We start from the raw sequence: 144,179 nt of genomic DNA, 5'->3' as shown, positions 1-144,179 counted from the left end.
ATTAGCCTACACAGTATGTCCATGTGGAGAGCATCACCTGTTGTGTATGTGATGTGAAGTATGCAATTAAAGCAGACAATGTGTACAGTGTCAATAGCAGGCTCAGCATGCAGCAGCATTGAATAGAAGCAAAAGAAGGTGGGGTGTTGGTGAGCCATATAATGAGCTCAATGCAGATGAATAGTAATTGTGTGATGGTGGGGGGAGGTGGTTTAAGAACTTGGGTGGCTATACAAAGAGAGGAATGGAGAAGGGATGTATAAAGTAGTGTATTTTAAAAGTATTGAACCTAACATGATCTCTCATTATGTGAAACTTGCCCCCTGTTATGTGTACAATACAATGTCTACTGTATAGCAGAAATGTCAAGTGATAGGATGTTGAGAGAAATGTTTTGAGTCTAAGGTCATAGGAGTGCTGTGTGACTTTGTAGCATCGTGCATATTTTAATGCATCTTTTGACCCTAATATGCATCATATTAGAACCATCTGCTTCTGCAGATTAAAATGATATGCAGGATGCCTATGTTCTGTGATCCAGTACAGTTGTATTTTCAAGAAAATCACTACGTTAAAGTGTTATAGTCGCTATTAGTGTTATGTAACATAAAACATGCTGAAACACTTGAACTGGCTCACAGATTATAGGCTTGCTGCATATTGTTTTCATCAGCAAAAGCTGCTTGTGCTATCAAATTGATTTGCTGTATGATTCAGATGCATTTGAAGGTAAAAAGATGCATAAAAATGCTCGCGCTACCGAGTCACACCATGCCTTAACAGAATTGACACACATCACCAAGTGATTTTTTTTTAATCTAATAATAAAGATTAAAAAGAAAAAGGAAAAAAACTCCCCTTCCCTGATTCGAACCCCAACCCTCAAGTTACAAAGCACAGACCATACCCATTAGCCTACACAGTATGTCCATGTGGAGAGCATCACCTGTTGTGTATGTGATGTGAAGTATGCAATTAAAGCAGACAATGTGTACAGTGTCAATAGCAGGCTCAGCATGCAGCAGCATTGAATAGAAGCAAAAGAAGGTGTAGTGTTGGTGAGCCATATAATGAGCTCAATGCAGATGAATAGTAATTGTGTGATGGTGGGGGGAGGTGGTTTAAGAACTTGGGTGGCTATACAAAGAGAGGAATGGAGAAGGGATGTATAAAGTAGTGTATTTTAAAAGTATTGAACCTAACATGATCTCTCATTATGTGAAACTTGCCCCCTGTTATGTGTACAATACAATGTCTACTGTATAGCAGAAATGTCAAGTGATAGGATGTTGAGAGAAATGTTTTGAGTCTAAGGTCATAGGAGTGCGGTGTGACTTTGTAGCATCGTGCATATTTTAATGCATCTTTTGACCCTAATATGCATCATATTAGAACCATCTGCTTCTGCAGATTAAAATGATATGCAGGATGCCTATGTTCTGTGATCCAGTACAGGTGTATTTTCAAGAAAATCACTATGTTAAAGTGTTAGAGTCGCTATTAGTGTTATGAAGCATAAAACATGCAGAAACACCTGAACTGGCTCACAGATTACAGGCATGCCGCATATTGTTTTCATCAGCAAAAGCTGCTTGTGCTATCAAATTGATTTGCTGTATGATTCAGATGCATTTGAAGGTAAAAAAATGCATAAAAATGCTCGCACTACTGAGTCACACCATGCCATAACAGAATTGACACACATCACCAAGTGATTTATTTTGAATATAATCATAAAGATTAAAAAGAAAAGGGAAAAAAACTCCCCTTCCATGATTCGAACCCCAACCCTCAAGGTACAAAGTACAGACCATACCCACTAGCCTACACAGTCTATCCGTGTGGACAGCTTCACCTGTTGTGCATGTGATGTGAAGTAAGTAATTCAAGCAGACAATGTGTACAGTGTCAATAGCAGGCTCAGCATGCGGCAGCATTGAATAGAAGCAAAAGAAGGTGGGGTGTTGGTGAGCCATATAATGAGCTCAATGCAGATGAATAGTAATTGTGTGATGGTGGGGGGAGGTGGTTTAAGAACTTGGGTGGCTATACAAAGAGAGGAATGGAGAAGGGATGTATAAAGTAGTGTATTTTAAAAGTATTGAACCTAACATGATCTCTCATTATGTGAAACTTGCCCCCTGTTATGTGTACAATACAATGTCTACTGTATAGCAGAAATGTCAAGTGATAGGATGTTGAGAGAAATGTTTTGAGTCTAAGGTCATAGGAGTGCTGTGTGACTTTGTAGCATCGTGCATATTTTAATGCATCTTTTGACCCTAATATGCATCATATTAGAACAATCTGCTTCTGCAGATTAAAATGATATGCAGGATGCCTATGTTCTGTGATCCAGTACAGGTGTATTTTCAAGAAAATCACTATGTTAAAGTGTTATAGTCGCTATTAGTGTTATGAAGCATAAAACATGCAGAAACACCTGAACTGGCTCACAGATTATAGGCATGCTGCATATTGTTTTCATCAGCAAAAGCTGCTTGTGCTATCAAATTGATTTGCTGTATGATTCAGATGCATTTGAAGGTAAAAAAATGCATAAAAATGCTCGCACTACTGAGTCACACCATGCCATAACAGAATTGACACACATCACCAAGTGATTTATTTTGAATCTAATAATAAAGATTAAAAAGAAAAGGGAAAAAAACTCCCCTTCCATGATTCGAACCCCAACCCTCAAGGTACAAAGCACAGACCATACCCATTAGCCTACACAGTATGTCCATGTGGAGAGCATCACCTGTTGTGTATGTGATGTGAAGTATGCAATTAAAGCAGACAATGTGTACAGTGTCAATAGCAGGCTCAGCATGTGGCAGCATTGAATATAAGCAAAAGAAGGTGGGGTGTTGATGAGCCATATAATGAGCTCAATGCAGATGAATAGCAATTGTGTGATGGTGGGGGGAGGTGGTTTAGGAACTTGGGTGGCCATACAAAGAGAGGAATGGAGAAGGGAAGAACAAAGTAGTGTATTTTAAAAGTATTGAACCTAACATGATCTCTCATTATGTGAAACTTGCCCCCTGTTATGTGTACAATACAATGTCTACTGTATAGCAGAAATGTCAAGTGATAGGATGTTAAGAGAAATGTTTTGAGTCTAAGGTCATAGGAGTGCTGTGTGACTTGGTAGCATTGTGCATATTTTAATGCATCTTTTACCCTAAAATGCATCTTATTAGAACAATCTGCTTCTGCAGATTAAAATGATATGCAGCATGCCTATGTTCTGTGATCCAGTACAGGTGTATTTTCAAGAAAATCACTACGTTAAAGTGTTATAGTCGCTATTAGTGTTACGTAACATAAAACATGCTGAAACACTTGAACTGGCTCACAGATTATAGGCATGCTGCATATTGTTTTCATCAGCAAAAGCTGATTGTGCTATCAAATTGATTTGCTGTATGATTCAGATGCATTTGAAGGTAAAAAGATGCATAAAAATGCTCGCGCTACCGAGTCACACCATGCCAAAACAGAATTGACACACACCACCAAGTGATTTATTTTTAATCTAATAATAAAGATTAAAAAGAAAAAGGAAAAAAACTCCCCTTCCTTGATTCGAACCCCAACCCTCAAGTTACAAAGCACAGACCATACCCATTAGCCTACACAGTATATCCATGTGGAGAGCATCACCTGTTGTGTATGTGATGTGAAGTATGCAATTAAAGCAGACAATGTGTACAGTGTCAATAGCAGGCTCAGCATGCAGCAGCATTGAATAGAAGCAAAAGAAGGTGGGGTGTTGGTGAGCCATATAATGAGCTCAATGCAGATGAATAGTAATTGTGTGATGGTGGGGGAAGGTGGTTTAAGAACTTGGGTGGCTATACAAAGAGAGGAATGGAGAAGGGATGTATAAAGTAGTGTATTTTAAAAGTATTGAACCTAACATGATCTCTCATTATGTGAAACTTGCCCCCTGTTATGTGTACAATACAATGTATACTGTATAGCAGAAATGTCAAGTGATAGGATGTTGAGAGAAATGTTTTGAGTCTAAGGTCATAGGAGTGCTGTGTGACTTTGTAGCATCGTGCATATTTTAATGCATCTTTTGACCCTAATATGCATCATATTAGAACCATCTGCTTCTGCAGATTAAAATGATATGCAGGATGCCTCTGTTCTGTGATCCAGTACAGGTGTATTTTCAAGAAAATCACTATGTTAAAGTGTTAGAGTCGCTATTAGTGTTATGAAGCATAAAACATGCAGAAACACCTGAACTGGCTCACAGATTATAGGCATGCCGCATATTGTTTTCATCAGCAAAAGCTGCTTGTGCTATCAAATTGATTTGCTGTATGATTCAGATGCATTTGAAGGTAAAAAAATGCATAAAAATGCTCGCACTACTGAGTCACACCATGCCATAACAGAATTGACACACACCACCAAGTGATTTATTTTTAATCTTATAATAAAGATTAAAAAGAAAAGGAAAAAGAACTCCCCTTTCATGATTCAAACCCCAACCCTCAAGGTACAAAGTACAGACCATACCCACTAGCCTACACAGTCTGTCCGTGTGGACAGCTTCACCTGTTGTGCATGTGATGTGAAGTAAGTAATTCAAGCAGACAATGTGTACAGTGTCAATAGCAGGCTCAGCATGCGGCAGCATTGAATAGAAGCAAAAGAAGGTGGGGTGTTGGTGAGCCATATAATGAGCTCAATGCAGATGAATAGTAATTGTGTGATGGTGGGGGGAGGTGGTTTATGCACTTGGGTGGCCATACAAAGAGAGGAATGGAGAAGGGAAGTACAAAGTAGAGTATTTTAAAAGTATTGAAACTAACATGATCTCTCATTATGAGAAACTTGCCCCCTGTTATGTGTACAATACAATGTCTACTGTATAGCAGAAATGTCAAGTGATAGGATGTTGAGAGAAATGTTTTGAGTCTAAGGTCATAGGAGTGCTGTGTGACTTGGTAGCATTGTGCATATTTTAATGCATCTTTTTACCCTAAAATGCATCTTATTAGAACAATCTGCTTCTGCAGATTAAAATGATATGCAGCATGCCTATGTTCTGTGATCCAGTACAGGTGTATTTTCAAGAAAATCACTACGTTAAAGTGTTATAGTCGCTATTAGTGTTACGTAACATAAAACATGCTGAAACACTTGAACTGGCTCACAGATTATAGGCATGCTGCATATTGTTTTCATCAGCAAAAGCTGCTTGTACTATCAAATTGATTTGCTGTATGATTCAGATGCATTTGAAGGTAAAAAGGTGCATAAAAATGCTCGCGCTACCGAGTCACACCATGCCTTAACAGAATTGACACACACCACCAAGTGATTTTTTTTTAATCTAATAATAAAGATTAAAAAGAAAAGGAAAAAAAACTCCCCTTCCATGATTCGAACCCCAACCCTCAAGGTACAAAGTACAGACCATACCCACTAGCTTACACAGTCTGTCCGTGTGGAGAGCTTCACCTGTTGTGTATGTGATGTGAAGTATGCAATTAAAGCAGACAATGTGTACAGTGTCAATAGCAGGCTCAGCATGCGGCAGCATTGAATAGAAGCAAAAGAAGGTGGGGTGTTGGTGAGCCATATAATGAGCTCAATGCAGGTGAATAGTAATTGTGTGATGGTGGGGGGAGGTTGTTTAGGAACTTGGGTGGCCATACAAAGAGAGGAATGGAGAAGGGAAGAACAACGTAGAGTATTTTAAAAGTATTGAACCTAACATGATCTCTCATTATGTGAAACTTGCCCCCTGTTATGTGTACAATACAATGTCTACTGTATAGCAGAAATGTCAAGTGATAGGATGTTAAGAGAAATGTTTTGAGTCTAAGGTCATAGGAGTGCTGTGTGACTTGGTAGCATTGTGCATATTTTAATGCATCTTTTACCCTAAAATGCATCTTATTAGAACAATCGGCTTCTGCAGATTAAAATGATATGCAGCATGCCTATGTTCTGTGATCCAGTACAGGTGTATTTTCAAGAAAATCACTACGTTAAAGTGTTATAGTCGCTATTAGTGTTACGTAACATAAAACATGCTGAAACACTTGAACTGGCTCACAGATTATAGGCATGCTGCATATTGTTTTCATCAGCAAAAGCTGCTTGTGCTATCAAATTGATTTGCTGTATGATTCAGATGCATTTGAAGGTAAAAAGATGCATAAAAATGCTCGCGCTACCGAGTCACACCATGCCATAACAGAATTGACACACACCACCAAGTGATTTATTTTTAATCTAATAATAAAGATTAAAAAGAAAAAGGAAAAAAACTCCCCTTCCTTGATTCGAACCCCAACCCTCAAGTTACAAAGCACAGACCATACCCATTAGCCTACACAGTATGTCCATGTGGAGAGCATCACCTGTTGTGTATGTGATGTGAAGTATGCAATTAAAGCAGACAATGTGTACAGTGTCAATAGCAGGCTCAGCATGCAGCAGCATTGAATAGAAGCAAAAGAAGGTGGGGTGTTGGTGAGCCATATAATGAGCTCAATGCAGATGAATAGTAATTGTGTGATGGTGGGGGGAGGTGGTTTAAGAACTTGGGTGGCTATACAAAGAGAGGAATGGAGAAGGGATGTATAAAGTAGTGTATTTTAAAAGTATTGAACCTAACATGATCTCTCATTATGTGAAACTTGCCCCCTGTTATGTGTACAATACAATGTCTACTGTATAGCAGAAATGTCAAGTGATAGGATGTTGAGAGAAATGTTTTGAGTCTAAGGTCATAGGAGTGCTGTGTGACTTTGTAGCATCGTGCATATTTTAATGCATCTTTTGACCCTAATATGCATCATATTAGAACCATCTGCTTCTGCAGATTAAAATGATATGCAGGATGCCTATGTTCTGTGATCCAGTACAGTTTTATTTTCAAGAAAATCACTACGTTAAAGTGTTATAGTCGCTATTAGTGTTATGTAACATAAAACATGCTGAAACACTTGAACTGGCTCACAGATTATAGGCTTGCTGCATATTGTTTTCATCAGCAAAAGCTGCTTGTGCTATCAAATTGATTTGCTGTATGATTCAGATGCATTTGAAGGTAAAAAGATGCATAAAAATGCTCGCGCTACCGAGTCACACCATGCCTTAACAGAATTGACACACATCACCAAGTGATTTTTTTTTAATCTAATAATAAAGATTAAAAAGAAAAAGGAAAAAAACTCCCCTTCCCTGATTCGAACCCCAACCCTCAAGTTACAAAGCACAGACCATACCCATTAGCCTACACAGTATGTCCATGTGGAGAGCATCACCTGTTGTGTATGTGATGTGAAGTATGCAATTAAAGCAGACAATGTGTACAGTGTCAATAGCAGGCTCAGCATGCAGCAGCATTGAATAGAAGCAAAAGAAGGTGTAGTGTTGGTGAGCCATATAATGAGCTCAATGCAGATGAATAGTAATTGTGTGATGGTGGGGGGAGGTGGTTTAAGAACTTGGGTGGCTATACAAAGAGAGGAATGGAGAAGGGATGTATAAAGTAGTGTATTTTAAAAGTATTGAACCTAACATGATCTCTCATTATGTGAAACTTGCCCCCTGTTATGTGTACAATACAATGTCTACTGTATAGCAGAAATGTCAAGTGATAGGATGTTGAGAGAAATGTTTTGAGTCTAAGGTCATAGGAGTGCGGTGTGACTTTGTAGCATCGTGCATATTTTAATGCATCTTTTGACCCTAATATGCATCATATTAGAACCATCTGCTTCTGCAGATTAAAATGATATGCAGGATGCCTATGTTCTGTGATCCAGTACAGGTGTATTTTCAAGAAAATCACTATGTTAAAGTGTTAGAGTCGCTATTAGTGTTATGAAGCATAAAACATGCAGAAACACCTGAACTGGCTCACAGATTACAGGCATGCCGCATATTGTTTTCATCAGCAAAAGCTGCTTGTGCTATCAAATTGATTTGCTGTATGATTCAGATGCATTTGAAGGTAAAAAAATGCATAAAAATGCTCGCACTACTGAGTCACACCATGCCATAACAGAATTGACACACATCACCAAGTGATTTATTTTGAATATAATCATAAAGATTAAAAAGAAAAGGGAAAAAAACTCCCCTTCCATGATTCGAACCCCAACCCTCAAGGTACAAAGTACAGACCATACCCACTAGCCTACACAGTCTATCCGTGTGGACAGCTTCACCTGTTGTGCATGTGATGTGAAGTAAGTAATTCAAGCAGACAATGTGTACAGTGTCAATAGCAGGCTCAGCATGCGGCAGCATTGAATAGAAGCAAAAGAAGGTGGGGTGTTGGTGAGCCATATAATGAGCTCAATGCAGATGAATAGTAATTGTGTGATGGTGGGGGGAGGTGGTTTAAGAACTTGGGTGGCTATACAAAGAGAGGAATGGAGAAGGGATGTATAAAGTAGTGTATTTTAAAAGTATTGAACCTAACATGATCTCTCATTATGTGAAACTTGCCCCCTGTTATGTGTACAATACAATGTCTACTGTATAGCAGAAATGTCAAGTGATAGGATGTTGAGAGAAATGTTTTGAGTCTAAGGTCATAGGAGTGCTGTGTGACTTTGTAGCATCGTGCATATTTTAATGCATCTTTTGACCCTAATATGCATCATATTAGAACAATCTGCTTCTGCAGATTAAAATGATATGCAGGATGCCTATGTTCTGTGATCCAGTACAGGTGTATTTTCAAGAAAATCACTATGTTAAAGTGTTATAGTCGCTATTAGTGTTATGAAGCATAAAACATGCAGAAACACCTGAACTGGCTCACAGATTATAGGCATGCTGCATATTGTTTTCATCAGCAAAAGCTGCTTGTGCTATCAAATTGATTTGCTGTATGATTCAGATGCATTTGAAGGTAAAAAAATGCATAAAAATGCTCGCACTACTGAGTCACACCATGCCATAACAGAATTGACACACATCACCAAGTGATTTATTTTGAATCTAATAATAAAGATTAAAAAGAAAAGGGAAAAAAACTCCCCTTCCATGATTCGAACCCCAACCCTCAAGGTACAAAGCACAGACCATACCCATTAGCCTACACAGTATGTCCATGTGGAGAGCATCACCTGTTGTGTATGTGATGTGAAGTATGCAATTAAAGCAGACAATGTGTACAGTGTCAATAGCAGGCTCAGCATGCAGCAGCATTGAATAGAAGCAAAAGATGGTGGGGTGTTGGTGAGCCATATAATGAGCTCAATGCAGATGAATAGTAATTGTATGATGGTGGGGGGAGGTGGTTTAGGAACTTGGGTGGCGATACAAAGAGAGGAATGGAGAAGGGAAGAACAAAGTAGTGTATTTTAAAAGTATTGAACCTAACATGATCTCTCATTATGTGAAACTTGCCCCCTGTTATGTGTACAATACAATGTCTACTGTATAGCAGAAATGTCAAGTGATAGGATGTTGAGAGAAATGTTTTGAGTCTAAGGTAATAGGAGTGCTGTGTGACTTGGTAGTATTGTGCATATTTTAATGCATCTTTTTACCCTAAAATGCATCTTATTAGAACAATCTGCTTCTGCAGATTAAAATGATATGCAGCATGCCTATGTTCTGTGATCCAGTACAGGTGTATTTTCAAGAAAATCACTACGTTAAAGTGTTAGAGTCGCTATTAGTGTTACGTAACATAAAACATGCTGAAACACTTGAACTGGCTCACAGATTATAGGCATGCTGCATATTGTTTTCATCAGCAAAAGCTGCTTGTGCTATCAAATTGATTTGCTGTATGATTCAGATGCATTTGAAGGTAAAAAGATGCATAAAAATGCTCGCGCTACCGAGTCACACCACGCCATAACAGAATTGACACACACCACCAAGTGATTTATTTTTAATCTAATAATAAAGATTAAAAAGAAAAGGAAAAAAAACTCCCCATTCATGATTCGAACCCCAACCCTCAAGGTACAAAGTACAGACCATACCCACTAGCCTACACAGTCTATCCGTGTGGACAGCTTCACCTGTTGTGCATGTGATGTGAAGTAAGTAATTCAAGCAGACAATGTGTACAGTGTCAATAGCAGGCTCAGCATGCGGCAGCATTGAATAGAAGCAAAAGAAGGTGGGGTGTTGGTGAGCCATATAATGAGCTCAATGCAGATGAATAGTAATTGTGTGATGGTGGGGGGAGGTGGTTTAAGAACTTGGGTGGCTATACAAAGAGAGGAATGGAGAAGGGATGTATAAAGTAGTGTATTTTAAAAGTATTGAACCTAACATGATCTCTCATTATGTGAAACTTGCCCCCTGTTATGTGTACAATACAATGTCTACTGTATAGCAGAAATGTCAAGTGATAGGATGTTGAGAGAAATGTTTTGAGTCTAAGGTCATAGGAGTGCTGTGTGACTTTGTAGCATCGTGCATATTTTAATGCATCTTTTGACCCTAATATGCATCATATTAGAACAATCTGCTTCTGCAGATTAAAATGATATGCAGGATGCCTATGTTCTGTGATCCAGTACAGGTGTATTTTCAAGAAAATCACTATGTTAAAGTGTTATAGTCGCTATTAGTGTTATGAAGCATAAAACATGCAGAAACACCTGAACTGGCTCACAGATTATAGGCATGCTGCATATTGTTTTCATCAGCAAAAGCTGCTTGTGCTATCAAATTGATTTGCTGTATGATTCAGATGCATTTGAAGGTAAAAAAATGCATAAAAATGCTCGCACTACTGAGTCACACCATGCCATAACAGAATTGACACACATCACCAAGTGATTTATTTTGAATCTAATAATAAAGATTAAAAAGAAAAGGGAAAAAAACTCCCCTTCCATGATTCGAACCCCAACCCTCAAGGTACAAAGCACAGACCATACCCATTAGCCTACACAGTATGTCCATGTGGAGAGCATCACCTGTTGTGTATGTGATGTGAAGTATGCAATTAAAGCAGACAATGTGTACAGTGTCAATAGCAGGCTCAGCATGCAGCAGCATTGAATAGAAGCAAAAGATGGTGGGGTGTTGGTGAGCCATATAATGAGCTCAATGCAGATGAATAGTAATTGTATGATGGTGGGGGGAGGTGGTTTAGGAACTTGGGTGGCGATACAAAGAGAGGAATGGAGAAGGGAAGAACAAAGTAGTGTATTTTAAAAGTATTGAACCTAACATGATCTCTCATTATGTGAAACTTGACCCCTGTTATGTGTACAATACAATGTCTACTGTATAGCAGAAATGTCAAGTGATAGGATGTTGAGAGAAATGTTTTGAGTCTAAGGTAATAGGAGTGCTGTGTGACTTGGTAGTATTGTGCATATTTTAATGCATCTTTTTACCCTAAAATGCATCTTATTAGAACAATCTGCTTCTGCAGATTAAAATGATATGCAGCATGCCTATGTTCTGTGATCCAGTACAGGTGTATTTTCAAGAAAATCACTACGTTAAAGTGTTAGAGTCGCTATTAGTGTTACGTAACATAAAACATGCTGAAACAATTGAACTGGCTCACAGATTATAGGCATGCTGCATATTGTTTTCATCAGCAAAAGCTGCTTGTGCTATCAAATTGATTTGCTGTATGATTCAGATGCATTTGAAGGTAAAAAGATGCATAAAAATGCTCGCGCTACCGAGTCACACCATGCCATAACAGAATTGACACACACCACCAAGTGATTTATTTTTAATCTAATAATAAAGATTAAAAAGAAAAGGAAAAAAAACTCCCCTTTCATGATTCAAACCCCAACCCTCAAGGTACAAAGTACAGACCATACCCACTAGCCTACACAGTCTGTCAGTGTGGAAAGCTTCACCTGTTGTGTATGTGATGTGAAGTATGCAATTAAAGCAGACAATGTGTACAGTGTCAATAGCAGGCTCAGCATGCGGCAGCATTGAATATAAGCAAAAGAAGGTGGGGTGTTGATGAGCCATATAATGAGCTCAATGCAGATGAATAGCAATTGTGTGATGGTGGGGGGAGGTGGTTTAGGAACTTGGGTGGCCATACAAAGAGAGGAATGGAGAAGGGAAGAACAAAGTAGTGTATTTTAAAAGTATTGAACCTAACATGATCTCTCATTATGTGAAACTTGCCCCTGTTATGTGTACAATACAATGTCTACTGTATAGCAGAAATGTCAAGTGATAGGATGTTAAGAGAAATGTTTTGAGTCTAAGGTCATAGGAGTGCTGTGTGACTTGGTAGCATTGTGCATATTTTAACGCATCTTTTACCCTAAAATGCATCTTATTAGAACAATCTGCTTCTGCAGATTAAAATGATATGCAGCATGCCTATGTTCTGTGATCCAGTACAGGTGTATTTTCAAGAAAATCACTACGTTAAAGTGTTATAGTCGCTATTAGTGTTACGTAACATAAAACATGCTGAAACACTTGAACTGGCTCACAGATTATAGGCATGCTGCATATTGTTTTCATCAGCAAAAGCTGCTTGTGCTATCAAATTGATTTGCTGTATGATTCAGATGCATTTGAAGGTAAAAAGATGCATAAAAATGCTCGCGCTACCGAGTCACACCATGCCATAACAGAATTGACACACACCACCAAGTGATTTATTTTTAATCTAATAATAAAGATTAAAAAGAAAAAGGAAAAAAACTCCACTTCCTTGATTCGAACCCCAACCCTCAAGTTACAAAGCACAGACCATACCCATTAGCCTACACAGTATATCCATGTGGAGAGCATCACCTGTTGTGTATGTGATGTGAAGTATGCAATTAAAGCAGACAATGTGTACAGTGTCAATAGCAGGCTCAGCATGCAGCAGCATTGAATAGAAGCAAAAGAAGGTGGGGTGTTGGTGAGCCATATAATGAGCTCAATGCAGATGAATAGTAATTGTGTGATGGTGGGGGAAGGTGGTTTAAGAACTTGGGTGGCTATACAAAGAGAGGAATGGAGAAGGGATGTATAAAGTAGTGTATTTTAAAAGTATTGAACCTAACATGATCTCTCATTATGTGAAACTTGCCCCCTGTTATGTGTACAATACAATGTATACTGTATAGCAGAAATGTCAAGTGATAGGATGTTGAGAGAAATGTTTTGAGTCTAAGGTCATAGGAGTGCTGTGTGACTTTGTAGCATCGTGCATATTTTAATGCATCTTTTGACCCTAATATGCATCATATTAGAACCATCTGCTTCTGCAGATTAAAATGATATGCAGGATGCCTATGTTCTGTGATCCAGTACAGGTGTATTTTCAAGAAAATCACTATGTTAAAGTGTTAGAGTCGCTATTAGTGTTATGAAGCATAAAACATGCAGAAACACCTGAACTGGCTCACAGATTATAGGCATGCCGCATATTGTTTTCATCAGCAAAAGCTGCTTGTGCTATCAAATTGATTTGCTGTATGATTCAGATGCATTTGAAGGTAAAAAAATGCATAATAATACTCGCACTACTGAGTCACACCATGCCATAACAGAATTGACACACATCACCAAGTGATTTATTTTGAATCTAATAATAAAGATTAAAAAGAAAAGGAAAAAGAACTCCCCTTTCATGATTCAAACCCCAACCCTCAAGGTACAAAGCACAGACCATACCCATTAGCCTACACTGTATGTTCGCGTGGAGAGCTTCACCTGTTGTGTATGTGATGTGAAGTATGCAATTAAAGCAGACAATGTGTACAGTGTCAATAGCAGGCTCAGCATGCGGCAGCATTGAATAGAAGCAAAAGAAGGTGGGGTGTTGGTGAGCCATATAATGAGCTCAATGCAGATGAATAGTAATTGTGTGATGGTGGGGGGAGGTGGTTTATGCACTTGGGTGGCCATACAAAGAGAGGAATGGAGAAGGGAAGTACAAAGTAGAGTATTTTAAAAGTATTGAAACTAACATGATCTCTCATTATGAGAAACTTGCCCCCTGTTATGTGTACAATACAATGTCTACTGTATAGCAGAAATGTCAAGTGATAGGATGTTGAGAGAAATGTTTTGAGTCTAAGGTCATAGGAGTGCTGTGTGACTTGGTAGCATTGTGCATATTTTAATGCATCTTTTTACCCTAAAATGCATCTTATTAGAACAATCTGCTTCTGCAGATTAAAATGATATGCTGCATGCCTATGTTCTGTGATCCAGTACAGGTGTATTTTCAAGAAAATCACTACGTTAAAGTGTTATAGTCGCTATTAGTGTTACATAACATAAAACATGCTGAAACACTTGAACTGGCTCACAGATTATAGGCATGCTGCATATTGTTTTCATCAGCAAAAGCTGCTTGTACTATCAAATTGATTTGCTGTATGATTCAGATGCATTTGAAGGTAAAAAGGTGCATAAAAATGCTCGCGCTACCGAGTCACACCATGCCTTAACAGAATTGACACACACCACCAAGTGATTTATTTTTAATCTAATAATAAAGATTAAAAAGAAAAGGAAAAAAAACTCCCCTTCCATGATTCGAACCCCAACCCTCAAGGTACAAAGTACAGACCATACCCACTAGCCTACACAGTCTGTCCATGTGGAGAGCTTCCCCTGTTGTGTATGTGATGTGAAGTATGCAATTAAAGCAGACAATGTGTACAGTGTCAACAGCAGGCTCAGCATGCGGCAGCATTGAATAGAAGCAAAAGAAGGTGGGGTGTTGGTGAGCCATATAATGAGCTCAATGCAGATGAATAGTAATTGTGTGATGGTGGGGGGAGGTGGTTTAGGAACTTGGGTGGCCATACAAAGAGAGGAATGGAGAAGGGAAGAACAAAGTAGTGTATTTTAAAAGTATTGAACCTAACATGATCTCTCATTATGTGAAATTTGCCCCTGTTATGTGTACAATACAATGTCTACTGTATAGCAGAAATGTCAAGTGATAGGATGTTGAGAGAAATGTTTTGAGTCTAAGGTGATAGGAGTGCTGTGTGACTTGGTAGTATTGTGCATATTTTAATGCATCTTTTTACCCTAAAATGCATCTTATTAGAACAATCTGCTTCTGCAGATTAAAATGATATGCAGCATGCCTATGTTCTGTGATCCAGTACAGGTGTATTTTCAAGAAAATCACTACGTTAAAGTGTTAGAGTCGCTATTAGTGTTACGTAACATAAAACATGCTGAAACACTTGAACTGGCTCACAGATTATAGGCATGCTGCATATTGTTTTCATCAGCAAAAACTGCTTGTGCTATCAAATTGATTTGCTGTATGATTCAGATGCATTTGAAGGTAAAAAGATGCATAAAAATGCTCGCGCTACCGAGTCACACCACGCCATAACAGAATTGACACACACCACCAAGTGATTTATTTTTAATCTAATAATAAAGATTAAAAAGAAAAGGAAAAAAAACTCCCCTTTCATGATTCGAACCCCAACCCTCAAGGTACAAAGTACAGACCATACCCACTAGCCTACACAGTCTGTCCGTGTGGACAGCTTCACCTGTTGTGCATGTGATGTGAAGTAAGTAATTCAAGCAGACAATGTGTACAGTGTCAATAGCAGGCTCAGCATGCGGCAGCATTGAATAGAAGCAAAAGAAGGTGGGGTGTTGGTGAGCCATATAATGAGCTCAATGCAGATGAATAGTAATTGTGTGATGGTGGGGGGAGGTGGTTTATGCACTTGGGTGGCCATACAAAGAGAGGAATGGAGAAGGGAAGTACAAAGTAGAGTATTTTAAAAGTATTGAAACTAACATGATCTCTCATTATGAGAAACTTGCCCCCTGTTATGTGTACAATACAATGTCTACTGTATAGCAGAAATGTCAAGTGATAGGATGTTGAGAGAAATGTTTTGAGTCTAAGGTCATAGGAGTGCTGTGTGACTTGGTAGCATTGTGCATATTTTAATGCATCTTTTTACCCTAAAATGCATCTTATTAGAACAATCTGCTTCTGCAGATTAAAATGATATGCAGCATGCCTATGTTCTGTGATCCAGTACAGGTGTATTTTCAAGAAAATCACTACGTTAAAGTGTTATAGTCGCTATTAGTGTTACATAACATAAAACATGCTGAAACACTTGAACTGGCTCACAGATTATAGGCATGCTGCATATTGTTTTCATCAGCAAAAGCTGCTTGTACTATCAAATTGATTTGCTGTATGATTCAGATGCATTTGAAGGTAAAAAGGTGCATAAAAATGCTCGCGCTACCAAGTCACACCATGCCTTAACAGAATTGACACACACCACCAAGTGATTTATTTTTAATCTAATAATAAAGATTAAAAAGAAAAGGAAAAAAAACTCCCCTTCCATGATTCGAACCCCAACCCTCAAGGTACAAAGTACAGACCATACCCACTAGCCTACACAGTCTGTCCGTGTGGAGAGCTTCCCCTGTTGTGTATGTGATGTGAAGTATGCAATTAAAGCAGACAATGTGTACAGTGTCAACAGCAGGCTCAGCATGCGGCAGCATTGAATAGAAGCAAAAGAAGGTGGGGTGTTGGTGAGCCATATAATGAGCTCAATGCAGATGAATAGTAATTGTGTGATGGTGGGGGGAGGTGGTTTAGGAACTTGGGTGGCCATACAAAGAGAGGAATGGAGAAGGGAAGAACAAAGTAGTGTATTTTAAAAGTATTGAACCTAACATGATCTCTCATTATGTGAAATTTGCCCCTGTTATGTGTACAATACAATGTCTACTGTATAGCAGAAATGTCAAGTGATAGGATGTTGAGAGAAATGTTTTGAGTCTAAGGTGATAGGAGTGCTGTGTGACTTGGTAGTATTGTGCATATTTTAATGCATCTTTTTACCCTAAAATGCATCTTATTAGAACAATCTGCTTCTGCAGATTAAAATGATATGCAGCATGCCTATATTCTGTGATCCAGTACAGGTGTATTTTCAAGAAAATCACTACGTTAAAGTGTTAGAGTCGCTATTAGTGTTACGTAACATAAAACATGCTGAAACACTTGAACTGGCTCACAGATTATAGGCATGCTGCATATTGTTTTCATCAGCAAAAGCTGCTTGTGCTATCAAATTGATTTGCTGTATGATTCAGATGCATTTGAAGGTAAAAAGATGCATAAAAATGCTCGCGCTACCGAGTCACACCACGCCATAACAGAATTGCCACACACCACCAAGTGATTTATTTTTAATCTAATAATAAAGATTAAAAAGAAAAGGAAAAAAAACTCCCCTTTCATGATTCGAACCCCAACCCTCAAGGTACAAAGTACAGACCATACCCACTAGCCTACACAGTCTGTCAGTGTGGAAAGCTTCACCTGTTGTGTATGTGATGTGAAGTATGCAATTAAAGCAGACAATGTGTACAGTGTCAATAGCAGGCTCAGCATGCGGCAGCATTGAATATAAGCAAAAGAAGGTGGGGTGTTGATGAGCCATATAATGAGCTCAATGCAGATGAATAGCAATTGTGTGATGGTGGGGGGAGGTGGTTTAGGAACTTGGGTGGCCATACAAAGAGAGGAATGGAGAAGGGAAGAACAAAGTAGTGTTTTTTTAAAAGTATTGAACCTAACATGATCTCTCATTATGTGAAACTTGCCCCCTGTTATGTGTACAATACAATGTCTACAGTATAGCAGAAATGTCAAGTGATAGGATGTTAAGAGAAATGTTTTGAGTCTAAGGTCATAGGAGTGCTGTGTGACTTGGTAGCATTGTGCATATTTTAATGCATCTTTTACCCTAAAATGCATCTTATTAGAACAATCTGCTTCTGCAGATTAAAATGATATGCAGCATGCCTATGTTCTGTGATCCAGTACAGGTGTATTTTCAAGAAAATCACTACGTTAAAGTGTTATAGTCGCTATTAGTGTTACGTAACATAAAACATGCTGAAACACTTGAACTGGCTCACAGATTATAGGCATGCTGCATATTGTTTTCATCAGCAAAAGCTGCTTGTGCTATCAAATTGATTTGCTGTATGATTCAGATGCATTTGAAGGTAAAAAGATGCATAAAAATGCTCGCGCTACCGAGTCACACCATGCCATAACAGAATTGACACACACCACCAAGTGATTTATTTTTAATCTAATAATAAAGATTAAAAAGAAAAAGGAAAAAAACTCCCCTTCCTTGATTCGAACCCCAACCCTCAAGTTACAAAGCACAGACCATACCCATTAGCCTACACAGTCTGTCCATGTGGAGAGCATCACCTGTTGTGTATGTGATGTGAAGTATGCAATTAAAGCAGACAATGTGTACAGTGTCAATAGCAGGCTCAGCATGCAGCAGCATTGAATAGAAGCAAAAGAAGGTGGGGTGTTGGTGAGCCATATAATGAGCTCAATGCAGATGAATAGTAATTGTGTGATGGTGGGGGAAGGTGGTTTAAGAACTTGGGTGGCTATACAAAGAGAGGAATGGAGAAGGGATGTATAAAGTAGTGTATTTTAAAAGTATTGAACCTAACATGATCTCTCATTATGTGAAACTTGCCCCCTGTTATGTGTACAATACAATGTATACTGTATAGCAGAAATGTCAAGTGATAGGATGTTGAGAGAAATGTTTTGAGTCTAAGGTCATAGGAGTGCTGTGTGACTTTGTAGCATCGTGCATATTTTAATGCATCTTTTGACCCTAATATGCATCATATTAGTACCATCTGCTTCTGCAGATTAAAATGATATGCAGGATGCCTATGTTCTGTGATCCAGTACAGGTGTATTTTCAAGAAAATCACTATGTTAAAGTGTTAGAGTCGCTATTAGTGTTATGAAGCATAAAACATGCAGAAACACCTGAACTGGCTCACAGATTATAGGCATGCCGCATATTGTTTTCATCAGCAAAAGCTGCTTGTGCTATCAAATTGATTTGCTGTATGATTCAGATGCATTTGAAGGTAAAAAAATGCATAAAAATGCTCGCACTACTGAGTCACACCATGCCATAACAGAATTGACACACATCACCAAGTGATTTATTTTGAATCTAATAATAAAGATTAAAAAGAAAAGGGAAAAAACTCCCCTTCCATGATTCGAACCCCAACCCTCAAGGTACAAAGCACAGACCATACCCATTAGCCTACACTGTATGTTCGCGTGGAGAGCTTCACCTGTTGTGTATGTGATGTGAAGTATGCAATTAAAGCAGACAATGTGTACAGTGTCAATAGCAGGATCAGCATGCGGCAGCATTGAATATAAGCAAAAGATGGTGGGGTGTTGGTGAGCCATATAATGAGCTCAATGCAGATGAATAGTAATTGTGTGATGGTGGGGGGAGGTGGTTTAGGAACTTGGGTGGCCATACAAAGAGAGGAATGGAGAAGGGAAGAACAAAGTAGTGTATTTTAAAAGTATTGAACCTAACATGATCTCTCATTATGTGAAATTTGCCCCTGTTATGTGTACAATACAATGTCTACTGTATAGCAGAAATGTCAAGTGATAGGATGTTGAGAGAAATGTTTTGAGTCTAAGGTAATAGGAGTGCTGTGTGACTTGGTAGTATTGTGCATATTTTAATGCATCTTTTTACCCTAAAATGCATCTTATTAGAACAATCTGCTTCTGCAGATTAAAATGATATGCAGCATGCCTATGTTCTGTGATCCAGTACAGGTGTATTTTCAAGAAAATCACTACGTTAAAGTGTTAGAGTCGCTATTAGTGTTACGTAACATAAAACATGCTGAAACACTTGAACTGGCTCACAGATTATAGGCATGCTGCATATTGTTTTCATCAGCAAAAACTGCTTGTGCTATCAAATTGATTTGCTGTATGATTCAGATGCATTTGAAGGTAAAAAGATGCATAAAAATGCTCGCGCTACCGAGTCACACCACGCCATAACAGAATTGACACACACCACCAAGTGATTTATTTTTAATCTAATAATAAAGATTAAAAAGAAAAGGAAAAAAAACTCCCCTTTCATGATTCGAACCCCAACCCTCAAGGTACAAAGTACAGACCATACCCACTAGCCTACACAGTCTGTCCGTGTGGACAGCTTCACCTCTTGTGCATGTGATGTGAAGTAAGTAATTCAAGCAGACAATGTGTACAGTGTCAATAGCAGGCTCAGCATGCGGCAGCATTGAATAGAAGCAAAAGAAGGTGGGGTGTTGGTGAGCCATATATTGAGCTCAATGCAGATGAATAGTAATTGTGTGATGGTGGGGGGAGGTGGTTTATGCACTTGGGTGGCCATACAAAGAGAGGAATGGAGAAGAGAAGTAAAAAGTAGAATATTTTAAAAGTATTGAAACTAACATGATCTCTCATTATGATAAACTTGCCCCCTGTTATGTGTACAATACAATGTCTACTGTATAGCAGAAATGTCAAGTGATAGGATGTTGAGAGAAATGTTTTGAGTCTAAGGTCATAGGAGTGCTGTGTGACTTGGTAGCATTGTGCATATTTTAATGCATCTTTTTACCCTAAAATGCATCTTATTAGAACAATCTGCTTCTGCAGATTAAAATGATATGCAGCATGCCTATGTTCTGTGATCCAGTACAGGTGTATTTTCAAGAAAATCACTACGTTAAAGTGTTATAGTCGCTATTAGTGTTACGTAACATAAAACATGCTGAAACACTTGAACTGGCTCACAGATTATAGGCATGCTGCATATTGTTTTCATCAGCAAAAGCTGCTTGTACTATCAAATTGATTTGCTGTATGATTCAGATGCATTTGAAGGTAAAAAGGTGCATAAAAATGCTCGCGCTACCGAGTCACACCATGCCTTAACAGAATTGACACACACCACCAAGTGATTTTTTTTTAATCTAATAATAAAGATTAAAAAGAAAAGGAAAAAAAACTCCCCTTCCATGATTCAAACCCCAACCCTCAAGGTACAAAGTACAGACCATACCCATTAGCCTACACAGTCTGTCCGTGTGGAGAGTTTCACCTGTTGTGTATGTGATGTGAAGTATGCAATTAAAGCAGACAATGTGTACAGTGTCAATAGCAGGCTCAGCATGCGGCAGCATTGAATAGAAGCAAAAGAAGGTGGGGTGTTGGTGAGCCATATAATGAGCTCAATGCAGGTGAATAGTAATTGTGTGATGGTGGGGGGAGGTTGTTTAGGAACTTGGGTGGCCATACAAAGAGAGGAATGGAGAAGGGAAGAACAAAGTAGTGTATTTTAAAAGTATTGAACCTAACATGATCTCTCATTATGTGAAACTTGCCCCCTGTTATGTGTACAATACAATGTCTACTGTATAGCAGAAATGTCAAGTGATAGGATGTTAAGAGAAATGTTTTGAGTCTAAGGTCATAGGAGTGCTGTGTGACTTGGTAGCATTGTGCATATTTTAATGCATCTTTTACCCTAAAATGCATCTTATTAGAACAATCTGCTTCTGCAGATTAAAATGATATACAGCATGCCTATGTTCTGTTATCCAGTACAGGTGTATTTTCAAGAAAATCACTACGTTAAAGTGTTATAGTCGCTATTAGTGTTACGTAACATAAAACATGCTGAAACACTTGAACTGGCTCACAGATTATAGGCATGCTGCATATTGTTTTCATCAGCAAAAGCTGCTTGTGCTATCAAATTGATTTGCTGTATGATTCAGATGCATTTGAAGGTAAAAAGATGCATAAAAATGCTCGCGCTACCGAGTCACACCATGCCATAACAGAATTGACACACACCACCAAGTGATTTATTTTTAATCTAATAATAAAGATTAAAAAGAAAAAGGAAAAAAACTCCCCTTCCTTGATTCGAACCCCAACCCTCAAGTTACAAAGCACAGACCATACCCATTAGCCTACACAGTATGTCCATGTGGAGAGCATCACCTGTTGTGTATGTGATGTGAAGTATGCAATTAAAGCAGACAATGTGTACAGTATCAATAGCAGGCTCAGCATGCAGCAGCATTGAATAGAAGCAAAAGAAGGTGGGGTGTTGGTGAGCCATATAATGAGCTCAATGCAGATGAATAGTAATTGTGTGATGGTGGGGGGAGGTGGTTTAAGAACTTGGGTGGCTATACAAAGAGAGGAATGGAGAAGGGATGTATAAAGTAGTGTATTTTAAAAGTATTGAACCTAACATGATCTCTCATTATGTGAAACTTGCCCCCTGTTATGTGTACAATACAATGTCTACTGTATAGCAGAAATGTCAAGTGATAGGATGTTAAGAGAAATGTTTTGAGTCTAAGGTCATAGGAGTGCTGTGTGACTTGGTAGCATTGTGCATATTTTAATGCATCTTTTACCCTAAAATGCATCTTATTAGAACAATCTGCTTCTGCAGATTAAAATGATATGCAGCATGCCTATGTTCTGTGATCCAGTACAGGTGTATTTTCAAGAAAATCACTACGTTAAAGTGTTATAGTTGCTATTAGTGTTACATAACATAAAACATGCTGAAACACTTGAACTGGCTCACAGATTATAGGCATGCTGCATATTGTTTTCATCAGCAAAAGCTGCTTGTACTATCAAATTGATTTGCTGTATGATTCAGTTGCATTTGAAGGTAAAAAGGTGCATAAAAATGCTCGCGCTACCGAGTCACACCATGCCTTAACAGAATTGACACACACCACCAAGTGATTTATTTTTAATCTAATAATAAAGATTAAAAAGAAAAGGAAAAAAAACTCCCCTTCTATGATTCGAACCCCAACCCTCAAGGTACAAAGTACAGACCATACCCACTAGCCTACACAGTCTGTCCATGTGGAGAGCATCACCTGTTGTGTATGTGATGTGAAGTATGCAATTAAAGCAGACAATGTGTACAGTGTCAATAGCAGGCTCAGCATGCAGCAGCATTGAATAGAAGCAAAAGAAGGTGGGGTGTTGGTGAGCCATATAATGAGCTCAATGCAGATGAATAGTAATTGTGTGATGGTGGGGGAAGGTGGTTTAAGAACTTGGGTGGCTATACAAAGAGAGGAATGGAGAAGGGATGTATAAAGTAGTGTATTTTAAAAGTATTGAACCTAACATGATCTCTCATTATGTGAAACTTGCCCCCTGTTATGTGTACAATACAATGTATACTGTATAGCAGAAATGTCAAGTGATAGGATGTTGAGAGAAATGTTTTGAGTCTAAGGTCATAGGAGTGCTGTGTGACTTTGTAGCATCGTGCATATTTTAATGCATCTTTTGACCCTAATATGCATCATATTAGAACCATCTGCTTCTGCAGATTAAAATGATATGCAGGATGCCTATGTTCTGTGATCCAGTACAGGTGTATTTTCAAGAAAATCACTATGTTAAAGTGTTAGAGTCGCTATTAGTGTTATGAAGCATAAAACATGCAGAAACACCTGAACTGGCTCACAGATTATAGGCATGCCGCATATTGTTTTCATCAGCAAAAGCTGCTTGTGCTATCAAATTGATTTGCTGTATGATTCAGATGCATTTGAAGGTAAAAAAATGCATAATAATACTCACACTACTGAGTCACACCATGCCATAACAGAATTGACACACATCACCAAGTGATTTATTTTGAATCTAATAATAAAGATTAAAAAGAAAAGGAAAAAGAACTCCCCTTTCATGATTCAAACCCCAACCCTCAAGGTACAAAGCACAGACCATACCCATTAGCCTACACTGTATGTTCGCGTGGAGAGCTTCACCTGTTGTGTATGTGATGTGAAGTATGCAATTAAAGCAGACAATGTGTACAGTGTCAATAGCAGGCTCAGCATGCGGCAGCATTGAATAGAAGCAAAAGAAGGTGGGGTGTTGGTGAGCCATATAATGAGCTCAATGCAGATGAATAGTAATTGTGTGATGGTGGGGGGAGGTGGTTTATGCACTTGGGTGGCCATACAAAGAGAGGAATGGAGAAGGGAAGTACAAAGTAGAGTATTTTAAAAGTATTGAAACTAACATGATCTCTCATTATGAGAAACTTGCCCCCTGTTATGTGTACAATACAATGTCTACTGTATAGCAGAAATGTCAAGTGATAGGATGTTGAGAGAAATGTTTTGAGTCTAAGGTCATAGGAGTGCTGTGTGACTTGGTAGCATTGTGCATATTTTAATGCATCTTTTTACCCTAAAATGCATCTTATTAGAACAATCTGCTTCTGCAGATTAAAATGATATGCAGCATGCCTATGTTCTGTGATCCAGTACAGGTGTATTTTCAAGAAAATCACTACGTTAAAGTGTTATAGTCGCTATTAGTGTTACATAACATAAAACATGCTGAAACACTTGAACTGGCTCACAGATTATAGGCATGCTGCATATTGTTTTCATCAGCAAAAGCTGCTTGTACTATCAAATTGATTTGCTGTATGATTCAGATGCATTTGAAGGTAAAAAGGTGCATAAAAATGCTCGCGCTACCGAGTCACACCATGCCTTAACAGAATTGACACACACCACCAAGTGATTTATTTTTAATCTAATAATAAAGATTAAAAAGAAAAGGAAAAAAAACTCCCCTTCCATGATTCGAACCCCAACCCTCAAGGTACAAAGTACAGACCATACCCACTAGCCTACACAGTCTGTCCATGTGGAGAGCTTCCCCTGTTGTGTATGTGATGTGAAGTATGCAATTAAAGCAGACAATGTGTACAGTGTCAACAGCAGGCTCAGCATGCGGCAGCATTGAATAGAAGCAAAAGAAGGTGGGGTGTTGGTGAGCCATATAATGAGCTCAATGCAGATGAATAGTAATTGTGTGATGGTGGGGGGAGGTGGTTTAGGAACTTGGGTGGCCATACAAAGAGAGGAATGGAGAAGGGAAGAACAAAGTAGTGTATTTTAAAAGTATTGAACCTAACATGATCTCTCATTATGTGAAATTTGCCCCTGTTATGTGTACAATACAATGTCTACTGTATAGCAGAAATGTCAAGTGATAGGATGTTGAGAGAAATGTTTTGAGTCTAAGGTGATAGGAGTGCTGTGTGACTTGGTAGTATTGTGCATATTTTAATGCATCTTTTTACCCTAAAATGCATCTTATTAGAACAATCTGCTTCTGCAGATTAAAATGATATGCAGCATGCCTATGTTCTGTGATCCAGTACAGGTGTATTTTCAAGAAAATCACTACGTTAAAGTGTTAGAGTCGCTATTAGTGTTACGTAACATAAAACATGCTGAAACACTTGAACTGGCTCACAGATTATAGGCATGCTGCATATTGTTTTCATCAGCAAAAACTGCTTGTGCTATCAAATTGATTTGCTGTATGATTCAGATGCATTTGAAGGTAAAAAGATGCATAAAAATGCTCGCGCTACCGAGTCACACCACGCCATAACAGAATTGACACACACCACCAAGTGATTTATTTTTAATCTAATAATAAAGATTAAAAAGAAAAGGAAAAAAAACTCCCCTTTCATGATTCGAACCCCAACCCTCAAGGTACAAAGTACAGACCATACCCACTAGCCTACACAGTCTGTCCGTGTGGACAGCTTCACCTGTTGTGCATGTGATGTGAAGTAAGCAATTCAAGCAGACAATGTGTACAGTGTCAATAGCAGGCTCAGCATGCGGCAGCATTGAATAGAAGCAAAAGAAGGTGGGGTGTTGGTGAGCCATATAATGAGCTCAATGCAGATGAATAGTAATTGTGTGATGGTGGGGGGAGGTGGTTTATGCACTTGGGTGGCCATACAAAGAGAGGAATGGAGAAGGGAAGTACAAAGTAGAGTATTTTAAAAGTATTGAAACTAACATGATCTCTCATTATGAGAAACTTGCCCCCTGTTATGTGTACAATACAATGTCTACTGTATAGCAGAAATGTCAAGTGATAGGATGTTGAGAGAAATGTTTTGAGTCTAAGGTCATAGGAGTGCTGTGTGACTTGGTAGCATTGTGCATATTTTAATGCATCTTTTTACCCTAAAATGCATCTTATTAGAACAATCTGCTTCTGCAGATTAAAATGATATGCAGCATGCCTATGTTCTGTGATCCAGTACAGGTGTATTTTCAAGAAAATCACTACGTTAAAGTGTTATAGTCGCTATTAGTGTTACATAACATAAAACATGCTGAAACACTTGAACTGGCTCACAGATTATAGGCATGCTGCATATTGTTTTCATCAGCAAAAGCTGCTTGTACTATCAAATTGATTTGCTGTATGATTCAGATGCATTTGAAGGTAAAAAGGTGCATAAAAATGCTCGCGCTACCAAGTCACACCATGCCTTAACAGAATTGACACACACCACCAAGTGATTTATTTTTAATCTAATAATAAAGATTAAAAAGAAAAGGAAAAAAAACTCCCCTTCCATGATTCGAACCCCAACCCTCAAGGTACAAAGTACAGACCATACCCACTAGCCTACACAGTCTGTCCGTGTGGAGAGCTTCCCCTGTTGTGTATGTGATGTGAAGTATGCAATTAAAGCAGACAATGTGTACAGTGTCAACAGCAGGCTCAGCATGCGGCAGCATTGAATAGAAGCAAAAGAAGGTGGGGTGTTGGTGAGCCATATAATGAGCTCAATGCAGATGAATAGTAATTGTGTGATGGTGGGGGGAGGTGGTTTAGGAACTTGGGTGGCCATACAAAGAGAGGAATGGAGAAGGGAAGAACAAAGTAGTGTATTTTAAAAGTATTGAACCTAACATGATCTCTCATTATGTGAAATTTGCCCCTGTTATGTGTACAATACAATGTCTACTGTATAGCAGAAATGTCAAGTGATAGGATGTTGAGAGAAATGTTTTGAGTCTAAGGTGATAGGAGTGCTGTGTGACTTGGTAGTATTGTGCATATTTTAATGCATCTTTTTACCCTAAAATGCATCTTATTAGAACAATCTGCTTCTGCAGATTAAAATGATATGCAGCATGCCTATATTCTGTGATCCAGTACAGGTGTATTTTCAAGAAAATCACTACGTTAAAGTGTTAGAGTCGCTATTAGTGTTACGTAACATAAAACATGCTGAAACACTTGAACTGGCTCACAGATTATAGGCATGCTGCATATTGTTTTCATCAGCAAAAGCTGCTTGTGCTATCAAATTGATTTGCTGTATGATTCAGATGCATTTGAAGGTAAAAAGATGCATAAAAATGCTCGCGCTACCGAGTCACACCACGCCATAACTGAATTGCCACACACCACCAAGTGATTTATTTTTAATCTAATAATAAAGATTAAAAAGAAAAGGAAAAAAAACTCCCCTTTCATGATTCGAACCCCAACCCTCAAGGTACAAAGTACAGACCATACCCACTAGCCTACACAGTCTGTCAGTGTGGAAAGCTTCACCTGTTGTGTATGTGATGTGAAGTATGCAATTAAAGCAGACAATGTGTACAGTGTCAATAGCAGGCTCAGCATGCGGCAGCATTGAAAATAAGCAAAAGAAGGTGGGGTGTTGATGAGCCATATAATGAGCTCAATGCAGATGAATAGCAATTGTGTGATGGTGGGGGGAGGTGGTTTAGGAACTTGGGTGGCCATACAAAGAGAGGAATGGAGAAGGGAAGAACAAAGTAGTGTATTTTAAAAGTATTGAACCTAACATGATCTCTCATTATGTGAAACTTGCCCCCTGTTATGTGTACAATACAATGTCTACAGTATAGCAGAAATGTCAAGTGATAGGATGTTAAGAGAAATGTTTTGAGTCTAAGGTCATAGGAGTGCTGTGTGACTTGGTAGCATTGTGCATATTTTAATGCATCTTTTACCCTAAAATGCATCTTATTAGAACAATCTGCTTCTGCAGATTAAAATGATATGCAGCATGCCTATGTTCTGTGATCCAGTACAGGTGTATTTTCAAGAAAATCACTACGTTAAAGTGTTATAGTCGCTATTAGTGTTACGTAACATAAAACATGCTGAAACACTTGAACTGGCTCACAGATTATAGGCATGCTGCATATTGTTTTCATCAGCAAAAGCTGCTTGTGCTACCAAATTGATTTGCTGTATGATTCAGATGCATTTGAAGGTAAAAAGATGCATAAAAATGCTCGCGCTACCGAGTCACACCATGCCATAACAGAATTGACACACACCACCAAGTGATTTATTTTTAATCTAATAATAAAGATTAAAAAGAAAAAGGAAAAAAACTCCCCTTCCTTGATTCGAACCCCAACCCTCAAGTTACAAAGCACAGACCATACCCATTAGCCTACACAGTATATCCATGTGGAGAGCATCACCTGTTGTGTATGTGATGTGAAGTATGCAATTAAAGCAGACAATGTGTACAGTGTCAATAGCAGGCTCAGCATGCAGCAGCATTGAATAGAAGCAAAAGAAGGTGGGGTGTTGGTGAGCCATATAATGAGCTCAATGCAGATGAATAGTAATTGTGTGATGGTGGGGGAAGGTGGTTTAAGAACTTGGGTGGCTATACAAAGAGAGGAATGGAGAAGGGATGTATAAAGTAGTGTATTTTAAAAGTATTGAACCTAACATGATCTCTCATTATGTGAAACTTGCCCCCTGTTATGTGTACAATACAATGTATACTGTATAGCAGAAATGTCAAGTGATAGGATGTTGAGAGAAATGTTTTGAGTCTAAGGTCATAGGAGTGCTGTGTGACTTTGTAGCATCGTGCATATTTTAATGCATCTTTTGACCCTAATATGCATCATATTAGTACCATCTGCTTCTGCAGATTAAAATGATATGCAGGATGCCTATGTTCTGTGATCCAGTACAGGTGTATTTTCAAGAAAATCACTATGTTAAAGTGTTAGAGTCGCTATTAGTGTTATGAAGCATAAAACATGCAGAAACACCTGAACTGGCTCACAGATTATAGGCATGCCGCATATTGTTTTCATCAGCAAAAGCTGCTTGTGCTATCAAATTGATTTGCTGTATGATTCAGATGCATTTGAAGGTAAAAAAAAGCATAAAAATGCTCGCACTACTGAGTCACACCATGCCATAACAGAATTGACACACATCACCAAGTGATTTATTTTGAATCTAATAATAAAGATTAAAAAGAAAAGGGAAAAAACTCCCCTTCCATGATTCGAACCCCAACCCTCAAGGTACAAAGCACAGACCATACCCATTAGCCTACACTGTATGTTCGCGTGGAGAGCTTCACCTGTTGTGTATGTGATGTGAAGTATGCAATTAAAGCAGACAATGTGTACAGTGTCAATAGCAGGATCAGCATGCGGCAGCATTGAATATAAGCAAAAGATGGTGGGGTGTTGGTGAGCCATATAATGAGCTCAATGCAGATGAATAGTAATTGTGTGATGGTGGGGGGAGGTGGTTTAGGAACTTGGGTGGCCATACAAAGAGAGGAATGGAGAAGGGAAGAACAAAGTAGTGTATTTTAAAAGTATTGAACCTAACATGATCTCTCATTATGTGAAATTTGCCCCTGTTATGTGTACAATACAATGTCTACTGTATAGCAGAAATGTCAAGTGATAGGATGTTGAGAGAAATGTTTTGAGTCTAAGGTAATAGGAGTGCTGTGTGACTTGGTAGTATTGTGCATATTTTAATGCATCTTTTTACCCTAAAATGCATCTTATTAGAACAATCTGCTTCTGCAGATTAAAATGATATGCAGCATGCCTATGTTCTGTGATCCAGTACAGGTGTATTTTCAAGAAAATCACTACGTTAAAGTGTTAGAGTCGCTATTAGTGTTACGTAACATAAAACATGCTGAAACACTTGAACTGGCTCACAGATTATAGGCATGCTGCATATTGTTTTCATCAGCAAAAACTGCTTGTGCTATCAAATTGATTTGCTGTATGATTCAGATGCATTTGAAGGTAAAAAGATGCATAAAAATGCTCGCGCTACCGAGTCACACCACGCCATAACAGAATTGACACACACCACCAAGTGATTTATTTTTAATCTAATAATAAAGATTAAAAAGAAAAGGAAAAAAAACTCCCCTTTCATGATTCGAACCCCAACCCTCAAGGTACAAAGTACAGACCATACCCACTAGCCTACACAGTCTGTCCGTGTGGACAGCTTCACCTCTTGTGCATGTGATGTGAAGTAAGTAATTCAAGCAGACAATGTGTACAGTGTCAATAGCAGGCTCAGCATGCGGCAGCATTGAATAGAAGCAAAAGAAGGTGGGGTGTTGGTGAGCCATATATTGAGCTCAATGCAGATGAATAGTAATTGTGTGATGGTGGGGGGAGGTGGTTTATGCACTTGGGTGGCCATACAAAGAGAGGAATGGAGAAGAGAAGTAAAAAGTAGAATATTTTAAAAGTATTGAAACTAACATGATCTCTCATTATGATAAACTTGCCCCCTGTTATGTGTACAATACAATGTCTACTGTATAGCAGAAATGTCAAGTGATAGGATGTTGAGAGAAATGTTTTGAGTCTAAGGTCATAGGAGTGCTGTGTGACTTGGTAGCATTGTGCATATTTTAATGCATCTTTTTACCCTAAAATGCATCTTATTAGAACAATCTGCTTCTGCAGATTAAAATGATATGCAGCATGCCTATGTTCTGTGATCCAGTACAGGTGTATTTTCAAGAAAATCACTACGTTAAAGTGTTATAGTCGCTATTAGTGTTACATAACATAAAACATGCTGAAACACTTGAACTGGCTCACAGATTATAGGCATGCTGCATATTGTTTTCATCAGCAAAAGCTGCTTGTACTATCAAATTGATTTGCTGTATGATTCAGATGCATTTGAAGGTAAAAAGGTGCATAAAAATGCTCGCGCTACCGAGTCACACCATGCCTTAACAGAATTGACACACACCACCAAGTGATTTTTTTTTAATCTAATAATAAAGATTAAAAAGAAAAGGAAAAAAAACTCCCCTTCCATGATTCAAACCCCAACCCTCAAGGTACAAAGTACAGACCATACCCATTAGCCTACACAGTCTGTCCGTGTGGAGAGTTTCACCTGTTGTGTATGTGATGTGAAGTATGCAATTAAAGCAGACAATGTGTACAGTGTCAATAGCAGGCTCAGCATGCGGCAGCATTGAATAGAAGCAAAAGAAGGTGGGGTGTTGGTGAGCCATATAATGAGCTCAATGCAGGTGAATAGTAATTGTGTGATGGTGGGGGGAGGTTGTTTAGGAACTTGGGTGGCCATACAAAGAGAGGAATGGAGAAGGGAAGAACAAAGTAGTGTATTTTAAAAGTATTGAACCTAACATGATCTCTCATTATGTGAAACTTGCCCCCTGTTATGTGTACAATACAATGTCTACTGTATAGCAGAAATGTCAAGTGATAGGATGTTAAGAGAAATGTTTTGAGTCTAAGGTCATAGGAGTGCTGTGTGACTTGGTAGCATTGTGCATATTTTAATGCATCTTTTACCCTAAAATGCATCTTATTAGAACAATCTGCTTCTGCAGATTAAAATGATATGCAGCATGCCTATGTTCTGTTATCCAGTACAGGTGTATTTTCAAGAAAATCACTACGTTAAAGTGTTATAGTCGCTATTAGTGTTACGTAACATAAAACATGCTGAAACACTTGAACTGGCTCACAGATTATAGGCATGCTGCATATTGTTTTCATCAGCAAAAGCTGCTTGTGCTATCAAATTGATTTGCTGTATGATTCAGATGCATTTGAAGGTAAAAAGATGCATAAAAATGCTCGCGCTACCGAGTCACACCATGCCATAACAGAATTGACACACACCACCAAGTGATTTATTTTTAATCTAATAATAAAGATTAAAAAGAAAAAGGAAAAAAACTCCCCTTCCTTGATTCGAACCCCAACCCTCAAGTTACAAAGCACAGACCATACCCATTAGCCTACACAGTATGTCCATGTGGAGAGCATCACCTGTTGTGTATGTGATGTGAAGTATGCAATTAAAGCAGACAATGTGTACAGTATCAATAGCAGGCTCAGCATGCAGCAGCATTGAATAGAAGCAAAAGAAGGTGGGGTGTTGGTGAGCCATATAATGAGCTCAATGCAGATGAATAGTAATTGTGTGATGGTGGGGGGAGGTGGTTTAAGAACTTGGGTGGCTATACAAAGAGAGGAATGGAGAAGGGATGTATAAAGTAGTGTATTTTAAAAGTATTGAACCTAACATGATCTCTCATTATGTGAAACTTGCCCCCTGTTATGTGTACAATACAATGTCTACTGTATAGCAGAAATGTCAAGTGATAGGATGTTAAGAGAAATGTTTTGAGTCTAAGGTCATAGGAGTGCTGTGTGACTTGGTAGCATTGTGCATATTTTAATGCATCTTTTACCCTAAAATGCATCTTATTAGAACAATCTGCTTCTGCAGATTAAAATGATATGCAGCATGCCTATGTTCTGTTATCCAGTACAGGTGTATTTTCAAGAAAATCACTACGTTAAAGTGTTATAGTCGCTATTAGTGTTACGTAACATAAAACATGCTGAAACACTTGAACTGGCTCACAGATTATAGGCATGCTGCATATTGTTTTCATCAGCAAAAGCTGCTTGTGCTATCAAATTGATTTGCTGTATGATTCAGATGCATTTGAAGGTAAAAAGATGCATAAAAATGCTCGCGCTACCGAGTCACACCATGCCATAACAGAATTGACACACACCACCAAGTGATTTATTTTTAATCTAATAATAAAGATTAAAAAGAAAAAGGAAAAAAACTCCCCTTCCTTGATTCAAACCCCAACCCTCAAGTTACAAAGCACAGACCATACCCATTAGCCTACACAGTATGTCCATGTGGAGAGCATCACCTGTTGTGTATGTGATGTGAAGTATGCAATTAAAGCAGACAATGTGTACAGTATCAATAGCAGGCTCAGCATGCAGCAGCATTGAATAGAAGCAAAAGAAGGTGGGGTGTTGGTGAGCCATATAATGAGCTCAATGCAGATGAATAGTAATTGTGTGATGGTGGGGGGAGGTGGTTTAAGAACTTGGGTGGCTATACAAAGAGAGGAATGGAGAAGGGATGTATAAAGTAGTGTATTTTAAAAGTATTGAACCTAACATGATCTCTCATTATGTGAAACTTGCCCCCTGTTATGTGTACAATACAATGTCTACTGTATAGCAGAAATGTCAAGTGATAGGATGTTGAGAGAAATGTTTTGAGTCTAAGGTCATAGGAGTGCTGTGTGACTTGGTAGTATTGTGCATATTTTAATGCATCTTTTTACCCTAAAATGCATCTTATTAGAACAATCTGCTTCTGCAGATTAAAATGATATGCAGCATGCCTATGTTCTGTGATCCAGTACAGGTGTATTTTCAAGAAAATCACTACGTTAAAGTGTTAGAGTCGCTATTAGTGTTACGTAACATAAAACATGCTGAAACACTTGAACTGGCTCACAGATTAGAGGCATGCTGCATATTGTTTTCATCAGCAAAAACTGCTTGTGCTATCAAATTGATTTGCTGTATGATTCAGATGCATTTGAAGGTAAAAAGATGCATAAAAATGCTCGCGCTACCGAGTCACACCACGCCATAACAGAATTGACACACACCACCAAGTGATTTATTTTTAATCTAATAATAAAGATTAAAAAGAAAAGGAAAAAAAACTCCCCTTTCATGATTCGAACCCCAACCCTCAAGGTACAAAGTACAGACCATACCCACTAGCCTACACAGTCTGTCCGTGTGGACAGCTTCACCTGTTGTGCATGTGATGTGAAGTAAGTAATTCAAGCAGACAATGTGTACAGTGTCAATAGCAGGCTCAGCATGCGGCAGCATTGAATAGAAGCAAAAGAAGGTGGGGTGTTGGTGAGCCATATAATGAGCTCAATGCAGATGAATAGTAATTGTGTGATGGTGGGGGGAGGTGGTTTATGCACTTGGGTGGCCATACAAAGAGAGGAATGGAGAAGGGAAGTACAAAGTAGAGTATTTTAAAAGTATTGAAACTAACATGATCTCTCATTATGAGAAACTTGCCCCCTGTTATGTGTACAATACAATGTCTACTGTATAGCAGAAATGTCAAGTGATAGGATGTTGAGAGAAATGTTTTGAGTCTAAGGTCATAGGAGTGCTGTGTGACTTGGTAGCATTGTGCATATTTTAATGCATCTTTTTACCCTAAAATGCATCTTATTAGAACAATCTGCTTCTGCAGATTAAAATGATATGCAGCATGCCTATGTTCTGTGATCCAGTACAGGTGTATTTTCAAGAAAATCACTACGTTAAAGTGTTATAGTTGCTATTAGTGTTACATAACATAAAACATGCTGAAACACTTGAACTGGCTCACAGATTATAGCCATGCTGCATATTGTTTTCATCAGCAAAAGCTGCTTGTACTATCAAATTGATTTGCTGTATGATTCAGTTGCATTTGAAGGTAAAAAGGTGCATAAAAATGCTCGCGCTACCGAGTCACACCATGCCTTAACAGAATTGACACACACCACCAAGTGATTTATTTTTAATCTAATAATAAAGATTAAAAAGAAAAGGAAAAAAAACTCCCCTTCCATGATTCGAACCCCAACCCTCAAGGTACAAAGTACAGACCATACCCACTAGCCTACACAGTCTGTCCATGTGGAGAGCTTCCCCTGTTGTGTATGTGATGTGAAGTATGCAATTAAAGCAGACAATGTGTACAGTGTCAACAGCAGGCTCAGCATGCGGCAGCATTGAATAGAAGCAAAAGAAGGTGGGGTGTTGGTGAGCCATATAATGAGCTCAATGCAGATGAATAGTAATTGTGTGATGGTGGGGGGAGGTGGTTTAGGAACTTGGGTGGCCATACAAAGAGAGGAATGGAGAAGGGAAGAACAAAGTAGTGTATTTTAAAAGTATTGAACCTAACATGATCTCTCATTATGTGAAATTTGCCCCTGTTATGTGTACAATACAATGTCTACTGTATAGCAGAAATGTCAAGTGATAGGATGTTGAGAGAAATGTTTTGAGTCTAAGGTGATAGGAGTGCTGTGTGACTTGGTAGTATTGTGCATATTTTAATGCATCTTTTTACCCTAAAATGCATCTTATTAGAACAATCTGCTTCTGCAGATTAAAATGATATGCAGCATGCCTATGTTCTGTGATCCAGTACAGGTGTATTTTCAAGAAAATCACTACGTTAAAGTGTTAGAGTCGCTATTAGTGTTACGTAACATAAAACATGCTGAAACACTTGAACTGGCTCACAGATTATAGGCATGCTGCATATTGTTTTCATCAGCAAAAACTGCTTGTGCTATCAAATTGATTTGCTGTATGATTCAGATGCATTTGAAGGTAAAAAGATGCATAAAAATGCTCGCGCTACCGAGTCACACCACGCCATAACAGAATTGACACACACCACCAAGTGATTTATTTTTAATCTAATAATAAAGATTAAAAAGAAAAGGAAAAAAAACTCCCCTTTCATGATTCGAACCCCAACCCTCAAGGTACAAAGTACAGACCATACCCACTAGCCTACACAGTCTGTCCGTGTGGACAGCTTCACCTGTTGTGCATGTGATGTGAAGTAAGTAATTCAAGCAGACAATGTGTACAGTGTCAATAGCAGGCTCAGCATGCGGCAGCATTGAATAGAAGCAAAAGAAGGTGGGGTGTTGGTGAGCCATATAATGAGCTCAATGCAGATGAATAGTAATTGTGTGATGGTGGGGGGAGGTGGTTTATGCACTTGGGTGGCCATACAAAGAGAGGAATGGAGAAGGGAAGTACAAAGTAGAGTATTTTAAAAGTATTGAAACTAACATGATCTCTCATTATGAGAAACTTGCCCCCTGTTATGTGTACAATACAATGTCTACTGTATAGCAGAAATGTCAAGTGATAGGATGTTGAGAGAAATGTTTTGAGTCTAAGGTCATAGGAGTGCTGTGTGACTTGGTAGCATTGTGCATATTTTAATGCATCTTTTTACCCTAAAATGCATCTTATTAGAACAATCTGCTTCTGCAGATTAAAATGATATGCAGCATGCCTATGTTCTGTGATCCAGTACAGGTGTATTTTCAAGAAAATCACTACGTTAAAGTGTTATAGTCGCTATTAGTGTTACATAACATAAAACATGCTGAAACACTTGAACTGGCTCACAGATTATAGGCATGCTGCATATTGTTTTCATCAGCAAAAGCTGCTTGTACTATCAAATTGATTTGCTGTATGATTCAGATGCATTTGAAGGTAAAAAGGTGCATAAAAATGCTCGCGCTACCGAGTCACACCATGCCTTAACAGAATTGACACACACCACCAAGTGATTTATTTTTAATCTAATAATAAAGATTAAAAAGAAAAGGAAAAAAAACTCCCCTTCCATGATTCGAACCCCAACCCTCAAGGTACAAAGTACAGACCATACCCACTAGCCTACACAGTCTGTCCGTGTGGAGAGCTTCCCCTGTTGTGTATGTGATGTGAAGTATGCAATTAAAGCAGACAATGTGTACAGTGTCAACAGCAGGCTCAGCATGCGGCAGCATTGAATAGAAGCAAAAGAAGGTGGGGTGTTGGTGAGCCATATAATGAGCTCAATGCAGATGAATAGTAATTGTGTGATGGTGGGGGGAGGTGGTTTAGGAACTTGGGTGGCCATACAAAGAGAGGAATGGAGAAGGGATGAACAAAGTAGTGTATTTTAAAAGTATTGAACCTAACATGATCTCTCATTATGTGAAACTTGCCCCCTGTTATGTGTACAATACAATGTCTACAGTATAGCAGAAATGTCAAGTGATAGGATGTTAAGAGAAATGTTTTGAGTCTAAGGTCATAGGAGTGCTGTGTGACTTGGTAGCATTGTGCATATTTTAATGCATCTTTTACCCTAAAATGCATCTTATTAGAACAATCTGCTTCTGCAGATTAAAATGATATGCAGCATGCCTATGTTCTGTGATCCAGTACAGGTGTATTTTCAAGAAAATCACTACGTTAAAGTGTTATAGTCGCTATTAGTGTTACGTAACATAAAACATGCTGAAACACTTGAACTGGCTCACAGATTATAGGCATGCTGCATATTGTTTTCATCAGCAAAAGCTGCTTGTGCTATCAAATTGATTTGCTGTATGATTCAGATGCATTTGAAGGTAAAAAGATGCATAAAAATGCTCGCGCTACCGAGTCACACCATGCCATAACAGAATTGACACACACCACCAAGTGATTTATTTTTAATCTAATAATAAAGATTAAAAAGAAAAAGGAAAAAAACTCCCCTTCCTTGATTCGAACCCCAACCCTCAAGTTACAAAGCACAGACCATACCCATTAGCCTACACAGTATATCCATGTGGAGAGCATCACCTGTTGTGTATGTGATGTGAAGTATGCAATTAAAGCAGACAATGTGTACAGTGTCAATAGCAGGCTCAGCATGCAGCAGCATTGAATAGAAGCAAAAGAAGGTGGGGTGTTGGTGAGCCATATAATGAGCTCAATGCAGATAAATAGTAATTGTGTGATGGTGGGGGAAGGTGGTTTAAGAACTTGGGTGGCTATACAAAGAGAGGAATGGAGAAGGGATGTATAAAGTAGTGTATTTTAAAAGTATTGAACCTAACATGATCTCTCATTATGTGAAACTTGCCCCCTGTTATGTTTACAATACAATGTATTCTGTATAGCAGAAATGTCAAGTGATAGGATGTTGAGAGAAATGTTTTGAGTCTAAGGTCATAGGAGTGCTGTGTGACTTTGTAGCATCGTGCATATTTTAATGCATCTTTTGACCCTAATATGCATCATATTAGTACCATCTGCTTCTGCAGATTAAAATGATATGCAGGATGCCTATGTTCTGTGATCCAGTACAGGTGTATTTTCAAGAAAATCACTATGTTAAAGTGTTAGAGTCGCTATTAGTGTTATGAAGCATAAAACATGCAGAAACACCTGAACTGGCTCACAGATTATAGGCATGCCGCATATTGTTTTCATCAGCAAAAGCTGCTTGTGCTATCAAATTGATTTGCTGTATGATTCAGATGCATTTGAAGGTAAAAAAATGCATAAAAATGCTCGCACTACTGAGTCACACCATGCCATAACAGAATTGACACACATCACCAAGTGATTTATTTTGAATCTAATAATAAAGATTAAAAAGAAAAGGGAAAAAACTCCCCTTCCATGATTTGAACCCCAACCCTCAAGGTACAAAGCACAGACCATACCCATTAGCCTACACTGTATGTTCGCGTGGAGAGCTTCACCTGTTGTGTATGTGATGTGAAGTATGCAATTAAAGCAGACAATGTGTACAGTGTCAATAGCAGGATCAGCATGCGGCAGCATTGAATATAAGCAAAAGATGGTGGGGTGTTGGTGAGCCATATAATGAGCTCAATGCAGATGAATAGTAATTGTGTGATGGTGGGGGGAGGTGGTTTAGGAACTTGGGTGGCCATACAAAGAGAGGAATGGAGAAGGGAAGAACAAAGTAGTGTATTTTAAAAGTATTGAACCTAACATGATCTCTCATTATGTGAAATTTGCCCCTGTTATGTGTACAATACAATGTCTACTGTATAGCAGAAATGTCAAGTGATAGGATGTTGAGAGAAATGTTTTGAGTCTAAGGTAATAGGAGTGCTGTGTGACTTGGTAGTATTGTGCATATTTTAATGCATCTTTTTACCCTAAAATGCATCTTATTAGAACAATCTGCTTCTGCAGATTAAAATGATATGCAGCATGCCTATGTTCTGTGATCCAGTACAGGTGTATTTTCAAGAAAATCACTACGTTAAAGTGTTAGAGTCGCTATTAGTGTTACGTAACATAAAACATGCTGAAACACTTGAACTGGCTCACAGATTATAGGCATGCTGCATATTGTTTTCATCAGCAAAAACTGCTTGTGCTATCAAATTGATTTGCTGTATGATTCAGATGCATTTGAAGGTAAAAAGATGCATAAAAATGGTCGCGCTACCGAGTCACACCACGCCATAACAGAATTGAGACACACCACCAAGTGATTTATTTTTAATCTAATAATAAAGATTAAAAAGAAAAGGAAAAAAAACTCCCCTTTCATGATTCGAACCCCAACCCTCAAGGTACAAAGTACAGACCATACCCACTAGCCTACACAGTCTGTCCGTGTGGACAGCTTCACCTGTTGTGCATGTGATGTGAAGTAAGTAATTCAAGCAGACAATGTGTACAGTGTCAATAGCAGGCTCAGCATGCGGCAGCATTGAATAGAAGCAAAAGAAGGTGGGGTGTTGGTGAGCCATATATTGAGCTCAATGCAGATGAATAGTAATTGTGTGATGGTGGGGGGAGGTGGTTTATGCACTTGGGTGGCCATACAAAGAGAGGAATGGAGAAGAGAAGTAAAAAGTAGAATATTTTAAAAGTATTGAAACTAACATGATCTCTCATTATGAGAAACTTGCCCCCTGTTATGTGTACAATACAATGTCTACTGTATAGCAGAAATGTCAAGTGATAGGATGTTGAGAGAAATGTTTTGAGTCTAAGGTCATAGGAGTGCTGTGTGACTTGGTAGCATTGTGCATATTTTAATGCATCTTTTTACCCTAAAATGCATCTTATTAGAACAATCTGCTTCTGCAGATTAAAATGATATGCAGCATGCCTATGTTCTGTGATCCAGTACAGGTGTATTTTCAAGAAAATCACTACGTTAAAGTGTTATAGTCGCTATTAGTGTTACGTAACATAAAACATGCTGAAACACTTGAACTGGCTCACAGATTATAGGCATGCTGCATATTGTTTTCATCAGCAAAAGCTGCTTGTACTATCAAATTGATTTGCTGTATGATTCAGATGCATTTGAAGGTAAAAAGGTGCATAAAAATGCTCGCGCTACCGAGTCACACCATGCCTTAACAGAATTGACACACACCACCAAGTGATTTTTTTTAATCTAATAATAAAGATTAAAAAGAAAAGGAAAAAAAACTCCCCTTCCATGATTCAAACCCCAACCCTCAAGGTACAAAGTACAGACCATACCCATTAGCCTACACAGTCTGTCCGTGTGGAGAGTTTCACCTGTTGTGTATGTGATGTGAAGTATGCAATTAAAGCAGACAATGTGTACAGTGTCAATAGCAGGCTCAGCATGCGGCAGCATTGAATAGAAGCAAAAGAAGGTGGGGTGTTGGTGAGCCATATAATGAGCTCAATGCAGGTGAATAGTAATTGTGTGATGGTGGGGGGAGGTTGTTTAGGAACTTGGGTGGCCATACAAAGAGAGGAATGGAGAAGGGAAGAACAAAGTAGTGTATTTTAAAAGTATTGAACCTAACATGATCTCTCATTATGTGAAACTTGCCCCCTGTTATGTGTACAATACAATGTCTACTGTATAGCAGAAATGTCAAGTGATAGGATGTTAAGAGAAATGTTTTGAGTCTAAGGTCATAGGAGTGCTGTGTGACTTTGTAGCATCGTGCATATTTTAATGCATCTTTTACCCTAAAATGCATCTTATTAGAACAATCTGCTTCTGCAGATTAAAATGATATGCAGCATGCCTATGTTCTGTGATCCAGTACAGGTGTATTTTCAAGAAAATCACTACGTTAAAGTGTTATAGTCGCTATTAGTGTTACGTAACATAAAACATGCTGAAACACTTGAACTGGCTCACAGATTATAGGCTTGCTGCATATTGTTTTCATCAGCAAAAGCTGCTTGTGCTATCAAATTGATTTGCTGTATGATTCAGATGCATTTGAAGGTAAAAAGATGCATAAAAATGCTCGCGCTACCGAGTCACACCATGCCTTAACAGAATTGACACACACCACCAAGTGATTTTTTTTTTATCTAATAATAAAGATTAAAAAGAAAAGGAAAAAAAACTCCCCTTCCATGATTCGAACCCCAACCCTCAAGGTACAAAGTACAGACCATACCCACTAGCCTACACAGTCTGTCCGTGTGGAGAGCTTCACCTGTTGTGTATGTGATGTGAAGTATGCAATTAAAGCAGACAATGTGTACAGTGTCAATAGCAGGCTCAGCATGCGGCAGCATTGAATAGAAGCAAAAGAAGGTGGGGTGTTGGTGAGCCATATAATGAGCTCAATGCAGATGAATAGTAATTGTGTGATGGTGGGGGGAGGTGGTTTAGGAACTTGGGTGGCCATACAAAGAGAGGAATGGAGAAGGGAAGAACAAAGTAGTGTATTTTAAAAGTATTGAACCTAACATGATCTCTCATTATGTGAAATTTGCCCCTGTTATGTGTACAATACAATGTCTACTGTATAGCAGAAATGTCAAGTGATAGGATGTTGAGAGAAATGTTTTGAGTCTAAGGTGATAGGAGTGCTGTGTGACTTGGTAGTATTGTGCATATTTTAATGCATCTTTTTACCCTAAAATGCATCTTATTAGAACAATCTGCTTCTGCAGATTAAAATGATATGCAGCATGCCTATATTCTGTGATCCAGTACAGGTGTATTTTCAAGAAAATCACTACGTTAAAGTGTTAGAGTCGCTATTAGTGTTACGTAACATAAAACATGCTGAAACACTTGAACTGGCTCACAGATTATAGGCATGCTGCATATTGTTTTCATCAGCAAAAGCTGCTTGTGCTATCAAATTGATTTGCTGTATGATTCAGATGCATTTGAAGGTAAAAAGATGCATAAAAATGCTCGCGCTACCGAGTCACACCACGCCATAACAGAATTGCCACACACCACCAAGTGATTTATTTTTAATCTAATAATAAAGATTAAAAAGAAAAGGAAAAAAAACTCCCCTTTCATGATTCGAACCCCAACCCTCAAGGTACAAAGTACAGACCATACCCACTAGCCTACACAGTCTGTCAGTGTGGAAAGCTTCACCTGTTGTGTATGTGATGTGAAGTATGCAATTAAAGCAGACAATGTGTACAGTGTCAATAGCAGGCTCAGCATGCGGCAGCATTGAATATAAGCAAAAGAAGGTGGGGTGTTGATGAGCCATATAATGAGCTCAATGCAGATGAATAGCAATTGTGTGATGGTGGGGGGAGGTGGTTTAGGAACTTGGGTGGCCATACAAAGAGAGGAATGGAGAAGGGAAGAACAAAGTAGTGTATTTTAAAAGTATTGAACCTAACATGATCTCTCATTATGTGAAACTTGCCCCCTGTTATGTGTACAATACAATGTCTACTGTATAGCAGAAATGTCAAGTGATAGGATGTTAAGAGAAATGTTTTGAGTCTAAGGTCATAGGAGTGCTGTGTGACTTGGTAGCATTGTGCATATTTTAATGCATCTTTTACCCTAAAATGCATCTTATTAGAACAATCTGCTTCTGCAGATTAAAATGATATGCAGCATGCCTATGTTCTGTGATCCAGTACAGGTGTATTTTCAAGAAAATCACTACGTTAAAGTGTTATAGTCGCTATTAGTGTTACGTAACATAAAACATGCTGAAACACTTGAACTGGCTCACAGATTATAGGCATGCTGCATATTGTTTTCATCAGCAAAAGCTGCTTGTGCTATCAAATTGATTTGCTGTATGATTCAGATGCATTTGAAGGTAAAAAGATGCATAAAAATGCTCGCGCTACCGAGTCACACCATGCCATAACAGAATTGACACACACCACCAAGTGATTTATTTTTAATCTAATAATAAAGATTAAAAAGAAAAAGGAAAAAAACTCCCCTTCCTTGATTCGAACCCCAACCCTCAAGTTACAAAGCACAGACCATACCCATTAGCCTACACAGTATATCCATGTGGAGAGCATCACCTGTTGTGTATGTGATGTGAAGTATGCAATTAAAGCAGACAATGTGTACAGTGTCAATAGCAGGCTCAGCATGCAGCAGCATTGAATAGAAGCAAAAGAAGGTGGGGTGTTGGTGAGCCATATAATGAGCTCAATGCAGATGAATAGTAATTGTGTGATGGTGGGGGAAGGTGGTTTAAGAACTTGGGTGGCTATACAAAGAGAGGAATGGAGAAGGGATGTATAAAGTAGTGTATTTTAAAAGTATTGAACCTAACATGATCTCTCATTATGTGAAACTTGCCCCCTGTTATGTGTACAATACAATGTATACTGTATAGCAGAAATGTCAAGTGATAGGATGTTGAGAGAAATGTTTTGAGTCTAAGGTCATAGGAGTGCTGTGTGACTTTGTAGCATCGTGCATATTTTAATGCATCTTTTGACCCTAATATGCATCATATTAGTACCATCTGCTTCTGCAGATTAAAATGATATGCAGGATGCCTATGTTCTGTGATCCAGTACAGGTGTATTTTCAAGAAAATCACTATGTTAAAGTGTTAGAGTCGCTATTAGTGTTATGAAGCATAAAACATGCAGAAACACCTGAACTGGCTCACAGATTATAGGCATGCCGCATATTGTTTTCATCAGCAAAAGCTGCTTGTGCTATCAAATTGATTTGCTGTATGATTCAGATGCATTTGAAGGTAAAAAAATGCATAAAAATGCTCGCACTACTGAGTCCCACCATGCCATAACAGAATTGACACACATCACCAAGTGATTTATTTTGAATCTAATAATAAAGATTAAAAAGAAAAGGGAAAAAACTCCCCTTCCATGATTCGAACCCCAACCCTCAAGGTACAAAGCACAGACCATACCCATTAGCCTACACTGTATGTTCGCGTGGAGAGCTTCACCTATTGTGTATGTGATGTGAAGTATGCAATTAAAGCAGACAATGTGTACAGTGTCAATAGCAGGATCAGCATGCGGCAGCATTGAATATAAGCAAAAGATGGTGGGGTGTTGGTGAGCCATATAATGAGCTCAATGCAGATGAATAGTAATTGTGTGATGGTGGGGGGAGGTGGTTTAGGAACTTGGGTGGCCATACAAAGAGAGGAATGGAGAAGGGAAGAACAAAGTAGTGTATTTTAAAAGTATTGAACCTAACATGATCTCTCATTATGTGAAATTTGCCCCTGTTATGTGTACAATACAATGTCTACTGTATAGCAGAAATGTCAAGTGATAGGATGTTGAGAGAAATGTTTTGAGTCTAAGGTAATAGGAGTGCTGTGTGACTTGGTAGTATTGTGCATATTTTAATGCATCTTTTTACCCTAAAATGCATCTTATTAGAACAATCTGCTTCTGCAGATTAAAATGATATGCAGCATGCCTATGTTCTGTGATCCAGTACAGGTGTATTTTCAAGAAAATCACTACGTTAAAGTGTTAGAGTCGCTATTAGTGTTATGTAACATAAAACATGCTGAAACACTTGAACTGGCTCACAGATTATAGGCATGCTGCATATTGTTTTCATCAGCAAAAACTGCTTGTGCTATCAAATTGATTTGCTGTATGATTCAGATGCATTTGAAGGTAAAAAGATGCATAAAAATGCTCGCGCTACCGAGTCACACCACGCCATAACAGAATTGACACACACCACCAAGTGATTTATTTTTAATCTAATAATAAAGATTAAAAAGAAAAGGAAAAAAAACTCACCTTTCATGATTCGAACCCCAACCCTCAAGGTACAAAGTACAGACCATACCCACTAGCCTACACAGTCTGTCCGTGTGGACAGCTTCACCTGTTGTGCATGTGATGTGAAGTAAGTAATTCAAGCAGACAATGTGTACAGTGTCAATAGCAGGCTCAGCATGCGGCAGCATTTAATAGAAGCAAAAGAAGGTGGGGTGTTGGTGAGCCATATAATGAGCTCAATGCAGATGAATAGTAATTGTGTGATGGTGGGGGGAGGTGGTTTATGCACTTGGGTGGCCATACAAAGAGAGGAATGGAGAAGGGAAGTACAAAGTAGAGTATTTTAAAAGTATTGAAACTAACATGATCTCTCATTATGAGAAACTTGCCCCCTGTTATGTGTACAATACAATGTCTACTGTATAGCAGAAATGTCAAGTGATAGGATGTTGAGAGAAATGTTTTGAGTCTAAGGTCATAGGAGTGCTGTGTGACTTGGTAGCATTGTGCATATTTTAATGCATCTTTTTACCCTAAAATGCATCTTATTAGAACAGTCTGCTTCTGCAGATTAAAATGATATGCAGCATGCCTATGTTCTGTGATCCAGTACAGGTGTATTTTCAAGAAAATCACTACGTTAAAGTGTTATAGTCGCTATTAGTGTTACGTAACATAAAACATGCTGAAACACTTGAACTGGCTCACAGATTATAGGCATGCTGCATATTGTTTTCTTCAGCAAAAGCTGCTTGTACTATCAAATTGATTTGCTGTATGATTCAGATGCATTTGAAGGTAAAAAGGTGCATAAAAATGCTCGCGCTACCGAGTCACACCATGCCTTAACAGAATTGACACACACCACCAAGTGATTTTTTTTTAATCTAATAATAAAGATTAAAAAGAAAAGGAAAAAAAACTCCCCTTCCATGATTCAAACCCCAACCCTCAAGGTACAAAGTACAGACCATACCCATTAGCCTACACAGTCTGTCCGTGTGGAGAGTTTCACCTGTTGTGTATGTGATGTGAAGTATGCAATTAAAGCAGACAATGTGTACAGTGTCAATAGCAGGCTCAGCATGCGGCAGCATTGAATAGAAGCAAAAGAAGGTGGGGTGTTGGTGAGCCATATAATGAGCTCAATGCAGGTGAATAGTAATTGTGTGATGGTGGGGGGAGGTTGTTTAGGAACTTGGGTGGCCATACAAAGAGAGGAATGGAGAAGGGAAGAACAAAGTAGTGTATTTTAAAAGTATTGAACCTAACATGATCTCTCATTATGTGAAACTTGCCCCCTGTTATGTGTACAATACAATGTCTACTGTATAGCAGAAATGTCAAGTGATAGGATGTTAAGAGAAATGTTTTGAGTCTAAGGTCATAGGAGTGCTGTGTGACTTGGTAGCATTGTGCATATTTTAATGCATCTTTTACCCTAAAATGCATCTTATTAGAACAATCTGCTTCTGCAGATTAAAATGATATGCAGCATGCCTATGTTCTGTGATCCAGTACAGGTGTATTTTCAAGAAAATCACTACGTTAAAGTGTTATAGTCGCTATTAGTGTTACGTAACATAAAACATGCTGAAACACTTGAACTGGCTCACAGATTATAGGCTTGCTGCATATTGTTTTCATCAGCAAAAGCTGCTTGTGCTATCAAATTGATTTGCTGTATGATTCAGATGCATTTGAAGGTAAAAAGATGCATAAAAATGCTCGCGCTACCGAGTCACACCATGCCTTAACAGAATTGACACACACCACCAAGTGATTTTTTTTTATCTAATAATAAAGATTAAAAAGAAAAGGAAAAAAAACTCCCCTTCCATGATTCGAACCCCAACCCTCAAGGTACAAAGTACAGACCATACCCACTAGCCTACACAGTCTGTCCGTGTGGAGAGCTTCACCTGTTGTGTATGTGATGTGAAGTATGCAATTAAAGCAGACAATGTGTACAGTGTCAATAGCAGGCTCAGCATGCGGCAGCATTGAATAGAAGCAAAAGAAGGTGGGGTGTTGGTGAGCCATATAATGAGCTCAATGCAGGTGAATAGTAATTGTGTGATGGTGGGGGGAGGTTGTTTAGGAACTTGGGTGGCCATACAAAGAGAGGAATGGAGAAGGGAAGAACAAAGTAGAGTATTTTAAAAGTATTGAACCTAACATGATCTCTCATTATGTGAAACTTGCCCCCTGTTATGTGTACAATACAATGTCTACTGTATAGCAGAAATGTCAAGTGATAGGATGTTAAGAGAAATGTTTTGAGTCTAAGGTCATAGGAGTGCTGTGTGACTTGGTAGCATTGTGCATATTTTAATGCATCTTTTACCCTAAAATGCATCTTATTAGAACAATCTGCTTCTGCAGATTAAAATGATATGCAGCATGCCTATGTTCTGTTATCCAGTACAGGTGTATTTTCAAGAAAATCACTACGTTAAAGTGTTATAGTCGCTATTAGTGTTACGTAACATAAAACATGCTGAAACACTTGAACTGGCTCACAGATTATAGGCATGCTGCATATTGTTTTCATCAGCAAAAGCTGCTTGTGCTATCAAATTGATTTGCTGTATGATTCAGATGCATTTGAAGGTAAAAAGATGCATAAAAATGCTCGCGCTACCGAGTCAAACCATGCCATAACAGAATTGACACACACCACCAAGTGATTTATTTTTAATCTAATAATAAAGATTAAAAAGAAAAAGGAAAAAAACTCCCCTTCCTTGATTCGAACCCCAACCCTCAAATTACAAAGCACAGACCATACCCATTAGCCTACACAGTATGTCCATGTGGAGAGCATCACCTGTTGTGTATGTGATGTGAAGTATGCAATTAAAGCAGACAATGTGTACAGTATCAATAGCAGGCTCAGCATGCAGCAGCATTGAATAGAAGCAAAAGAAGGTGGGGTGTTGGTGAGCCATATAATGAGCTCAATGCAGATGAATAGTAATTGTGTGATGGTGGGGGGAGGTGGTTTAAGAACTTGGGTGGCTATACAAAGAGAGGGATGGAGAAGGGATGTATAAAGTAGTGTATTTTAAAAGTATTGAACCTAACATGATCTCTCATTATGTGAAACTTGCCCCCTGTTATGTGTACAATACAATGTCTACTGTATAGCAGAAATGTCAAGTGATAGGATGTTGAGAGAAATGTTTTGAGTCTAAGGTCATAGGAGTGCTGTGTGACTTGGTAGTATTGTGCATATTTTAATGCATCTTTTTACCCTAAAATGCATCTTATTAGAACAATCTGCTTCTGCAGATTAAAATGATATGCAGCATGCCTATGTTCTGTGATCCAGTACAGGTGTATTTTCAAGAAAATCACTACGTTAAAGTGTTAGAGTCGCTATTAGTGTTACGTAACATAAAACATGCTGAAACACTTGAACTGGCTCACAGATTATAGGCATGCTGCATATTGTTTTCATCAGCAAAAACTGCTTGTGCTATCAAATTGATTTGCTGTATGATTCAGATGCATTTGAAGGTAAAAAGATGCATAAAAATGCTCGCGCTACCGAGTCACACCACACCATAACAGAATTGACACACACCACCAAGTGATTTATTTTTAATCTAATAATAAAGATTAAAAAGAAAAGGAAAAAAAACTCCCCTTTCATGATTCGAACCCCAACCCTCAAGGTACAAAGTACAGACCATACCCACTAGCCTACACAGTCTGTCCGTGTGGACAGCTTCACCTGTTGTGCATGTGATGTGAAGTAAGTAATTCAAGCAGACAATGTGTACAGTGTCAATAGCAGGCTCAGCATGCGGCAGCATTGAATAGAAGCAAAAGAAGGTGGGGTGTTGGTGAGCCATATAATGAGCTCAATGCAGATGAATAGTAATTGTGTGATGGTGGGGGGAGGTGGTTTATGCACTTGGGTGGCCATACAAAGAGAGGAATGGAGAAGGGAAGTACAAAGTAGAGTATTTTAAAAGTATTGAAACTAACATGATCTCTCATTATGAGAAACTTGCCCCCTGTTATGTGTACAATACAATGTCTACTGTATAGCAGAAATGTCAAGTGATAGGATGTTGAGAGAAATGTTTTGAGTCTAAGGTCATAGGAGTGCTGTGTGACTTGGTAGCATTGTGCATATTTTAATGCATCTTTTTACCCTAAAATGCATCTTATTAGAACAATCTGCTTCTGCAGATTAAAATGATATGCAGCATGCCTATGTTCTGTGATCCAGTACAGGTGTATTTTCAAGAAAATCACTACGTTAAAGTGTTATAGTCGCTATTAGTGTTACATAACATAAAACATGCTGAAACACTTGAACTGGCTCACAGATTATAGGCATGCTGCATATTGTTTTCATCAGCAAAAGCTGCTTGTACTATCAAATTGATTTGCTGTATGATTCAGATGCATTTGAAGGTAAAAAGGTGCATAAAAATGCTCGCGCTACCGAGTCACACCATGCCTTAACAGAATTGACACACACCACCAAGTGATTTATTTTTAATCTAATAATAAAGATTAAAAAGAAAAGGAAAAAAAACTCCCCTTCCATGATTCGAACCCCAACCCTCAAGGTACAAAGTACAGACCATACCCACTAGCCTACACAGTCTGTCCGTGTGGAGAGCTTCCCCTGTTGTGTATGTGATGTGAAGTATGCAATTAAAGCAGACAATGTGTACAGTGTCAATAGCAGGCTCAGCATGCGGCAGCATTGAATAGAAGCAAAAGAAGGTGGGGTGTTGGTGAGCCATATAATGAGCTCAATGCAGGTGAATAGTAATTGTGTGATGGTGGGGGGAGGTTGTTTAGGAACTTGGGTGGCCATACAAAGAGAGGAATGGAGAAGGGAAGAACAAAGTAGTGTATTTTAAAAGTATTGAACCTAACATGATCTCTCATTATGTGAAACTTGCCCCCTGTTATGTGTACAATACAATGTCTACTGTATAGCAGAAATGTCAAGTGATAGGATGTTAAGAGAAATGTTTTGAGTCTAAGGTCATAGGAGTGCTGTGTGACTTGGTAGCATTGTGCATATTTTAATGCATCTTTTACCCTAAAATGCATCTTATTAGAACAATCTGCTTCTGCAGATTAAAATGATATGCAGCATGCCTATGTTCTGTGATCCAGTACAGGTGTATTTTCAAGAAAATCACTACGTTAAAGTGTTATAGTCGCTATTAGTGTTACGTAACATAAAACATGCTGAAACACTTGAACTGGCTCACAGATTATAGGCTTGCTGCATATTGTTTTCATCAGCAAAAGCTGCTTGTGCTATCAAATTGATTTGCTGTATGATTCAGATGCATTTGAAGGTAAAAAGATGCATAAAAATGCTCGCGCTACCGAGTCACACCATGCCTTAACAGAATTGACACACACCACCAAGTGATTTTTTTTTATCTAATAATAAAGATTAAAAAGAAAAGGAAAAAAAACTCCCCTTCCATGATTCGAACCCCAACCCTCAAGGTACAAAGTACAGACCATACCCACTAGCCTACACAGTCTGTCCGTGTGGAGAGCTTCACCTGTTGTGTATGTGATGTGAAGTATGCAATTAAAGCAGACAATGTGTACAGTGTCAATAGCAGGCTCAGCATGCGGCAGCATTGAATAGAAGCAAAAGAAGGTGGGGTGTTGGTGAGCCATATAATGAGCTCAATGCAGGTGAATAGTAATTGTGTGATGGTGGGGGGAGGTTGTTTAGGAACTTGGGTGGCCATACAAAGAGAGGAATGGAGAAGGGAAGAACAAAGTAGAGTATTTTAAAAGTATTGAACCTAACATGATCTCTCATTATGTGAAACTTGCCCCCTGTTATGTGTACAATACAATGTCTACTGTATAGCAGAAATGTCAAGTGATAGGATGTTAAGAGAAATGTTTTGAGTCTAAGGTCATAGGAGTGCTGTGTGACTTGGTAGCATTGTGCATATTTTAATGCATCTTTTACCCTAAAATGCATCTTATTAGAACAATCTGCTTCTGCAGATTAAAATGATATGCAGCATGCCTATGTTCTGTTATCCAGTACAGGTGTATTTTCAAGAAAATCACTACGTTAAAGTGTTATAGTCGCTATTAGTGTTACGTAACATAAAACATGCTGAAACACTTGAACTGGCTCACAGATTATAGGCATGCTGCATATTGTTTTCATCAGCAAAAGCTGCTTGTGCTATCAAATTGATTTGCTGTATGATTCAGATGCATTTGAAGGTAAAAAGATGCATAAAAATGCTCGCGCTACCGAGTCACACCATGCCATAACAGAATTGACACACACCACCAAGTGATTTATTTTTAATCTAATAATAAAGATTAAAAAGAAAAAGGAAAAAAACTCCCCTTCCTTGATTCGAACCCCAACCCTCAAATTACAAAGCACAGACCATACCCATTAGCCTACACAGTATGTCCATGTGGAGAGCATCACCTGTTGTGTATGTGATGTGAAGTATGCAATTAAAGCAGACAATGTGTACAGTATCAATAGCAGGCTCAGCATGCAGCAGCATTGAATAGAAGCAAAAGAAGGTGGGGTGTTGGTGAGCCATATAATGAGCTCAATGCAGATGAATAGTAATTGTGTGATGGTGGGGGGAGGTGGTTTAAGAACTTGGGTGGCTATACAAAGAGAGGGATGGAGAAGGGATGTATAAAGTAGTGTATTTTAAAAGTATTGAACCTAACATGATCTCTCATTATGTGAAACTTGCCCCCTGTTATGTGTACAATACAATGTCTACTGTATAGCAGAAATGTCAAGTGATAGGATGTTGAGAGAAATGTTTTGAGTCTAAGGTCATAGGAGTGCTGTGTGACTTGGTAGTATTGTGCATATTTTAATGCATCTTTTTACCCTAAAATGCATCTTATTAGAACAATCTGCTTCTGCAGATTAAAATGATATGCAGCATGCCTATGTTCTGTGATCCAGTACAGGTGTATTTTCAAGAAAATCACTACGTTAAAGTGTTAGAGTCGCTATTAGTGTTACGTAACATAAAACATGCTGAAACACTTGAACTGGCTCACAGATTATAGGCATGCTGCATATTGTTTTCATCAGCAAAAACTGCTTGTGCTATCAAATTGATTTGCTGTATGATTCAGATGCATTTGAAGGTAAAAAGATGCATAAAAATGCTCGCGCTACCGAGTCACACCACACCATAACAGAATTGACACACACCACCAAGTGATTTATTTTTAATCTAATAATAAAGATTAAAAAGAAAAGGAAAAAAAACTCCCCTTTCATGATTCGAACCCCAACCCTCAAGGTACAAAGTACAGACCATACCCACTAGCCTACACAGTCTGTCCGTGTGGACAGCTTCACCTGTTGTGCATGTGATGTGAAGTAAGTAATTCAAGCAGACAATGTGTACAGTGTCAATAGCAGGCTCAGCATGCGGCAGCATTGAATAGAAGCAAAAGAAGGTGGGGTGTTGGTGAGCCATATAATGAGCTCAATGCAGATGAATAGTAATTGTGTGATGGTGGGGGGAGGTGGTTTATGCACTTGGGTGGCCATACAAAGAGAGGAATGGAGAAGGGAAGTACAAAGTAGAGTATTTTAAAAGTATTGAAACTAACATGATCTCTCATTATGAGAAACTTGCCCCCTGTTATGTGTACAATACAATGTCTACTGTATAGCAGAAATGTCAAGTGATAGGATGTTGAGAGAAATGTTTTGAGTCTAAGGTCATAGGAGTGCTGTGTGACTTGGTAGCATTGTGCATATTTTAATGCATCTTTTTACCCTAAAATGCATCTTATTAGAACAATCTGCTTCTGCAGATTAAAATGATATGCAGCATGCCTATGTTCTGTGATCCAGTACAGGTGTATTTTCAAGAAAATCACTACGTTAAAGTGTTATAGTCGCTATTAGTGTTACATAACATAAAACATGCTGAAACACTTGAACTGGCTCACAGATTATAGGCATGCTGCATATTGTTTTCATCAGCAAAAGCTGCTTGTACTATCAAATTGATTTGCTGTATGATTCAGATGCATTTGAAGGTAAAAAGGTGCATAAAAATGCTCGCGCTACCGAGTCACACCATGCCTAAACAGAATTGACACACACCACCAAGTGATTTATTTTTAATCTAATAATAAAGATTAAAAAGAAAAGGAAAAAAAACTCCCCTTCCATGATTCGAACCCCAACCCTCAAGGTACAAAGTACAGACCATACCCACTAGCCTACACAGTCTGTCCGTGTGGAGAGCTTCCCCTGTTGTGTATGTGATGTGAAGTATGCAATTAAAGCAGACAATGTGTACAGTGTCAACAGCAGGCTCAGCATGCGGCAGCATTGAATAGAAGCAAAAGAAGGTGGGGTGTTGGTGAGCCATATAATGAGCTCAATGCAGATGAATAGTAATTGTGTGATGGTGGGGGGAGGTGGTTTAGGAACTTGGGTGGCCATACAAAGAGAGGAATGGAGAAGGGAAGAACAAAGTAGTGTATTTTAAAAGTATTGAACCTAACATGATCTCTCATTATGTGAAATTTGCCCCTGTTATGTGTACAATACAATGTCTACTGTATAGCAGAAATGTCAAGTGATAGGATGTTGAGAGAAATGTTTTGAGTCTAAGGTGATAGGAGTGCTGTGTGACTTGGTAGTATTGTGCATATTTTAATGCATCTTTTTACCCTAAAATGCATCTTATTAGAACAATCTGCTTCTGCAGATTAAAATGATATGCAGCATGCCTATATTCTGTGATCCAGTACAGGTGTATTTTCAAGAAAATCACTACGTTAAAGTGTTAGAGTCGCTATTAGTGTTACGTAACATAAAACATGCTGAAACACTTGAACTGGCTCACAGATTATAGGCATGCTGCATATTGTTTTCATCAGCAAAAGCTGCTTGTGCTATCAAATTGATTTGCTGTATGATTCAGATGCATTTGAAGGTAAAAAGATGCATAAAAATGCTCGCGCTACCGAGTCACACCACGCCATAACAGAATTGCCACACACCACCAAGTGATTTATTTTTAATCTAATAATAAAGATTAAAAAGAAAAGGAAAAAAAACTCCCCTTTCATGATTCGAACCCCAACCCTCAAGGTACAAAGTACAGACCATACCCACTAGCCTACACAGTCTGTCAGTGTGGAAAGCTTCACCTGTTGTGTATGTGATGTGAAGTATGCAATTAAAGCAGACAATGTGTACAGTGTCAATAGCAGGCTCAGCATGCGGCAGCATTGAATATAAGCAAAAGAAGGTGGGGTGTTGATGAGCCATATAATGAGCTCAATGCAGATGAATAGCAATTGTGTGATGGTGGGGGGAGGTGGTTTAGGAACTTGGGTGGCCATACAAAGAGAGGAATGGAGAAGGGTAGAACAAAGTAGTGTATTTTAAAAGTATTGAACCTAACATGATCTCTCATTATGTGAAACTTGCCCCCTGTTATGTGTACAATACAATGTCTACTGTATAGCAGAAATGTCAAGTGATAGGATGTTAAGAGAAATGTTTTGAGTCTAAGGTCATAGGAGTGCTGTGTGACTTGGTAGCATTGTGCATATTTTAATGCATCTTTTACCCTAAAATGCATCTTATTAGAACAATCTGCTTCTGCAGATTAAAATGATATGCAGCATGCCTATGTTCTGTGATCCAGTACAGGTGTATTTTCAAGAAAATCACTACGTTAAAGTGTTATAGTCGCTATTAGTGTTACGTAACATAAAACATGCTGAAACACTTGAACTGGCTCACAGATTATAGGCATGCTGCATATTGTTTTCATCAGCAAAAGCTGCTTGTGCTATCAAATTGATTTGCTGTATGATTCAGATGCATTTGAAGGTAAAAAGATGCATAGAAATGCTCGCGCTACCGAGTCACACCATGCCATAACAGAATTGACACACACCACCAAGTGATTTATTTTTAATCTAATAATAAAGATCAAAAAGAAAAAGGAAAAAAACTCCCCTTCCTTGATTCGAACCCCAACCCTCAAGTTACAAAGCACAGACCATACCCATTAGCCTACACAGTATATCCATGTGGAGAGCATCACCTGTTGTGTATGTGATGTGAAGTATGCAATTAAAGCAGACAATGTGTACAGTGTCAATAGCAGGCTCAGCATGCAGCAGCATTGAATAGAAGCAAAAGAAGGTGGGGTGTTGGTGAGCCATATAATGAGCTCAATGCAGATGAATAGTAATTGTGTGATGGTGGGGGAAGGTGGTTTAAGAACTTGGGTGGCTATACAAAGAGAGGAATGGAGAAGGGATGTATAAAGTAGTGTATTTTAAAAGTATTGAACCTAACATGATCTCTCATTATGTGAAACTTGCCCCCTGTTATGTGTACAATACAATGTATACTGTATAGCAGAAATGTCAAGTGATAGGATGTTGAGAGAAATGTTTTGAGTCTAAGGTCATAGGAGTGCTGTGTGACTTTGTAGCATCGTGCATATTTTAATGCATCTTTTGACCCTAATATGCATCATATTAGTACCATCTGCTTCTGCAGATTAAAATGATATGCAGCATGCCTATGTTCTGTGATCCAGTACAGGTGTATTTTCAAGAAAATCACTACGTTAAAGTGTTATAGTCGCTATTAGTGTTACGTAACATAAAACATGCTGAAACACTTGAACTGGCTCACAGATTATAGGCTTGCTGCATATTGTTTTCATCAGCAAAAGCTGCTTGTGCTATCAAATTGATTTGCTGTATGATTCAGATGCATTTGAAGGTAAAAAGATGCATAAAAATGCTCGCGCTACCGAGTCACACCACGCCATAACAGAATTGACACACACCACCAAGTGATTTATTTTTAATCTAATAATAAAGATTAAAAAGAAAAGGAAAAAAAACTCCCCTTTCATGATTCGAACCCCAACCCTCAAGGTACAAAGTACAGACCATACCCACTAGCCTACACAGTCTGTCCGTGTGGACAGCTTCACCTGTTGTGCATGTGATGTGAAGTAAGTAATTCAAGCAGACAATGTGTACAGTGTCAATAGCAGGCTCAGCATGCGGCAGCATTGAATAGAAGCAAAAGAAGGTGGGGTGTTGGTGAGCCATATAATGAGCTCAATGCAGATGAATAGTAATTGTGTGATGGTGGGGGGAGGTGGTTTATGCACTTGGGTGGCCATACAAAGAGAGGAATGGAGAAGGGAAGTACAAAGTAGAGTATTTTAAAAGTATTGAAACTAACATGATCTCTCATTATGAGAAACTTGCCCCCTGTTATGTGTACAATACAATGTCTACTGTATAGCAGAAATGTCAAGTGATAGGATGTTGAGAGAAATGTTTTGAGTCTAAGGTCATAGGAGTGCTGTGTGACTTGGTAGCATTGTGCATATTTTAATGCATCTTTTTACCCTAAAATGCATCTTATTAGAACAATCTGCTTCTGCAGATTAAAATGATATGCAGCATGCCTATGTTCTGTGATCCAGTACAGGTGTATTTTCAAGAAAATCACTACGTTAAAGTGTTATAGTCGCTATTAGTGTTACATAACATAAAACATGCTGAAACACTTGAACTGGCTCACAGATTATAGGCATGCTGCATATTGTTTTCATCAGCAAAAGCTGCTTGTACTATCAAATTGATTTGCTGTATGATTCAGATGCATTTGAAGGTAAAAAGGTGCATAAAAATGCTCGCGCTACCGAGTCACACCATGCCTTAACAGAATTGACACACACCACCAAGTGATTTATTTTTAATCTAATAATAAAGATTAAAAAGAAAAGGAAAAAAAACTCCCCTTCCATGATTCGAACCCCAACCCTCAAGGTACAAAGTACAGACCATACCCACTAGCCTACACAGTCTGTCCGTGTGGAGAGCTTCCCCTGTTGTGTATGTGATGTGAAGTATGCAATTAAAGCAGACAATGTGTACAGTGTCAACAGCAGGCTCAGCATGCGGCAGCATTGAATAGAAGCAAAAGAAGGTGGGGTGTTGGTGAGCCATATAATGAGCTCAATGCAGATGAATAGTAATTGTGTGATGGTGGGGGGAGGTGGTTTAGGAACTTGGGTGGCCATACAAAGAGAGGAATGGAGAAGGGAAGAACAAAGTAGTGTATTTTAAAAGTATTGAACCTAACATGATCTCTCATTATGTGAAATTTGCCCCTGTTATGTGTACAATACAATGTCTACTGTATAGCAGAAATGTCAAGTGATAGGATGTTGAGAGAAATGTTTTGAGTCTAAGGTGATAGGAGTGCTGTGTGACTTGGTAGTATTGTGCATATTTTAATGCATCTTTTTACCCTAAAATGCATCTTATTAGAACAATCTGCTTCTGCAGATTAAAATGATATGCAGCATGCCTATATTCTGTGATCCAGTACAGGTGTATTTTCAAGAAAATCACTACGTTAAAGTGTTAGAGTCGCTATTAGTGTTACGTAACATAAAACATGCTGAAACACTTGAACTGGCTCACAGATTATAGGCATGCTGCATATTGTTTTCATCAGCAAAAGCTGCTTGTGCTATCAAATTGATTTGCTGTATGATTCAGATGCATTTGAAGGTAAAAAGATGCATAGAAATGCTCGCGCTACCGAGTCACACCATGCCATAACAGAATTGACACACACCACCAAGTGATTTATTTTTAATCTAATAATAAAGATCAAAAAGAAAAAGGAAAAAAACTCCCCTTCCTTGATTCGAACCCCAACCCTCAAGTTACAAAGCACAGACCATACCCATTAGCCTACACAGTATATCCATGTGGAGAGCATCACCTGTTGTGTATGTGATGTGAAGTATGCAATTAAAGCAGACAATGTGTACAGTGTCAATAGCAGGCTCAGCATGCAGCAGCATTGAATAGAAGCAAAAGAAGGTGGGGTGTTGGTGAGCCATATAATGAGCTCAATGCAGATGAATAGTAATTGTGTGATGGTGGGGGAAGGTGGTTTAAGAACTTGGGTGGCTATACAAAGAGAGGAATGGAGAAGGGATGTATAAAGTAGTGTATTTTAAAAGTATTGAACCTAACATGATCTCTCATTATGTGAAACTTGCCCCCTGTTATGTGTACAATACAATGTATACTGTATAGCAGAAATGTCAAGTGATAGGATGTTGAGAGAAATGTTTTGAGTCTAAGGTCATAGGAGTGCTGTGTGACTTTGTAGCATCGTGCATATTTTAATGCATCTTTTGACCCTAATATGCATCATATTAGTACCATCTGCTTCTGCAGATTAAAATGATATGCAGCATGCCTATGTTCTGTGATCCAGTACAGGTGTATTTTCAAGAAAATCACTACGTTAAAGTGTTATAGTCGCTATTAGTGTTACGTAACATAAAACATGCTGAAACACTTGAACTGGCTCACAGATTATAGGCTTGCTGCATATTGTTTTCATCAGCAAAAGCTGCTTGTGCTATCAAATTGATTTGCTGTATGATTCAGATGCATTTGAAGGTAAAAAGATGCATAAAAATGCTCGCGCTACCGAGTCACACCATGCCTTAACAGAATTGACACACACCACCAAGTGATTTTTTTTTTATCTAATAATAAAGATTAAAAAGAAAGGAAAAAAAACTCCCCTTCCATGATTTGAACCCCAACCCTCAAGGTACAAAGTACAGACCATACCCACTAGCCTACACAGTCTGTCCGTGTGGAGAGCTTCACCTGTTGTGTATGTGATGAGAAGTATGCAATTAAAGCAGACAATGTGTACAGTGTCAATAGCAGGCTCAGCATGCGGCAGCATTGAATAGAAGCAAAAGAAGGTGGGGTGTTGGTGAGCCATATAATGAGCTCAATGCAGGTGAATAGTAATTGTGTGATGGTGGGGGGAGGTTGTTTAGGAACTTGGGTGGCCATACAAAGAGAGGAATGGAGAAGGGAAGAACAAAGTAGAGTATTTTAAAAGTATTGAACCTAACATGATCTCTCATTATGTGAAACTTGCCCCCTGTTATGTGTACAATACAATGTCTACTGTATAGCAGAAATGTCAAGTGATAGGATGTTAAGAGAAATGTTTTGAGTCTAAGGTCATAGGAGTGCTGTGTGACTTGGTAGCATTGTGCATATTTTAATGCATCTTTTACCCTAAAATGCATCTTATTAGAACAATCTGCTTCTGCAAATTAAAATGATATGCAGCATGCCTATGTTCTGTGATCCAGTACAGGTGTATTTTCAAGAAAATCACTACGTTAAAGTGTTATAGTCGCTATTAGTGTTACGTAACATAAAACATGCTGAAACACTTGAACTGGCTCACAGATTATAGGCTTGCTGCATATTGTTTTCATCAGCAAAAGCTGCTTGTGCTATCAAATTGATTTGCTGTATGATTCAGATGCATTTGAAGGTAAAAAGATGCATAAAAATGCTCGCGCTACCGAGTCACACCATGCCTTAACAGAATTGACACACACCACCAAGTGATTTTTTTTTTATCTAATAATAAAGATTAAAAAGAAAAGGAAAAAAAACTCCCCTTCCATGATTCGAACCCCAACCCTCAAGGTACAAAGTACAGACCATACCCACTAGCCTACACAGTCTGTCCGTGTGGAGAGCTTCACCTGTTGTGTATGTGATGTGAAGTATGCAATTAAAGCAGACAATGTGTACAGTGTCAATAGCAGGCTCAGCATGCGGCAGCATTGAATAGAAGCAAAAGAAGGTGGGGTGTTGGTGAGCCATATAATGAGCTCAATGCAGGTGAATAGTAATTGTGTGATGGTGGGGGGAGGTTGTTTAGGAACTTGGGTGGCCATACAAAGAGAGGAATGGAGAAGGGAAGAACAAAGTAGAGTATTTTAAAAGTATTGAACCTAACATGATCTCTCATTATGTGAAACTTGCCCCCTGTTATGTGTACAATACAATGTCTACTGTATAGCAGAAATGTCAAGTGATAGGATGTTAAGAGAAATGTTTTGAGTCTAAGGTCATAGGAGTGCTGTGTGACTTGGTAGCATTGTGCATATTTTAATGCATCTTTTACCCTAAAATGCATCTTATTAGAACAATCTGCTTCTGCAGATTAAAATGATATGCAGCATGCCTATGTTCTGTGATCCAGTACAGGTGTATTTTCAAGAAAATCACTACGTTAAAGTGTTATAGTCGCTATTAGTGTTACGTAACATAAAACATGCTGAAACACTTGAACTGGCTCACAGATTATAGGCATGCTGCATATTGTTTTCATCAGCAAAAGCTGCTTGTGCTATCAAATTGATTTGCTGTATGATTCAGATGCATTTGAAGGTAAAAAGATGCATAAAAATGCTCGCGCTACCGAGTCACACCATGCCATAACAGAATTGACACACACCACCAAGTGATTTATTTTTAATCTAATAATAAAGATTAAAAAGAAAAAGGAAAAAAACTCCCCTTCCTTGATTCGAACCCCAACCCTCAAGTTACAAAGCACAGACCATACCCATTAGCCTCCACAGTATGTCCATGTGGAGAGCATCACCTGTTGTGTATGTGATGTGAAGTATGCAATTAAAGCAGACAATGTGTACAGTATCAATAGCAGGCTCAGCATGCAGCAGCATTGAATAGAAGCAAAAGAAGGTGGGGTGTTGGTGAGCCATATAATGAGCTCAATGCAGATGAATAGTAATTGTGTGATGGTGGGGGGAGGTGGTTTAATAACTTGGGTGGCTATACAAAGAGAGGAATGGAGAAGGGATGTATAAAGTAGTGTATTTTAAAAGTATTGAACCTAACATGATCTCTCATTATGTGAAACTTGCCCCCTGTTATGTGTACAATACAATGTATACTGTATAGCAGAAATGTCAAGTGATAGGATGTTGAGAGAAATGTTTTGAGTCTAAGGTCATAGGAGTGCTGTGTGACTTGGTAGTATTGTGCATATTTTAATGCATCTTTTTACCCTAAAATGCATCTTATTAGAACAATCTGCTTCTGCAGATTAAAATGATATGCAGCATGCCTATGTTCTGTGATCCAGTACAGGTGTATTTTCAAGAAAATCACTATGTTAAAGTGTTAGAGTCGCTATTAGTGTTACGTAACATAAAACATGCTGAAACACTTGAACTGGCTCACAGATTATAGGCATGCTGCATATTGTTTTCATCAGCAAAAACTGCTTGTGCTATCAAATTGATTTGCTGTATGATTCAGATGCATTTGAAGGTAAAAAGATGCATAAAAATGCTCGCGCTACCGAGTCACACCACGCCATAACAGAATTGACACACACCACCAAGTGATTTATTTTTAATCTAATAATAAAGATTAAAAAGAAAAGGAAAAAAAACTCCCCTTTCATGATTCGAACCCCAACCCTCAAGGTACAAAGTACAGACCATACCCACTAGCCTACACAGTCTGTCCGTGTGGACAGCTTCACCTGTTGTGCATGTGATGTGAAGTAAGTAATTCAAGCAGACAATGTGTACAGTGTCAATAGCAGGCTCAGCATGCGGCAGCATTGAATAGAAGCAAAAGAAGGTGGGGTGTTGGTGAGCCATATAATGAGCTCAATGCAGATGAATAGTAATTGTGTGATGGTGGGGGGAGGTGGTTTATGCACTTTGGTGGCCATACAAAGAGAGGAATGGAGAAGGGAAGTACAAAGTAGAGTATTTTAAAAGTATTGAAACTAACATGATCTCTCATTATGAGAAACTTGCCCCCTGTTATGTGTACAATACAATGTCTACTGTATAGCAGAAATGTCAAGTGATAGGATGTTGAGAGAAATGTTTTGAGTCTAAGGTCATAGGAGTGCTGTGTGACTTGGTAGCATTGTGCATATTTTAATGCATCTTTTACCCTAAAATGCATCTTATTAGAACAATCTGCTTCTGCAGATTAAAATGATATGCAGCATGCCTATGTTCTGTGATCCAGTACAGGTGTATTTTCAAGAAAATCACTACGTTAAAGTGTTATAGTCGCTATTAGTGTTACGTAACATAAAACATGCTGAAACACTTGAACTGGCTCACAGATTATAGGCATGCTGCATATTGTTTTCATCAGCAAAAGCTGCTTGTGCTATCAAATTGATTTGCTGTATGATTCAGATGCATTTGAAGGTAAAAAGATGCATAAAAATGCTCGCGCTACCGAGTCACACCATGCCTTAACAGAATTGACACACATCACCAAGTGATTTTTTTTTAATCTAATAATAAAGATTAAAAAGAAAAGGAAAAAAAACTCCCCTTCCATGATTCGAACCCCAACCCTCAAGGTACAAAGTACAGACCATACCCACTAGCCTACACAGTCTGTCCGTGTGGAGAGCTTCACCTGTTGTGTATGTGATGTGAAGTATGCAATTAAAGCAGACAATGTGTACAGTGTCAATAGCAGGCTCAGCATGCGGCAGCATTGAATAGAAGCAAAAGAAGGTGGGGTGTTGGTGAGCCATATAATGAGCTCAATGCAGGTGAATAGTAATTGTGTGATGGTGGGGGGAGGTTGTTTAGGAACTTGGGTGGCCATACAAAGAGAGGAATGGAGAAGGGAAGAACAAAGTAGAGTATTTTAAAAGTATTGAACCTAACATGATCTCTCATTATGTGAAACTTGCCCCCTGTTATGTGTACAATACAATGTCTACTGTATAGCAGAAATGTCAAGTGATAGGATGTTACGAGAAATGTTTTGAGTCTAAGGTCATAGGAGTGCTGTGTGACTTGGTAGCATTGTGCATATTTTAATGCATCTTTTACCCTAAAATGCATCTTATTAGAACAATCTGCTTCTGCAGATTAAAATGATATGCAGCATGCCTATGTTCTGTGATCCAGTACAGGTGTATTTTCAAGAAAATCACTACGTTAAAGTGTTATAGTCGCTATTAGTGTTACGTAACATAAAACATGCTGAAACACTTGAACTGGCTCACAGATTATAGGCATGCTGCATATTGTTTTCATCAGCAAAAGCTGCTTTTGCTATCAAATTGATTTGCTGTATGATTCAGATGCATTTGAAGGTAAAAAGATGCATAAAAATGCTCGCGCTACCGAGTCACACCATGCCATAACAGAATTGACACACACCACCAAGTGATTTATTTTTAATCTAATAATAAAGATTAAAAAGAAAAAGGAAAAAAACTCCCCTTCCTTGATTCGAACCCCAACCCTCAAGTTACAAAGCACAGACCATACCCCTTAGCCTACACAGTATATCCATGTGGAGAGCATCACCTGTTGTGTATGTGATGTGAAGTATGCAATTAAAGCAGACAATGTGTACAGTGTCAATAGCAGGCTCAGCATGCAGCAGCATTGAATAGAAGCAAAAGAAGGTGGGGTGTTGGTGAGCCATATAATGAGCTCAATGCAGATGAATAGTAATTGTGTGATGGTGGGGGGAGGTGGTTTAAGAACTTGGGTGGCTATACAAAGAGAGGAATGGAGAAGGGATGTATAAAGTAGTGTATGTTAAAAGTATTGAACCTAACATGATCTCTCATTATGTGAAACTTGCCCCCTGTTATGTGTACAATACAATGTCTACTGTATAGCAGAAATGTCAAGTGATAGGATGTTGAGAGAAATGTTTTGAGTCTAAGGTCATAGGAGTGCTGTGTGACTTGGTAGTATTGTGCATATTTTAATGCATCTTTTTACCCTAAAATGCATCTTATTAGAACAATCTGCTTCTGCAGATTAAAATGATATGCAGCATGCCTATGTTCTGTGATCCAGTACAGGTGTATTTTCAAGAAAATCACTATGTTAAAGTGTTAGAGTCGCTATTAGTGTTACGTAACATAAAACATGCTGAAACACTTGAACTGGCTCACAGATTATAGGCATGCTGCATATTGTTTTCATCAGCAAAAACTGCTTGTGCTATCAAATTGATTTGCTGTATGATTCAGATGCATTTGAAGGTAAAAAGATGCATAAAAATGCTCGCGCTACCGAGTCACACCACGCCATAACAGAATTGACACACACCACCAAGTGATTTATTTTTAATCTAATAATAAAGATTAAAAAGAAAAGGAAAAAAAACTCCCCTTTCATGATTCGAACCCCAACCCTCAAGGTACAAAGTACAGACCATACCCACTAGCCTACACAGTCTGTCCGTGTGGACAGCTTCACCTGTTGTGCATGTGATGTGAAGTAAGTAATTCAAGCAGACAATGTGTACAGTGTCAATAGCAGGCTCAGCATGCGGCAGCATTGAATAGAAGCAAAAGAAGGTGGGGTGTTGGTGAGCCATATAATGAGCTCAATGCAGATGAATAGTAATTGTGTGATGGTGGGGGGAGGTGGTTTATGCACTTGGGTGGCCATACAAAGAGAGGAATGGAGAAGGGAAGTACAAAGTAGAGTATTTTAAAAGTATTGAAACTAACATGATCTCTCATTATGAGAAACTTGCCCCCTGTTATGTGTACAATACAATGTCTACTGTATAGCAGAAATGTCAAGTGATAGGATGTTGAGAGAAATGTTTTGAGTCTAAGGTCATAGGAGTGCTGTGTGACTTGGTAGCATTGTGCATATTTTAATGCATCTTTTTACCCTAAAATGCATCTTATTAGAACAATCTGCTTCTGCAGATTAAAATGATATGCAGCATGCCTATGTTCTGTGATCCAGTACAGGTGTATTTTCAAGAAAATCACTACGTTAAAGTGTTATAGTCGCTATTAGTGTTACGTAACATAAAACATGCTGAAACACTTGAACTGGCTCACAGATTATAGGCTTGCTGCATATTGTTTTCATCAGCAAAAGCTGCTTGTGCTATCAAATTGATTTGCTGTATGATTCAGATGCATTTGAAGGTAAAAAGATGCATAAAAATGCTCGCGCTACCGAGTCACACCATGCCTTAACAGAATTGACACACATCACCAAGTGATTTTTTTTTAATCTAATAATAAAGATTAAAAAGAAAAGGAAAAAAAACTCCCCTTCCATGATTCGAACCCCAACCCTCAAGGTACAAAGTACAGACCATACCCACTAGCCTACACAGTCTGTCCGTGTGGAGAGCTTCACCTGTTGTGTATGTGATGTGAAGTATGCAATTAAAGCAGACAATGTGTACAGTGTCAATAGCAGGCTCAGCATGCGGCAGCATTGAATAGAAGCAAAAGAAGGTGGGGTGTTGGTGAGCCATATAATGAGCTCAATGCAGGTGAATAGTAATTGTGTGATGGTGGGGGGAGGTTGTTTAGGAACTTGGGTGGCCATACAAAGAGAGGAATGGAGAAGGGAAGAACAAAGTAGAGTATTTTAAAAGTATTGAACCTAACATGATCTCTCATTATGTGAAACTTGCCCCCTGTTATGTGTACAATACAATGTCTACTGTATAGCAGAAATGTCAAGTGATAGGATGTTACGATAAATGTTTTGAGTCTAAGGTCATAGGAGTGCTGTGTGACTTGGTAGCATTGTGCATATTTTAATGCATCTTTTACCCTAAAATGCATCTTATTAGAACAATCTGCTTCTGCAGATTAAAATGATATGCAGCATGCCTATGTTCTGTGATCCAGTACAGGTGTATTTTCAAGAAAATCACTACGTTAAAGTGTTATAGTCGCTATTAGTGTTACGTAACATAAAACATGCTGAAACACTTGAACTGGCTCACAGATTATAGGCATGCTGCATATTGTTTTCATCAGCAAAAGCTGCTTTTGCTATCAAATTGATTTGCTTTATGATTCAGATGCATTTGAAGGTAAAAAGATGCATAAAAATGCTCACGCTACCGAGTCACACCATGCCATAACAGAATTGACACACACCACCAAGTGATTTATTTTTAATCTAATAATAAAGATTAAAAAGAAAAAGGAAAAAAACTCCCCTTCCTTGATTCGAACCCCAACCCTCAAGTTACAAAGCACAGACCATACCCCTTAGCCTACACAGTATATCCATGTGGAGAGCATCACCTGTTGTGTATGTGATGTGAAGTATGCAATTAAAGCAGACAATGTGTACAGTGTCAATAGCAGGCTCAGCATGCAGCAGCATTGAATAGAAGCAAAAGAAGGTGGGGTGTTGGTGAGCCATATAATGAGCTCAATGCAGATGAATAGTAATTGTGTGATGGTGGGGGGAGGTGGTTTAAGAACTTGGGTGGCTATACAAAGAGAGGAATGGAGAAGGGATGTATAAAGTAGTGTATTTTAAAAGTATTGAACCTAACATGATCTCTCATTATGTGAAACTTGCCCCCTGTTATGTGTACAATACAATGTCTACTGTATAGCAGAAATGTCAAGTGATAGGATGTTGAGAGAAATGTTTTGAGTCTAAGGTCACAGGAGTGCTGTGTGACTTTGTAGCATCGTGCATATTTTAATGCATCTTTTGACCCTAATATGCATCATATTAGAACCTACTGCTTCTGCAGATTAAAATGATATGCAGGATGCCTATGTTCTGTGATCCAGTACAGGTGTATTTTCAAGAAAATCACTATGTTAAAGTGTTAGAGTCGCTATTAGTGTTATGAAGCATAAAACATGCAGAAACACCTGAACTGGCTCACAGATTACAGGCATGCCGCATATTGTTTTCATCAGCAAAAGCTGCTTGTGCTATCAAATTGATTTGCTGTATGATTCAGATGCATTTGAAGGTAAAAAAATGCATAAAAATGCTCGCACTACTGAGTCACACCATGCCATAACAGATTTGACACACATCACCAAGTGATTTATTTTAAATCTAATCATAAAGATTAAAAAGAAAAGGGAAAAAAACTCCCCTTCCATGATTCGAACCCCAACCCTCAAGGTACAAAGCACAGACCATACCCATTAGCCTACACTGTATGTTCGTGTGGAGAGCTTCACCTGTTGTGTATGTGATGTGAAGTATGCAATTAAAGCAGACAATGTGTACAGTGTCAATAGCAGGATCAGCATGCGGCAGCATTGAATATAAGCAAAAGATGGTGGGGTGTTGGTGAGCCATATAATGAGCTCAATGCAGATGAATAGTAATTGTGTGATGGTGGGGGGAGGTGGTTTAGGAACTTGGGTGGCCATACAAAGAGAGGAATGGAGAAGGGAAGTACAAAGTAGAGTATTTTAAAAGTATTGAAACTAACATGATCTCTCATTATGAGAAACTTGCCCCCTGTTATGTGTACAATACAATGTCTACTGTATAGCAGAAATGTCAAGTGATAGGATGTTGAGAGAAATGTTTTAAGTCTAAGGTCATAGGAGTGCTGTGTGACTTGGTAGCATTGTGCATATTTTAATGCATCTTTTTACCCTAAAATGCATCTTATTAGAACAATCTGCTTCTGCAGATTAAAATGATATGCAGCATGCCTATGTTCTGTGATCCAGTACAGGTGTATTTTCAAGAAAATCACTACGTTAAAGTGTTATAGTCGCTATTAGTGTTACGTAACATAAAACATGCTGAAACACTTGAACTGGCTCACAGATTATAGGCATGCTGCATATTGTTTTCATCAGCAAAAGCTGCTTGTACTATCAAATTGATTTGCTGTATGATTCAGATGCATTTGAAGGTAAAAAGGTGCATAAAAATGCTCGCGCTACCGAGTCACACCATGCCTTAACAGAATTGACACACACCACCAAGTGATTTATTTTAATCTAATAATAAAGATTAAAAAGAAAAGGAAAAAAAACTCCCCTTCCATGATTCGAACCCCAACCCTCAAGGTACAAAGTACAGACCATACCCACTAGCCTACACAGTCTGTCCGTGTGGAGAGCTTCACCTGTTGTGTATGTGATGTGAAGTATGCAATTAAAGCAGACAATGTGTACAGTGTCAATAGCAGGCTCAGCATGCGGCAGCATTGAATAGAAGCAAAAGAAGGTGGGGTGTTGGTGAGCCATATAATGAGCTCAATGCAGGTGAATAGTAATTGTGTGATGGTGGGGGGAGGTTGTTTAGGAACTTGGGTGGCCATACAAAGAGAGGAATGGAGAAGGGAAGAACAAAGTAGAGTATTTTAAAAGTATTGAACCTAACATGATCTCTCATTATGTGAAACTTGCCCCCTGTTATGTGTACAATACAATGTCTACTGTATAGCAGAAATGTCAAGTGATAGGATGTTAAGAGAAATGTTTTGAGTCTAAGGTCATAGGAGTGCTGTGTGACTTGGTAGCATTGTGCATATTTTAATGCATCTTTTACCCTAAAATGCATCTTATTAGAACAATCTGCTTCTGCAGATTAAAATGATATGCAGCATGCCTATGTTCTGTGATCCAGTACAGGTGTATTTTCAAGAAAATCACTACGTTAAAGTGTTATAGTCGCTATTAGTGTTACGTAACATAAAACATGCTGAAACACTTGAACTGGCTCACAGATTATAGGCATGCTGCATATTGTTTTCATCAGCAAAAGCTGCTTGTGCTATCAAATTGATTTGCTGTATGATTCAGATGCATTTGAAGGTAAAAAGATGCATAAAAATGCTCGCGCTACCGAGTCACACCATGCCATAACAGAATTGACACACACCACCAAGTGATTTATTTTTAATCTAATAATAAAGATTAAAAAGAAAAAGGAAAAAAACTCCCCTTCCTTGATTCGAACCCCAACCCTCAAGTTACAAAGCACAGACCATACCCATTAGCCTACACAGTATGTCCATGTGGAGAGCATCACCTGTTGTGTATGTGATGTGAAGTATGCAATTAAAGCAGACAATGTGTACAGTGTCAATAGCAGGCTCAGCATGCAGCAGCATTGAATAGAAGCAAAAGAAGGTGGGGTGTTGGTGAGCCATATAATGAGCTCAATGCAGATGAATAGTAATTGTGTGATGGTGGGGGGAGGTGGTTTAAGAACTTGGGTGGCTATACAAAGAGAGGAATGGAGAAGGGATGTATAAAGTAGTGTATTTTAAAAGTATTGAACCTAACATGATCTCTCATTATGTGAAACTTGCCCCCTGTTATGTGTACAATTCAATGTCTACTGTATAGCAGAAATGTCAAGTGATAGGATGTTGAGAGAAATGTTTTGAGTCTAAGGTCATAGGAGTGCTGTGTGACTTTGTAGCATCGTGCATATTTTAATGCATCTTTTGACCCTAATATGCATCATATTAGAACCATCTGCTTCTGCAGATTAAAATGATATGCAGGATGCCTATGTTCTGTGATCCAGTACAGTTGTATTTTCAAGAAAATCACTACGTTAAAGTGTTATAGTCGCTATTAGTGTTACGTAACATAAAACATGCTGAATAACTTGAACTGGCTCACAGATTATAGGCTTGCTGCATATTGTTTTCATCAGCAAAAGCTGCTTGTGCTATCAAATTGATTTGCTGTATGATTCAGATGCATTTGAAGGTAAAAAGATGCATAAAAATGCTCGCGCTACCGAGTCACACCATGCCTTAACAGAATTGACACACATCACCAAGTGATTTTTTTTTAATCTAATAATAAAGATTAAAAAGAAAAGGAAAAAAAACTCCCCTTCCATGATTCGAACCCCAACCCTCAAGGTACAAAGTACAGACCATACCCACTAGCCTACACAGTCTGTCCGTGTGGAGAGCTTCACCTGTTGTGTATGTGATGTGAAGTATGCAATTAAAGCAGACAATGTGTACAGTGTCAATAGCAGGCTCAGCATGCGGCAGCATTGAATAGAAGCAAAAGAAGGTGGGGTGTTGGTGAGCCATATAATGAGCTCAATGCAGGTGAATAGTAATTGTGTGATGGTGGGGGGAGGTTGTTTAGGAACTTGGGTGGCCATACAAAGAGAGGAATGGAGAAGGGAAGAACAAAGTAGAGTATTTTAAAAGTATTGAACCTAACATGATCTCTCATTATGTGAAACTTGCCCCCTGTTATGTGTACAATACAATGTCTACTGTATAGCAGAAATGTCAAGTGATAGGATGTTACGAGAAATGTTTTGAGTCTAAGGTCATAGGAGTGCTGTGTGACTTGGTAGCATTGTGCATATTTTAATGCATCTTTTACAATAAAATGCATCTTATTAGAACAATCTGCTTCTGCAGATTAAAATGATATGCAGCATGCCTATGTTCTGTGATCCAGTACAGGTGTATTTTCAAGAAAATCACTACGTTAAAGTGTTATAGTCGCTATTAGTGTTACGTAACATAAAACATGCTGAAACACTTGAACTGGCTCACAGATTATAGGCATGCTGCATATTGTTTTCATCAGCAAAAGCTGCTTTTGCTATCAAATTGATTTGCTGTATGATTCAGATGCATTTGAAGGTAAAAAGATGCATAAAAATGCTCGCGCTACCGAGTCACACCATGCCATAACAGAATTGACACACACCACCAAGTGATTTATTTTTAATCTAATAATAAAGATTAAAAAGAAAAAGGAAAAAAACTCCCCTTCCTTGATTCGAACCCCAACCCTCAAGTTACAAAGCACAGACCATACCCATTAGCCTACACAGTATGTCCATGTGGAGAGCATCACCTGTTGTGTATGTGATGTGAAGTATGCAATTAAAGCAGACAATGTGTACAGTGTCAATAGCAGGCTCAGCATGCAGCAGCATTGAATAGAAGCAAAAGAAGGTGGGGTGTTGGTGAGCCATATAATGAGCTCAATGCAGATGAATAGTAATTGTGTGATGGTGGGGGGAGGTGGTTTAAGAACTTGGGTGGCTATACAAAGAGAGGAATGGAGAAGGGATGTATAAAGTAGTGTATTTTAAAAGTATTGAAACTAACATGATCTCTCATTATGTGAAACTTGCCCCCTGTTATGTGTACAATACAATGTCTACTGTATAGCAGAAATGTCAAGTGATAGGATGTTGAGAGAAATGTTTTGAGTCTAAGGTCATAGGAGTGCTGTGTGACTTTGTAGCATCGTGCATATTTTAATGCATCTTTTGACCCTAATATGCATCATATTAGAACCTACTGCTTCTGCAGATTAAAATGATATGCAGGATGCCTATGTTCTGTGATCCAGTACAGGTGTATTTTCAAGAAAATCACTATGTTAAAGTGTTAGAGTCGCTATTAGTGTTATGAAGCATAAAACATGCAGAAACACCTGAACTGGCTCACAGATTACAGGCATGCCGCATATTGTTTTCATCAGCAAAAGCTGCTTGTGCTATCAAATTGATTTGCTGTATGATTCAGATGCATTTGAAGGTAAAAAAATGCATAAAAATGCTCGCACTACTGAGTCACACCATGCCATAACAGATTTGACACACATCACCAAGTGATTTATTTTGAATCTAATCATAAAGATTAAAAAGAAAAGGGAAAAAAACTCCCCTTCCATGATTCGAACCCCAACCCTCAAGGTACAAAGCACAGACCATACCCATTAGCCTACACTGTATGTTCGTGTGGAGAGCTTCACCTGTTGTGTATGTGATGTGAAGTATGCAATTAAAGCAGACAATGTGTATAGTGTCAATAGCAGGATCAGCATGCGGCAGCATTGAATATAAGCAAAAGATGGTGGGGTGTTGGTGAGCCATATAATGAGCTCAATGCAGATGAATAGTAATTGTGTGATGGTGGGGGGAGGTGGTTTAGGAACTTGGGTGGCCATACAAAGAGAGGAATGGAGAAGGGAAGAACAAAGTAGTGTATTTTAAAAGTATTGAACCTAACATGATCTCTCATTATGTGAAATTTGCCCCTGTTATGTGTACAATACAATGTCTACTGTATAGCAGAAATGTCAAGTGATAGGATGTTGAGAGAAATGTTTTGAGTCTAAGGTAATAGGAGTGCTGTGTGACTTGGTAGTATTGTGCATATTTTAATGCATCTTTTTACCCTAAAATGCATCTTATTAGAACAATCTGCTTCTGCAGATTAAAATGATATGCAGCATGCCTATGTTCTGTGATCCAGTACAGGTGTATTTTCAAGAAAATCACTACGTTAAAGTGTTAGAGTCGCTATTAGTGTTACGTAACATAAAACATGCTGAAACACTTGAACTGGCTCACAGATTATAGGCATGCTGCATATTGTTTTCATCAGCAAAAGCTGCTTGTGCTATCAAATTGATTTGCTGTATGATTCAGATGCATTTGAAGGTAAAAAGATGCATAAAAATGCTCGCGCTACCGAGTCACACCACACCATAACAGAATTGACACACACCACCAAGTGATTTATTTTTAATCTAATAATAAAGATTAAAAAGAAAAAGGAAAAAAACTCCCCTTCCTTGATTCTAACCCCAACCCTCAAGTTACAAAGCACAGACCATACCCATTAGCCTACACAGCATGTCCATGTGGAGAGCATCACCTGTTGTGTATGTGATGTGAAGTATGCAATTAAAGCAGACAATGTGTACAGTGTCAATAGCAGGCTCAGCATGCAGCAGCATTGAATAGAAGCAAAAGAAGGTGGGGTGTTGGTGAGCCATATAATGAGCTCAATGCAGATGAATAGTAATTGTGTGATGGTGGGGGGAGGTGGTTTAAGAACTTGGGTGGCTATACAAAGAGAGGAATGGAGAAGGGATGTATAAAGTAGTGTATTTTAAAAGTATTGAACCTAACATGATCTCTCATTATGTGAAACTTGCCCCCTGTTATGTGTACAATACAATGTCTACTGTATAGCAGAAATGTCAAGTGATAGGATGTTGAGAGAAATGTTTTGAGTCTAAGGTCATAGGAGTGCTGTGTGACTTTGTAGCATCGTGCATATTTTAATGCATCTTTTGACCCTAATATGCATCATATTAGAACAATCTGCTTCTGCAGATTAAAATAATATGCAGGATGCCTATGTTCTGTGATCCAGTACAGGTGTATTTTCAAGAAAATCACTATGTTAAAGTGTTATAGTCGCTATTAGTGTTATGAAGCATAAAACATGCAGAAACACCTGAACTGGCTCACAGATTATAGGCATGCTGCATATTGTTTTCATCAGCAAAAGCTGCTTGTGCTATCAAATTGATTTGCTGTATGATTCAGATGCATTTGAAGGTAAAAAAATGCATAAAAATGCTCGCACTACTGAGTCACACCATGCCATAACAGAATTGACACACATCACCAAGTGATTTATTTTGAATCTAATAATAAAGATTAAAAAGAAAAAGAAAAAAAACTCCTCTTCCTTGATTCGAACCCCAACCCTCAAGTTACAAAGCACAGACCATACCCATTAGCCTACACAGTATGTCCATGTGGAGAGCATCACCTGTTGTGTATGTGATGTGAAGTATGCAATTAAAGCAGACAATGTGTACAGTGTCAATAGCAGGATCAGCATGCGGCAGCATTGAATATAAGCAAAAGATGGTGGGGTGTTGGTGAGCCATATAATGAGCTCAATGCAGATGAATAGTAATTGTGTGATGGTGGGGGGAGGTGGTTTAGGAACTTGGGTGGCCATACAAAGAGAGGAATGGAGAAGGGAAGAACAAAGTAGTGTATTTTAAAAGTATTGAACCTAACATGATCTCTCATTATGTGAAATTTGCCCCTGTTATGTGTACAATACAATGTCTACTGTATAGCAGAAATGTCAAGTGATAGGATGTTGAGAGAAATGTTTTGAGTCTAAGGTAATAGGAGTGCTGTGTGACTTGGTAGTATTGTGCATATTTTAATGCATCTTTTTACCCTAAAATGCATCTTATTAGAACAATCTGCTTCTGCAGATTAAAATGATATGCAGCATGCCTATGTTCTGTGATCCAGTACAGGTGTATTTTCAAGAAAATCACTACGTTAAAGTGTTAGAGTCGCTATTAGTGTTACGTAACATAAAACATGCTGAAACACTTGAACTGGCTCACAGATTATAGGCATGCTGCATATTGTTTTCATCAGCAAAAGCTGCTTGTGCTATCAAATTGATTTGCTGTATGATTCAGATGCATTTGAAGGTAAAAAGATGCATAAAAATGCTCGCGCTACCGAGTCACACCACGCCATAACAGAATTGACACACACCACCAAGTGATTTATTTTTAATCTAATAATAAAGATTAAAAAGAAAAGGAAAAAAAACTCCCCATTCATGATTTGAACCCCAACCCTCAAGGTACAAAGTACAGACCATACCCACTAGCCTACACAGTCTGTCCGTGTGGACAGCTTCACCTGTTGTGCATGTGATGTGAAGTAAGTAATTCAAGCAGACAATGTGTACAGTGTCAATCGCAGGCTCAGCATGCGGCAGCATTGAATAGAAGCAAAATAAGGTGGGGTGTTGGTGAGCCATATAATGAGCTCAATGCAGATGAATAGTAATTGTGTGATGGTAGGGGGAGGTGGTTTATGCACTTGGGTGGCCATACAAAGAGAGGAATGGAGAAGGGAAGTACAAAGTAGAGTATTTTAAAAGTATTGAAACTAACATGATCTCTCATTATGAGAAACTTGCCCCCTGTTATGTGTACAATACAATGTAGACTGTATAGCAGAAATGTCAAGTGATAGGATGTTGAGAGAAATGTTTTGAGTCTAAGGTCATAGGAGTGCTGTGTGACTTGGTAGCATTGTGCATATTTTACTGCATCTTTTTACCCTAAAATGCATCTTATTAGAACAATCTGCTTCTGCAGATTAAAATGATATGCAGCATGCCTATGTTCTGTGATCCAGTACAGGTGTATTTTCAAGAAAATCACTACGTTAAAGTGTTATAGTCGCTATTAGTGTTACGTAACATAAAACATGCTGAAACACTTGAACTGGCTCACAGATTATAGGCATGCTGCATATTGTTTTCATCAGCAAAAGCTGCTTGTACTATCAAATTGATTTGCTGTATGATTCAGATGCATTTGAAGGTAAAAAGGTGCATAAAAATGCTCGCGCTACCGAGTCACACCATGCCTTAACAGAATTGACACACACCACCAAGTGATTTTTTTTAAATCTAATAATAAAGATTAAAAAGAAAAGGAAAAAAAACTCCCCTTCCATGATTCGAACCCCAACCCTCAAGGTACAAAGTACAGACCATACCCACTAGCCTACACAGTCTGTCCGTGTGGAGAGCTTCACCTGTTGTGTATGTGATGTGAAGTATGCAATTAAAGCAGACAATGTGTACAGTGTCAATAGCAGGCTCAGCATGCGGCAGCATTGAATAGAAGCAAAAGAAGGTGGGGTGTTGGTGAGCCATATAATGAGCTCAATGCAGGTGAATAGTAATTGTGTGATGGTGGGGGGAGGTTGTTTAGGAACTTGGGTGGCCATACAAAGAGAGGAATGGAGAAGGGAAGAACAAAGTAGTGTATTTTAAAAGTATTGAACCTAACATGATCTCTCATTATGTGAAACTTGCCCCCTGTTATGTGTACAATACAATATCTACTGTATAGCAGAAATGTCAAGTGATAGGATGTTGAGAGAAATGTTTTGAGTCTAAGGTCATAGGAGTGCTGTGTGACTTGGTAGCATTGTGCATATTTTTATGCATCTTTTTACCCTAAAATGCATCTTATTAGAACAATCTGCTTCTGCAGATTAAAATGATATGCAGCATGCCTATGTTCTGTGATCCAGTACAGGTGTATTTTCAAGAAAATCACTACTTTAAAGTGTTATAGTCGCTATTAGTGTTACGTAACATAAAACATGCTGAAACACTTAAACTGGCTCACAGATTATAGGCATGCTGCATATTGTTTTCATCAGCAAAAGCTGCTTGTGCTATCAAATTGATTTGCTGTATGATTCAGATGCATTTGAAGTAAAAAAGAAGCATAAAAATGCTCGCGCTACCGAGTCACACCATGCCATAACAGAATGGACACACACCACCAAGTGAGTTATTTTTAATCTAATAATAAAGATTAAAAAGAAAAAGGAAAAAAACTCCCCTTCCTTGATTCGAACCCCAACCCTCAAGTTACAAAGCATAGACCATACCCATTAGCCTACACAGCATGTCCATGTGGAGAGCATCACCTGTTGTGTATGTGATGTGAAGTATGCAATTAAAGCAGACAATGTGTACAGTGTCAATAGCAGGCTCAGCATGCAGCAGCATTGAATAGAAGCAAAAGAAGGTGGGGTGTTGGTGAGCCATATAATGAGCTCAATGCAGATGAATAGTAATTGTGTGATGGTGGGGGGAGGTGGTTTAAGAACTTGGGTGGCTATACAAAGAGAGGAATGGAGAAGGGATGTATAAAGTAGTGTATTTTAAAAGTATTGAACCTAACATGATCTCTCATTATGTGAAACTTGCCCCCTGTTATGTGTACAATACAATGTCTACTGTATAGCAGAAATGTCAAGTGATAGGATGTTGAGAGAAATGTTTTGAGTCTAAGGTCATAGGAGTGCTGTGTGACTTTGTAGCATCGTGCATATTTTAATGCATCTTTTGACCCTAATATGCATCATATTAGAACAATCTGCTTCTGCAGAATAAAATGATATGCAGGATGCCTATGTTCTGTGATCCAGTACAGGTGTATTTTCAAGAAAATCACTATGTTAAAGTGTTATAGTTGCTATTAGTGTTATGAAGTATAAAACATGCAGAAACACATGAACTGGCTCACAGATTATAGGCATGCTGCATATTGTTTTCATCAGCAAAAGCTGCTTGTGCTATCAAATTGATTTGCTGTATGATTCAGATGCATTTGAAGGTAAAAAAATGCATAAAAATGCTCGCACTACTGAGTCACACCATGCCATAACAGAATTGACACACATCACCAAGTGATTTATTTTGAATCTAATAATAAAGATTAAAAAGAAAAGGAAAAAAACTCCCCTTCCATGATTCGAACCCCAACCCTCAAGGTACAAAGCACAGACCATACCCATTAGCCTACACAGTATGTCCATGTGGAGAGCATCACCTGTTGTGTATGTGATGTGAAGTATGCAATTAAAGCAGACAATGTGTACAGTGTCAATAGCAGGCTCAGCATGCAGCAGCATTGAATAGAAGCAAAAGATGGTGGGGTGTTGGTGAGCCATATAATGAGCTCAATGCAGATGAATAGTAATTGTGTGATGGTGGGGGGAGGTGGTTTAGGAACTTGGGTGGCCATACAAAGAGAGGAATGGAGAAGGGAAGAACAAAGTAGTGTATTTTAAAAGTATTGAACCTAACATGATCTCTCATTATGTGAAATTTGCCCCTGTTATGTGTACAATACAATGTCTACTGTATAGCAGAAATGTCAAGTGATAGGATGTTGAGAGAAATGTTTTGAGTCTAAGGTAATAGGAGTGCTGTGTGACTTGGTAGTATTGTGCATATTTTAATGCATCTTCTTACCCTAAAATGCATCTTATTAGAACAATCTGCTTCTGCAGATTAAAATGATATGCAGCATGCCTATGTTCTGTGATCCAGTACAGGTGTATTTTCAAGAAAATCACTACGTTAAAGTGTTATAGTCGCTATTAGTGTTACGTAACATAAAACATGCTGAAACACTTGAACTGGCTCACAGATTATAGGCATGCTGCATATTGTTTTCATCAGCAAAAGCTGCTTGTGCTATCAAATTGATTTGCTGTATGATTCAGATGCATTTGAAGGTAAAAAGATGCATAAAAATGCTCGCGCTACCGAGTCACACCATGCCATAACAGAATTGACACACACCACCAAGTGATTTATTTTTAATCTAATAATAAAGATTAAAAAGAAAAGGAAAAAAAACTCCCCTTTCATGATTCGAACCCCAACCCTCAAGGTACAAAGTACAGACCATACCCACTAGCCTACACAGTCTGTCCGTGTGGACAGCTTCACCTGTTGTGCATGTGATGTGAAGTAAGTAATTCAAGCAGACAATGTGTACAGTGTCAATAGCAGGCTCAGCATGCGGCAGCATTGAATAGAAGCAAAAGAAGGTGGGGTGTTGGTGAGCCATATAATGAGCTCAATGCGGATGAATAGTAATTGTGTGATGGTGGGGGGAGGTGGTTTATGCACTTGGGTGGCCATACAAAGAGAGGAATGGAGAAGGGAAGTACAAAGTAGTGTATTTTAAAAGTATTGAACCTAACATGATCTCTCATTATGAGAAACTTGCCCCCTGTTATGTGTACAATACAATGTCTACTGTATAGCAGAAATGTCAAGTGATAGGATGTTGAGAGAAATGTTTTGAGTCTAAGGTCATAGGAGTGCTGTGTGACTTGGTAGCATTGTGCATATTTTAATGCATCTTTTTACCCTAAAATGCATCTTATTAGAACAATCTGCTTCTGCAGATTAAAATGATATGCAGCATGCCTATGTTCTGTGATCCAGTACAGGTGTATTTTCAAGAAAATCACTACGTTAAAGTGTTATAGTCGCTATTAGTGTTACATAACATAAAACATGCTGAAACACTTGAACTGGCTCACAGATTATAGGCATGCTGCATATTGTTTTCATCAGCAAAAGCTGCTTGTACTATCAAATTGATTTGCTGTATGATTCAGATGCATTTGAAGGTAAAAAGGTGCATAAAAATGCTCGCGCTACCGAGTCACACCATGCCTTTACAGAATTGACACACACCACCAAGTGATTTATTTTTAATCTAATAATAAAGATTAAAAAGAAAAGGAAAAAAAACTCCCCTTCCATGATTCGAACCCCAACCCTCAAGGTACAAAGTACAGACCATACCCACTAGCCTACACAGTCTGTCAGTGTGGAGAGCTTCACCTGTTGTGTATGTGATGTGAAGTATGCAATTAAAGCAGACAATGTGTACAGTGTCAATAGCAGGCTCAGCATGCGGCAGCATTGAATAGAAGCAAAAGAAGGTGGGGTGTTGGTGAGCCATATAATGAGCTCAATGCAGGTGAATAGTAATTGTGTGATGGTGGGGGGAGGTTGTTTAGGAACTTGGGTGGCCATACAAAGAGAGGAATGGAGAAGGGAAGAACAAAGTAGTGTATTTTAAAAGTATTGAACCTAACATGATCTCTCATTATGTGAAACTTGCCCCCTGTTATGTGTACAATACAATGTCTACTGTATAGCAGAAATGTCAAGTGATAGGATGTTGAGAGAAATGTTTTGAGTCTAAGGTCATAGGAGTGCTGTGTGACTTGGTAGCATTGTGCATATTTTAATGCATCTTTTGACCCTAATATGCATCATATTAGAACAATCTGCTTCTGCAGATTAAAATGATATGCAGGATGCCTATGTTCTGTGTTCCAGTACAGGTGTATTTTCAAGAAAATCACTATGTTAAAGTGTTATAGTCGCTATTAGTGGTATGAAGCATAAAACATGCAGAAACACCTGAACTGGCTCACAGATTATAGGCATGCTGCATATTGTTTTCATCAGCAAAAGCTGCTTGTGCTATCAAATTGATTTGCTGTATGATTCAGATGCATTTGAAGGTAAAAAGATGCATAAAAATGCTCACGCTACCGAGTCACACCATGCCATAACAGAATTGACACACACCACCAAGTGATTTATTTTTAATCTAATAATAAAGATTAAAAAGAAAAGGGAAAAAAACTCCCCTTCCATGATTCGAACCCCAACCCTCAAGATACAAAGCACAGACCATACCCGTTAGCCTACACAGTATGTCCGTGTGGAGAGCTTCACCTGTTGTGTATGTGATGTGAAGTATGCAATTAAAGCAGACAATGTGTACAGTGTCAATAGCAGGCTCAGCATGCGGCAGCATTGAATAGAAGCAAAAGAAGGTGGGGTGTTGGTGAGCCATATAATGAGCTCAATGCAGATGAATAGTAATTGTGTGATGGTGGGGGGAGGTGGTTTAGGTACTTGGGTGGCCATACAAAGAGAGGAATGGAGAAGGGAAGTACAAAGTAGTGTATTTTAAAAGTATTGAACCTAACATGATCTCTCATTATGTGAAACTTGCCCCCTGTTATGTGTACAATACAATGTCTACTGTATAGCAGAAATGTCAAGTGATAGGATGTTGAGAGAAATGTTTTGAGTCTAAGGTCATAGGAGTGCTGTGTGACTTGGTAGCATTGTGCATATTTTAATGCATCTTTTTACCCTAAAATGCATCTTATTAGAACAATCTGCTTCTGCAGATTAAAAAGATATGCAGCATGCCTATGTTCTGTGATCCAGTACAGGTGTATTTTCAAGAAAATCACTACGTTAAAGTGTTATAGTCGCTATTAGTGTTAAGTAACATAAAACATGCTGAAACACTTGAACTGGCTCACAGATTATAGGCATGCTGCATATTGTTTTCATCAGCAAAAGCTGCTTGTACTATCAAATTTATTTGCTGTATGATTCAGATGCATTTGAAGGTAAAAAGGTGCATAAAAATGCTCACGCTACCGAGTGACACCATGCCTTAACAGAATTGACACACACCACAAAGTGATTTATTTTTAATCTAATAATAAAGATTAAAAAGAAAAGGAAAAAAAACTCCCCTTCCATGATTCAAACCCCAACCCTCAAGGTACAAAGTACAGACCATACCCACTAGCCTACACAGTCTGTCCGTGTGGAGAGCTTCACCTGTTGTGTATGTGATGTGAAGTATGCAATTAAAGCAGAAAATGTGTACAGTGTCAATAGCAGGCTCAGCATGCGGCAGCATTGAATAGAAGCAAAAGAAGGTGGGGTGTTGATGAGCCATATAATGAGCTCAATGCAGGTGAATAGTAATTGTGTGATTGTGGGGGTAGGTTGTTTAGGAACTTGGGTGGCCATACAAAGAGAGGAATGGAGAAGGGAAGAACAAAGTAGTGTATTTTAAAAGTATTGAACCTAACATGATCTCTCATTATGTGAAACTTGCCCCCTGTTATGTGTACAATACAATGTCTACTGTATAGCAGGAATGTCAAGTGATTGGATGTTGAGAGAAATGTTTTGAGTCTAAGGTCATAGGAGTGCTGTGTGACTTGGTAGCATTGTGCATATTTTAATGCATCTTTTTACCCTAAAATGCATCTTATTAGAACAATCTGCTTCTGCAGATTAAAATGATATGCAGCATGCCTATGTTCTGTGATCCAGTACAGGTGTATTTTCAAGAAAATCACTACGTTAAAGTGTTATAGTCGCTATTTGTGTTACGTAACATAAAACATGCAGAAACACTTGAACTGGCTCACAGATTATAGGCATGCTGCATATTGTTTTCATCAGCAAAATCTGCTTGTGCTATCAAATTGATTTGCTGTATGATTCAGATGCATTTGAAGGTAAAAATATGCATTAAAATGCTTGCGCTACCGAGTCACACCATGCCATAACAGAATTGACACACACCACCAAGTGATTTATTTTTAATCTAATAATAAAGATTAAAAAGAAAAGGGAAAAAAACTCCCCTTCCATGATTCGAACCCCAACCCTCAAGATACAAAGCACAGACCATACCCGTTAGCCTACACAGTATGTCCGTGTGGAGAGCTTCACCTGTTGTGTATGTGATGTGAAGTATGCAATTAAAGCAGACAATGTGTACAAAGTCAATAGCAGGCTCAGCATGCGGCAGCATTGAATAGAAGCAAAAGAAGGTGGGGTGTTGGTGAGCCACATAATGAGCTCAATGCAGATGAATAGTAATTGTGTGATGGTGGGGGGAGGTGGTTTAGGCACTTGGGTGGCCATACAAAGAGAGGAATGGAGAAGGGAAGTACAAAGTAGTGTATTTTAAAAGTATTGAACCTAACATGATCTCTCATTATGTGAAACTTGCCCCCTGTTATGTGTACAATACAATGTCTACTGTATAGCAGAAATGTCAAGTGATAGGATGTTGAGAGAAATGTTTTGAGTCTAAGGTCATAGGAGTGCTGTGTGACTTGGTAGCATTGTGCATATTTTAATGCATCTTTTTACCCTAAAATGCATCTTATTAGAACAATCTGCTTCTGCAGATTAAAATGATATGCAGCATGCCTATGTTCTGTGATCCAGTACAGGTGTATTTTCAAGAAAATCACTACGTTAAAGTGTTATAGTCGCTATTAGTGTTAAGTAACATAAAACATGCTGAAACACTTGAACTGGCTCACAGATTATAGGCATGCTGCATATTGTTTTCATCAGCAAAAGCTGCTTGTACTATCAAATTTATTTGCTGTATGATTCAGATGCATTTGAAGGTAAAAAGGTGCATAAAAATGCTCGCGCTACCGAGTGACACCATGCCTTAACAGAATTGACACACACCACAAAGTGATTTATTTTTAATCTAATAATAAAGATTAAAAAGAAAAAGGAAAAAAACTCCCCTTCCATGATTCGAACCCCAACCCTCAAGTTACAAAGCACAGACCATACCCATTAGCCTCCACAGTATGTCCGTGTGGAGAGCATCACCTGTTGTGTATGTTATGTGAAGTATGCAATTAAAGCAGACAATGTGTACAGTGTCAATAGCAGGCTCAGCATGCGGCAGCATTGAATAGAAGCAAAAGAAGGTGGGTGTGTTGGTGAGCCATATAATGAGCTCAATGCAGATGAATAGTAATTGTGTGATGGTGGGGGAAGGTGGTTTAGGCGCTTGGGTGGCCATACAAAGAGAGGAATGGAGAAGGTAAGTACAAAGTAGTGTATTTTAAAAGTATTGAACCTAACATGATCTCTCATTATGAGAAACTTGCCCCCTGTTATGTGTACAATACAATGTCTACTGTATAGCAGAAATGTCAAGTGATAGGATGTTGAGAGAAATGTTTTGAGTCTAAGGTCATATCAGTGCTGTGAGACTTGGTAGCATTGTGAATATTTTAATGCATCTTTTTTACCTAAAATGCATCTTATTAGAACAATCTGCTTCTGCAGATTAAAAAGATATGCAGCATGCCTATGTTCTGTGATCCAGTACAGGTGTATTTTCAAGAAAATCACTACGATAAAGTGTTATAGTCGCTATTAGTGTTACGTAACATAAAACATGCAGAAACACTTGAACTGGCTCACAGATTATAGGCATGCTGCATATTGTTTTCATCAGCAAAAGCTGCTTGTGCTATCAAATTGATTTGCTGTATGATTCAGATGCATTTGAAGGTAAAAAAATGCATAAAAATGCTCGCACTACTGAGTCACACCATGCCATAACAGATTTGACACACACCACCAAGTGATTTATTTTTAATCTAATAATAAAGAGTAAAAAGAAAAGGGAAAAAAACTCCCCTTCCATGATTCGAACCCCAACCCTCAAGGTACAAAGCACAGACCATACCCATTAGCCTACACAGTCTGTCAGTGTGGAGAGCTTCACCTGTTGTGTATGTGATGTGAAGTATGCAATTAAAGCAGACAATGTGTACAGTGTCAATAGCAGGCTCAGCATGCGGCAGCATTGAATATAAGCAAAAGAAGGTGGGGTGTTGATGAGCCATATAATGAGCTTAATGCAGATGAATAGTAATTGTGTGAAGGTGGGGGGAGGTGGTTGAGGAACTTGGGTGGCCATACAAAGAGAGGAATGGAGAAGGGAAGAACAAAGTAGTGTATTTTAAAAGTATTGAACCTAACATGATCTCTCATTATGTGAAACTTGCCCCCTGTAATGTGTACAATACAATGTCTACTGTATAGCAGAAATGTCAAGTGATAGGATGTTGAGAGAAATGTTTTGAGTCTAAGGTCATAGGAGTGCTGTGTGACTTGGTAGCATTGTGCATATTTTAATGCATCTTTTTACCCTAAAATGCATCTTATTAGAACAATCTGCTTCTGCAGATTAAAATGATATGCAGCATGCCTATGTTCTGTGATCCAGTACAGGTGTATTTTCAAGAAAATCACTACGATAAAGTGTTATAGTCGCTATTAGTGTTACGTAACATAAAACATGCAGAAACACTTGAACTGGCTCACAGATTATAGGCATGCTGCATATTGTTTTCATCAGCAAAAGCTGCTTGTACTATCAAATTGATTTGCTGTATGATTCAGATGCATTTGAAGGTAAAAAGGTGCATAAAAATGCTCGCGTTACCGAGTCACACCATGCCTTAACAGAATTGACACACACCACCAAGTGATTTATTTTTAATCTAATAATAAAGATTAAAAAGAAAAGGAAAAAAAACTCCCCTTCCATGATTCAAACCCCAACCCTCAAGGTACAAAGTACAGACCATACCCACTAGCCTACACAGTCTGTCCGTGTGGAGAGCTTCACCTGTTGTGTATGTGATGTGAAGTATGCAATTAAAGCAGACAATGTGTACAGTGTCAATAGCAGGCTCAGCATGCGGCAGCATTGAATAGAAGCAAAAGAAGGTGGGGTGTTGGTGAGCCATATAATGAGCTCAATGCAGGTGAATAGTAATTGTGTGATGGTGGGGGGAGGTTGTTTAGGAACTTGGGTGGCCATACAAAGAGAGGAATGGAGAAGGGAAGAACAAAGTAGTGTATTTTAAAAGTATTGAACCTAACATGATCTCTCATTATGTGAAACTTGCCCCCTGTTATGTGTACAATACAATGTCTACTGTATAGCAGAAATGTCAAGTGATAGGATGTTAAGAGAAATGTTTTGAGTCTAAGGTCATAGGAGTGCTGTGTGACTTGCTAGCATTGTGCATATTTTAATGCATCTTTTGACCCTAAAATGCATCTTATTAGAACAATCTGCTTCTGCAGATTAAAATGATATGCAGCATGCCTATGTTCTGTGATCCAGTACAGGTGTATTTTCAAGAAAATCACTACGTTAAAGTGTTATAGTCGCTATTAGTGTTACGTAACATAAAACATGCTGAAACACTTGAACTGGCTCACAGATTATAGGCATGCTGCATATTGTTTTCATCAGCAAAAGCTGCTTGTGCTATCAAATTGATTTGCTGTATGATTCAGATGCATTTGAAGGTAAAAAGATGCATAAAAATGCTCGCGCTACCGAGTCACACCATGCCATAACAGAATTGACACACACCACCAAGTGATTTATTTTTAATCTAATAATAAAGATTAAAAAGAAAAAGAAAAAAAACTCCCCTTCCTTGATTCGAACCTCAACCCTCAAGTTACAAAGCACAGACCATACCCATTAGCCTACACAGTATGTCCATGTGGAGAGCATCACCTGTTGTGTATGTGATGTGAAGTATGCAATTAAAGCAGACAATGTGTACAGTGTCAATAGCAGGCTCAGCATGCAGCAGCATTGAATAGAAGCAAAAGAAGGTGGGGTGTTGGTGAGCCATATAATGAGCTCAATGCAGATGAATAGTAATTGTGTGATGGTGGGGGGAGGTGGTTTAAGAACTTGGGTGGCTATACAAAGAGAGGAATGGAGAAGGGATGTATAAAGTAGTGTATTTTAAAAGTATTGAACCTAACATGATCTCTCATTATGTGAAACTTGCCCCCTGTTATGTGTACAATACAATGTCTACTGTATAGCAGAAATGTCAAGTGATAGGATGTTGAGAGAAATGTTTTGAGTCTAAGGTCATAGGAGTGCTGTGTGACTTTGTAGCATCGTGCATATTTTAATGCATCTTTTGACCCTAATATGCATCATATTAGAACCATCTGCTTCTGCAGATTAAAATGATATGCAGGATGCCTATGTTCTGTGATCCAGTACAGGTGTATTTTCAAGAAAATCACTATGTTAAAGTGTTAGAGTCACTATTAGTGTTATGAAGCATAAAACATGCAGAAACACCTGAACTGGCTCACAGATTATAGGCATGCCGCATATTGTTTTCATCAGCAAAAGCTGCTTATGCTATCAAATTGATTTGCTGTATGATTCAGATGCATTTGAAGGTAAAAAAATGCATAAAAATGCTCGCACTACTGAGTCACACCATGCCATAACAGAATTGACACACATCACCAAGTGATTTATTTTGAATCTAATCATAAAGATTAAAAAGAAAAGGGAAAAAAACTCCCCTTCCATGATTCGAACCCCAACCCTCAAGGTACAAAGCACAGACCATACCCATTAGCCTACACTGTATGTTCGTGTGGAGAGCTTCACCTGTTGTGTATGTGATGTGAAGTATGCAATTAAAGCAGACAATGTGTACAGTGTCAATAGCAGGATCAGCATGCAGCAGCATTGAATATAAGCAAAAGATGGTGGGGTGTTGGTGAGCCATATAATGAGCTCAATGCAGATGAATAGTAATTGTGTGATGGTGGGGGGAGGTGGTTTAGGAACTTGGGTGGCCATACAAAGAGAGGAATGGAGAAGGGAAGAACAAAGTAGTGTATTTTAAAAGTATTGAACCTAACATGATCTCTCATTATGTGAAATTTGCCCCTGTTATGTGTACAATACAATGTCTACTGTATAGTAGAAATGTCAAGTGATAGGATGTTGAGAGAAATGTTTTGAGTCTAAGGTAATAGGAGTGCTGTGTGACTTGGTAGTATTGTGCATATTTTAATGCATCTTTTTACCCTAAAATGCATCTTATTAGAACAATCTGCTTCTGCAGATTAAAATGATATGCAGCATGCCTATGTTCTGTGATCCAGTACAGGTGTATTTTCAAGAAAATCACTACGTTAAAGTGTTAGAGTCGCTATTAGTGTTACGTAACATAAAACATGCTGAAACACTTGAACTGGCTCACAGATTATAGGCATGCTGCATATTGTTTTCATCAGCAAAAGCTGCTTGTGCTATCAAATTGATTTGCTGTATGATTCAGATGCATTTGAAGGTAAAAAGATGCATAAAAATGCCCGCGCTACCGAGTCACACCACGCCATAACAGAATTGACACACACCACCAAGTGATTTATTTTTAATCTAATAATAAAGATTAAAAAGAAAAGGAAAAAAAACTCCCCATTCATGATTTGAACCCCAACCCTCAAGGTACAAAGTACAGACCATACCCACTAGCCTACACAGTCTGTCCGTGTGGACAGCTTCACCTGTTGTGCATGTGATGTGAAGTAAGTAATTCAAGCAGACAATGTGTACAGTGTCAATAGCAGGCTCAGCATGCGGCAGCATTGAATAGAAGCAAAATAAGGTGGGGTGTTGGTGAGCCATATAATGAGCTCAATGCAGATGAATAGTAATTGTGTGATGGTAGGGGGAGGTGGTTTATGCACTTGGGTGGCCATACAAAGAGAGGAATGGAGAAGGGAAGTACAAAGTAGAGTATTTTAAAAGTATTGAAACTAACATGATCTCTCATTATGAGAAACTTGCCCCCTGTTATGTGTACAATACAATGTAGACTGTATAGCAGAAATGTCAAGTGATAGGATGTTGAGAGAAATGTTTTGAGTCTAAGGTCATAGGAGTGCTGTGTGACTTGGTAGCATTGTGCATATTTTACTGCATCTTTTTACCCTAAAATGCATCTTATTAGAACAATCTGCTTCTGCAGATTAAAATGATATGCAGCATGCCTATGTTCTGTGATCCAGTACAGGTGTATTTTCAAGAAAATCACTACGTTAAAGTGTTATAGTCGCTATTAGTGTTACGTAACATAAAACATGCTGAAACACTTGAACTGGCTCACAGATTATAGGCATGCTGCATATTGTTTTCATCAGCAAAAGCTGCTTGTACTATCAAATTGATTTGCTGTATGATTCAGATGCATTTGAAGGTAAAAAGGTGCATAAAAATGCTCACGCTACCGAGTCACACCATGCCTTAACAGAATTGACACACACCACCAAGTGATTTTTTTTAAATCTAATAATAAAGATTAAAAAGAAAAGGAAAAAAAACTCCCCTTCCATGATTCGAACCCCAACCCTCAAGGTACAAAGTACAGACCATACCCACTAGCCTACACAGTCTGTCCGTGTGGAGAGCTTCACCTGTTGTGTATGTGATGTGAAGTATGCAATTAAAGCAGACAATGTGTACAGTGTCAATAGCAGGCTCAGCATGCGGCAGCATTGAATAGAAGCAAAAGAAGGTGGGGTGCTGGTGAGCCATATAATGAGCTCAATGCAAGTGAATAGTAATTGTGTGATGGTGGTGGGAGGTTGTTTAGGAACTTGGGTGGCCATACAAAGAGAGGAATGGAGAAGGGAAGAACAAAGTAGTGTATTTTAAAAGTATTGAACCTAACATGATCTCTCATTATGTGAAACTTGCCCCCTGTTATGTGTACAATACAATATCTACTGTATAGCAGAAATGTCAAGTGATAGGATGTTGAGAGAAATGTTTTGAGTCTAAGGTCATAGGAGTGCTGTGTGACTTGGTAGCATTGTGCATATTTTATGCATCTTTTTACCCTAAAATGCATCTTATTAGAACAATCTGCTTCTGCAGATTAAAATGATATGCAGCATGCCTATGTTCTGTGATCCAGTACAGGTGTATTTTCAAGAAAATCACTACTTTAAAGTGTTATAGTCGCTATTAGTGTTACGTAACATAAAACATGCTGAAACACTTAAACTGGCTCACAGATTATAGGCATGCTGCATATTGTTTTCATCAGCAAAAGCTGCTTGTGCTATCAAATTGATTTGCTGTATGATTCAGATGCATTTGAAGGTAAAAAGATGCATAAAAATGCTCGCGCTACCGAGTCACACCATGCCATAACAGAATTGACACACACCACCAAGTGATTTATTTTTAATCTAATAATAAAGATTAAAAAGAAAAAGGAAAAAAACTCCCCCTCCTTGATTCGAACCCCAACCCTCAAGTTACAAAGCACAGACCATACCCATTAGCCTACACAGCATGTCCATGTGGAGAGCATCACCTGTTGTGTATGTGATGTGAAGTATGCAATTAAAGCAGACAATGTGTACAGTGTCAATAGCAGGCTCAGCATGCAGCAGCATTGAATAGAAGCAAAAGAAGGTGGGGTGTTGGTGAGCCATATAATGAGCTCAATGCAGATGAATAGTAATTGTGTGATGGTGGGGGGAGGTGGTTTAAGAACTTGGGTGGCTATACAAAGAGAGGAATGGAGAAGGGATGTATAAAGTAGTGTATTTTAAAAGTATTGAACCTAACATGATCTCTCATTATGTGAAACTTGCCCCCTGTTATGTGTACAATACAATGTCTACTGTATAGCAGAAATGTCAAGTGATAGGATGTTGAGAGAAATGTTTTGAGTCTAAGGTAATAGGAGTGCTGTGTGACTTGGTAGTATTGTGCATATTTTAATGCATCTTCTTACCCTAAAATGCATCTTATTAGAACAGTCTGCTTCTGCAGATTAAAATGATATGCAGCATGCCTATGTTCTGTGATCCAGTACAGGTGTATTTTCAAGAAAATCACTACGTTAAAGTGTTAGAGTCGCTATTAGTGTTATGTAACATAAAACATGCTGAAACACTTGAACTGGCTCACAGATTATAGGCATGCTGCATATTGTTTTCATCAGCAAAAGCTGCTTGTGCTATCAAATTGATTTGCTGTATGATTCAGATGCATTTGAAGGTAAAAAGATGCATAAAAATGCTCGCGCTACCGAGTCACACCATGCCATAACAGAATTGACACACACCACCAAGTGATTTATTTTTAATCTAATAATAAAGATTAAAAAGAAAAGGAAAAAAAACTCCCCTTTCATGATTCGAACCCCAACCCTCAAGGTACAAAGTACAGACCATACCCACTAGCCTACACAGTCTGTCCGTGTGGACAGCTTCACCTGTTGTGCATGTGATGTGAAGTAAGTAATTCAAGCAGACAATGTGTACAGTGTCAATAGCAGGCTCAGCATGCGGCAGCATTGAATAGAAGCAAAAGAAGGTGGGGTGTTGGTGAGCCATATAATGAGCTCAATGCGGATGAATAGTAATTGTGTGATGGTGGGGGGAGGTGGTTTATGCACTTGGGTGGCCATACAAAGAGAGGAATGGAGAAGGGAAGTACAAAGTAGTGTATTTTAAAAGTATTGAACCTAACATGATCTCTCATTATGAGAAACTTGCCCCCTGTTATGTGTACAATACAATGTCTACTGTATAGCAGAAATGTCAAGTGATAGGATGTTGAGAGAAATGTTTTGAGTCTAAGGTCATAGGAGTGCTGTGTGACTTGGTAGCATTGTGCATATTTTAATGCATCTTTTTACCCTAAAATGCATCTTATTAGAACAATCTGCTTCTGCAGATTAAAATGATATGCAGCATGCCTATGTTCTGTGATCCAGTACAGGTGTATTTTCAAGAAAATCACTACGTTAAAGTGTTATAGTCGCTATTAGTGTTACATAACATAAAACATGCTGAAACACTTGAACTGGCTCACAGATTATAGGCATGCTGCATATTGTTTTCATCAGCAAAAGCTGCTTGTACTATCAAATTGATTTGCTGTATGATTCAGATGCATTTGAAGGTAAAAAGATGCATAAAAATGCTCGCGCTACCGAGTCACACCATGCCATAACAGAATTGACACACACCACCAAGTGATTTATTTTTAATCTAATAATAAAGATTAAAAAGAAAAAGAAAAAAAACTCCCCTTCCTTGATTCGAACCCCAACCCTCAAGTTACAAAGCACAGACCATACCCATTAGCCTACACAGTATGTCCGTGTGGAGAGCATCACCTGTTGTGTATGTGATTTGAAGTATGCAATTAAAGCAGACAATGTGTACAGTGTCAATAGCAGGCTCAGCATACAGCAGCATTGAATAGAAGCAAAAGAAGGTGGGGTGTTGGTGAGCCATATAATGAGCTCAATGCAGATGAATAGTAATTGTGTGATGGTGGGGGGAGGTGGTTTAAGAACTTGGGTGGCTATACAAAGAGAGGAATGGAGAAGGGATGTATAAAGTAGTGTATTTTAAAAGTATTGAACCTAACATGATCTCTCATTATTTGAAACTTGCCCCCTGTTATGTGTACAATACAATGTCTACTGTATAGCAGAAATGTCAAGTGATAGGATGTTGAGAGAAATGTTTTGAGTCTAAGGTCATAGGAGTGCTGTGTGACTTTGTATCATCGTGCATATTTTAATGCATCTTTTGACCCTAATATGCATCATATTAGAACCATCTGCTTCTGCAGATTAAAATGATATGCAGGATGCCTATGTTCTGTGATCCAGTACAGGTGTATTTTCAAGAAAATCACTATGTTAAAGTGTTAGAGTCACTATTAGTGTTATGAAGCATAAAACATTCAGAAACACCTGAACTGGCTCACAGATTATAGGCATGCCGCATATTGTTTTCATCAGCAAAAGCTGCTTATGCTATCAAATTGATTTGCTGTATGATTCAGATGCATTTGAAGGTAAAAAAATGCATAAAAATGCTCGCACTACTGAGTCACACCATGCCATAACAGAATTGACACACATCACCAAGTGATTTATTTTGAATCTAATCATAAAGATTAAAAAGAAAAGGGAAAAAAACTCCCCTTCCATGATTCAAACCCCAACCCTCAAGGTACAAAGCACAGACCATACCCATTAGCCTACACTGTATGTTCGTGTGGAGAGCTTCACCTGTTGTGTATGTGATGTGAAGTATGCAATTAAAGCAGACAATGTGTACAGTGTCAATAGCAGGATCAGCATGCGGCAGCATTGAATATAAGCAAAAGATGGTGGGGTGTTGGTGAGCCATATAATGAGCTCAATGCAGATGAATAGTAATTGTGTGATGGTGGGGGGAGGTGGTTTAGGAACTTGGGTGGCCATACAAAGAGAGGAATGGAGAAGGGAAGAACAAAGTAGTGTATTTTAAAAGTATTGAACCTAACATGATCTCTCATTATGTGAAATTTGCCCCTGTTATGTGTACAATACAATGTCTACTGTATAGCAGAAATGTCAAGTGATAGGATGTTGAGAGAAATGTTTTGAGTCTAAGGTAATAGGAGTGCTGTGTGACTTGGTAGTATTGTGCATATTTTAATGCATCTTTTTACCCTAAAATGCATCTTATTAGAACAATCTGCTTCTGCAGATTAAAATGATATGCAGCATGCCTATGTTCTGTGATCCAGTACAGGTGTATTTTCAAGAAAATCACTACGTTAAAGTGTTAGAGTCGCTATTAGTGTTACGTAACATAAAACATGCTGAAACACTTGAACTGGCTCACAGATTATAGGCATGCTGCATATTGTTTTCATCAGCAAAAGCTGCTTGTGCTATCAAATTGATTTGCTGTATGATTCAGATGCATTTGAAGGTAAAAAGATGCATAAAAATGCTCGCGCTACCGAGTCACACCATGCGATAACAGAATTGACACACACCACCAAGTGATTTATTTTTAATCTAATAATAAAGATTAAAAAGAAAAAGGAAAAAAACTCCCCTTCCTTGATTCAAACCCCAACCCTCAAGTTACAAAGCACAGACCATACCCATTAGCCTACACAGCATGTCCATGTGGAGAGCATCACCTGTTGTGTATGTGATGTGAAGTATGCAATTAAAGCAGACAATGTGTACAGTGTCAATAGCAGGCTCAGCATGCAGCAGCATTGAATAGAAGCAAAAGAAGGTGGGGTGTTGGTGAGCCATATAATGAGCTCAATGCGGATGAATAGTAATTGTGTGATGGTGGGGGGAGGTGGTTTATTCACTTGGGTGGCCATACAAAGAGAGGAATGGAGAAGGGAAGTACAAAGTAGTGTATTTTAAAAGTATTGAACCTAACATGATCTCTCATTATGAGAAACTTGCCCCCTGTTATGTGTACAATACAATGTCTACTGTATAGCAGAAATGTCAAGTGATAGGATGTTGAGAGAAATGTTTTGAGTCTAAGGTCATAGGAGTGCTGTGTGACTTGGTAGCATTGTGCATATTTTAATGCATCTTTTTACCCTAAAATGCATCTTATTAGAACAATCTGCTTCTGCAGATTAAAATGATATGCAGCATGCCTATGTTCTGTGATCCAGTACAGGTGTATTTTCAAGAAAATCACTACGTTAAAGTGTTATAGTCGCTATTAGTGTTACGTAACATAAAACATGCTGAAACACTTGAACTGGCTCACAGATTATAGGCATGCTGCATATTGTTTTCATCAGCAAAAGCTGCTTGTACTATCAAATTGATATGCTGTATGATTCAGATGCATTTGAAGGTAAAAAGGTGCATAAAAATGCTCGCGCTACTGAGTCACACCATGCCTTAACAGAATTGACACACACCACCAAGTGATTTTTTTTAAATCTAATAATAAAGATTAAAAAGAAAAGGAAAAAAAACTCCCCTTCCATGATTCGAACCCCAACCCTCAAGGTACAAAGTACAGACCATACCCACTAGCCTACACAGTCTGTCCGTGTGGAGAGCTTCACCTGTTGTGTATGTGATGTGAAGTATGCAATTAAAGCAGACAATGTGTACAGTGTCAATAGCAGGCTCAGCATGTGGCAGCATTGAATAGAAGCAAAAGAAGGTGGGGTGTTGGTGAGCCATATAATGAGCTCAATGCAGGTGAATAGTAATTGTGTGATGGTGGTGGGAGGTTGTTTAGGAACTTGGGTGGCCATACAAAGAGAGGAATGGAGAAGGGAAGAACAAAGTAGTGTATTTTAAAAGTATTGAACCTAACATGATCTCTCATTATGTGAAACTTGCCCCCTGTTATGTGTACAATACAATATCTACTGTATAGCAGAAATGTCAAGTGATAGGATGTTGAGAGAAATGTTTTGAGTCTAAGGTCATAGGAGTGCTGTGTGACTTGGTAGCATTGTGCATATTTTTATGCATCTTTTTACCCTAAAATGCATCTTATTAGAACAATCTGCTTCTGCAGATTAAAATGATATGCAGCATGCCTATGTTCTGTGATCCAGTACAGGTGTATTTTCAAGAAAATCACTACTTTAAAGTGTTATAGTCGCTATTAGTGTTACGTAACATAAAACATGCTGAAACACTTAAACTGGCTCACAGATTATAGGCATGCTGCATATTGTTTTCATCAGCAAAAGCTGCTTGTGCTATCAAATTGATTTGCTGTATGATTCAGATGCATTTGAAGGTAAAAAGATGCATAAAAATGCTCGCGCTACCGAGTCACACCATGCCATAACAGAATTGACACACACCACCAAGTGATTTATTTTTAATCTAATAATAAAGATTAAAAAGAAAAAGGAAAAAAACTCCCCTTCCTTGATTCAAACCCCAACCCTCAAGTTACAAAGCACAGACCATACCCATTAGCCTACACAGCATGTCCATGTGGAGAGCATCACCTGTTGTGTATGTGATGTGAAGTATGCAATTAAAGCAGACAATGTGTACAGTGTCAATAGCAGGCTCAGCATGCAGCAGCATTGAATAGAAGCAAAAGAAGGTGGGGTGTTGGTGAGCCATATAATGAGCTCAATGCAGATGAATAGTAATTGTGTGATGGTGGGGGGAGGTGGTTTAAGAACTTGGGTGGCTATACAAAGAGAGGAATGGAGAAGGGATGTATAAAGTAGTGTATTTTAAAAGTATTGAACCTAACATGATCTCTCATTATGTGAAACTTGCCCCCTGTTATGTGTACAATACAATGTCTACTGTATAGCAGAAATGTCAAGTGATAGGATGTTGAGAGAAATGTTTTGAGTCTAAGGTCATAGGAGTGCTGTGTGACTTTGTAGCATCGTGCATATTTTAATGCATCTTTTGACCCTAATATGCATCATATTAGAACAATCTGCTTCTGCAGAATAAAATGATATGCAGGATGCCTATGTTCTGTGATCCAGTACAGGTGTATTTTCAAGAAAATCACTATGTTAAAGTGTTATAGTCGCTATTAGTGTTATGAAGCATAAAACATGCAGAAACACCTGAACTGGCTCACAGATTATAGGCATGCTGCATATTGTTTTCATCAGCAAAAGCTGCTTGTGCTATCAAATTGATTTGCTGTATGATTCAGATGCATTTGAAGGTAAAAAAATGCATAAAAATGCTCGCACTACTGAGTCACACCATGCCATAACAGAATTGACACACATCACCAAGTGATTTATTTTGAATCTAATAATAAAGATTAAAAAGAAAAGGGAAAAAAACTCCCCTTCCATGATTCGAACCCCAACCCTCAAGGTACAAAGCACAGACCATACCCATTAGCCTACACAGTATGTCCATGTGGAGAGCATCACCTGTTGTGTATGTGATGTGAAGTATGCAATTAAAGCAGACAATGTGTACAGTGTCAATAGCAGGCTCAGCATGCAGCAGCATTGAATAGAAGCAAAAGATGGTGGGGTGTTGGTGAGCCATATAATGAGCTCAATGCAGATGAATAGTAATTGTGTGATGGTGGGGGGAGGTGGTTTAGGAACTTGGGTGGCCATACAAAGAGAGGAATGGAGAAGGGAAGAACAAAGTAGTGTATTTTAAAAGTATTGAACCTAACATGATCTCTCATTATGTGAAATTTGCCCCTGTTATGTGTACAATACAATGTCTACTGTATAGCAGAAATGTCAAGTGATAGGATGTTGAGAGAAATGTTTTGAGTCTAAGGTAATAGGAGTGCTGTGTGACTTGGTAGTATTGTGCATATTTTAATGCATCTTCTTACCCTAAAATGCATCTTATTAGAACAGTCTGCTTCTGCAGATTAAAATGATATGCAGCATGCCTATGTTCTGTGATCCAGTACAGGTGTATTTTCAAGAAAATCACTACGTTAAAGTGTTAGAGTCGCTATTAGTGTTATGTAACATAAAACATGCTGAAACACTTGAACTGGCTCACAGATTATAGGCATGCTGCATATTGTTTTCATCAGCAAAAGCTGCTTGTGCTATCAAATTGATTTGCTGTATGATTCAGATGCATTTGAAGGTAAAAAGATGCATAAAAATGCTCGCGCTACCGAGTCACACCATGCCATAACAGAATTGACACACACCACCAAGTGATTTATTTTTAATCTAATAATAAAGATTAAAAAGAAAAGGAAAAAAAACTCCCCTTTCATGATTCGAACCCCAACCCTCAAGGTACAAAGTACAGACCATACCCACTAGCCTACACAGTCTGTCCGTGTGGACAGCTTCACCTGTTGTGCATGTGATGTGAAGTAAGTAATTCAAGCAGACAATGTGTACAGTGTCAATAGCAGGCTCAGCATGCGGCAGCATTGAATAGAAGCAAAAGAAGGCGGGGTGTTGGTGAGCCATATAATGAGCTCAATGCGGATGAATAGTAATTGTGTGATGGTGGGGGGAGGTGGTTTATTCACTTGGGTGGCCATACAAAGAGAGGAATGGAGAAGGGAAGTACAAAGTAGTGTATTTTAAAAGTATTGAACCTAACATGATCTCTCATTATGAGAAACTTGCCCCCTGTTATGTGTACAATACAATGTCTACTGTATAGCAGAAATGTCAAGTGATAGGATGTTGAGAGAAATGTTTTGAGTCTAAGGTCATAGGAGTGCTGTGTGACTTGGTAGCATTGTGCATATTTTAATGCATCTTTTTACCCTAAAATGCATCTTATTAGAACAATCTGCTTCTGCAGATTAAAATGATATGCAGCATGCCTATGTTCTGTGATCCAGTACAGGTGTATTTTCAAGAAAATCACTACGTTAAAGTGTTATAGTCGCTATTAGTGTTACATAACATAAAACATGCTGAAACACTTGAACTGGCTCACAGATTATAGGCATGCTGCATATTGTTTTCATCAGCAAAAGCTGCTTGTACTATCAAATTGATTTGCTGTATGATTCAGATGCATTTGAAGGTAAAAAGGTGCATAAAAATGCTCGCGCTACCGAGTCACACCATGCCTTTACAGAATTGACACACACCACCAAGTGATTTATTTTTAATCTAATAATAAAGATTAAAAAGAAAAGGAAAAAAAACTCCCCTTCCATGATTCGAACCCCAACCCTCAAGGTACAAAGTACAGACCATACCCACTAGCCTACACAGTCTGTCAGTGTGGAGAGCTTCACCTGTTGTGTATGTGATGTGAAGTATGCAATTAAAGCAGACAATGTGTACAGTGTCAATAGCAGGCTCAGCATGCGGCAGCATTGAATAGAAGCAAAAGAAGGTGGGGTGTTGGTGAGCCATATAATGAGCTCAATGCAGGTGAATAGTAATTGTGTGATGGTGGGGGGAGGTTGTTTAGGAACTTGGGTGGCCATACAAAGAGAGGAATGGAGAAGGGAAGAACAAAGTAGTGTATTTTAAAAGTATTGAACCTAACATGATCTCTCATTATGTGAAACTTGCCCCCTGTTATGTGTACAATACAATGTCTACTGTATAGCAGAAATGTCAAGTGATAGGATGTTGAGAGAAATATTTTGAGTCTAAGGTCATAGGAGTGCTGTGTGACTTGGTAGCATTGTGCATATTTTAATGCATCTTTTGACCCTAATATGCATCATATTAGAACAATCTGCTTCTGCAGATTAAAATGATATGCAGGATGCCTATGTTCTGTGATCCAGTACAGGTGTATTTTCAAGAAAATCACTATGTTAAAGTGTTATAGTCGCTATTAGTGGTATGAAGCATAAAACATGCAGAAACACCTGAACTGGCTCACAGATTATAGGCATGCTGCATATTGTTTTCATCAGCAAAAGCTGCTTGTGCTATCAAATTGATTTGCTGTATGATTCAGATGCATTTGAAGGTAAAAAGATGCATAAAAATGCTCGCGCTACCGAGTCACACCATGCCATAACAGAATTGACACACACCACCAAGTGATTTATTTTTAATCTAATAATAAAGATTAAAAAGAAAAGGAAAAAAAACTCCCCTTCCATGATTTGAACCACAACCCTCAAGGTACAAAGTACAGACAATACCCACTAGCCTACACAGTCTGTCCGTGTGGAAAGCTTCACATGTTGTGCTTGTGATGTGAAGTATGTAATTCAAGCAGACAATGTGTACAGTGTCAATAGCAGGCTCAGCATGCGGCAGCATTGAATAGAAGCAAAAGAAGGTGGGGTGTTGGTGAGCCATATAATGAGCTCAATGCAGATGAATATTAATTGTGTGATGGTGGGGGAAGGTGGTTTAGGCGCTTGGGTGGCCATACAAAGAGAGGAATGGAGAAGGGAAGTACAAAGTAGTGTATTTTAAAAGTATTGAACCTAACATGATCTCTCATTATGTGAAACTTGCCCCCTGTTATGTGTACAATACAATGACTACTGTATAGCAGAAATGTCAAGTGATAGGATGTTGAGAGAAATGTTTTGAGTCTAAGGTCATATCAGTGCTGTGAGACTTGGTAGCATTGTGAATATTTTAATGCATCTTTTTAACCTAAAATGCATCTTATTAGAACAATCTGCTTCTGCAGATTAAAAAGATATGCAGCATGCCTATGTTCTGTGATCCAGTACAGGTGTATTTTCAAGAAAATCACAACGTTAAAGTGTTATAGTCGCTATTAGTGTTACGTAACATAAAACATGCTGAAACCCTTGAACTGGCTCACAGATTATAGGCATGCTGCATATTGATTTCATCAGCAAAAGCTGCTTGTGCTATCAAATTGATTTGCTGTATGATTCAGATGCATTTGAAGGTAAAAATATGCATTAAAATGCTCGCGCTACCGAGTCACACCATGCCATAACAGAATTGACACACACCACCAAGTGATTTATTTTTAATCTAATAATAAAGATTAAAAAGAAAAGGGAAAAAAACTCCCCTTCCATGATTCGAACCCCAACCCTCAAGATACAAAGCACAGACAATACCCGTTAGCCTACACAGTATGTCCGTGTGGAGAGCTTCACCTGTTGTGTATGTGATGTGAAGTATGCAATTAAAGCAGACAATGTGTACAGTGTCAATAGCAGGCTCAGCATGCGGCAGCATTGAATAGAAGCAAAAGAAGGTGGGGTGTTGGTGAGCCATATAATGAGCTCAATGCAGATGAATAGTAATTGTGTGATGGTGGGGGGAGGTGGTTTAGGCACTTGGGTGGCCATACAAAGAGAGGAATGGAGAAGGGAAGTACAAAGTAGTGTATTTTAAAAGTATTGAACCTAACATGATCTCTCATTATGTGAAACTTGCCCCCTGTTATGTGTACAATACAATGTCTACTGTATAGCAGAAATGTCAAGTGATAGGATGTTGAGAGAAATGTTTTGAGTCTAAGGTCATAGGAGTGCTGTGTGACTTGGTAGCATTGTGCATATTTTAATGCATCTTTTTACCCTAAAATGCATCTTATTAGAACAATCTGCTTCTGCAGATTAAAAAGATATGCAGCATGCCTATGTTCTGTGATCCAGTACAGGTGTATTTTCAAGAAAATCACTACGTTAAAGTGTTATAGTCGCTATTAGTGTTAAGTAACATAAAACATGCTGAAACACTTGAACTGGCTCACAGATTATAGGCATGCTGCATATTGTTTTCATCAGCAAAAGCTGCTTGTACTATCAAATTTATTTGCTGTATGATTCAGATGCATTTGAAGGTAAAAAGGTGCATAAAAATGCTCATGCTACCGAGTGACACCATGCCTTAACAGAATTGACACACACCACAAAGTGATTTATTTTTAATCTAATAATAAAGATTAAAAAGAAAAGGAAAAAAAACTCCCCTTCCATGATTCAAACCCCAACCCTCAAGGTACAAAGTACAGACCATACCCACTAGCCTACACAGTCTGTCCGTGTGGAGAGCTTCACCTGTTGTGTATGTGATGTGAAGTATGCAATTAAAGCAGAAAATGTGTACAGTGTCAATAGCAGGCTCAGCATGCGGCAGCATTGAATAGAAGCAAAAGAAGGTGGGGTGTTGATGAGCCATATAATGAGCTCAATGCAGGTGAATAGTAATTGTGTGATTGTGGGGGTAGGTTGTTTAGGAACTTGGGTGGCCATACAAAGAGAGGAATGGAGAAGGGAAGAACAAAGTAGTGTATTTTAAAAGTATTGAACCTAACATGATCTCTCATTATGTGAAACTTGCCCCCTGTTATGTGTACAATACAATGTCTACTGTATAGCAGAAATGTCAAGTGATTGGATGTTGAGAGAAATGTTTTGAGTCTAAGGTCATAGGAGTGCTGTGTGACTTGGTAGCATTGTGCATATTTTAATGCATCTTTTTACCCTAAAATGCATCTTATTAGAACAATCTGCTTCTGCAGATTAAAATGATATGCAGCATGCCTATGTTCTGTGATCCAGTACAGGTGTATTTTCAAGAAAATCACTACGTTAAAGTGTTATAGTCGCTATTTGTGTTACGTAACATAAAACATGCAGAAACACTTGAACTGGCTCACAGATTATAGGCATGCTGCATATTGTTTTCATCAGCAAAATCTGCTTGTGCTATCAAATTGATTTGCTGTATGATTCAGATGCATTTGAAGGTAAAAATATGCATTAAAATGCTCGCGCTACCGAGTCACACCATGCCATAACAGAATTGACACACACCACCAAGTGATTTATTTTTAATCTAATAATAAAGATTAAAAAGAAAAGGGAAAAAAACTCCCCTTCCATGATTCGAACCCCAACCCTCAAGATACAAAGCACAGACCATACCCGTTAGCCTACACAGTATGTCCGTGTGGAGAGCTTCACCTGTTGTGTATGTGATGTGAAGTATGCAATTAAAGCAGACAATGTGTACAGTGTCAATAGCAGGCTCAGCATGCGGCAGCATTGAATAGAAGCAAAAGAAGGTGGGGTGTTGGTGAGCCATATAATGAGCTCAATGCAGATGAATAGTAATTGTGTGATGGTGGGGGGAGGTGGTTTAGGCACTTGGGTGGCCATACAAAGAGAGGAATGGAGAAGGGAAGTACAAAGTAGTGTATTTTAAAAGTATTGAACCTAACATGATCTCTCATTACGTGAAACTTGCCCCCTGTTATGTGTACAATACAATGTCTACTGTACAGCAGAAATGTCAAGTGATAGGATGTTGAGAGAAATGTTTTGAGTCTAAGGTAATAGGAGTGCTGTGTGACTTGGTAGTATTGTGCATATTTTAATGCATCTTCTTACCCTAAAATGCATCTTATTAGAACAGTCTGCTTCTGCAGATTAAAATGATATGCAGCATGCCTATGTTCTGTGATCCAGTACAGGTGTATTTTCAAGAAAATCACTACGTTAAAGTGTTAGAGTCGCTATTAGTGTTATGTAACATAAAACATGCTGAAACACTTGAACTGGCTCACAGATTATAGGCATGCTGCATATTGTTTTCATCAGCAAAAGCTGCTTGTGCTATCAAATTGATTTGCTGTATGATTCAGATGCATTTGAAGTAAAAAAAATGCATAAAAATGCTCGCGCTACCGAGTCACACCATGCCATAACAGAATTGACACACACCACCAAGTGATTTATTTTTAATCTAATAATAAAGATTAAAAAGAAAAGGAAAAAAAACTCCCCTTTCATGATTCGAACCCCAACCCTCAAGGTACAAAGTACAGACCATACCCACTAGCCTACACAGTCTGTCCGTGTGGACAGCTTCACCTGTTGTGCATGTGATGTGAAGTAAGTAATTCAAGCAGACAATGTGTACAGTGTCAATAGCAGGCTCAGCATGCGGCAGCATTGAATAGAAGCAAAAGAAGGTGGGGTGTTGGTGAGCCATATAATGAGCTCAATGCGGATGAATAGTAATTGTGTGATGGTGGGGGGAGGTGGTTTATGCACTTGGGTGGCCATACAAAGAGAGGAATGGAGAAGGGAAGTACAAAGTAGTGTATTTTAAAAGTATTGAACCTAACATGATCTCTCATTATGAGAAACTTGCCCCCTGTTATGTGTACAATACAATGTCTACTGTATAGCAGAAATGTCAAGTGATAGGATGTTGAGAGAAATGTTTTGAGTCTAAGGTCATAGGAGTGCTGTGTGACTTGGTAGCATTGTGCATATTTTAATGCATCTTTTTACCCTAAAATGCATCTTATTAGAACAATCTGCTTCTGCAGATTAAAATGATATGCAGCATGCCTATGTTCTGTGATCCAGTACAGGTGTATTTTCAAGAAAATCACTACGTTAAAGTGTTATAGTCGCTATTTGTGTTACGTAACATAAAACATGCAGAAACACTTGAACTGGCTCACAGATTATAGGCATGCTGCATATTGTTTTCATCAGCAAAATCTGCTTGTGCTATCAAATTGATTTGCTGTATGATTCAGATGCATTTGAAGGTAAAAATATGCATTAAAATGCTCGCGCTACCGAGTCACACCATGCCATAACAGAATTGACACACACCACCAAGTGATTTATTTTTAATCTAATAATAAAGATTAAAAAGAAAAGGGAAAAAAACTCCCCTTCCATGATTCGAACCCCAACCATCAAGATACAAAGCACAGACCATACCCGTTAGCCTACACAGTATGTCCGTGTGGAGAGCTTCACCTGTTGTGTATGTGATGTGAAGTATGCAATTAAAGCAGACAATGTGTACAGTGTCAATAGCAGGCTCAGCATGCGGCAGCATTGAATAGAAGCAAAAGAAGGTGGGGTGTTGGTGAGCCATATAATGAGCTCAATGCAGATGAATAGTAATTGTGTGATGGTGGGGGGAGGTGGTTTAGGCACTTGGGTGGCCATACAAAGAGAGGAATGGAGAAGGGAAGTACAAAGTAGTGTATTTTAAAAGTATTGAACCTAACATGATCTCTCATTACGTGAAACTTGCCCCCTGTTATGTGTACAATACAATGTCTACTGTACAGCAGAAATGTCAAGTGATAGGATGTTGAGAGAAATGTTTTGAGTCTAAGGTAATAGGAGTGCTGTGTGACTTGGTAGTATTGTGCATATTTTAATGCATCTTCTTACCCTAAAATGCATCTTATTAGAACAGTCTGCTTCTGCAGATTAAAATGATATGCAGCATGCCTATGTTCTGTGATCCAGTACAGGTGTATTTTCAAGAAAATCACTACGTTAAAGTGTTAGAGTCGCTATTAGTGTTATGTAACATAAAACATGCTGAAACACTTGAACTGGCTCACAGATTATAGGCATGCTGCATATTGTTTTCATCAGCAAAAGCTGCTTGTGCTATCAAATTGATTTGCTGTATGATTCAGATGCATTTGAAGTAAAAAAAATGCATAAAAATGCTCGCGCTACCGAGTCACACCATGCCATAACAGAATTGACACACACCACCAAGTGATTTATTTTTAATCTAATAATAAAGATTAAAAAGAAAAGGAAAAAAAACTCCCCTTTCATGATTCGAACCCCAACCCTCAAGGTACAAAGTACAGACCATACCCACTAGCCTACACAGTCTGTCCGTGTGGACAGCTTCACCTGTTGTGCATGTGATGTGAAGTAAGTAATTCAAGCAGACAATGTGTACAGTGTCAATAGCAGGCTCAGCATGCGGCAGCATTGAATAGAAGCAAAAGAAGGTGGGGTGTTGGTGAGCCATATAATGAGCTCAATGCGGATGAATAGTAATTGTGTGATGGTGGGGGGAGGTGGTTTATGCACTTGGGTGGCCATACAAAGAGAGGAATGGAGAAGGGAAGTACAAAGTAGTGTATTTTAAAAGTATTGAACCTAACATGATCTCTCATTATGAGAAACTTGCCCCCTGTTATGTGTACAATACAATGTCTACTGTATAGCAGAAATGTCAAGTGATAGGATGTTGAGAGAAATGTTTTGAGTCTAAGGTCATAGGAGTGCTGTGTGACTTGGTAGCATTGTGCATATTTTAATGCATCTTTTTACCCTAAAATGCATCTTATTAGAACAATCTGCTTCTGCAGATTAAAATGATATGCAGCATGCCTATGTTCTGTGATCCAGTACAGGTGTATTTTCAAGAAAATCACTACGTTAAAGTGTTATAGTCGCTATTAGTGTTACATAACATAAAACATGCTGAAACACTTGAACTGGCTCACAGATTATAGGCATGCTGCATATTGTTTTCATCAGCAAAAGCTGCTTGTACTATCAAATTGATTTGCTGTAGATTCAGATGCATTTGAAGGTAAAAAGGTGCATAAAAATGCTCGCGCTACCGAGTCACACCATGCCTTTACAGAATTGACACACACCACCAAGTGATTTATTTTTAATCTAATAATAAAGATTAAAAAGAAAAGGAAAAAAAACTCCCCTTCCATGATTCGAACCCCAACCCTCAAGGTACAAAGTACAGACCATACCCACTAGCCTACACAGTCTGTCAGTGTGGAGAGCTTCACCTGTTGTGTATGTGATGTGAAGTATGCAATTAAAGCAGACAATGTGTACAGTGTCAATAGCAGGCTCAGCATGTGGCAGCATTGAATAGAAGCAAAAGAAGGTGGGGTGTTGGTGAGCCATATAATGAGCTCAATGCAGGTGAATAGTAATTGTGTGATGGTGGGGGGAGGTTGTTTAGGAACTTGGGTGGCCATACAAAGAGAGGAATGGAGAAGGGAAGAACAAAGTAGTGTATTTTAAAAGTATTGAACCTAACATGATCTCTCATTATGTGAAACTTGCCCCCTGTTATGTGTACAATACAATGTCTACTGTATAGCAGAAATGTCAAGTGATAGGATGTTGAGAGAAATGTTTTGAGTCTAAGGTCATAGGAGTGCTGTGTGACTTGGTAGCATTGTGCATATTTTAGTGCATCTTTTGACCCTAATATGCATCATATTAGAACAATCTGCTTCTGCAGATTAAAATGATATGCAGGATGCCTATGTTCTGTGATCCAGTACAGGTGTATTTTCAAGAAAATCACTATGTTAAAGTGTTATAGTCGCTATTAGTGGTATGAAGCATAAAACATGCAGAAACACCTGAACTGGCTCACAGATTATAGGCATGCTGCATATTGTTTTCATCAGCAAAAGCTGCTTGTGCTATCAAATTGATTTGCTGTATGATTCAGATGCATTTGAAGGTAAAAAGATGCATAAAAATGCTCGCGCTACCGAGTCACACCATGCCATAACAGAATTGACACACACCACCAAGTGATTTATTTTTAATCTAATAATAAAGATTAAAAAGAAAAGGGAAAAAAACTCCACTTCCATGATTCGAACCACAACCCTCAAGGTACAAAGTACAGACCATACCTACTAGCCTACACAGTCTGTCCGTGTGGAAAGCTTCACATGTTGTGCTTGTGATGTGAAGTATGTAATTCAAGCAGACAATGTGTACAGTGTCAATAGCAGGCTCAGCATGCGGCAGCATTGAATAGAAGCAAAAGAAGGTGGGGTGTTGGTGAGCCATATAATGAGCTCAATGCAGATGAATATTAATTGTGTGATGGTGGGGGAAGGTGGTTTAGGCGCTTGGGTGGCCATACAAAGAGAGGAATGGAGAAGGGAAGTACAAAGTAGTGTATTTTAAAAGTATTGAACCTAACATGATCTCTCATTATGTGAAACTTGCCCCCTGTTATGTGTACAATACAATGACTACTGTATAGCAGAAATGTCAAGTGATAGGATGTTGAGAGAAATGTTTTGAGTCTAAGGTCATATCAGTGCTGTGAGACTTGGTAGCATTGTGAATATTTTAATGCATCTTTTTAACCTAAAATGCATCTTATTAGAACAATCTGCTTCTGCAGATTAAAAAGATATGCAGCATGCCTATGTTCTGTGATCCAGTACAGGTGTATTTTCAAGAAAATCACAACGTTAAAGTGTTATAGTCGCTATTAGTGTTACGTAACATAAAACATGCTGAAACCCTTGAACTGGCTCACAGATTATAGGCATGCTGCATATTGATTTCATCAGCAAAAGCTGCTTGTGCTATCAAATTGATTTGCTGTATGATTCAGATGCATTTGAAGGTAAAAATATGCATTAAAATGCTCGCGCTACCGAGTCACACCATGCCATAACAGAATTGACACACACCACCAAGTGATTTATTTTTAATCTAATAATAAAGATTAAAAAGAAAAGGGAAAAAAACTCCCCTTCCATGATTCGAACCCCAACCCTCAAGATACAAAGCACAGACCATACCCGTTAGCCTGCACAGTATGTCCGTGTGGAGAGCTTCACCTGTTGTGTATGTGATGTGAAGTATGCAATTAAAGCAGAAAATGTGTACAGTGTCAATAGCAGGCTCAGCATGCGGCAGCATTGAATAGAAGCAAAAGAAGGTGGGGTGTTGATGAGCCATATAATGAGCTCAATGCAGGTGAATAGTAATTGTGTGATTGTGGGGGTAGGTTGTTTAGGAACTTGGGTGGCCATACAAAGAGTGGAATGGAGAAGGGAAGAACAAAGTAGTGTATTTTAAAAGTATTGAACCTAACATGATCTCTCATTATGTGAAACTTGCCCCCTGTTATGTGTACAATACAATGTCTACTGTATAGCAGAAATGTCAAGTGATTGGATGTTGAGAGAAATGTTTTGAGTCTAAGGTCATAGGAGTGCTGTGTGACTTGGTAGCATTGTGCATATTTTAATGCATCTTTTTACCCTAAAATGCATCTTATTAGAACAATCTGCTTCTGCAGATTAAAATGATATGCAGCATGCCTATGTTCTGTGATCCAGTACAGGTGTATTTTCAAGAAAATCACTACGTTAAAGTGTTATAGTCGCTACTTGTGTTACGTAACATAAAACATGCAGAAACACTTGAACTGGCTCACAGATTAAAGGCATGCTGCATATTGTTTTCATCAGCAAAATCTGCTTGTGCTATCAAATTGATTTGCTGTATGATTCAGATGCATTTGAAGGTAAAAATATGCATTAAAATGCTCGCGCTACCGAGTCACACCATGCCATAACAGAATTGACACACACCACCAAGTGATTTATTTTTAATCTAATAATAAAGATTAAAAAGAAAAAGAAAATAAACTCCCCTTCCTTGATTCGAACCCCAACCCTCAAGATACAAAGCACAGACCATACCCGTTAGCCTACACAGTATGTCCGTGTGGAGAGCTTCACCTGTTGTGTATGTGATGTGAAGTATGCAATTAAAGCAGACAATGTGTACAGTGTCAATAGCAGGCTCAGCATGCGGCAGCATTGAATAGAAGCAAAAGAAGGTGGGGTGTTGGTGAGCCATATAATGAGCTCAATGCAGATGAATAGTAATTGTGTGATGGTGGGGGGAGGTGGTTTAGGCACTTGGGTGGCCATACAAAGAGAGGAATGGAGAAGGGAAGTACAAAGTAGTGTATTTTAAAAGTATTGAACCTAACATGATCTCTCATTATGTGAAACTTGCCCCCTGTTATGTGTACAATACAATGTCTACTGTATAGCAGAAATGTCAAGTGATAGGATGTTGAGAGAAATGTTTTGAGTCTAAGGTCATAGGAGTGCTGTGTGACTTGGTAGCATTGTGCATATTTTAATGAATCTTTTTACCCTAAAATGCATCTTATTAGAACAATCTGCTTCTGCAGATTAAAATGATATGCAGCATGCCTATGTTCTGTGATCCAGTACAGGTGTATTTTCAAGAAAATCACTACGTTAAAGTGTTATAGTCGCTATTAGTGTTAAGTAACATAAAACATGCTGAAACACTTGAACTGGCTCACAGATTATAGGCATGCTGCATATTGTTTTCATCAGCAAAAGCTGCTTGTACTATCAAATTTATTTGCTGTATGATTCAGATGCATTTGAAGGTAAAAAGGTGCATAAAAATGCTCGCGCTACCGAGTGACACCATGCCTTAACAGAATTGACACACACCACCAAGTGATTTATTTTTAATCTAATAATAAAGAGTAAAAAGAAAAGGGAAAAAAACTCCCCTTCCATGATTCGAACCCCAACCCTCAAGGTACAAAGCACAGACCATACCCATTAGCCTACACGGTATGTTCATGTGGAGAGTTTCACCTGTTGTGTATGTGATGTGAAGTATGCAATTAAAGCAGACAATGTGTACAGTGTCAATAGCAGGCTCAGCATGCGGCAGCATTGAATATAAGCAAAAGAAGGTGGGGTGTTGATGAGCCATATAATGAGCTTAATGCAGATGAATAGTAATTGTGTGAAGGTGGGGGGAGGTGGTTGAGGAACTTGGGTGGCCATACAAAGAGAGGAATGGAGAAGGGAAGAACAAAGTAGTGTATTTTAAAAGTATTGAACCTAACATGATCTCTCATTATGTGAAACTTGCCCCCTGTTATGTGTACAATACAATGTCTACTGTATAGCAGAAATGTCAAGTGATAGGATGTTGAGAGAAATGTTTTGAGTCTAAGGTCATAGGAGTGCTGTGTGACTTGGTAGCATTGTGCATATTTTAATGCATCTTTTTACCCTAAAATGCATCTTATTAGAACAATCTGCTTCTGCAGATTAAAATGATATGCAGCATGCCTATGTTCTGTGATCCAGTACAGGTGTATTTTCAAGAAAATCACTACGATAAAGTGTTATAGTCGCTATTAGTGTTACGTAACATAAAACATGCAGAAACACTTGAACTGGCTCACAGATTATAGGCATGCTGCATATTGTTTTCATCAGCAAAAGCTGCTTGTGCTATCAAATTGATTTGCTGTATGATTCAGATGCATTTGAAGGTAAAAAAATGCATAAAATGCTCACACTACTGAGTCACACCATGCCATAACAGAATTGACACACACCACCAAGTGATTTATTTTTAATCTAATAATAAAGAGTAAAAAGAAAAGGGAAAAAAACTCCCCTTCCATGATTCGAACCCCAACCCTCAAGGTACAAAGCACAGACCATACCCATTAGCCTACACTGTATGTTCGTGTGGAGTGCTTCACCTGTTGTGTATGTGATGTGAAGTATGCAATTAAAGCAGACAATGTGTACAGTGTCAATAGCAGGCTCAGCATGCGGCAGCATTGAATATAAGCAAAAGAAGGTGGGTGTGTTGATGAGCCATATAATGAGCTCAATGCAGATGAATAGTAATTGTGTGATGGTGGGGGGAGGTGGTTTAGGAACTTGGGTGGCCATACAAAGAGAGGAATGGAGAAGGGAAGAACAAAGTAGTGTATTTTAAAAGTATTGAACCTAACATGATCTCTCATTATGTGAAACTTGCCCCCTGTTATGTGTACAATACGATGTCTACTGTATAGCAGAAATGTCAAGTGATAGGATGTTGAGAGAAATGTTTTGAGTCTAAGGTCATAGGAGTGCTGTGTGACTTGGTAGCATTGTGCATATTTTAATGCACCTTTTACCCTAAAATGCATCTTATTAGAACAATCTGCTTCTGCAGATTAAAATGATATGCAGCATGCCTATGTTCTGTGATCCAGTACAGGTGTATTTTCAAGAAAATCACTACGTTAAAGTGTTATAGTTGCTATTAGTGTTACGTAACATAAAACATGCTGAAACACTTGAACTGGCTCACAGATTATAGGCATGCTGCATATTGTTTTCATCAGCAAAAGCTGCTTGTGCTATCAAATTGATTTGCTGTATGATTCAGATGCATTTGAAGGTAAAAAGATGCATTAAAATGCTCGCGCTACCGAGTCACACCATGCCATAACAGAATTGACACACACCACCAAGTGATTTATATTTAATCTAATAATAAAGATTAAAAAGAAAAGGGAAAAAAACTCCCCTTCCATGATTCGAACCCCAACCCTCAAGGTACAAAGCACAGACCATAACCATTAGCCTACACTGTATGTTCGTGTGGAGAGTTTCACCTGTTGTGTATGTGATGTGAAGTATGCAATTAAAGCAGACAATGTGTACAGTGTCAATAGCAGGCTCAGCATGCGGCAGCATTGAATATAAGCAAAAGAAGGTGGGGTGTTGGTGAGCCATATAATGAGCTCAATGCAGATGAATAGTAATTGTGTGATGGTGGGGGAAGGTGGTTTAGGCGCTTGGGTGGCCATACAAAGAGAGGAATGGAGAAGGTAAGTACAAAGTAGTGTATTTTAAAAGTATTGAACCTAACATGATCTCTCATTATGTGAAACTTGCCCCCTGTTATGTGTACAATACAATGTCTACTGTATAGCAGAAATGTCAAGTGATAGGATGTTGAGAGAAATGTTTTGAGTCTAAGGTCATAGGAGTGCTGTGTGACTTGGTAGCATTGTGCATATTTTAATGCATCTTTTTACCCTAAAATGCATCTTATTAGAACAATCTGCTTCTGCAGATTAAAATGATATGCAGCATGCCTATGTTCTGTGATCCAGTACAGGTGTATTTTCAAGAAAATCACTACGTTAAAGTGTTATAGTCGCTATTAGTGTTAAGTAACATAAAACATGCTGAAACACTTGAACTGGCTCACAGATTATAGGCATGCTGCATATTGTTTTCATCAGCAAAAGCTGCTTGTACTATCAAATTTATTTGCTGTATGATTCAGATGCATTTGAAGGTAAAAAGGTGCATAAAAATGCTCGCGCTACCGAGTGACACCATGCCTTAACAGAATTGACACACACCACAAAGTGATTTATTTTTAATCTAATAATAAAGATTAAAAAGAAAAAGGAAAAAAACTCCCCTTCCATGATTCGAACCCCAACCCTCAAGTTACAAAGCACAGACCATACCCATTAGCCTCCACAGTATGTCCGTGTGGAGAGCATCACCTGTTGTGTATGTGATGTGAAGTATGCAATTAAAGCAGACAATGTGTACAGTGTCAATAGCAGGCTCAGCATGCGGCAGCATTGAATAGAAGCAAAAGAAGGTGGGGTGTTGGTGAGCCATATAATGAGCTCAATGCAGATGAATAGTAATTGTGTGATGGTGGGGGAAGGTGGTTTAGGCGCTTGGGTGGCCATACAAAGAGAGGAATGGAGAAGGTAAGTACAAAGTAGTGTATTTTAAAAGTATTGAAACTAACATGATCTCTCATTATGTGAAACTTGCCCCCTGTTATGTGTACAATACAATGTCTACTGTATAGCAGAAATGTCAAGTGATAGGATGTTGAGAGAAATGTTTTGAGTCTAAGGTCATATCAGTGCTGTGAGACTTGGTAGCATTGTGAATATTTTAATGCATCTTTTTAACCTAAAATGCATCTTATTAGAACAATCTGCTTCTGCAGATTAAAATGATATGCAGCATGCCTATGTTCTGTGATCCAGTACAGGTGTATTTTCAAGAAAATCACTACGATAAAGTGTTATAGTCGCTATTAGTGTTACGTAACATAAAACATGCAGAAACACTTGAACTGGCTCACAGATTATAGGCATGCTGCATATTGTTTTCATCAGCAAAAGCTGCTTGTGCTATCAAATTGATTTGCTGTATGATTCAGATGCATTTGAAGGTAAAAAAATGCATAAAAATGCTCGCACTACTGAGTCACACCATGCCATAACAGAATTGACACACACCACCAAGTGATTTATTTTTAATCTAATAATAAAGAGTAAAAAGAAAAGGGAAAAAAACTCCCCTTCCATGATTCGAACCCCAACCCTCAAGGTACAAAGCACAGACCATACCCATTAGCCTACACTGTATGTTCATGTGGAGAGTTTCACCTGTTGTGTATGTGATGTGAAGTATGCAATTAAAGCAGACAATGTGTACAGTGTCAATAGCAGGCTCAGCATGCGGCAGCATTGAATATAAGCAAAAGAAGGTGGGGTGTTGATGAGCCATATAATGAGCTTAATGCAGATGAATAGTAATTGTGTGAAGGTGGGGGGAGGTGGTTGAGGAACTTGGGTGGCCATACAAAGAGAGGAATGGAGAAGGGAAGAACAAAGTAGTGTATTTTAAAAGTATTGAACCTAACATGATCTCTCATTATGTGAAACTTGCCCCCTGTTATGTGTACAATACAATGTCTACTGTATAGCAGAAATGTCAAGTGATAGGATGTTGAGAGAAATGTTTTAAGTCTAAGGTCATAGGAGTGCTGTGTGACTTGGTAGCATTGTGCATATTTTAATGCATCTTTTTACCCTAAAATGCATCTTATTAGAACAATCTGCTTCTGCAGATTAAAATGCTATGCAGTATGCCTATGTTCTGTGATCCAGTACTGGTGTATTTTCAAGAAAATCACAACGTTAAAGTGTTATAGTCGCTATTAGTGTTATGTAACATAAAACATGCTGAAACACTTGAACTGGCTCACAGATTATAGGCATGCTGCATATTGTTTTCATCAGCAAAAGCTGCTTGTGCTATCAAATTGATTTGCTGTATGATTCAGATGCATTTGAAGGTAAAAAGATGCATAAAAATGCTCACGCTACCGAGTCACACCATGCCATAACAGAATTGAAACAAACCACCTAGTGATTTATTTTTAATCTAATATTAAAGATTAAAAAGAAAAGGGAAAAAAACTCCCCTTCCATGATTTGAACCCCAACCCTCAAATTACAAAGCACAGACCATACCCATTAGCCTACACAGTCTGTCCGTGTGGAGAGCTTCACATGTTGTGCATGTGATGTGAAGTATGTAATTCAAGCAGACAATGTGTACAGTGGCAATAGCAGGCTCAGCATGCGGCAGCATTGAATAGAAGCAAAAGAAGGTGGGGTGTTGGTGAGCCATATAATGAGCTCAATGCAGATGAATAGTAATTGTGTGATGGTGGGGGGAGGTGGTTTAGGCACTTGGGGTACCATACAAAGAGAGGAATGGAGAACGGAAGAACAAAGTAGTGTATTTTAAAAGTATTGAACATAACATGATCTCTCATTATGTGAAACTTGCCCCCTGTTATGTGTACAATACAATGTCTACTGTATAGCAGAAATGTCAAGTGATAGGATGTTGAGAGAAATGTTTTAAGTCTAAGGTCATAGGAGTGCTGTGTGACTTGGTAGCATTGTGCATATTTTAATGCATCTTTTACCCTAAAATGCATCTTATTAGAACAATCTGCTTCTGCAGATTAAAATGATATGCAGCATGCCTATGTTCTGTGATCCAGTACAGGTGTATTTTCAAGAAAATCACTACGTTAAAGTGTTATAGTTGCTATTAGTGTTACGTAACATAAAACATGCTGAAACACTTGCACTGGCTCACAGATTATAGGCATGCTGCATATTGTTTTCATCAGCAAAAGCTGCTTGTGCTATCAAATTGATTTGCTGTATGATTCAGATGCATTTGAAGGTAAAAAGATGCATAAAAATGCTAATGCTACTGAGTCACACCATGCCATAACAGAATTGAAACAAACCACCAAGTGATTTATTTTTAATCTAATAGTAAAGATTAAAAAGAAAAAGGAAAAAAACTCCCCTTCCATGATTCGAACCCCAACCCTCAAGTTACAAAGCACAGACCATACCCATTAGCCTCCACAGTATGACAATGTGGAAAGCCTCACCTGTTGTGTATGTGATGTGAAGTATGCAATTAAAGCAGACAATGTGTACAGTGTCAATAGCAGGCTCAGCATGCGGCAGCATTGAATAGAAGCAAAAGAAGGTGGGGTGTTGGTGAGCCATATAATGAGCTCAATGCAGATTAATAGTAATTGTGTGATGGTGGGGGAAGGTGGTTTAGGTGCTTGGGTGGCCATACAAAGAGAGGAATGGAGAAGGTAAGTACAAAGTAGTGTATTTTAAAAGTATTGAACCTAACATGATCTCTCATTATGTGAAACTTGCCCCCTGTTATGTGTACAATACAATGTCTACTGTATAGCAGAAATGTCAAGTGATAGGATGTTGAGAGAAATGTTTTGAGTCTAAGGTCCTATCAATGCTGTGAGACTTGGTAGCATTGTGAATATATTAATGCATCTTTTTACCCTAAAATGCATCTTATTAGAACAATCTGCTTCTGCATATTAAAATGATATGCAGCATGCCTATGTTCTGTGATCCAGTACAGGTGTATTTTCAAGAAAATCACTACGATAAAGTGTTATAGTCGCTATTAGTGTTACGTAACATAAAACATGCTGAAACACTTGAACTGGCTCACAGATTATAGGCATGCTGCATATTGTTTTCATCAGCAAAAGCTGCTTGTGCTATCAAATTGATTTGCTGTATGATTCAGATGCATTTGAAGGTAAAAAAATGCATAAAAATGCTCGCACTACTGAGTCACACCATGCCATAACAGAATTGACACACACCACCAAGTGATTTATTTTTAATCTAATAATAAAGAGTAAAAAGAAAAGGGAAAAAAACTCCCCTTCCATGATTCGAACCCCAACCCTCAAGGTACAAAGCACAGACCATACCCATTGGCCTACACTGTATGTTCGTGTGGAGAGTTTCACCTGTTGTGTATGTGATGTGAAGTATGCAATTAAAGCAGACAATGTGTACAGTGTCAATAGCAGGCTCAGCATGCGGCAGCATTGAATATAGGCAAAAGAAGGTGGGGTGTTGATGAGCCATATAATGAGCTCAATGCAGATGAATAGTAATTGTGTGAAGGTGGGGGGAGGTGGTTGAGGAACTTGGGTGGCCATACAAAGTGAGGAATGGAGAAGGGAAGAACAAAGTAGTGTATTTTAAAAGTATTGAACCTAACATGATCTCTCATTATGTGAAACTTGCCCCCTGTTATGTGTACAATACAATGTCTACTGTATAGCAGAAATGTCAAGTGATAGGATGTTGAGAGAAATGTTTTGAGTCTAAGGTCATAGGAGTGCTGTGTGACTTGGTAGCATTGTGCATATTTTAATGCATCTTTTTACCCTAAAATGCATCTTATTAGAACAATCTGCTTCTGCAGATTAAAATGATATGCAGTATGCCTATGTTCTGTGATCCAGTACTGGTGTATTTTCAAGAAAATCACTACGTTAAAGTGTTATAGTCGCTATTAGTGTTATGTAACATAAAACATGCTGAAACACTTGAACTGGCTCACAGATTATAGGCATGCTGCATATTGTTTTCATCAGCAAAAGCTGCTTGTGCTATCAAATTGATTTGCTGTATGATTCAGATGCATTTGAAGGTAAAAAAATGCATAAAAATGCTCGCACTACAGAGTCACACCATGCCATAACAGAATTGACACACACCACCAAGTGATTTATTTTTAATCTAATATTAAAGATTAAAAAGAAAAGGGAAAAAAACTCCCCTTCCATGATTTGAACCCCAACCCTCAAGGTACAAAGCACAGACCATACCCATTAGCCTACACAGTCTGTCCGTGTGGAGAGCTTCACATGTTGTGCATGTGATGTGAAGTATGTAATTCAAGCAGACAATGTGTACAGTGGCAATAGCAGGCTCAGCATGCGGCAGCATTGAATAGAAGCAAAAGAAGGTGGGGTGTTGGTGAGCCATATAATGAGCTCAATGCAGATGAATAGTAATTGTGTGATGGTGGGGGGAGGTGGTTTAGGCACTTGGGGTACCATACAAAGAGAGGAATGGAGAACGGAAGAACAAAGTAGTGTATTTTAAAAGTATTGAACATAACATGATCTCTCATTATGTGAAACTTGCCCCCTGTTATGTGTACAATACAATGTCTACTGTATAGCAGAAATGTCAAGTGATAGGATGTTGAGAGAAATGTTTTAAGTCTAAGGTCATAGGAGTGCTGTGTGACTTGGTAGCATTGTGCATATTTTAATGCATCTTTTTACCCTAAAATGCATCTTATTAGAACAATCTGCTTCTGCAGATTAAAATGCTATGCAGTATGCCTATGTTCTGTGATCCAGTACTGGTGTATTTTCAAGAAAATCACAACGTTAAAGTGTTATAGTCGCTATTAGTGTTATGTAACATAAAACATGCTGAAACACTTGAACTGGCTCACAGATTATAGGCATGCTGCATATTGTTTTCATCAGCAAAAGCTGCTTGTGCTATCAAATTGATTTGCTGTATGATTCAGATGCATTTGAAGGTAAAAAGATGCATAAAAATGCTCACGCTACCGAGTCACACCATGCCATAACAGAATTGAAACAAACCACCAAGTGATTTATTTTTAATCTAATAGTAAAGATTAAAAAGAAAAAGGAAAAAAACTCCCCTTCCATGATTCGAACCCCAACCCTCAAGTTACAAAGCACAGACCATACCCATTAGCCTCCACAGTATGTCCATGTGGAAAGCCTCACCTGTTGTGTATGTGATGTGAAGTATGCAATTAAAGCAGACAATGTGTACAGTGTCAATAGCAGGCTCAGCATGCGGCAGCATTGAATAGAAGCAAAAGAAGGTGGGGTGTTGGTGAGCCATATAATGAGCTCAATGCAGATTAATAGTAATTGTGTGATGGTGGGGGAAGGTGGTTTAGGCGCTTGGGTGGCCATACAAAGAGAGGAATGGAGAAGGTAAGTACAAAGTAGTGTATTTTAAAAGTATTGAACCTAACATGATCTCTCATTATGTGAAACTTGCCCCCTGTTATGTGTACAATACAATGTCTACTGTATAGCAGAAATGTCAAGTGATAGGATGTTGAGAGAAATGTTTTGAGTCTAAGGTCCTATCAATGCTGTGAGACTTGGTAGCATTGTGAATATATTAATGCATCTTTTTAACCTAAAATGCATCTTATTAGAACAATCTGCTTCTGCATTTTAAAATGATATGCAGCATGCCTATGTTCTGTGATCCAGTACAGGTGTATTTTCAAGAAAATCACTATGATAAAGTGTTATAGTCGCTATTAGTGTTACGTAACATAAAACATGCTGAAACACTTGAACTGGCTCACAGATTATAGGCATGCTGCATATTGTTTTCATCAGCAAAAGCTGCTTGTGCTATCAAATTGATTTGCTGTATGATTCAGATGCATTTGAAGGTAAAAAAATGCATAAAAATGCTCGCACTACAGAGTCACACCATGCCATAACAGAATTGACACACACCACCAAGTGATTTATTTTTAATCTAATAATAAAGAGTAAAAAGAAAAGGGAAAAAAACTCCCCTTCCATGATTCGAACCCCAACCCTCAAGGTACAAAGCACAGACCATACCCATTAGCCTACACTGTATGTTCGTGTGGAGAGTTTCACCTGTTGTGTATGTGATGTGAAGTATGCAATTAAAGCAGACAATGTGTACAGTGTCAATAGCAGGCTCAGCATGCGGCAGCATTGAATATAGGCAAAAGAAGGTGGGGTGTTGATGAGCCATATAATGAGCTCAATGCAGATGAATAGTAATTGTGTGAAGGTGGGGGGAGGTGGTTGAGGAACTTGGGTGGCCATACAAAGAGAGGAATGGAGAAGGGAAGAACAAAGTAGTGTATTTTAAAAGTATTGAACCTAACATGATCTCTCATTATGTGAAACTTGCCCCCTGTTATGTGTACAATACAATGTCTACTGTATAGCAGAAATGTCAAGTGATAGGATGTTGAGAGAAATGTTTTGAGTCTAAGGTCATAGGAGTGCTGTGTGACTTGGTAGCATTGTGCATATTTTAATGCATCTTTTTACCCTAAAATGCATCTTATTAGAACAATCTGCTTCTGCAGATTAAAATGATATGCAGTATGCCTATGTTCTGTGATCCAGTACTGGTGTATTTTCAAGAAAATCACTACGTTAAAGTGTTATAGTCGCTATTAGTGTTATGTAACATAAAACATGCTGAAACACTTGAACTGGCTCACAGATTATAGGCATGCTGCATATTGTTTTCATCAGCAAAAGCTGCTTGTGCTATCAAATTGATTTGCTGTATGATTCAGATGCATTTGAAGGTAAAAAAATGCATAAAAATGCTCGCACTACAGAGTCACACCATGCCATAACAGAATTGACACACACCACCAAGTGATTTATTTTTAATCTAATATTAAAGATTTAAAAGAAAAGGAAAAAAAACTCCCCTTCCATGATTCGAACCCCAACCCTCAAGTTACTAAGCACAGACCATACCCACTAGCCTACACAGTCGGTCCATCTAGAGAGCTTCACCTGTTGTGTATGTGATGTGAAGTATGCAATTAAAGCAGACAATGTGTACAGTGTCAAAAGCAAGCTCAGCATGTGGCAGCATTGAATAGAAGCAAAAGAAGGTGGAGTGTTGGTGAGCCATATAATGAGCTCAATGCAGATGAATAGTAATTGTGTGATGGTGGGGGGAGGTGGTTTAGGCACTTGGGTGGCCATACAAAGAGAGGAATGGAGAAGGGAAGTACAAAGTAGTGTATTTTAAAAGTATTGAACTAAACATGATCTCTCATTATGTGAAACTTGCCCCCTGTTATGTGTACAATACAATGTCTACTGGATAGCAGAAATGTCAAGTGATAGGATGTTGAGAGAAATGTTTTGAGTCTAAGGTCATAGGAGTGCTGTGTGACTTGGTAGCATTGTGCATATTTTAATGCATCTTTTTACCCTAAAATGCATCTTATTAGAACAATCTGCTTCTGCAGATTAAAATGATATGCAGCATGCCTATGTTCTGTGATCCAGTACAGGTGTATTTTCAAGAAAATCACTACGTTTAAGTGTTATAGTCGCTGTTAGTGTTACGTAACATAAAACATGCTGAAACACTTTAACTGGCTCACAGATTATAGGCATGCTGCATATTGTTTTCGTCAGCAAAAGCTGTTTGTGCTATCAAATTGATTTGCTGTATGATTCAGATGCATTTGAAGGTAAAAAGATGCATAAAACTGCTTGCGCTACCGAGTCACACCATGCCATAACAGAATTGACACACACCACCAAGTGATTTATTTTTAATCTAATAATAAAGATTAAAAAGAAAAGGAAAAAAAACTCCCCTTCCATGATTCGAACCACAACCCTCAAGGTACAAAGTACAGTCCATACCCACTAGCCTACACCATCTGTCCATGTGGAAAGCTTCACATGTTGTGTATTTGATGTGAAGTATGTAATTCAAGCAGACAATGTGTACAGTGTCAATAGCAGGCTCGGCATGCGGCAGCATTGAATAGAAGCAAAAGAAGGTGGGGTGTTGGTGAGCCATATAATGAGCTCAATGCAGATGAATAGTAATTGTGTGATGGTGGGGGAAGGTGGTTTAGGCACTTGGGTGGCCATACAAAGAGAGGAATGGAGAAGGTAAGTACAAAGTAGTGTATTTTAAAAGTATTGAACCTAACATGATCTCTCATTATGTGAAACTTGCCCCCTGTTATGTGTACAATACAATGTCTACTGTATAGTAGAAATGTCAAGTGATAGGATGTTGAGAGAAATGTTTTGAGTCTAAGGTCATAGGAGTGCTGTGTGACTTGGTAGCATTGTGCATATTTTAATGCATCTTTTTACCCTAAAATGCATCTTATTAGAACAATCTGCTTCTGCAGATTAAAATGATATGTACCATGCCTATGTTCTGTGATCCAGTACAGGTGTATTTTCTAGAAAATCACTACGTTAAAGTGTTATAGTCGCTATTAGTGTTACGTAACATAAAACATGCTGAAACACTTGAACTGGCTCACAGATTATAGGCATGCTGCATATTGTTTTCATCAGCAAAAGCTGCTTGTGCTATCAAATTGATTTGCTGTATGATTCAGATGCATTTGAAGGTAAAAAAATGCATAAAAATGCTCGAACTACAGAGTCACACCATGCCATAACAGAATTGACACACACCACCAAGTGATTTATTTTTAATCTAATATTAAAGATTAAAAAGAAAAGGAAAAAAAACTCCCCTTCCATGATTCGAACCCCAACACTCAAGTTACTAAGCACAGACCATACCCACTAGCCTACACAGTCGGTCCATCTAGAGAGCTTCACCTGTTGTGTATGTGATGTGAAGTATGTAATTAAAGCAGACAATGTGTACAGTGTCAATAGCAGGCTCAGCATGCGGCAGCATTGAATAGAAGCAAAAGAAGGTGGAGTGTTGGTGAGCCATATAATGAGCTCAATGCAGATGAATAGTAATTGTGTGATGGTGGGGGGAGGTGGTTTAGGCACTTGGGTGGCCATACAAAGAGAGGAATGGAGAAGGGAAGTACAAAGTAGTGTATTTTAAAAGTATTGAACTAAACATGATCTCTCATTATGTGAAACTTGCCCCCTGTTATGTGTACAATACAATGTCTACAGGATAGCAGAAATGTCAAGTGATAGGATGTTGAGAGAAATGTTTTGAGTCTAAGGTCATAGGAGTGCTGTGTGACTTGGTAGCATTGTGCATATTTTAATGCATCTTTTTACCCTAAAATGCATCTTATTAGAACAATCTGCTTCTGCAGATTAAAATGATATGCAGCATGCCTATATTCTGTGATCAAATAGAAGTGTATTTTCAAGAAAATCACTACGTTAAAGTGTTGTAGTCGCTATTAGTGTTACGTAACATAAAACATGCTGAAACACTTGAACTGGCTCACAGATTATAGGCATGCTGCATATTGTTTTCATCAGCAAAAGCAGTTTGTGCTATCAAATTGATTTGCTGTATGATTCAGATGCATTTGAAGGTAAAAAGATGCATAAAAATGCTTGCACTACCGAGTCACACCATGCCATAACAGAATTGACACACACCACCAAGTGATTTATTTTTAATCTAATAATAAAGATTAAAAAGAAAAGGGAAAAAAACTCCCCTTCCATGATTCGAACCCCAACCCTCAAGATACAAAGCACAGACCATACCCAATAGCCTACACTGTATGTTCATGTGGAGAGCTTCACCTTTTGTGTATGTGATGTGAAGTATGCAATTAAAGCAGACAATGTGTACAGTGTCAATAGCAGGCTCAGCATGCGGCAGCATTGAATAGAAGCAAAAGAAGGTGGGGTGTTGGTGAGCCATATAATGAGCTCAATGCAGATGATTAGTAATTGTGTGATGGTGGGGGGAGGTGGTTTAGGAACTTGGGTGGCCATACAAAGAGAGGAATGGAGAAGGCAAGAACAAAGTAGTGTATTTTAAAAGTATTGAACCTAACATGATCTCTCATTATGTGAAACTTGCCCCCTGTTATGTGTACAATACAATGTCTACAGTATAGCAGAAATGTCAAGTGATAGGATGTTGAGAGAAATGTTTTGAGTCTAAGGTCATAGGAGTGCTGTGTGACTTGGTAGCATTGTGCATATTTTAATGCATCTTTTTACCCTAAAATGCATCTTATTAGAACAATCTGCTTCTGCAGATTAAAATGATAAGCAGCATGCCTATGTTCTGTGATCCAGTACAGGTGTATTTTCAAGAAAATCACTACGTTAAAGTGTTAGAGTCGCTATTAGTGTTACGTAACATAAAACATGCTGAAACACTTGAACTGGCTCACAGATTATAGGCATGCTGCATATTGTTTTCATCAGCAAAAGCTGCTTGTGCTATCAAATTGATGTGCTGTATGATTCAGATGCATTTGAAGGTAAAAAGATGCATAAAAATGCTCGCGCTACCGAGTCACACCATGCCATAACAGAAATGACACACACCACCAAGTGATTTATTTTTAATCTAATAATAAAGATTAAAAAGAAAAGGAAAAAAAACTCCCTTTCCATGATTCGAACCCCAACCCTCAAGGTACAAAGTACAGACCATACTCACTAGCCTACACAGTCTGTCCGTGTGGAGAGCTTCACCAGTTGTGTATGTGATGTGAAGTATGCAATTAAAGCAGACAATGTGTACAGTGTCAATAGCAGGCTCAGCATGCGGCAGCATTGAATAGAAGCAATAGAAGGTGGAGTGTTGGTGAGCCAAATGATGAGCTCAATGCAGATGAATAGTAATTGTGTGATGGTGGGGGGAGGTGGTTTAGGAACTTGGGTGGCCATACAAAGAGAGGAATGGAGAAGGTAAGAACAAAGTAGTGTATTTTAAAAGTATTGAACCTAACTTGACCTCTCATTATGTGAAACTTGCAAACTGTTATGTGTACAATAAAATGTCTACTGTATAGCAGAAATGTCAAGTGATAGGATGTTGAGAGAAATGTTTTGAGTCTAAGGTCCTATCAATGCTGTGAGACTTGGTAGCATTGTGAATATATTAATGCATCTTTTTAACCTAAAATGCATCTTATTAGAACAATCTGCTTCTGCATTTTAAAATGATATGCAGCATGCCTATGTTCTGTGATCCAGTACAGGTGTATTTTCAAGAAAATCACTATGATAAAGTGTTATAGTCGCTATTAGTGTTACGTAACATAAAACATGCTGAAACACTTGAACTGGCTCACAGATTATAGGCATGCTGCATATTGTTTTCATCAGCAAAAGCTGCTTGTGCTATCAAATTGATTTGCTGTATGATTCAGATGCATTTGAAGGTAAAAAAATGCATAAAAATGCTCGCACTACAGAGTCACACCATGCCATAACAGAATTGACACACACCACCAAGTGATTTATTTTTAATCTAATAATAAAGAGTAAAAAGAAAAGGGAAAAAAACTCCCCTTCCATGATTCGAACCCCAACCCTCAAGGTACAAAGCACAGACCATACCCATTAGCCTACACTGTATGTTCGTGTGGAGAGTTTCACCTGTTGTGTATGTGATGTGAAGTATGCAATTAAAGCAGACAATGTGTACAGTGTCAATAGCAGGCTCAGCATGCGGCAGCATTGAATATAGGCAAAAGAAGGTGGGGTGTTGATGAGCCATATAATGAGCTCAATGCAGATGAATAGTAATTGTGTGAAGGTGGGGGGAGGTGGTTGAGGAACTTGGGTGGCCATACAAAGAGAGGAATGGAGAAGGGAAGAACAAAGTAGTGTATTTTAAAAGTATTGAACCTAACATGATCTCTCATTATGTGAAACTTGCCCCCTGTTATGTGTACAATACAATGTCTACTGTATAGCAGAAATGTCAAGTGATAGGATGTTGAGAGAAATGTTTTGAGTCTAAGGTCATAGGAGTGCTGTGTGACTTGGTAGCATTGTGCATATTTTAATGCATCTTTTTACCCTAAAATGCATCTTATTAGAACAATCTGCTTCTGCAGATTAAAATGATATGCAGTATGCCTATGTTCTGTGATCCAGTACTGGTGTATTTTCAAGAAAATCACTACGTTAAAGTGTTATAGTCGCTATTAGTGTTATGTAACATAAAACATGCTGAAACACTTGAACTGGCTCACAGATTATAGGCATGCTGCATATTGTTTTCATCAGCAAAAGCTGCTTGTGCTATCAAATTGATTTGCTGTATGATTCAGATGCATTTGAAGGTAAAAAAATGCATAAAAATGCTCGCACTACAGAGTCACACCATGCCATAACAGAATTGACACACACCACCAAGTGATTTATTTTTAATCTAATATTAAAGATTTAAAAGAAAAGGAAAAAAAACTCCCCTTCCATGATTCGAACCCCAACCCTCAAGTTACTAAGCACAGACCATACCCACTAGCCTACACAGTCGGTCCATCTAGAGAGCTTCACCTGTTGTGTATGTGATGTGAAGTATGCAATTAAAGCAGACAATGTGTACAGTGTCAAAAGCAAGCTCAGCATGTGGCAGCATTGAATAGAAGCAAAAGAAGGTGGAGTGTTGGTGAGCCATATAATGAGCTCAATGCAGATGAATAGTAATTGTGTGATGGTGGGGGGAGGTGGTTTAGGCACTTGGGTGGCCATACAAAGAGAGGAATGGAGAAGGGAAGTACAAAGTAGTGTATTTTAAAAGTATTGAACTAAACATGATCTCTCATTATGTGAAACTTGCCCCCTGTTATGTGTACAATACAATGTCTACTGGATAGCAGAAATGTCAAGTGATAGGATGTTGAGAGAAATGTTTTGAGTCTAAGGTCATAGGAGTGCTGTGTGACTTGGTAGCATTGTGCATATTTTAATGCATCTTTTTACCCTAAAATGCATCTTATTAGAACAATCTGCTTCTGCAGATTAAAATGATATGCAGCATGCCTATGTTCTGTGATCCAGTACAGGTGTATTTTCAAGAAAATCACTACGTTTAAGTGTTATAGTCGCTGTTAGTGTTACGTAACATAAAACATGCTGAAACACTTTAACTGGCTCACAGATTATAGGCATGCTGCATATTGTTTTCGTCAGCAAAAGCTGTTTGTGCTATCAAATTGATTTGCTGTATGATTCAGATGCATTTGAAGGTAAAAAGATGCATAAAACTGCTTGCGCTACCGAGTCACACCATGCCATAACAGAATTGACACACACCACCAAGTGATTTATTTTTAATCTAATAATAAAGATTAAAAAGAAAAGGAAAAAAAACTCCCCTTCCATGATTCGAACCACAACCCTCAAGGTACAAAGTACAGTCCATACCCACTAGCCTACACCATCTGTCCATGTGGAAAGCTTCACATGTTGTGTATTTGATGTGAAGTATGTAATTCAAGCAGACAATGTGTACAGTGTCAATAGCAGGCTCGGCATGCGGCAGCATTGAATAGAAGCAAAAGAAGGTGGGGTGTTGGTGAGCCATATAATGAGCTCAATGCAGATGAATAGTAATTGTGTGATGGTGGGGGAAGGTGGTTTAGGCACTTGGGTGGCCATACAAAGAGAGGAATGGAGAAGGTAAGTACAAAGTAGTGTATTTTAAAAGTATTGAACCTAACATGATCTCTCATTATGTGAAACTTGCCCCCTGTTATGTGTACAATACAATGTCTACTGTATAGTAGAAATGTCAAGTGATAGGATGTTGAGAGAAATGTTTTGAGTCTAAGGTCATAGGAGTGCTGTGTGACTTGGTAGCATTGTGCATATTTTAATGCATCTTTTTACCCTAAAATGCATCTTATTAGAACAATCTGCTTCTGCAGATTAAAATGATATGCACCATGCCTATGTTCTGTGATCCAGTACAGGTGTATTTTCTAGAAAATCACTACGTTAAAGTGTTATAGTCGCTATTAGTGTTACGTAACATAAAACATGCTGAAACACTTGAACTGGCTCACAGATTATAGGCATGCTGCATATTGTTTTCATCAGCAAAAGCTGCTTGTGCTATCAAATTGATTTGCTGTATGATTCAGATGCATTTGAAGGTAAAAAAATGCATAAAAATGCTCGAACTACAGAGTCACACCATGCCATAACAGAATTGACACACACCACCAAGTGATTTATTTTTAATCTAATATTAAAGATTAAAAAGAAAAGGAAAAAAAACTCCCCTTCCATGATTCGAACCCCAACACTCAAGTTACTAAGCACAGACCATACCCACTAGCCTACACAGTCGGTCCATCTAGAGAGCTTCACCTGTTGTGTATGTGATGTGAAGTATGTAATTAAAGCAGACAATGTGTACAGTGTCAATAGCAGGCTCAGCATGCGGCAGCATTGAATAGAAGCAAAAGAAGGTGGGGTGTTGGTGAGCCATATAATGAGCTCAATGCAGATGAATAGTAATTGTGTGATGGTGGGGGGAGGTGGTTTAGGCACTTGGGTGGCCATACAAAGAGAGGAATGGAGAAGGGAAGTACAAAGTAGTGTATTTTAAAAGTATTGAACTAAACATGATCTCTCATTATGTGAAACTTGCCCCCTGTTATGTGTACAATACAATGTCTACAGGATAGCAGAAATGTCAAGTGATAGGATGTTGAGAGAAATGTTTTGAGTCTAAGGTCATAGGAGTGCTGTGTGACTTGGTAGCATTGTGCATATTTTAATGCATCTTTTTACCCTAAAATGCATCTTATTAGAACAATCTGCTTCTGCAGATTAAAATGATATGCAGCATGCCTATATTCTGTGATCAAATAGAGGTGTATTTTCAAGAAAATCACTACGTTAAAGTGTTGTAGTCGCTATTAGTGTTACGTAACATAAAACATGCTGAAACACTTGAACTGGCTCACAGATTATAGGCATGCTGCATATTGTTTTCATCAGCAAAAGCAGTTTGTGCTATCAAATTGATTTGCTGTATGATTCAGATGCATTTGAAGGTAAAAAGATGCATAAAAATGCTTGCACTACCGAGTCACACCATGCCATAACAGAATTGACACACACCACCAAGTGATTTATTTTTAATCTAATAATAAAGATTAAAAAGAAAAGGGAAAAAAACTCCCCTTCCATGATTCGAACCCCAACCCTCAAGATACAAAGCACAGACCATACCCAATAGCCTACACTGTATGTTCATGTGGAGAGCTTCACCTTTTGTGTATGTGATGTGAAGTATGCAATTAAAGCAGACAATGTGTACAGTGTCAATAGCAGGCTCAGCATGCGGCAGCATTGAATAGAAGCAAAAGAAGGTGGGGTGTTGGTGAGCCATATAATGAGCTCAATGCAGATGAATAGTAATTGTGTGATGGTGGGGGGAGGTGGTTTAGGAACTTGGGTGGCCATACAAAGAGAGGAATGGAGAAGGCAAGAACAAAGTAGTGTATTTTAAAAGTATTGAACCTACCATGATCTCTCATTATGTGAAACTTGCCCCCTGTTATGTGTACAATACAATGTCTACAGTATAGCAGAAATGTCAAGTGATAGGATGTTGAGAGAAATGTTTTGAGTCTAAGGTCATAGGAGTGCTGTGTGACTTGGTAGCATTGTGCATATTTTAATGCATCTTTTTACCCTAAAATGCATCTTATTAGAACAATCTGCTTCTGCAGATTAAAATGATAAGCAGCATGCCTATGTTCTGTGATCCAGTACAGGTGTATTTTCAAGAAAATCACTACGTTAAAGTGTTAGAGTCGCTATTAGTGTTACGTAACATAAAACATGCTGAAACACTTGAACTGGCTCACAGATTATAGGCATGCTGCATATTGTTTTTATCAGCAAAAGCTGCTTGTGCTATCAAATTGATGTGCTGTATGATTCAGATGCATTTGAAGGTAAAAAGATGCATAAAAATGCTCGCGCTACCGAGTCACACCATGCCATAACAGAAATGACACACACCACCAAGTGATTTATTTTTAATCTAATAATAAAGATTAAAAAGAAAAGGAAAAAAAACTCCCTTTCCATGATTCGAACCCCAACCCTCAAGGTACAAAGTACAGACCATACTCACTAGCCTACACAGTCTGTCCGTGTGGAGAGCTTCACCAGTTGTGTATGTGATGTGAAGTATGCAATTAAAGCAGACAATGTGTACAGTGTCAATAGCAGGCTCAGCATGCGGCAGCATTGAATAGAAGCAATAGAAGGTGGAGTGTTGGTGAGCCAAATGATGAGCTCAATGCAGATGAATAGTAATTGTGTGATGGTGGGGGGAGGTGGTTTAGGAACTTGGGTGGCCATACAAAGAGAGGAATGGAGAAGGTAAGAACAAAGTAGTGTATTTTAAAAGTATTGAACCTAACTTGACCTCTCATTATGTGAAACTTGCAAACTGTTATGTGTACAATAAAATGTCTACTGTATAGCAGAAATGTCAAGTGATAGGATGTTGAGAGAAATGTTTTGAGTCTAAGGTCATAGGAGTGCTGTGTGACTTGGTAGCATTGTGAATATTTTAATGCATCTTTTTACCCTAAAATGCATCTTATTAGAACAATCTGCTTCTGCAGATTAAAATGATATGCAGCATGCCTATGTTCTGTGATCCAGTACAGGTGTATTTTCAAGAAAATCACTACGTTAAAGTGTTATTGTCGCTATTAGAATTACGTAATATAAAACATGCTGAAACACTTGAACTGGCTCACAGATTATAGGCATGCTGCATATTGTTTTCATCAGCAAAAGCTGCTTGTGCTATCAAATTGATTTGCTGTATGATTCAGATGCATTTGAAGGTAAAAAAATGCATAAAAATGCTCGCACTACAGAGTCACACCATGCCATAACAGAATTGACACACACCACCAAGTGATTTATTTTTAATCTAATATTAAAGATTAAAAAGAAAAGGGAAAAAAACTCCCCTTCCATGATTTGAACCCCAACCCTCAAGGTACAAAGCACAGACCATACCCATTAGCCTACACAGTCTGTCCGTGTGGAGAGCTTCACATGTTGTGCATGTGATGTGAAGTATGTAATTCAAGCAGACAATGTGTACAGTGGCAATAGCAGGCTCAGCATGCGGCAGCATTGAATAGAAGCAAAAGAAGGTGGGGTGTTGGTGAGCCATATAATGAGCTCAATGCAGATGAATAGTAATTGTGTGATGGTGGGGGGAGGTGGTTTAGGCACTTGGGGTACCATACAAAGAGAGGAATGGAGAACGGAAGAACAAAGTAGTGTATTTTAAAAGTATTGAACATAACATGATCTCTCATTATGTGAAACTTGCCCCCTGTTATGTGTACAATACAATGTCTACTGTATAGCAGAAATGTCAAGTGATAGGATGTTGAGAGAAATGTTTTGAGTCTAAGGTCATAGGAGTGCTGTGTGACTTGGTAGCATTGTGCATATTTTGATGCATCTTTTTACCCTAAAATGCATCTTATTAGAACAATCTGCTTCTGCAGATTAAAATGATATGCAGCATGCCTAAATTCTGTGATCCAGTACAGGTGTATTTCCAAGAAAATCACTACGTTAAAATGTTATAGTCGCTATTTATGTTACGTAACATAAAACATGCTGAAACACTTGAACTGGCTCACAGATTATAGGCATGCTGTATATTGTTTTCATCAGCAAAAGCTTGTTTTGCTATCAAATTGATTTGCTGTATGATTCAGATGCATTTGAAGGTAAAAAAATGCATAAAAATGCTCGCACTACAGAGTCACACCATGCCATAACAGAATTGACACACACCACCAAGTGATTTATTTTGAATCTAATAATAAAGATTAAAAAGAAAAGGGAAAAAAACTCCCCTTCCATGATTCGAACCCCAACCCTCAAGATACAAAGCACAGACCATACCCATTAGCCTACACAGTATGTCCGTGTGGAGAGCTTCACCGGTTGTGTATGTGATGTGAAGTATGCAATTAAAGCAGACAATGTGTACAGTGTCAATAACAGGCTCAGCATGCGGCAGAATTGAATAAAAGCAAAAGAAGGTGGGGTGTTGGTGAGCCATATAATGAGCTCAATGCAGATGAATAGTAATTGTGTGATGGTGGGGGGAGGTGGTTTAGGAACTTGGGTGGCCATACAAAGAGAGGAATGGAGAAGGGAAGACCAAAGTATGGTATTTTAAAAGTATTGAACATAACATGATCTCTCATTATGTGAAACTTGCCCCCTGTTATGTGTACAATACAATGTCTACTGTATAGCAGAAATGTCAAGTGATAGGATGTTGAGAGAAATGTTTTGAGTCTAAGGTCATAGGAGTGCTGTGTGACTTGGTAGCATCGTGCATATTTTAATGCATCTTTTTACCCTAAAATGCATCTTATTAGAACAATCTGCTTCTGCAGATTAAAATGATATGCAGCATGCCTATGTTCTGTGATCCAGTACAGGTGTATTTTCAAGAAAATCACTACGTTAAAGTGTTATAGTCGCTATTAGTGTTATGTAACATAAAACATGCTGAAACACTTGAACTGGCTCACAGATTATAGGCATGCTGCATATTGTTTTCATCAGCAAAAGCTGCTTGTGCTATCAAATTGATTTGCTGTATGATTCAGATGCATTTGAAGGTAAAAAAATGCATAAAAATGCTCGCACTACAGAGTCACACCATGCCATAACAGAATTGACACACACCACCAAGTGATTTATTTTTAATCTAATATTAAAGATTAAAAAGAAAAGGGAAAAAAACTCCCCTTCCATGATTTGAACCCCAACCCTCAAGGTACAAAGCACAGACCATACCCATTAGCCTACACAGTCTGTCCATGTGGAAAGCTTCACATGTTGTGTATGTGATGTGAAGTATGTAATTCAAGCAGACAATGTGTACAGTGTCAATAGCAGGCTCGGCATGCGGCAGCATTGAATAGAAGCAAAAGAAGGTGGGGTGTTGGTGAGCCATATAATGAGCTCAATGCAGATGAATAGTAATTGTGTGATGGTGGGGGAAGGTGGTTTAGGCACTTGGGTGGCCATACAAAGAGAGGAATGGAGAAGGTAAGTACAAAGTAGTGTATTTTAAAAGTATTGAACCTAACATGATCTCTCATTATGTGAAACTTGCCCCCTGTTATGTGTACAATACAATGTCTACTGTATAGTAGAAATGTCAAGTGATAGGATGTTGAGAGAAATGTTTTGAGTCTAAGGTCATAGGAGTGCTGTGTGACTTGGTAGCATTGTGCATATTTTAATGCATCTTTTTACCCTAAAATGCATCTTATTAGAACAATCTGCTTCTGCAGATTAAAATGATATGCAGCATGCCTATATTCTGTGATCAAATAGAGGTGTATTTTCAAGAAAATCACTACGTTAAAGTGTTGTAGTCGCTATTAGTGTTACGTAACATAAAACATGCTGAAACACTTGAACTGGCTCACAGATTATAGGCATGCTGCATATTGTTTTCATCAGCAAAAGCTTGTTTTGCTATCAAATTGATTTGCTGTATGATTCAGATGCATTGGAAGGTAAAAAGATGCATAAAAATGCTCGCGCTACCGAGTCACACCATGCCATAACAGAATTGACACACACCACCAAGTGATTTATTTTGAATCTAATAATAAAGATTAAAAAGAAAAGGGAAAAAAACTCCCCTTCCATGATTTGAACCCCAACCCTCAAGGTACAAAGCACAGACCATACCCATTAGCCTACACAGTCTGTCCGTGTGGAGAGCTTCACATGTTGTGCATGTGATGTGAAGTATGTAATTCAAGCAGACAATGTGTACAGTGGCAATAGCAGGCTCAGCATGCGGCAGCATTGAATAGAAGCAAAATAAGGTGGGGTGTTGGTGAGCCATATAATGAGCTCAATGCAGATGAATAGTAATTGTGTGATGGTGGGGGGAGGTGGTTTAGGCACTTGGGTGGCCATACAAAGAGAGGAATGGAGAATGGAAGAACAAAGTAGTGTATTTTAAAAGTATTGAAACTAACATGATCTCTCATTATGTGAAACTTGCCCCTTTTTATGTGTACAATACAATGTCTACTGTACAGCAGAAATGTCAAGTGATAGGATGTTGAGATAAATGTTTTGAGTCTAAGGTCATAGGAGTGCTGTGTGACTTGGTAGCATCGTGCATATTTTAATGCATCTTTTTACACTAAAATGCATCTTATTAGAACAATCTGCTTCTGCAGATTAAAATGATATGCAGCATGCCTATGTTCTGTGATCCAGTACAGGTGTATTTCCAAGAAAATCACTACGTTTAAGTGTTATAGTCGCTATTAGTGTTACGTAACATAAAACATGCTGAAACACTTGAACTGGCTCACAGATTATAGGCATGCTGCATATTGTTTTCATCAGCAAAAGCAGTTTGTGCTATCAAATTGATTTGCTGTATGATTCAGATGCATTTGAAGGTAAAAAGATGCATAAAAATGCTTGCACTACCGAGTCACACCATGCCATAACAGAATTGACACACACCACCAAGTGATTTATTTTTAATCTAATAATAAAGATTAAAAAGAAAAGGAAAAAAAACTCCCCTTCCATGATTCGAACCACAACCCTCAAGGTACAAAGTACAGACCATACCCACTAGCCTACACAGTCTGTCCATGTGGAGAGCTTCACATGTTGTGCATGTGATGTGAAATATGTAATTCAAGCAGACAATGTGTACAGTGTCAATAGCAGGCTCGGTATGCGGCAGCATTTAATAGAAGCAAAAGAAGGTGGGGTGTTGGTGAGCCATATAATGAGCTCAATGCAGATGAATAGTAATTGTGTGATGGTGGGGGAAGGTGGTTTAGGCACTTGGCTGGCCATACAAAAAGAGGAATGGAGAAGGTAAGAACAAAGTAGTGTATTTTAAAAGTATTGAACCTAACATGATCTCTCATTATGTGAAACTTGCCCCCTGTTATGTGTACAATACAATGTCTACTGTATAGCAGAAATGTCAAGTGATAGGATGTTGAGAGAAATGTTTTGAGTCTAAGGTCATAGGAGTGCTGTGTGACTTGGTAGCATTGTGCATATTTTGATGCATCTTTTTACCCTAAAATGCATCTTATTAGAACAATCTTCTTCTGCAGATTAAAATGATATGCAACATGCCTATATTCTGTGATCCAGTACAGGTGTATTTCCTAGAAAATCACTACGTTAAAATGTTATAGTCGCTATTAGTGTTACGTAACATAAAACATGCAGAAACACCTTAACTTGCTCACAGATTATAGGCATGCTGTATATTGTTTTCATCAGCAAAAGCTGCTTGTGCTATCAAATTGATTTGCTGTATGATTCAGATGCATTTGAAGGTAAAAAGATGCATAAAAATGCTCGCGCTACTAAGTCACACCATGCCATAACAGAATTGACACACACCACCAAGTGATTTATTTTTAATCTAATAATAAAGATTAAAAAGAAAAGGGAAAAAAACTCTCCTTCCATGATTCGAACCCCAACCCTCAAGATACAAAGCACAGACCATACCCAATAGCCTACACTGTATGTTCATGTGGAGAGCTTCACCTTTTGTGTATGTGATGTGAAGTATGCAATTAAAGCAGACAATGTGTACAGTGTCAATAGCAGGCTCAGCATGCGGCAGCATTGAATAGAAGCAAAAGAAGGTGGGGTGTTGGTGAGCCATATAATGAGCTCAATGCAGATGAATAGTAATTGTGTGAGGGTGGGGGGAGGTGGTTTAGGAACTTGGGTGGCCATACAAAGAGAGGAATGGAGAAGGCAAGAACAAAGTAGTGTATTTTAAAAGTATTGAACCTAACATGATCTCTCATTATGTGAAACTTGCCCCCTGTTATGTGTACAATACAATGTCTACAGTATAGCAGAAATGTCAAGTGATAGGATGTTGAGAGAAATGTTTTGAGTCTAAGGTCATAGGAGTGCTGTGTGACTTGGTAGCATTGTGCATATTTTAATGCATCTTTTTACCCTAAAATGCATCTTATTAGAACAATCTGCTTCTGCAGATTAAAATGATAAGCAGCATGCCTATGTTCTGTGATCCAGTACAGGTGTATTTTCAAGAAAATCACTACGTTAAAGTGTTAGAGTCGCTATTAGTGTTACGTAACATAAAACATGCTGAAACACTTGAACTGGCTCACAGATTATAGGCATGCTGCATATTGTTTTCATCAGCAAAAGCTGCTTGTGCTATCAAATTGATGTGCTGTATGATTCAGATGCATTTGAAGGTAAAAAGATGCATAAAAATGCTCGCGCTACCGAGTCACACCATGCCATAATAGAAATGACACACACCACCAAGTGATTTATTTTTAATCTAATAATAAAGATTAAAAAGAAAAGGAAAAAAAACTCCCTTTCCATGATTCGAACCCCAACCCTCAAGGTACAAAGTACAGACCATACTCACTAGCCTACACAGTCTGTCCGTGTGGAGAGCTTCACCAGTTGTGTATGTGATGTGAAGTATGCAATTAAAGCAGACAATGTGTACAGTGTCAATAGCAGGCTCAGCATGCGGCAGCATTGAATAGAAGCAATATAAGGTGGAGTGTTGGTGAGCCAAATGATGAGCTCAATGCAGATGAATAGTAATTGTGTGATGGTGGGGGGAGGTGGTTTAGGAACTTGGGTGGCCATACAAAGAGAGGAATGGAGAAGGTAAGAACAAAGTAGTGTATTTTAAAAGTATTGAACCTAACTTGACCTCTCATTATGTGAAACTTGCCCACTGTTATGTGTACAATAAAATGTCTACTGTATAGCAGAAATGTCAAGTGATAGGATGTTGAGAGAAATGTTTTGAGTCTAAGGTCATAGGAGTGCTGTGTGACTTGGTAGCATTGTGAATATTTTAATGCATCTTTTTACCCTAAAATGCATCTTATTAGAACAATCTGCTTCTGCAGATTAAAATGATATGCAGCATGCCTATGTTCTGTGATCCAGTACAGGTGTATTTTCAAGAAAATCACTACGTTAAAGTGTTATTGTCGCTATTAGTATTACGTAACATAAAACATGCTGAAACACTTGAACTGGCTCACAGATTATAGGCATGCTGCATATTGTTTTCATCAGCAAAAGCTGCTTGTGCTATCAAATTGATTTGCTGTATGATTCAGATGCATTTGAAGGTAAAAAAATGCATAAAAATGCTCGCACTACAGAGTCACACCATGCCATAACAGAATTGACACACACCACCAAGTGATTTATTTTTAATCTAATATTAAAGATTAAAAAGAAAAGGGAAAAAAACTCCCCTTCCATGATTTGAACCCCAACCCTCAAGGTACAAAGCACAGACCATACCCATTAGCCTACACAGTCTGTCCGTGTGGAGAGCTTCACATGTTGTGCATGTGATGTGAAGTATGTAATTCAAGCAGACAATGTGTACAGTGGCAATAGCAGGCTCAGCATGCGGCAGCATTGAATAGAAGCAAAAGAAGGTGGGGTGTTGGTGAGCCATATAATGAGCTCAATGCAGATGAATAGTAATTGTGTGATGGTGGGGGGAGGTGGTTTAGGCACTTGGGGTACCATACAAAGAGAGGAATGGAGAACGGAAGAACAAAGTAGTGTATTTTAAAAGTATTGAACATAACATGATCTCTCATTATGTGAAACTTGCCCCCTGTTATGTGTACAATACAATGTCTACTGTATAGCAGAAATGTCAAGTGATAGGATGTTGATAGAAATGTTTTGAGTCTAAGGTCATAGGAGTGCTGTGTGACTTGGTAGCATTGTGCATATTTTGATGCATCTTTTTACCCTAAAATGCATCTTATTAGAACAATCTGCTTCTGCAGATTAAAATGATATGCAGCATGCCTATATTCTGTGATCCAGTACAGGTGTATTTCCAAGAAAATCACTACGTTAAAATGTTATAGTCGCTATTTATGTTACGTAACATAAAACATGCTGAAACACTTGAACTGGCTCACAGATTATAGGCATGCTGTATATTGTTTTCATCAGCAAAAGCTTGTTTTGCTATCAAATTGATTTGCTGTATGATTCAGATGCATTGGAAGGTAAAAAGATGCATAAAAATGCGTGCGCTACCGAGTCACACCATGCCATAACAGAATTGACACACACCACCAAGTGATTTATTTTGAATCTAATAATAAAGATTAAAAAGAAAAGGGAAAAAAACTCCCCTTCCATGATTCGAACCCCAACCCTCAAGATACAAAGCAGAGACCATACCCATTAGCCTACACAGTATGTCCGTGTGGAGAGCTTCACCGGTTGTGTATGTGATGTGAAGTATGCAATTAAAGCAGACAATGTGTACAGTGTCAATAGCAGGCTCAGCATGCGGCAGAATTGAATAAAAGCAAAAGAAGGTGGGGTGTTGGTGAGCCATATAATGAGCTCAATGCAGATGAATAGTAATTGTGTGATGGTGGGGGGAGGTGGTTTAGGAACTTGGGTGGCCATACAAAGAGAGGAATGGAGAAGGGAAGACCAAAGTAGTGTATTTTAAAAGTATTGAACATAACATGATCTCTCATTATGTGAAACTTGCCCCCTGTTATGTGTACAATACAATGTCTACTGTATAGCAGAAATGTCAAGTGATAGGATGTTGAGAGAAATGTTTTGAGTCTAAGGTCATAGGAGTGCTGTGTGACTTGGTAGCATTGTGAATATTTTAATGCATCTTTTTACCCTAAAATGCATCTTATTAGAACAATCTGCTTCTGCAGATTAAAATGATATGCACCATGCCTATGTTCTGTGATCCAGTACAGGTGTATTTTCAAGAAAATCACTACGTTAAAGTGTTATAGTCGCTATTAGTGTTACATAACATAAAACATGCTGAAACACTTGAACTGGCTCACAGATTATAGGCATGCTGCATATTGTTTTCATCAGCAAAAGCTGCTTGTGCTATCAAATTGATTTGCTGTATGATTCAGATGCATTTGAAGGTAAAAATGTGCATAAAAATGCTCGCGCTACCGAGTCACACCATGCCTTAACAGAATTGACACACACCACCAAGTGATTTATTTTTAATCTAATAATAAAGATTAAAAAGAAAAGGAAAAAAAACTCCCCTTTCATGATTCGAACCCCAACCCTCAAGGTACAAAGTACAGACCATACCCACTAGCCTACACAGTCTGTCCGTGTGGAGAGCTTCACCTGTTGTGTATGTGATGTGAAGTATGCAATTAAAGCAGACAATATGTACAGTTTCAATAGCAGGCTCAGCATGCGGCAGCATTGAATAGAAGCAATAGAAGGTGGAGTGTTGGTGAGCCAAATAATGAGCTCAATGCAGATGAAAAGTAATTGTGTGATTGTGGGGGGAGGTGGTTTAGGAACTTGGGTGGCCATACAAAGAGAGGAATGGAGAAGGTAAGTACAAAGTAGTGTATTTTAAAAGTATTGAACCTAACTTTGACCTCTCATTATGTGAAACTTGCCCACTGTTATGTGTACAATACAATGTCTACTGTATAGCAGAAATGTCAAGTGATAGGATGTTGAGAGAAATGTTTTGAGTCTAAGGTCATAGGAGTGCTGTGTGACTTGGTAGTATTGTGAATATTTTAATGCATCTTTTTACCCTAAAATGCATCTTATAAGAACAATCTGCTTCTGCAGATTAAAATGATATGCAGCATGCCTATGTTCTGTGATCCAGTACAGGTGTATTTTCAAGAAAATCACTACGTTAAAGTGTTATAGTCGCTATTAGTGTCACGTAACATAAAACATGCTGAAACACTTGAACTGGCTCACAGATTATAGGCATGCTGCATATTGTTTTCATCAGCAAAAGCTGCTTGTGCTATCAAATTGATTTGCTGTATGATTCAGATGCATTTGAAGGTAAAAAAATGCATAAAAATGCTCGCACTACAGAGTCACACCATGCCATAACAGATTTGACACACACCACCAAGTGATTTATTTTTAATCTAATATTAAAGATCAAAAAGAAAAGGGAAAAAAACTCCCCATCCTTGATTTGAACCCCAACCCTCAAGGTACAAAGCACAGACCATACCCATTAGCCTACACAGTCTGTCCGTGTGGAGAGCTTCACATGTTGTGCATGTGATGTGAAGCATGTAATTCAAGCAGACAATGTGTACAGTGGCAATAGCAGGCTCAGCATGCGGCAGCATTGAATAGAAGCAAAAGAAGGTGGGGAGTTGGTGAGCCATATAATGAGCTCAATGCAGATGAATAGTAATTGTGTGATGGTGGGGGGAGGTGGTTTAGGCACTTGGGGTACCATACAAAGAGAGGAATGGAGAACGGAAGAACAAAGTAGTGTATTTTAAAAGTATTGAACCTAACATGATCTCTCATTATGTGAAACTTGCCCCCTGTTATGTGTACAATACAATGTCTACTGTATAGTAGAAATGTCAAGTGATAGGATGTTGAGAGAAATGTTTTGAGTCTAAGGTCATAGGAGTGCTGTGTGACTTGGTAGCATTGTGAATATTTTAATGCATCTTTTTACCCTAAAATGCATCTTATTAGAACAATCTGCTTCTGCAGATTAAAATGATATGCAGCATGCCTATGTTCTGTGATCCAGTACAGGTGTATTTTCAAGAAAATCACTACGTTAAAGTGTTATAGTCGCTATTAGTGTTACGTAACATAAAACATGCTGAAACACTTGAACTGGCTCACAGATTATAGGCAAGCTGCATATTGTTTTCATCAGCAAAAGCTGCTTGTGCTATCAAATTGATTTGCTGTATGATTCAGATGCATCTGAAGGTAAAAAAATGCATAAAAATGCTCGCACTACAGAGTCACACCATGCCATAACAGAATTGATACACACCACCAAGTGATTTATTTTTAATCTAATATTAAAGATTAAAAAGAAATGGGAAAACAACTCCCCTTCCATGATTTGAACCCCAACCCTCAAGGTAAAAAACACAGACCATACCCATTAGACTACACAGTCTGTCCATGTGGAGAGCTTCACCAGTTGTGTATGTGATGTGAAGTATGCAATTAAAGCAGACAATGTGTACAGTGTCAATAGCAGGCTCAGCATGCGGCAGCATTGAATAGAAGCAATAGAAGGTGGAGTGTTGGTGAGCCAAATAATGAGCTCAATGCAGATGAATAGTAATTGTGTGATGGTGGGGGGAGGTGGTTTAGGAACTTGGGTGGCCATACAAAGAGAGGAATGGAGAAGGTAAGAACAAAGTATTGTATTTTAAAAGTATTGAACCTAACTTGACCTCTCATTATGTGAAACTTGCCCACTGTTATATGTACAATACAATGTCTACTGTATAGCAGAAATGTCAAGTGATAGGATGTTGAGAGAAATGTTTTGAGTCTAAGGTCATAGGAGTGCTGTGTGACTTGGTAGCATTGTGAATATTTTAATGCATCTTTTTACCCTAAAATGCATCTTATTAGAACAATCTGCTTCTGCAGATTAAAATGATATGCAGCATGCCTATGTTCTGTGATCCAGTACAGGTGTATTTTCAAGAAAATCACTACGTTAAAGTGTTATAGTCGCTATTAGTGTTACGTAACATAAAACATGCTGAAACACTTGAACTGGCTCACAGATTATAGGCAAGCTGCATATTGTTTTCATCAGCAAAAGCTGCTTGTGCTATCAAATTGATTTGCTGTATGATTCAGATGCATCTGAAGGTAAAAAAATGCATAAAAATGCTCGCACTACAGAGTCACACCATGCCATAACAGAATTGATACACACCACCAAGTGATTTATTTTTAATCTAATATTAAAGATTAAAAAGAAATGGGAAAACAACTCCCCTTCCATGATTTGAACCCCAACCCTCAAGGTAAAAAACACAGACCATACCCATTAGACTACACAGTCTGTCCATGTGGAGAGCTTCACCAGTTGTGTATGTGATGTGAAGTATGCAATTAAAGCAGACAATGTGTACAGTGTCAATAGCAGGCTCAGCATGCGGCAGCATTGAATAGAAGCAATAGAAGGTGGAGTGTTGGTGAGCCAAATAATGAGCTCAATGCAGATGAATAGTAATTGTGTGATGGTGGGGGGAGGTGGTTTAGGAACTTGGGTGGCCATACAAAGAGAGGAATGGAGAAGGTAAGAACAAAGTATTGTATTTTAAAAGTATTGAACCTAACTTGACCTCTCATTATGTGAAACTTGCCCACTGTTATATGTACAATACAATGTCTACTGTATAGCAGAAATGTCAAGTGATAGGATGTTGAGAGAAATGTTTTGAGTCTAAGGTCATAGGAGTGCTGTGTGACTTGGTAGCATTGTGAATATTTTAATGCATCTTTTTACCCTAAAATGCATCTTATTAGAACAATCTGCTTCTGCAGATTAAAATGATATGCAGCATGCCTATGTTCTGTGATCCAGTACAGGTGTATTTTCAAGAAAATCACTACGTTAAAGTGTTATAGTCGCTATTAGTGTTACGTAACATAAAACATGCTGAAACACTTGAACTGGCTCACAGATTATAGGCATGCTGCATATTGTTTTCATCAGCAAAAGCTGCTTGTACTATCATATTGATTTGCTGTATGGTTCAGATGCATTTGAAGGTAAAAAAATGCATAAAAATGCTCACGCTACCGAGTCACACCATGCCTTAACAGAATTGACACACACCACCAAGTGATTTATTTTTAATCTAATAATAAAGATTAAATGAAAAGGAAAAAAAACTCCCCTTCCATGATTTGAACCCCAACCCTCAAGGTACAAAGCACAGACCATACCCATTAGCCTACACAGTCTGTCCGTGTGGAGAACTTCACATGTTGTGCATGTGATGTGAAGTATGTAATTCAAGCAGACAATGTGTACAGTGGCAATAGCAGGCTCGGCATGCGGCAGCATTGAATAGAAGCAAAAGAAGGTGGGGTGTTGGTGAGCCATATAATGAGCTCAATGCAGATGAATAGTAATTGTGTGATGGTGGGGGGAGGTGGTTTAGGCACTTGGGTGGCCATACAAAGAGAGGAATGGAGAAGGGAAGTACAAAGTAGTGTATTTTAAAAGTATTGAACATAACATGATCTCTCATTATGTGAAACTTGCCCCCTGTTATGTGTACAATACAATGTCTACTGTATAGCAGAAATGTCAAGTGATAGGATGTTGAGAGAAATGTTTTGAGTCTAAGGTCATAGGAGTGCTGTGTGACTAGGTAGCATTGTGCATATTTTAATGCATCTTTTTACCCTAAAATGCATCTTATTAGAACAATCTGCTTCTGCAGATTAAAATGATATGCAGCATGCCTATGTTCTGTGATCCAGTACAGGTGTATTTTCAAGAAAATCACTATGTTAAAGTGTTATAGTCGCTATTAGTGTTACGTAACATAAAACATGCAGAAACACCTGAACTGGCTCACAGATTATAGGCATGCTGCATATTGTTTTCATCAGCAAAAGCTGCTTGTACTATCATATTGATTTGCTGTATGATTCAGATGCATTTGAAGGTAAAAAAATGCATAAAAATGCGTGCGCTACCGAGTCACACCATGCCATAACAGAATTGACACACACCACCAAGTGATTTATTTTGAATCTAATAATAAAGATTAAAAAGAAAAGGGAAAAAAACTCCCCTTCCATGATTCGAACCCCAACCCTCAAGATACAAAGCAGAGACCATACCCATTAGCCTACACAGTATGTCCGTGTGGAGAGCTTCACCGGTTGTGTATGTGATGTGAAGTATGCAATTAAAGCAGACAATGTGTACAGTGTCAATAGCAGGCTCAGCATGCGGCAGAATTGAATAAAAGCAAAAGAAGGTGGGGTGTTGGTGAGCCATATAATGAGCTCAATGCAGATGAATAGTAATTGTGTGATGGTGGGGGGAGGTGGTTTAGGAACTTGGGTGGCCATACAAAGAGAGGAATGGAGAAGGGAAGACCAAAGTAGTGTATTTTAAAAGTATTGAACATAACATGATCTCTCATTATGTGAAACTTGCCCCCTGTTATGTGTACAATACAATGTCTACTGTATAGCAGAAATGTCAAGTGATAGGATGTTGAGAGAAATGTTTTGAGTCTAAGGTCATAGGAGTGCTGTGTGACTTGGTAGCATTGTGAATATTTTAATGCATCTTTTTACCCTAAAATGCATCTTATTAGAACAATCTGCTTCTGCAGATTAAAATGATATGCACCATGCCTATGTTCTGTGATCCAGTACAGGTGTATTTTCAAGAAAATCACTACGTTAAAGTGTTATAGTCGCTATTAGTGTTACATAACATAAAACATGCTGAAACACTTGAACTGGCTCACAGATTATAGGCATGCTGCATATTGTTTTCATCAGCAAAAGCTGCTTGTGCTATCAAATTGATTTGCTGTATGATTCAGATGCATTTGAAGGTAAAAATGTGCATAAAAATGCTCGCGCTACCGAGTCACACCATGCCTTAACAGAATTGACACACACCACCAAGTGATTTATTTTTAATCTAATAATAAAGATTAAAAAGAAAAGGAAAAAAAACTCCCCTTTCATGATTCGAACCCCAACCCTCAAGGTACAAAGTACAGACCATACCCACTAGCCTACACAGTCTGTCTGTGTGGAGAGCTTCACCTGTTGTGTATGTGATGTGAAGTATGCAATTAAAGCAGACAATATGTACAGTTTCAATAGCAGGCTCAGCATGCGGCAGCATTGAATAGAAGCAATAGAAGGTGGAGTGTTGGTGAGCCAAATAATGAGCTCAATGCAGATGAATAGTAATTGTGTGATTGTGGGGGGAGGTGGTTTAGGAACTTGGGTGGCCATAGAAAGAGAGGAATGGAGAAGGTAAGTACAAAGTAGTGTATTTTAAAAGTATTGAACCTAACTTTGACCTCTCATTATGTGAAACTTGCCCACTGTTATGTGTACAATACAATGTCTACTGTATAGCAGAAATGTCAAGTGATAGGATGTTGAGAGAAATGTTTTGAGTCTAAGGTCATAGGAGTGCTGTGTGACTTGGTAGTATTGTGAATATTTTAATGCATCTTTTTACCCTAAAATGCATCTTATAAGAACAATCTGCTTCTGCAGATTAAAATGATATGCAGCATGCCTATGTTCTGTGATCCAGTACAGGTGTATTTTCAAGAAAATCACTACGTTAAAGTGTTATAGTCGCTATTAGTGTCACGTAACATAAAACATGCTGAAACACTTGAACTGGCTCACAGATTATAGGCATGCTGCATATTGTTTTCATCAGCAAAAGCTGCTTGTGCTATCAAATTGATTTGCTGTATGATTCAGATGCATTTGAAGGTAAAAAAATGCATAAAAATGCTCGCACTACAGAGTCACACCATGCCATAACAGAATTGACACACACCACCAAGTGATTTATTTTTAATCTAATATTAAAGATCAAAAAGAAAAGGGAAAAAAACTCCCCATCCATGATTTGAACCCCAACCCTCAAGGTACAAAGCACAGACCATACCCATTAGCCTACACAGTCTGTCCGTGTGGAGAGCTTCACATGTTGTGCATGTGATGTGAAGCATGTAATTCAAGCAGACAATGTGTACAGTGGCAATAGCAGGCTCAGCATGCGGCAGCATTGAATAGAAGCAAAAGAAGGTGGGGAGTTGGTGAGCCATATAATGAGCTCAATGCAGATGAATAGTAATTGTGTGATGGTGGGGGGAGGTGGTTTAGGCACTTGGGGTACCATACAAAGAGAGGAATGGAGAACGGAAGAACAAAGTAGTGTATTTTAAAAGTATTGAACCTAACATGATCTCTCATTATGTGAAACTTGCCCCCTGTTATGTGTACAATACAATGTCTACTGTATAGTAGAAATGTCAAGTGATAGGATGTTGAGAGAAATGTTTTGAGTCTAAGGTCATAGGAGTGCTGTGTGACTTGGTAGCATTGTGAATATTTTAATGCATCTTTTTACCCTAAAATGCATCTTATTAGAACAATCTGCTTCTGCAGATTAAAATGATATGCAGCATGCCTATGTTCTGTGATCCAGTACAGGTGTATTTTCAAGAAAATCACTACGTTAAAGTGTTATAGTCGCTATTAGTGTTACGTAACATAAAACATGCTGAAACACTTGAACTGGCTCACAGATTATAGGCAAGCTGCATATTGTTTTCATCAGCAAAAGCTGCTTGTGCTATCAAATTGATTTGCTGTATGATTCAGATGCATCTGAAGGTAAAAAAATGCATAAAAATGCTCGCACTACAGAGTCACACCATGCCATAACAGAATTGATACACACCACCAAGTGATTTATTTTTAATCTAATATTAAAGATTAAAAAGAAATGGGAAAACAACTCCCCTTCCATGATTTGAACCCCAACCCTCAAGGTAAAAAACACAGACCATACCCATTAGACTACACAGTCTGTCCATGTGGAGAGCTTCACCAGTTGTGTATGTGATGTGAAGTATGCAATTAAAGCAGACAATGTGTACAGTGTCAATAGCAGGCTCAGCATGCGGCAGCATTGAATAGAAGCAATAGAAGGTGGAGTGTTGGTGAGCCAAATAATGAGCTCAATGCAGATGAATAGTAATTGTGTGATGGTGGGGGGAGGTGGTTTAGGAACTTGGGTGGCCATACAAAGAGAGGAATGGAGAAGGTAAGAACAAAGTATTGTATTTTAAAAGTATTGAACCTAACTTGACCTCTCATTATGTGAAACTTGCCCACTGTTATATGTACAATACAATGTCTACTGTATAGCAGAAATGTCAAGTGATAGGATGTTGAGAGAAATGTTTTGAGTCTAAGGTCATAGGAGTGCTGTGTGACTTGGTAGCATTGTGAATATTTTAATGCATCTTTTTACCCTAAAATGCATCTTATTAGAACAATCTGCTTCTGCAGATTAAAATGATATGCAGCATGCCTATGTTCTGTGATCCAGTACAGGTGTATTTTCAAGAAAATCACTACGTTAAAGTGTTATAGTCGCTATTAGTGTTACGTAACATAAAACATGCTGAAACACTTGAACTGGCTCACAGATTATAGGCATGCTGCATATTGTTTTCATCAGCAAAAGCTGCTTGTACTATCATATTGATTTGCTGTATGGTTCAGATGCATTTGAAGGTAAAAAAATGCATAAAAATGCTCACGCTACCGAGTCACACCATGCCTTAACAGAATTGACACACACCACCAAGTGATTTATTTTTAATCTAATAATAAAGATTAAATGAAAAGGAAAAAAAACTCCCCTTCCATGATTTGAACCCCAACCCTCAAGGTACAAAGCACAGACCATACCCATTAGCCTACACAGTCTGTCCGTGTGGAGAACTTCACATGTTGTGCATGTGATGTGAAGTATGTAATTCAAGCAGACAATGTGTACAGTGGCAATAGCAGGCTCGGCATGCGGCAGCATTGAATAGAAGCAAAAGAAGGTGTGGTGTTGGTGAGCCATATAATGAGCTCAATGCAGATGAATAGTAATTGTGTGATGGTGGGGGGAGGTGGTTTAGGCACTTGGGTGGCCATACAAAGAGAGGAATGGAGAAGGGAAGTACAAAGTAGTGTATTTTAAAAGTATTGAACATAACATGATCTCTCATTATGTGAAACTTGCCCCCTGTTATGTGTACAATACAATGTCTACTGTATAGCAGAAATGTCAAGTGATAGGATGTTGAGAGAAATGTTTTGAGTCTAAGGTCATAGGAGTGCTGTGTGACTAGGTAGCATTGTGCATATTTTAATGCATCTTTTTACCCTAAAATGCATCTTATTAGAACAATCTGCTTCTGCAGATTAAAATGATATGCAGCATGCCTATGTTCTGTGATCCAGTACAGGTGTATTTTCAAGAAAATCACTATGTTAAAGTGTTATAGTCGCTATTAGTGTTACGTAACATAAAA

This window comes from Taudactylus pleione, unplaced genomic scaffold (genome assembly GCF_031769625.1).
Source record: "Taudactylus pleione unplaced genomic scaffold, aTauple2 ptg000399l, whole genome shotgun sequence".
NCBI lineage: Eukaryota > Metazoa > Chordata > Amphibia > Anura > Myobatrachidae > Taudactylus > Taudactylus pleione.
The sequence above is the reverse complement of the archived record's forward strand: the minus strand, read 5'-3'. Positions refer to the sequence as shown.